This window comes from Mesoplodon mirus (assembly GCF_964341445.2).
Source record: "Mesoplodon mirus genome assembly, chromosome: 7".
In the NCBI taxonomy this organism is placed as follows: domain Eukaryota; kingdom Metazoa; phylum Chordata; class Mammalia; order Artiodactyla; family Ziphiidae; genus Mesoplodon; species Mesoplodon mirus.
In genome coordinates, this window is record NC_138983.1 from 41,807,758 (window position 1) to 41,951,936 (window position 144,179).

Here is a 144,179-nt window from a genome sequence, read left to right on the forward strand (position 1 = left end):
CTGAAAGACCCCATGCAAGCAATTGAAATGTGATTCATACATCATACGCAATATCCTCATCTCAATGTTAATAAGTAAATTTGTTTCTCATCTCAATCCTCCCAAACTCCACAGCCTGAGTTTCTCTCTGAGCAGCCATGTTCCATTTTACTCTCAGGGTTAGTATACTAAGTTAGATCTTCCTAAGAATCTCACCTACTGCCCTCAAACAGGTGCCAATCTTCTTAGCCCTTTCTTTCTCCCCTCCTTTTTTCTATAAACAGGTTCTGTCCTCCCTGTAAGGCCACAGCCTCCTTCCCATATTGTTTGGAAGGTCATTCATCCTCATTCCATTGCATATTCCCTCCCAGTCTTGATGGATTCACTCTCTCACTCTCCATCTCTGTCTTTCTCCTTATTCCTTTTCTCCCTGAGGTTTTTCTTTAACATGTCACATTTTCTCCTACTTGAACTAATATCACTCTCTAGCTAGTGAGCTGTCGCTTTTCACGATGACAGGCACACCCCCTAAATTCCTGTTCATGTCTCCTTTGTATCACCTGGGCTCATGTACTAATCAGACTGAAGTACTTGTGGTTCCCAATGACATGCCCTTTACTTTCTGGAATGTATGACTTACAGAAGTCTGTGCCTGAAATAACCCATGGATTTTTAAACACCCACTTGATCTTCAGACCTGGGATTGATCTTAAACATGAGAAATTTTCCCTGGGATTCTGAATCATGGGCATGGAATCGTCCACATCTCTCCATGTGCCTCCACCTTAGCACTTGTTTCACATTCTTCTAGTGGATCTTTTCTTGCAGTTACTGATCCATTAGATTCTAAAAAACCCAAGAGGTGGGTTTTGTAGGTTCAAATGGTACATAGAAAATGTTTTAAAATGGTGTTCAACCCATTCTCAGAGTTTCATGGCACATGATGATTTCACCTCAAATTATTAAGGGATGAGTTTCTAGCATGTCTGCCTCAACTTGCTTCAAAGAGGAATACATTCTCATACTTACCATCCAAGGGTCAGTTCCTCTGCCATTTTTCTTGAGATTTCTTTCAATTTCTTGGATCTTTTCCCATAAAGATCTCATTTCGTTTGCCAGCTTCTCCTGTAAAATAATTGAATGTTAACACCAGAAAAGCAAATAGATTGAGGTTTCAGACCCCAAACGATGGAGTGTACCCAGGGATGTCAGGTACAGGACCTAGAGGAAGACTAGAAGGACTATAACAGATCACCACATTTCCCTATTCTTCCTCACTATCGATCAGTTTTAGAAGATTCCACACTACAGAACCACACACCATCAGGGAATCATGTATCTAGGGAAAGGAACAGGATTTTATTGAGCATGGCTAATTTTCAGGTAGTTTGGCATCTTACATCAGAATTTGGATGTAGTGATGCTTGCTGCCTGCTAATTCCAATGTACTGTATCTTCCTTCTTTGTCCAGAGTCAGGAAACCTGTATCCAATGGAAAAGACTTTTTGCACTTGTAGATTTTAGAGCCAAAGACTCTTTCTCAAAATGAAGGCTTTATAGAGCCTTGAGCATAATAATGTATCACCCAAATAACTTCAATGAACTTTATCACCCAGCCATTGGATACAAGTTCCATAAAGGCAGGTATGCTGCAGCATTTTTTTCATAGCTTTGTCATTGCTAACTAGGTCTGTACCTGGTACTCAGTAAAGAGAGGGTTTAATCATCATTATGATCATAATATGCTTTTTTAAAAAATATTTATTTAATTTATTTATTTCATTGCGCCAGGTCTTAGTTGCTGCTCTCTGGCTCCTTAGTTGTGGCATGCACACTCTTATTTGGGGCATGCATGTGGGAGGTAGTTCCCTGACCAGGGACTGAACCTGGGCCCCCTTCATTGGGAGCATGGAGTCTTAACCACTGTGCCACCAGGGAAGTCCTGACTGTAATATCCTTTTAATCTCTTAGCTATACCATCCTCCAGCTCTCTAAGTGCTCGCACAGACATCACTCACCCAGTATTCCTCAGCAGCCTCTTCAGTGGAACGGTGCCTGTGAGCCCTGTGCTCCTGACTTTGAGAGCAGACCAAACAGAGCAAGCTCTTGTTGGCTTCACAGAAGATCTTCTTTGTCTCCTTATGGGTCCCACACATATGTTCCTCAGAGTTCAGGAATTGCCTGAGATTTGCTTTTCTGGCAATGGACACCAGATTCTTCAGAAGAAAACTGGTTTTGAGGTTTGTCTGCTCTGATCTTTGCCTGCACACTGGGCAACTGGCAGGGTCTTCGGCTTGCTCCCAGAAAAGACAGAGACAGGACCTACAGAAACTGTGTCCACAGCCTGTGGTGACTGGGTCTAGAAGGTAATTCAGGCACATGAGGCAGGTGAGCTCTTTCTGGAAGGCTTCTGAGATGTCTGAGTTCATTTTTCTGAGGGAAGGAAATCAGGAGTTTATTCCTCTACCCCAAAGACAAAAAAGGCCCAAGGAATATCAGACACAGATTGTCACTGTATAATACACTGCTTTAGGAAGGATTTTTCATTTGAAAGAAATGGAAAACTGAGACACAAAGAGAACTCTCAAGAGCTGCAGAAAATTTTCTCAGCTGCCAAACCAACACAACTTCTTGCCCTCTTTTCCCCTACCTAAAGGAGAACCTCGGGTTTGTTGAGATCTTATTTTCCTCTAGGTAGCATGAGCTTCAGGAATTTGACCTAATTTATAGCTCTATGTGGTGGGTCCTGATTGCCCTAAACAATCAATCATGATGCTCAATGCCAGTCATTGATTTAGCGCAGCATACTTGACTAAGCTTGTATTTTTATTATTTCATATAATTGTCAGGCATTTCTCTTTGGATGTCCTTTTTTATTTCATTCTGAATCTAGATCCACAAACACTTTTTTTCTTTGCAAAACACTTTCTGAATAATTCAGAGATAATGAAGAAGAACCTAAACATTGTCAGATTGGATCCTATTCTAACCAGAAGCAACTTACATGGCTATACTAATTGGTTGAGTTTGCCTTCTTGTCTTATCTGTACCACACTCATCAATCAAACCAAAAATGAAAGAGAATGGTTATATCTTCTCAGTCTTTAAAACTGTTATCAAGCACCCCTTTCAGCTTGTGGTAAGATGCAGTTTGCAGGTAATGATAATAATCAGTGCCGAAAAATTAATCATGCTTTTTAAAACTGATTTTGCTAAAAAAATTGGGTCCTCATGTCTGTACTAGTTAAGTACAGAGGTTCCTCAACTTTCTTAAATTTCTGTATATACACAAGTGTCACTTTTCTCTTGCCCAATCATTTCCTAGTTTCTTTAAAATTTCAGTCAGAATAACTCACATGTCTGAAGAGACAACGTTTACTTCACTTTAAAACAATATTTTCTCCCAAATTATTGAATGCATTACCTAGTTCTGCTGTGTAGAATATTATGTCTCCTGTGTATACAGACACACTCCACTTTTAAAGTAGACTGTAATAGGTACTGCACATGGAGTCAAATGGTCCTAAAAATTATTTTTAGGCTCTACATCAAACACAAACGTATAAGATATCAGACAACCACTTTCTGAGTCTTTGTAATACATAGGAATAACTAAGAGGTGAACAAAATCAGATAACTAAAATTAATCACCATATTAATTCCAACATGTATGCCAAGACAAGATGACAACACAGAAATACAGTCATTTCACTAAGTTGGCACACAAGATTATTTCAATGAAACAACCACAATTTTCTGTTAACATTAGGAAATTGTGTTTTTTTTCCCCTCAGGAGAGTCCCATGAACTGCTCTATGGTAAATTGTGTACTCACTGAAAGTGCTGTAGAAACAATCCTCGCTGGAGATGTAATAAGACAATGTCCGCTCGGGGATCAAGGCTTCCAAGGGTGGTAGTGGTAGCTCTCAGAAGTCTCCAGAGCCAGGTGAGCTCCAAACACTGGCTCTCAGTTCTGGAGAAGAATGAGTTTGGCTCCTTTAGTGTCCTTACATTGAACTCTGAACCACACCCGCTTTTTACTGTGATTGCATTTCACCAGTCTTCTAATAGGGTTAATATGGATGATGAGATTTCCTGAAACCTAGGACAAGACTGCTTTAACACCTTGGATGATCTTCATAAACCCATCTCTGCAAACATCTTCTCACCAAGAACCACTGATTATACCACAAAGCCACCCTCAAATGGGCCTTCATATGTGTTTCTAGATATCATGGATTTTTATTTTTAACTTACCAAAGAAGTTGGAAAGATTATTTCATCACTTAGAGAGTTTAGCAAATGTCTTGGAAAACTTGGAAATCTGTTTCTTGAGGTTTGTTTAAATATGTTCTGTCATGGAGGAAGTGCTTTATTTTGTTGACTGATTGGTTTTAAAAATTTAAAGTAGGACTTTAGTGTAAGAACATCTGTGGCGACAACTTCAGAATGGAAATTTCTCTTGCCCCTCACCGTCACACTCCAGACCAAGCCCCCCAGTGTCTCCCAGCAACAACAGGACAGGAGATTCTCTGCCTGGTGCTCCCCAACCTAGCTCAGGGGGGACAGTAGAGAAAGGCCCCAGCACAGAGACCCCTTTGGAACAATGTCATTTATAGGTTGCTTTGGAACAAAACAGAAAGAACTATAACCACAATGGGAAAACTAGGACAAAGAAAAATTTTGAAGAAATAACACATACCCTTACCTTCCTTTCCTGATATATTTCTCACTGAACAATCAACTTGAGAATGCAGAGTTTTTGGAAGGAGTGAGAATCATGATCCTGTCTTTAACTCGTCCAAGATACATGTACCATATATATATGCTTCCAGTGGTTGATGCTCCTAAATGTTTATGAACATGTTTTTAAAATGACCTTGAACTGCAAAAGCACAACCTCTCTCTCATGGGGGACCACAATTGTTACAAGCATTCCCAAGGTCATTATTTTTCAATTCTTAACCATTTTCCCTAGCACCCTTCTTTTCTAAGTGAAGTAAGGCAATATAGGTTGATTACTAAAATAATAGTTTGTGTTCCCAATTAGTCATAAAGTGGTTTTGGGAATGCTGACATGAAAGTGATTTTATTTTATTTCTCTGTTTTTCTATATTTTACATATTGCAGCAGTCACTAAAATCAGGGCACCAGATGCAAATGTACAGTTTCCTCTTCAGGAGACACTGGCACTCTGGATCTCCTCAGTGGAAGAGGTTGAAGACAGCACTAGCCTAGAGTTCCCTGGAGAGGATGATATTGGGCCTGTAAGTGTGTGTTTAATTAGGAGCCTGCCCCTCAAGCAGCAGCTAGGAAGATAAATTAGTGTAAGCTCTCTAGTTTAAAATCACGATAAAAGACTTTACTTATGTCTGCAAAACTGCTTCATGGTATCACTTGGATTAGTTTAGTGCCTGATTGAATAATCAGAGGTGTGTGTATGCTAAAACATGCTGCTGCCCTCACTTCCCCCATTGTAGTCTAGCCCTGCCAAGTTGGCATGTCAAGAAGCCATCATGAGGTTATATGCCACAAAAGTTATCAAACATAAAAATACATCTCCTTGATCTATTTTAAGTTTATTACTCAAGACTACCCACAGAATGAATGCCCTAGATATATTGATACATTCTGGAACTCAATAAGTTGATCATATTACTACACATTTCTTATTGCAAAGGTAAGAAACTAACATTTTGGCTTCTAAGTTTACTATCTGTGAGCTTGACTGACATCAGTGAATTTCTATTTTTAATTTTATATCATTCAGTATTGTGAATTGTTTTGCAGTGTTTTTTTGTTGTCATGTGAATCAGCTCTTTTAGAATATTAATAAAAATCCATTGGTTGAAAACATACAAGAGATCATAGACTAAGTCAGTAATTACCAGCTATTGTCACTGATGTAACAGGTTAATAATATGTAGTATAGTTTGTTCAGTGATATCCAGCATTTCAGAAATTTTGATTGATTTCTATTTACTGATTTAGCTATTGAAAATGCAACATAACACTCTTTTGTACATATATTCTTGTTTGTGAGAATTTCTATTGGAAAGAATGCTCAAGATGATGTTGCTGAGTTAAAAGGATATGTAGATATAAGCTTTTGATAGTTGCCAGTGGACTGTCCTGATTCAGAGTGGGATGGTCTTGCTGTGACTGGATGGATGCGGGACTGTGAACAGGTTTCCTCAGCCTTCCACTAAATGAGAAGTGTGGTGGGATGAACAGAGCTCAGAGCCAGGGAAGGAACAGGGATTGCAGGTCTCCAGCCAACTCCTCAGGACTCTTAGCCAGGGCAGCACTGCCTATGAGGCATCTGCCTTTTTGAAGCTCTGGGACAGATTTGAGAAGAGTGTCCTTATAAAACAGAGGCTCTGGAGGATGGAGTTATAGTGACCAGAAGCTCAGCAGGCAGACCAGGGCCCTCACACCTATCAGGGTGGAGGAGAATGGATTCCTAGGTGACATGGGAAACACTGGCCGTAGGCTTAGAAAAAGGACCGAAGCCCTTGGTGAAGGAAGAGTAGAATTTCAGCCAGATCTTTCTCTCTGTAACCTCTGCTCCTGCACATAAACACTCCTACATAGCAGCTCTATTAGCAGCTCCACTGTTGACTGAAGTCCATGTTGCTTTGCTGTTGCTGCGGAGGTGAGGGGCCAGGAGCAAACAGCTGGGCACCTCAGCCTCCTCTGCCTCGGTGTGTTGGGGCTTTAGCTCCTGGCTCCAGAAGAAACTTTTCACACCTTATTTCATTAGATACAACTTCAAATACAATGTTGAAAAGGAGTGGTGAGAGAAAACACATTTGCTTTTTTCCTGATCTTACCAGAAGGCTTCTGCTTTCTCATAATTAAGTATAATATTAGCTGTATGTTTTTGTAGATGGTCTTTATCAAGTTGAGGATGTTTTTTTCTATTTCTTGTTTGCAGAGGGGTGGCTTTTTTTTTTTTTTTACAATAAATGAGTACTGAATTTTGTCAAATGCTTTTGTTGCATCTGTTGGTACAATCATATCATTTTTTCTTCATTGTACTATTGATGTGATATGTTACATTAATTGTTGTGAATGTTGAACCAGCTTTGCATATCTGGGATAAAGCCCATTTGGTCATGGTGTAGAATTTCTTTTATACATTGTTGGATTCTATCTTATAATATTTTGCTGAGGAATTTTGTATCTATGCTTATGAAATTTATTGATATGTTCTTTTCATTTCTTGTGATCTCTTTGTCTGTTTTAGGTCTTTGGGTACTGAATGCTGGCTTCATACAATGAGTTAGGACATATTCCCTCTGTTTCTATCTTCTGGAAGAGGCAGCAGAGAATTGCTTCTTCATTAAAATTTGGTAGATTTCACCAGTGGATCCATCTGAGACTTGTGATTTCTATTTTGGAAGGTTTCTAAACCGTGACTCAAATTCCTTAATAGATGTAGGACTATTCAAATTGTCTCTTTTTTCTTATTTGGATTTTGATAAATTGGTTCTTTTAAGAAATTTACTTTTTCTCCAGGATACCAAATCTGCATAGAGTTGTTCAAAACATTCCTATTTATCCTTTTAATGTCCATAGTATCTGTCATAATGTCTCCTCTTTCATTTCTGATATTAATAATTTGTGCCTTCACTCTTTTTTCTTAGTTAAGTTGCATAAAGACTTTTTCATTTAATGATTTTTATTTACTGTTAAAAAGCACAGTATATGAAGAATCATGTAGAAGGGTTTTAACTAAAGCAGTTTTAACTAAAGCAGTTTTAAGAATTTCAATTGTTTGAAACCATATAAAAGTTTGTCAACAATATTTTATGAAAATAATTCCAATTAATATATGCATGCCCCAGAAAGCAAAGCATAATCTACCTCTCTTTTAAGGATAGGAAGGACTTAGCGACTCAATTCCATAAAACAGAGTAATAAAAGAGGAAAAAAATCAACCTTACAGGAAAGAAACCTTCCAAATACTACCTTAACCAAGTAATCACACTTAACATCAACAGTCATGCCAGGTGGATACCTCATAATTCTGATAAGATGTGATGAGAAGAATGTTTTATCTTTGTGTTGCTCCTCTCGAAAATATAACCCCAGTCTAATTATGAGAAAACCCAACACTGAGCATCATTTTACAAAAGGCCTGGCCAGTATATTTTAAAACTGTGAAGGTCATAAAAGTCAAGAAAAGAAACTGTCACAAACCAGAGGAGGAATGAGCACAAAGGACCATCCTAGATGGGATCCTGGAATGGCAAAAGGACATTAATATGAAAACTGGTGCAATCTAAATAAAGTATGGAATTTAAAAATTTGGAGATAATAGTAACATGTCAATATTGATTTCCTAGTTTTGACAAATGTTGCATAAAATAAAAGATGATAATTTTAGGGGAAAAAGAAATTACGTGAGGGCGTATATGATAAATCTCTGTATCTTTTTTTCAACTTTTTTGCAATTCTAAAAATATTCCAGAATAAAATTTAAAAGTTTACTAAAAAGATAAACACATGAATAATTGAATCTCCATATGAACTGTTAAATCCACACAGTGTAATATTAAACAGAAGATGAAAAGTATACAATCTTTGCATGCACTGATATGAAAGTACTTCATGACATATTTCTCTAATGAAAAAGGCAAATTCTGGAAGGATTTATATAACATAATTGAGGATCTTCAAAATATCCACATAAATCAGTGTTTTTCCTATCACGAATTTTGTGTGTGTGATAGGTGGAAGCCTGATTCAGACCTGAGTCTCTGAATCTCCACAGCTGGGTCTGCTTTTCCTCTCAGTTCTGCTCTATGCCCCTGTTTCTCTTTTGTGATATCTATCGAGGATGTCACTTCAGGAGCAGGCTTTCATGTTGCACTTGCCTGGCATTTTCTCTTTTCTGTTTTGATGGTTTGCGAGTAGAACCTCATGGGATGATAGATTCACAGCTAAATCCTCACAGTGAAGATCTCAGGGATGACTTGTGTCCAGCTTAGTCCCATCAAATTTGAGAATCAATTCTTTCTGCAGAAAAAAAGACATGTCTAAAATCTCATATGGGATTGTCTTCTGTGTGTAATATTTCATACTATGTTTCAGTGCCTAAGTCGTGAATATGAGCCAGTGCCTATGATATAAGGACAACAATAACTGCCTAGAAATAAGAGTGGGAATCTGTGTTTGTGGAAAGAGCAGAGGGGACATTTGAAGAGAGGAGAGCCAAGCACCATAGGGGAAGGCGGTGAGTACCAAGAATCTGGAAAAGCTATAATGGGACAATATAAAAATTATAATAGGTAATACTTTTAATTTTATGTGCTTAGAAGACTTTTTTTGTGATTTTTAAATATTGAAATCAAAGAAAGGGAGTTATTATTTATCTGAATCTAGGAGAATTCTGAACAGCTGTGGCTGACTTAGGTCTATGATAGGTTCCAGAGCCTGAATTGATTCTGATGCTGTTAAGAAAAGATGAGTCCCACAGATTTAGTGGAAATGTTAGGGAGGACTTTGAACATTATCTGCATGGAGCATTTTGAGCCAAATATTTCTATTTCTTAAGAAGCAGAGTGACTCCCATTAATATTTGGGTAACTGAAGGAACAATTATATGTCTGCACTTTGTATTGTCCTGTGGGAACTGCTGTGGCATAAAGTGAAACAAACAGCAAAGAAACAGCAGAACCTGGAGAGTTCTCATGATAAGCAACAGTTCTGACATCCAATGTCTTCTGTGTCCAGTGCACTAAGGCTGGTCCTTAAAAATTAAATACTAGCAATACTAACAATGAGTCCCTAATTCGTAACAGACCAACATTCAAAGGAAGAGTCAACATTTTCCCCCAAGTATTAGAGGTAATGACAGAAAGAAATCATTTGCTAGGAAGTATAAGACAGACACACCACAAAAATTACCCCATAAGTGAATATTATACCCAACTAATGATTTTTCTTTGTGTTGAAAAATATCATTTTCTCAGTATTAGCACCAAGGAAAGCAGAAGCATCTGGATGAAACTGAATTAAAAGTTCTCCTCTACAATATTTAATTGGCATACATGAGTACATATATATATGACAGTGAGTTGTGTGTGCATGTTTGTGTATAATGAAGGAAGAAAATATGAAAAGGTTTAACTATTGCCCATAATATTTGATTTCACTGATAATATTTTGTGATATATTTCAAAAAAAGGATGCCTTTTAAATATTGATTCTATAATAGAAATTTAAAGATGAATGATCCTACTCTATGGTTACTATAATTCATTTATAATATATGTAATTTAATTCTGTGGATGAAATTATGGAAATATAAATTTAACCCAAAACCTATTCTGTATTTCAGGAGGGGATAGGCAGAAGTCTATTTCCCCTTAGCACCAACAAAAAAGCACAAGATAAAATAGTTGCATAAGTAGTACACATAATTCTCAATTATTTTTTGAGCAGTGTTTTTGCAAGTGACAATTTCCATAGAGTCAAGGTGAGAAAGGAAAAGAGGTAGAATTCAGAGATGTAGTCTCTATTTTCTACTCAAGGACTAACCTGCAATGTTTCTTCTGTTCAGAGTCATTTGGAGTTGGCTGGACTATGGAAAACTCTGAAAGTTACAGCTGCTGACCCATCCAAGAGAACATAGAACCCCTGACCTGATTGGATGGATTTTCCTACCAGCATCGATGAGACCCATTCTACAATCTTCTCGTGAGTAAAATTTTCTGAGTAGAGGACTTAATATTTCTTTCCCTTAAACATAAATTTTTTTTTTAATTTAACAGTCAGCAGACTTAAGAATTTCTCAGGTGGATGAAATATTCCTAGTTAATAAAAACTATGTAATTACTTTCAGTTTACTCTGGAGCCATAGAATTATAATACCTACAAATGTTTGAAATTTATAAAGGAATATGAATGTTTCTGCTAATTTATGATTTCTATGGTGTAAAAGTAAAATGTGGGTTTCTAGAGGGGAAATCCTAGACAGGTAGTTTTTCCATTTGGCATGATACCTAAAACTTGGTTGGGAACCTGCGCTATAGAAGGTGAAGAGTAATGATTCTTCAGGAAAGTTTGCAGCTTCGGTCTTTAAAGTGCCCCATGACAATCCAGCAACTGGTGATGGCTGCGAAAATGTAACACTGGTGACACACTGAGTACCAGAAAGCAGAGGAACTTCTGCACTCACTCTGATATAGAAGTGGGAATTTTGATTAATTTCTGTCATTTATTTGAAAGCACAATATATCAGATGGCATTGGTTTTTATTTTAACTTGGAATTTTCATATTTCCAAATGTGAAAACACTTGTGATAGGATAGTCAATCTGATATGATTGGGAATATATTGATCTGCTAGTCTAAGAAATGGATTCCCTTTACATTAAGGTCACTTAAATTCATGGGTGTCAATGTCAAAGAGCAGAGAAAATTCAATTGTTTGAATTCTTAAAACTAATGGTTGTAGTTAAAAAGAGACTAATACACTGCTAATGAATTATTTTTATTAGTGATAGATGGGAATGAGTTTTTAACAGAATAGAATATTGAACAATAATTTTGTTTAGTATAGGTATACTGTGTATGTAATGTCATTTTTTTTTCTCAAGTTGCTCTATCAATCGGTGGTAAGAAGACTATTTTTGTGTATGAGTGCAGGAGACAAAATGCAAAGAAGTGTTTCCCCTGCCAGCTCCTGAAGGACCTGCACATTTCTCCATAATGGCAGTTTTCTATTGATATCTTATTTGTTCATATCTGTGAGCTTCCATTGAGAGATATGTTTTTGTCATCTTTATATCTCTACCAAAACAGAGAGTACCTGTCTTATTGTATATGATTGTATTTAATATACATTAATATAAACAATATCTACTGATGTTACCAGAAATGAGATATCTAGGTCTTTAGCTCCTTGACCCTTACATACATGGTTACACTTCTCTTCCTTTCACCTTCCTATCGTACTTCCACGATATGTTCGTTAGATTAATTATATCAGTTATTATCTTTTGTTAAAAAAAGACGTAGCTCAGCCAAGAGCTGTATTGTGAGTACAATTCCTGTTTCTTATAACATCTTCATTCTGCAGTTTACAAGTTTATTTTCTGTGGTTTTCTCTAAACCTATCACACACTCAACCTGAAACTCTGAACTGAAACCTCTTCTCAAGATATACAAATATATTAGTAAACCCTGAATTTCATCTAGAAGCTGTTTGTCCCCTTCAGGTTCAGTTTCCCACTGTTGCAAGCCTTTGGGAACCTCAACTCCTTGTAGGTTCCACTCACCAGGCTGATAATATTGTTAGTATCCCCTAACTAATGAACAATTTAATGAAATCATTCATTAAATGATTGAGCTATCTGTGATAAATTATTTCCCACTTTCCCAATGAATGGAATCTGTTTTTAAAACATATAAAACCATCATCCTACCTTTCACTTGTATTCCTTCATCTTCCATTGAGTTTTAATTTCTCCTACGTTATACCTAATATAACATATTAATGTATCTTATAGTATATAATTTCTCTTTTGTTTTCTGAAAAGTTCTTCTTAAAATCTTTTTTTAATATTATTTTTTTTACCTTTTTTGTAATTTAGGTAAGTAAATAAACTCTCTTAATGTTTTTAGTTTCCTCATCTAAGTCCTGGGATAATAGTAAATGTAAGCTATTTGGAAAAATGCCTCACTCGTAAAAGTGCCACACACAAAAACTACAGCACAACTGTATTTCAACCTTCATTGTTTTAAATACATTATCTTATCTTTTACAATAATTGGAAAGAAAACAATTTTTCCTCTCCAGATTTAGATTTCAAATATTCCACTTTTCATTTGTAAAGGTGATTTTATATAATTTTCCACCTTTTTTCTTAGTTACCATATATTTGAGAAAGTTTAGTCTTACACTAGAGGAATATCCTAAGAGACTATTCAAGGTGTTTGGGGCAAGATCTTATTATGTACCACAGATATGAAGTTAGAAAAGATGTCTTTTCTATCCAACTAATTGGATAAATGGATATGAGAAAATTTTGACCTGTTACAGTTCTTCCACTTGTTTAAATTCTAGTAAGTACCAGGTATTTTGTAGAGAGTTTTCAGAAGCAGGTAACACTTTCACTATGGCTTAAAGACTGATAAAGTTAAGAAAATAAACACTCTAAATATTCCATAATTTTCATTAAATCCTTTCCATTTAAAGACAATAAGTATGGCTCAATAGAATGCATTTATTCTAATGGACAGAGTCCAGCAAAATCTATAAATCAATCATTAACTTAAGGTTCAAGTGTTCATGACTAATCCATGAAGTGCTCACAGCAGTATGCAAGCCTGGAGGGTCTTCTAGGCTTGTCTCATTTCTATTTCTAGCTCCTCAGTTGCACATTCAGTCCATGGCCATCAGGACCCTTCTTAGAAGGTAGCTATGCTCTGGAATCCTATGGAGTGTTACTGTTTTAGAGAAGATTCGATTCACAGTAGAAATTGAGTAGAACGTACAGAGAGTTCCCATATACCTCCTGCCTCCTCCAAATAAACACACGCACAGTGTCCCCCATCATCATACACTGTACCAGAGTGGTGTATTTATTACAATTGAAGAACCTACACTGGCACTTAATTATCACCCAAAGTCCATGGTTTTACGTTAGTGTTCACTCTTGGTGTTGTATATTCTGTAGGTTTTGACTGATGTATAGTGAACATGTGGAATCATATATCCACCTTTATAATATACAGAAGAGTTACACTGCCCTAAAAATCTTTTGTGATCACCTATTCATTAGTACCCCCAGCCTCAACCCTTTGCAACCACTGATTATTTTACTGTCATCATATTTTTACTTTTTCCAGAATGTCTTATAGTAGGGCTCATGAAGCATGTAGACTTTTCAGATTAGCTTCTTTCACTTAAGGATATGCATTCAAGTATATGCCATGTGTCTTGCTGGCTTGATGGCTCATTTCTTGAATGAATACTATTCCATTGCCTGGATGTACCAGAATTTCTTTATCCATTCACCTACCTAAGGACATCTTGGTTGCTTTCAAGTTTTGACAATAATGAGCAGAGCTGCTATAAACATCCCTGTGCAGGTTTTGTTTTTTGTTTTTTAATGAATACAGGTTTTCAACTGATTTGGGCAAATACAAAGGAGCATGATTACCGAATTACATGGTAAGAGGATATTTAGTTTTGTAACAAACTGCCTTATTGTCTTTCAGAATGCCTGTACTAGTTTGTATTCCCATCAGCCATGAATCAAAGTTCCTGATTCTCCACATCCTCTCAGTATTCAGTGATGTCCTTGTTTTGGGAATTTGACCATTCTTATACATGTGTTGTGGTATCTCATTGCTATTTCAAAGCCCTTTCCTTTTCAGGCATTTTCATTTTTAAAGTTCCCTTCATTTTCTCTTATCCTATGCCCCTTGAGTGAGCAGTCAGTCTTTAGTTTTGTTCATTTGTAGTTAAAACAAGCTGTGGTGAGATTGACTGGAAGGCATGTTGGAATGGGGCCTGAGGATTTTTAATTGTACAAAAGGAGTTCTTAATGCTCAACATGAATCTCAACTCAGAATTTGGGCCTGTTTTCATTTACATTTTTAAAGGTAAATTAAATGATAGAAGGGACATATCCCAGGTGGGGTGTGCTTTTCTTGTGTATCACATAGGAGAGAACCTTTTTTTTTCTTTCACTTCAGAAACATAGAAATCACACACACTGCAGGACTTCCAGAAATAACTCACCTGCTAAATCTTGAGAGTGAAGAAGCTGGAGATTTGCTGAGGTGTTTGAACTGCTGGGACGATATAAGTATCCCAAAGAACAAGAAATGGTGTTGCCTAAAGGCCAGGATGACTGGTCCAAAGGAGATATTGTGAAGTTATTGGAATATATGGTGAACAACACTCCATCCAATGACAGGAACATGTTCAAAACAACCCAGTCACTGATGGACTGGGAAAAAGTAGCTTTTAAAGATTTTCCTGGGGAAATGTGCAAACTCAAATGGTTAGAAATTTCTTATAACTTGAGAAAGTTTCACTCTTTGAAAGAATTAGTACTGGAAGCAAAGGAAAAAGTTAACAATCCTTACAAATGGAGAAAACACAAGAAGCATCCTGATTTACCCAAGAAGCCCTTGACAGCTTACCTCTGCTTTTTCAAAAAGATGTGACTCCAGTACACCGAAAAACACCCTAAGCTGAGCAACAAGGAGCTGACCAAGGTTCTGTCTGAGGATTACAAGAAGCTGCCAGAGCAGCTGAAGCTGAAATATAGTCAAGATTTCTAGAAGGAGAAACAGAAGTTTAAGGAGAAAATGACTCTGTTCAGAGAACAACACCCTGATCTAGTCCAGAACTCCACGATATCTGATGTCCCCAAAGGAAGCCAAATCAAAGTGCCAAAGAAGTTTCAGGGAAATGTGAAACAAGTGGTCTCCTCCTCAAAACAGTTTATTCATGAAGAGCCCAAGAAGCCACCTGTGAATGGCTATCACAATTTCCACCAGGATTTGTAGTTGAGTAGGGAGCTGAAAGGGTTGCCCCGAGGGAGCGCATGGTAGATATTAGTAGATGCTGGCAACATGTCCCACAGAACCAGAAGGAGCATTATAAGAAGCAGGCTGAGGAGCTGCAGAAACTGTACAAGGTGGACCTTGATCTCTGACTCAAGAGTCTGTCTCCTGAAGAACATGCTTATTACAGAGAGACAACCTATTTGAAGCGTAAGAACATGAGCATGATGGGAGGCCCTAATCCCAAGATTAGGAGGATGGATCTGCAGTCCCCATCATCAGGGAATCTGCAGGGAGGGATTGGATTGGGCCAGGGGATTCAGGCTCCAGAGACAGAATCATCAGACACGATTGGAGAATATTTTCCTGCCTCAGGGAGATCAAAGGAAAATAAGGAAAAGGAAGAAGAGGAGAAAGGCAGCAACTCCTCAGACCACAGCAGTGGGGATGAAGATGAAAATTGTGAGTCTGAGGACAGTGGCTCCAGCTCACCTACTTCAGGGGAATACTCTGGCTCAGATTCCTGCTGAGCTTTTTTCACAACCTGAACAATGAACTTCCCAGCAAAAGGCCATGGCATCTTCATCAAATGGAAGGGCTCTTCTCCCTGTGCCTTTTCATTGTCTTTCTTCTTTCCTTCCCTCTTCAATACAAAGTAAGACCGGTTGGGAAAAAGACATCTCATGCAGTAATTTCTGGCTCCTCTCTGTACCCTAAGTCCATCCACAGAGACAGTCAATATATATACATATATATGTATTTGATGTATATATACATTTCTTCCATTTCTTCCTATATATATATTTGTCCATTTCTTCCATTTCTTCCTATATATGTATACGTATATATACATATATATGTATATATACGTATACATATAGCTGATTCTCTTTGTTATACAGCAGAAACTAGCACATCTTTGTAAAGCAATTATACTCCAATAAAGATGTTAAAAAAACACTATAATGGAAAAGAAAAAGAGTTTATCATTTGGGCTCATATTGACTTTCCTGAGTTATTGAAACATCTCTTTGGGGGTAATTCTCATTCCTCACAGGGATCAGAAGAATTTCCACCCTAGCATGTAGTTCTGACACCATGTGTCCCCAGCTTTTTCCTGTTTATCTCTTGCTTCTTCAACATCTCTACCTCATACTTCAACCAAGCTCTTCTATTCCAAGAACACACCTTCTTCCTCCCTCTTCTTAGTGTCATTAACCACACAAAGAGCTCCTCATTTCCACTTATACCTGGAAAATTTCTATATACATCCAAAATGACAAATAATGTAGTCATAATTTTTTCTAATGTTACGCATTTAAGATTAATTCTTCTAAAAATCACAAAAGTAAAACCTAACTTGAACAATATTTTAAGATTGAAGAAAAATAATGTGAGTATATTAGGGCCAATTTTTAAAAAGTAGAATTTTGAGAGTGAATATCTACTGTATATTAAATATATTATGATGATACAAATATCAAATCTTTGAGGACTTATGCAAGAATACCTAGAAACATAGGAGCAGACAGACCAATAATAGACTATTGATATAATAAGGATGTATTTGTAAAATTAAAAGTCAAAGAGGAAAGAAAGATACTCAATAATAACATAAGGAAACTGTGCAAGATGGAAGAGTAGAAAGACTCTGTGCTCACCTCCTCTCACAGGCACATCAAAACCATAACTATTATGGTTGTCTCTGGGTATAGGCCCAGTAGTGGTATTGCTGGGTCATATGGTAGTTCTATTTTTAGTATACCCAGAGAAAACCATAATTCAAAAAGGCACATGCACTCCAATGTTCATTGTAACACTGTTTACAATAGCTAGGTCATGGAAGCAACCTAAATGTCCATCAAGAGAGGAATGGATAAAGAAGATGTGGTACATGTATATAATGGAATATTACTCAGCCATAAAAAGGAACAAAATTGGGTCATTTGTAGAGATGTGGATGGACCTAGAGACTATCATAGAGAGTGAAGTAAGTCAGAAAGAGAAAAACAAATACCATATATTAACACATATATGTGGAATCTAAATAAACGGATAGATGATCTTACTTGCAAAGCAGAAATAGAGACACAGACATAGAGAACAAATTTAGGGAGACCAAGGGGGAAGGGGATGTGGGATAAACTGGGAGATTGGGGTTGGCATATATACACTATTGATACTATGTATAAAATAGAAAACTAATGAGAACCTCTACTGTATAGCACAGGGAAATCTACTCAGTGCTCTGTGGTGACCTAAATGGGACTGAAATCCAAAAAATAGGGGATATATGTATATGTATATGTATCGCTGATTCACTTTTCTGTACAGTAGAAACAACTATACTCCAATAGTATATATGTTTACAATATATTGTAAAGCACCTATACTCCAAAAAAAAAAAAAAAAAAAAACTATTCACAGGAAAACCAATGATAAAAAATGCATAACCAACTAGATAAGAACTTCTAAAATGAAAGACACAAAGAAGGAACTACAACAAGATGAGTAGGAGGGAGCAGACTCACCATACAGTCAAACTCCATTGCCGTGAGTGGGCATTCCACAAATGGGGAATAATTACAACTTCAGAGGTTTTCCCAAAGGAGTGAGATCTGAGTCTCTCATTGGGCTCCCTAGCCCAGGCATTTTGCAACAGGAAGATGATCCCTCAGAGTGTTTGTCTATTAAGGCCAGCAGGGTTTACTTTGGGGAGGCCCAAATGGCTGGGGGAAATAGAGACTTCACTCCTAATGGGCTCATACAAAATCTCATACAATCTAGAACCCAAGGCAGAAGCAGCAATTCCATAGGAGCCTGGGTCAAATCTACCTGCCGATCTTGGACAATCTCTTAGAGAGGCAGGAGGCAACTGCAGCTTACCCTGGGGACTTAGACACTGGTGGCAGCCATTTGGGGGAGCTCCTGCTACCACGTGGACACTTCCCACTAGTTTATTAGCCCCAGGACACAGTCCCACCCTGGTCCAACATTCTGCAGTTGGAGCTCTCATGAATGGGATTAGTGCCTTATAAAAGAGGCTCCAGAGAGATCCTGAGTGCCTTCTGCCAAGTGAGGACACAAGAAGTCTTCCCCCGAAACAGAGCCATCAGCCAACCATGTTAGCACCCTGATCTGAGACTTCCAGCATCCAGAATAGTGAGAAATAAATTTCTGTTGTTTGTCCAGTTTATGATATTTTTTATAGCAGCTCTAATGGATTAAACTAACATTTTCTATGAATCTACTGTGAGCCAGGTATAGGCATTACATTTAATCTTCACTTATACTTATTCTCATTTCATGAATGTATACTTGAGGAAACAGATAAACAATTAGTTAATTATTGAGACTTCCGGGTAAGATGGCGGAAGAGTAAGACGCGGAGATCACCTTCCTCCCCACGGATACACCAGAAATACAGCTACACGTGGAACAACTCCTACAGAACACCTACTGAACGCTGGCAGAAGACCACAGACCTACCAAAAGGCAAGAAACTCCCCACATACCTGGGTAGGGCAAAGCGGAGAGATCCCCACACAGAGGATCAGTGCCGAGCGGCACTCACCAGCCCGAGAGGCTTGTCTGCTCGCCCGCCGGGGCGCGCAGCGCTGGAAGCTGAGACTCGGGCTTCAGTCAGAGCGCAGGGAGAGGACTGGGGCTGGCGGCGAGAACTCAGCCTGAAGGGGGCTAATGTGCCACAGCTAGCCGGGAGGGAGTCCAGGAAAACTCTGGAGCTGCCGAAGAGGCAAGAGACTTTTTCTTCCCTCTTGGTTTCCTGGTGCGCGAGGAGAGGGAATTAAGAGCGCTGCTTAAAGGGGCTCCACAGACGGGCGCGAGTCGCGACTGAAAGCGCGGAGCCCAGTGACGGGCGTGGGACGCTGGGGCTGCTGCTGCCGCCGCCAAGAAGCCTGTGTGCGAGCGCAGGTCACTGCCCACACCGCCCTTCCGGGAGCCTGTGCAGCCCGCCACTGCCGGGGTCCCGGGATCCAGGGGCGGCTTCCCTGGGAGAACGCACGGCGTGCCTTGGGCTGGTGCAACGTCACGCCGACCTCTGCCGGTGCAGGCTCGCCCCGCACTCCGTGCCCCTCCCTCCCGCCCGGCCTGAGTGAGCCAGAGTCCCCGAAGAGGCTGCTCCTTTAACCCTGTCCTGCCTGAGCGAAGAACAGACACCCTCCGGCGACCTACACGCAGAGGCGGGGCCAAATCCAAAGCTGAGACCCAGGAGCTGTGAGAACAAAGAAGAGAAAGGGAAACCTCTCCCAGCAGCCTCAGAAGCAGCGGATTAAAGCTCCACAATCAACTTGATGTACCCTGCATCTGTGGAATACATGAATAGACAACACATCATCCCAAATTGAGGAGCCCAGAGTCAGTGCTGTGCCTCTGAGGTGGGAGAGCCAACTTCAGGACACTGGTCCACAAGAGACCTCCCAGCTCCACATAATATCAAACGGCAAAAATCTTCCAGAGATCTCCATCTCAACACCAGCACCCAGCTTCACTCAACGACCAGCAAGCTACAGTGCTGGACACCCTAAGCCAAACAACTAGCAAGACAGGAACACAACGCCACCCATTAGCAGAGAGGTGGCCTAAACTCAAAAAGTCTGCAGACACCCCAAAACACACCACCAGACGTGGACCTGCCCACCAGAAAGACAAGATCCAGCCTCATCCACCAGAACACAGGCACTAGTCCCCTCCACCAGGAAGCCTACACAACCCAATAAACCAACCTTAGCCACTGGGGACAGACACCAAAAACAACGGGAACTACGAACCTGCAGCCTGCAAAAAAGGAGACCCCAAACACAGTAACATAAGCAAAATGAGAAGACAGAAAAACACACAGCAGGAGAAGGAGCAAGATAAAAACCCACCAGATCTAACAAATGAAGAGGTAATAGGCAGTCTACCTGAAAAAGAATTCAGAATAATGATGGTAAAGATGATCCAAGATTCTATTTCCCAGATCGAAAATCTTGGAAATAGAATAGACAAAATGCAAGAAACAGTTAACAAGGACCTAGAAGAACTAAAGATGAATCAAGCATCGATTAAAAACACAATACATGAAATAAAAAATACTCTAGATGGGATCAATAGCAGAATAACTGAGGCAGAAGAACGGATAAGTGAGGTGGAAGATAAAATAGTGGAAATAACTGCTGCAGAGCAAAATAAAGAAAAAAGAATGAAAAGAACAGAGGACAGTGTCAGAGACCTCTGGGACAACATTAAACACACCAACATTCGAATTATAGGGGTTCCAGAAGAAGAAGAGAAAAAGAAAGGGACTGAGAAAATATTTGAAGAGATTATAGTTGAAAACTTCCCTAATATGGGAAAGGAAATAGTTAATCAAGTCTAGGAGGCACAGAGAGTCCCATACAGAATAAATCCAAAGAGAAATACGCCAAGACACATATTAATCAAACTGTCAAAAGTTAAACACAAAGAAATCATATTAAAAGCAGCAAGGCAAAAACAACAAATAACACACAAGGGAATCCCCATCAGGATAACAGCTGATCTCTCAGCAGAAACTCTACAAGCCAGAAGGGAGTGGCAGGACATAATTAAAGTGATAAAGGAGAAAAACCTGCAACCAAGATTACTCTACCCAGCAAGGATCTCATTCAGATTTGATGGAGAAATTAAAACGTTTACAGACAAGAAAAAGCTGAGAGAGTTCAGCACCACCAAACCAGCTTTACAACAAATGCTAAAGGAACTTCTCTAGGCAAGAAACACAACAGAAGTAAAAGACCTACAATAACGAACCCAAAACAATTAAGAAAATGGGAACAGGAACATACATATCAATAATAACCTTAAAAGTAAATGGACTAAATGCTCCCACCAAAAGACACAGATTGGCTGAATGGATACAAAAACAAGACCCATATATATGCTGTCTACAAGAGACCCACTTCAGACCTAGAGACACATACAGACTGAAAGTAAGGGGATGGAAAAAGATATTCCATGCAAATGGAAACCAAAAGAAAGCTGGAGTAGCAATTCTCATATCAGACAAAATAGACTTTAAAATAAAGACTACTAGAAGAGACAAAGAAGGACACTACATAATGATCAAGGGATCGATCCAAGAAGAAGATATAACAATTGTAAATATTTATGCACCCAACATAGGAGCACCTCAATACATAAGTCAACTACTAACAGCCATAAAAGGGGAAATCGACAGTAACACAATCATAGTAGGGGACTTTAACACCCCACTTTCACCAATGGACAGATCATCCAAAATGAAAATAAATAAGGAAACACAAGCTTTAAATGATACATTAAACAAGATGGACTTAACTGATATTTATAGGACATTCCATCCAAAAACAACAGAATACACATTTTTCTCAAGTGCTCATGGAACATTCTCCAGGATAGATCATATCTTGGGTCACAAATCAAGCCTTGGTAAATTTAAGAAAATTGAAATTGTATCAAGTATCTTTTCCGACCACAATGCTATGAGACTAGATATCAATTACAGGAAAAGATCTGTAAAAGATACAAACACATGGAGGCTAAACAATACACTACTTAATAACGAAGTGATCACTGAAGAAATCAAAGAGGAAATTAAAAAATACCTAGAAACAAATGACAATGGAGACACGACGACCCAAAACCTATGGGATGCAGCAAAAGCAGTTCTAAGAGGGAAGTTTATAGCAATACAATCCCACCTAAAGAAACAGGAAACATCTCGAATAAACAACCTAACCTTGCACCTAAAGCAATTAGAGAAAGAAGAACAAAAACATCCCAAAGTTAGCAGAAGGAAAGAAATCATAAAAATCAGATCAGAAATAAATGAAAAAGAAATGAAGGAACCGATAGCAAAGATCAATAAAACTAAAAGCTGGTTCTTTGAGAAGATAAACAAAATTGATAAACCATTAGCCAGACTCATCAAGAACAAAAGGGAGAAGACTCAAATCAATAGAATTAGAAATGAAAAAGGAGAAGTAACAACTGACACTGCAGAAATACAAAAGATCGTGAGAGATTACTATAAGCAACTCTATGCCAATAAAATGGACAACCTGGAAGAAATGGACAAATTCTTAGAAATGCACAACCTGCCAAGACTGAATCAGGAAGAAATAGAAAATATGAACAGACCAATCACAAGCACTGAAATTGAAACTGTGATAAAAAATCTTCCAACAAACAAAAGCCCAGGACCAGATGGCTTCACAGGCGAATTCTATCAAGCATTTAGAGAAGAGCTAACACCTATCCTTCTGAAACTCTTCCAAAATATAGCAGAGGGAGGAACACTCCCAAACTCATTCTACGAGGCCACCATCACCTTGATACCAAAACCAGAAAAGGATGTCACAAAGAAAGAAAACTACAGGCCAATATCACTGAACATAGATGCAAAAATCCTCAACAAAATACTAGCAAACAGAATCCAACAGCACATTAAAAGGATCATACACCATGATCAAGTGGGGTTTATTCCAGGAATGCAAGGATTCTTCAATATATGCAAATCAATCAACGTGATACACCATATTAACAAGTTGAAGGAGAAAAACCATATGATCATCTCAATAGATGCAGAGAAAGCTTTCGACAAAATTCAACACCCATTTATGATAAAAACCCTGCAGAAAGTAGGCATAGAGAGAACTTTCCTCAACATAATAAAGGCCATATATGACAAACCCACAGCCAACATCGTCCTCAATGGTGAAAAACTGAAACCATTTCCACTAAGATCAGGAACAAGACAAGGTTGCCCACTCTCACCACTCTTATTCAACCTAGTTTTGGAAGTTTTAGCCACAGCAATCAGAGAAGAAAAGGAAATAAAAGGAATCCAAATCGGAAAAGAAGAAGTAAAGCTGTCACTGTTTGCAGATGACATGATACTATACATAGAGAATCCTAAAGATGCTACCAGAAAACTACTAGAGCTAATCAATGAATTTGGTAAAGTAGTGGGATACAAAATTAATGCACAGAAATCTCTGGCATTCCTATATACTAATGATGAAAAATCTGAAAGTGAAATCATGAAAACACTCCCATTTACCATTGCAACAAAAAGAATAAAATATCTAGGAATAAACCTACCTAAGGAGACAAAAGACCTGTATGCAGAAAATTACAAGACACTGATGAAAGAAATTAAAGATGATACAAATAGATGGAGAGATGTACCATGTTCTTGGATTGGAAGAATCAACATTGTGAAAATGACTCTACTACCCAAAGCAATCTACAGATTCAATGCAATCCCTATCAAACTACCCCTGGCATTTTTCACAGAACTAGAACAAAAAATTTCACAATTTGTATGGAAACACAAAAGACCCCGAATAGCCAAAGCAATCTTGAGAACGAAAAATGGAGCTGGAGGAATCAGGCTCCCTGACTTCAGACTATACTACAAAGCTACAGTAATCAAGACAGTATGGTACTGGCACAAAAACAGAAAGATAGATCAATGGAACAGGATAGAAAGCCCAGAGTTAAACCCACGGACATATGGTCACCTTATCTTTGATAAAGGAGGCAGGAATGTACAGTGGAGAAAGGACAGTCTCTTCAATAAGTGGTGCTGGGAAAACTGGATAGGGACATGTAAAAGTATGAGATTAGATCACTCCCTAACACCATACACAAAAATAAGCTCAAAATGGATTAAAGACCTAAATGTAAGGCCAGACACTATCAAACTCTTAGAGGAAAACATAGGCAGAACACTCTATGACATAAATCACAGCAAGATCCTTTTTGACCCACCTCCTAGAGAAATGGAAATAAAGACAAAAATAAACACATGGGACCTAATGAAACTTAAAAGCTTTTGCACAGCAAAGGAAACCATAAACAAGACCAAAAGACAACCCTCAGAATGGGAGAAAATATTTGCAAATGAAGCAACTGACAAAGGATTAATCTCCAAAATTTATAAGCAGCTCATGCAGCTCAATAACAAAAAAACAAACAACCCAATCCAAACATGGGCAGAAGACCTAAATAGACATTTCTCCACAGAAGATATACAGACTGCCAACAAACACATGAAAGGATGCTCAACATCTTTACTCATTAGAGAAATGCAAATCAAAACTACAATGAGATATCATCTCACACCAGTCAGAATGGCCATCATCAAAAAATCTAGAAACAATAAATGCTGGAGAGGGTGTGGAGAAAAGGGAACACTCTTGCACTGCTGGTGGGAATGTGAATTGGTACAGCCGCTATGGAGAACGGTATGGAGGTTCCTTAAAAAACTACAAATAGAACTACCATATGACCCAGCAATCCCACTACTGGGCATATACCCTGAGAAAACCATAATTCAAAAAGAGTCATGTACCAAAATGTTCATAGCAGCCCTATTTACAATAGCCCGGAGATGGAAACAACCTAAGTGTCCATCATCGGATGAATGGATAAAGAAGATGTGGCACATATATACAATGGAATATTACTCAGCCATAAAAAGAAATGAAATTGAACTATTTGTAATGAGCTGGATAGATCTAGAGTCTGTCATACAGAGTGAAGTAAGTCAGAAAGAGAAAGACAAATACTGTATGCTAACACATATATATGGAATTTAAGAAAAAAAATGTCATGAAGAACATAGGGGTAAGACAGGAATAAAGACACAGACCTACTAGAGAATGGACTTGAGGATATGGGGAGGGGGAAGGGTAAGCTGTGACAAAGTGAGAGAGCGGCATGGACATATATACACTACCAAACGTAAGGTAGATAGCTAGTGGGAAGCAGCCGCATAGCACAGGGAGATCAGCTCGGTGCTTTGTGACCGCCTGGAGGGGTGGGATAGGGAGGGTGGGAGGGAGACGCAAAAGGGAGGGGATATGGAAACATATGTATATGAATAACTGATTAAATTTGTTATAAGGCAAAAAATTAAAAAAAAAAACAATTAGTTAATTATTTTAACCAATGTCATCTTATTGTAATAGCGAATTCACAATTTTAATCCATATTTGCCTAATTCCAGTATTTGTACTTTTTTGACCAAATAATGCTTTCTATTACTGATTACACTTAGTGGTCATTCTTCAATGTTAGAATGATATATTAAAGTTAAGAATTGTAAATTTTATCTCTGTATCCCATGCAACAAGGCATGACTTAGAAAACATTAGGTGCTGAATGAATTAGAAAATGCATGCATTAAATTCACAAGAAGAGCCCCACTTGATTTGATATCTCACTATCTATTCCGGGTTATAAGCCTTACTAGCACTTCAGGGCAAAAATGACTTATGGGAAAGTCTGCTGATTTTCAAGTAAAAAGAATGATCTCTTAGACCTAATTTTGCAAATTTAAAGTTAAGGAAGGAAGCAAGTAACACAAACTGTTAAAGGATTTTCCAAATAAATTCAACATGTTAGACATCTAGAAGGCATATAAAATTGATAAATCTCCAGTAACTTTAAGAGATTAAAAGCATATATTTACAGAGCATACCTGTGCATGAAATTGCATATGTCGGACTCTATGGGAAATAAATATATAATTTTTTGTATACCAAATGCCTTGTGCACTACTTATCTGCTTGTTTTGTCAATGAAAACTCAAAATCAGCTTTAATTAATATTTGTTTTAATAAATAATTTGTTTTAATAAACTAAAACATAAAAATGTGTCTAAGAGTGTGCAATAGCCATCTATCTATCCATCTATTTATCTAATTCAATGATCTTTATGTGTTAAAATAAAAATAGTTTCATATACCAATAGTGAAAACTATGGACTTGGGTGACAATGATGCGTCACTGTGGGTTCATCAGTTGTAAAAAATATATGCTGCATACAGAGAGACAACCTATACTAGATGTAAGAACATGATCATAAAGGGATCCCTGAAACCCAAGATCAGACAGGCAGATCTACAGTCCCCATAGCAGCATATTCTTCAGGAAACAGACTCTTGAGCCAGTGATCCAGATCCACCTTGTATTGTTTCTGCACCTCCTCAGCCTGTTTCTTATAGTGCTCCTTCTGACTCTTCAGAACGCCTTGCCAGGATGCACCTCCACCATGCAATCCCTCAGGGGCATATCTTGCAACTCCTGACTTGACCGTGAATCCTGGTGGAACATCTGATATGTGTCCTTGGAGGTTGTTCAGTCTCTCCATGGAATCTAATCCTCATGGAAAGATAGTTTTCTGGGGGAGACTTCACGTCTTGCACATTTTCCTGAAACTTCTTTTGGCCTTTGATTTAGATTCCTTTGGGGACATCCGATTTCTTGGAATATTGGACTAGTTCAGAGTGGTGTTCCCTGAACTGAGCCATTTTCTCCTCAAACTCCTGTTTCTCCTTCTGGAAATCTTGAATATGTTTCAGCTTCATGTTCTCTGGGAACTCCTTGTCTTTTGCCTGGTACACAGTTTGGGGTGTTTTGAGGAGTACTAGGGATACATCTCCTTTAAAAAGTGGGGGTAAGTTGTTAGGGGCTTCTTGGGTAAATCAGAATGTTTCTTCTGTGTGTGTGTGTGTGTGTGTGTGTGTGTGTGTGTGTGTGTTTTGCTTTTGTGAGAATTTTTAACATGTTCCTTAACTTCCAGGACTAATTCTTTTAAGGTGCAGCATTTTCTCAAGTTATAAAACGTTTCTAACCATTGGAGTTTACACATTTCTCCAGAAATATCTTAAAAAGCTACTTTTCCCCAGTCCATCAGTGACTGAGTTGTTTTGAATGCATGGCTGTCATTGAACAGGGGATTATTCTCCATTTCTTCCAGGAACTTCACAATGTCATCTTTGGACCAATGGTGTTGGCCATTGGGCAACACCATTTCTAGGATTTGGGGCTACTTACAAGGTCCCACTTCTGCAAGCACCACCACAAGAGCTCCAACTTCCTCACACTCAAGACTCAGCAGGTGAATTATTTCTTGAGGTTCTGCAGTGTGAGCGATGCCATGTTTCTGCAGAGAAAGGGAAGGAAAGGAACTTTCCTTCTATGCCATAAATGAGATAATCACACCTCGTCTGTTATAAGTCAATTCTATAATTTAATTGACCCCTTAAAAATAAAATGAAAACCGTCCCAAATTCTAATTTGAAATTTATGTTTTGTTTTCAGACACATCATCTGTACTCTTTAAAATTCCCCTTGGCTCTCCAGCCTTCATTCCACCCAATTTTACAGGGCTTACCATAAATGGAACTTAACAAAAAAATGAGTCATTCAATCAAGAGGCTTAGGATAAGAGATATAATCAAAGAAAATGGAGGAAAAAAATCAAAATGAAAAGAGAAATGGCTAAAAGGAAAGGACTTTCACTCTATAGTGCACTGAATACTTCCTTTGAATTGTAGGACTGAAGATACAGTGAAGGATTTGGAGATAAAAATGAGACAAACCAAGAAGCTCCTTCTTGTACTCTGTAAAAAGAAAACAAAATACATCCAGCTCCTGAGTTTTTGTGAATTGGATATTATAGATTGAACTTGAACAAATTATCATTTAATATATTCTTGTGGAGATGTGCCTGAGAATGAATGCTTTCTAGTGAACCATACTGTTTCTGCTTTCAAATGACCAGGGTATAATGAATATTATAGAACAATTACAATATTTTTTAGGTATCACATTATATTACAGAATCTGTATTTCTGTCATCTGAATTATTCTTCAAATTTAAATTGGTTTTGGCCTTCCCACTACTAAGGAAGTTATACCACCTTATGCTCAGTAGTATTTTATATGTCAGTTTAAATTCTGACAGTCACCATCATGTGAAGTCCTGTTTTCTGTTTCCATATCACTTTATGTAGGGTCTTCATCTTCCAGTAGATTGTACTGATTGTCTTAGGGAAATCTAAAAATCAACACTATAAAACAAAATTATGCAGTAGTTATTTTAAACCTCAAAATAATGGAATTTTCTTAGGCTGTAAAGCTGCAAATCAATTACCTCTCTTTTGTTGACATTATCAGATAGCATTTTATGTCCATTATGTTAGCTACATTTTGGAAAACTTTATCAATGCTGGAATAATATTTGTTTATATTAATTCTTTCATTCATGTATTTGTTCATTGATTCATCCTATACTTCTATGTGTTATGTTATAAGTCTGCATTGGATAGTAGGAATATAGTAGTAAATAATATACTGTCTCTACAGTCTCAGAATTGTCTGTCAAGTAGTAAAAGTGCTAATTTGAGGAAGGTTTGTTGAATATTATGATGAGACGGTATATGCTCAGAGAGTGTGTAATGAGAGGAACTACACTGGTCTGTGTAGTCACGAAAAACTTCCTGGGAAAAATGTTGTTGAGCTGAGATGTGCTTAATGACTAGGGTTTAGAGAAATGGCAAAGTCTGTCAAACACTTGGTTCTTACCAACTAGGTCAGCTTTGAAGAGAAAACTAAGCACCATTCCTTTTGTTTACTAACCTGATATATATATTACCTCATGCTTTCACCCCAATCTGGTTCAGATACGCAAGTAAAGCACACTGCTTACAATGTAGATGAATCTTTTTTTTTTTTTTTTTTTTTTTTTTTTTGCGGTACGCGGGCCTCTCACTCTTGTGGCCTATCCCGTTGCGGAGCGCAGGCTCAGCGGCCATGGCTCACGGACCCAGCCACTCCGTGACATGTGGGATCTTCCCAGACCGGGGCACGAACCCGTGTCCCCTGCATCGGCAGGCGGACTCTCAACCACTGCGCCACCAGGGAAGCCCGCTATGTAGATGAATCTTGAAAGCATTAAGTGAAAGTAAACATATATAAAAAGTCACACATTGTGTGATCCAATTTATTTGAAACCATATGATAGAAAAATCCATGAAGAATAAAACTGGATCAGAGGTGACTTGGGAGGGGGAGGGGGAATGGGGAATGGGGAGTAAATGTTAATGGTCATTGGTTTATTTTTGGGGTGATGGATATGTCCTAGAATTAGATAGTTATGGTTTCACTTTTTGAATATTACTAAAAGCCACTGAATTATATAGTTTAAATAGGGTGACCTTTATGGTATGTAACTTTTATTTTAATAAAACTATTATTTATGACAGAAGAAAAACAACTGATTAGACTCTATGAAATATTCCATAATAAATTTTTATTACAAGAAAATTTAATTAACAAATTTATACATTCAACATGGTTATGCCATTTTATAAACATACAGTCGTGTATTCCATTAAATTACAATGTGCTCAGAGATAGTCAGATATCATCCTGTGGCCTCATGTGAGGTCTATGACAACAATTTGTTCAGGCAAGAATTTCATCAATTAAATGGTCATGGAACTTGACTAGTCATGGAGATCTAAGGCAAAGGAAAGGCATCAGAGGGAAGGAGAAGGAGGAAGGGAGGAAACTATATATGAGGGAACCTCTGCAAACATCATAGAAACTCACAGTTCCATTGTCATAATCCAGAAACACTCCAATCCTACCCAAAGGCCTTTTCACATACTGAATTAAGGGTGGGGAGTTTGTGGACAAAGTATAATGATTGTTCACCTTCACAGAAAATAGAAAAAATGCTTCTTCAGAATCAATAATGATATCAGTGTCACTCGTCAAGATATCTTTACAGACTCCCAGAATCCAGTTCGAGGAGTGTGTCACATCCACCTCCCAGTAATGCCTCCCAGAGGTGAAGGCCACAGCTCCCCAGGCCACAAATCTCTCCACAATCTGGGGCTCTCTGGGCACGTTGTGATGGTCACCTCCAAACATCACTCTTGTACGATCCTCAGAAAGGCTTACATTGTGAATGGTCATTTTCTGACTCAGAACATTATCCACTGCAGAAAGAGCAAAAATCAGGTCAGCAAGTGAGATTTCCATGGCCTGAGAGGCAGAGGCTCTCTACCCAATGAGTCTTTTAATTTTCCCTCCTCCAAGGAAATACAAAACAAAGACAGCAAAGGGAGTTCAGACTAGCTCTTCTATGAAGAGCAAAAGTCATTACTATCTCACCAGCACACAGAAAGACTTCAAATCATACAGATACAGGAAAAAAAAAAAGGAGATATGAACTCTGTGAAGTCTGATTTAATGTCAATGTCTTGATAGTTTATTTCAGGACTCACCAAAAACATTATATTTTTTCTTTCATTTAGAAAACTTTTCTTGTGTCCTTTGTCTTTAATACGATCTAACATGTAGATAGCACTTGCTATCATGTGGGTATTTATTGGGCTATAGTCTCTACTTACTACATTTTCAAAGGTCAAAATTTTGATAGAAATCCATCAATGAATAGTTTGGAAGCTTCTAAAAGGATGTTCTGGCCAACCATGTTCAAATATCCCTTGCCTTTCAGTTGCTTTGAAATTGATCTAATAGCATTACAATTATCCTGCCTAAGCCAATGTTAGTCTTTTCTGTCAATTCTTGCTGATTTTAGAAATAATAAATATTTTTGTACAATGCATAATAAATGAGCTTGTAATACAGAACAAATTAAAAACCAGCAATGCCATATTTAACTTTTTTTTTTTTTTTTTTTTTTGCGGTACGCGGGCCTCTCACTGTTGTGGCCTCTCCCATTGCGGAGCACAGGCTCCGGACACGCAGGCTTAGCGGCCATGGCTCACAGGCCCAGCTGCTCCACGGCACGCGGGATCCTCCCAGACCGGGGCACGAACCCGTGTCCCCTGCATCGGCAGGCGGACTCTCAACCACTGCGCCACCAGGGAAGCCCCCATATTAAACTTTTTAAGAGTGAAATAAACTGAATAAACACAATATTGACGGTTACTCACAAAAGTAAATATTCTACCTCTTTATAACCACATGAGCAAGCTGGTTGCTCTCCTCTTGCTCTGCCTATGTCATATGTAACTGAATATATATATCTAGTTTTGCATTTTCAGTAAACTATAGGTTGCAAAGCTCAGCCTTGATCTTTGTAATACAACTATACAGGCAGGGAAAATGTAACAACTTTTGGAAGTTATGTACTACCTTCATGTCAGAAAAAATAAAATAACAATAAAAGAATGCTCCTTCCCAAGAAGTTCTAATGAAATGTAGTCCTGCTCACTGAAGGTTGACTCTTACCTCTGAAGTTGTTCAGCATGTCTAGGATTCCAGTGACAGGCCAGGAAGTGAGCTCTGGGTTCACTGGCTGAGGCTTTTGCATCTGTACCAAATCAGTCCTGTAACAAATGATGTCAGTACATCTCAAGGTCAAAGGCTAATCACAGGACCATTACAAAAAAGCAGGTGGTTTTTTTTGTTTTTTGTTTTTTTTTTTTTTTTTGCGGTACACGGGCCTCTCACTGTTGTGGCCTCTCCCGTTGCAGAGCACAGGCTCCAGATGCATAGGCTCAGTAGCCATGGCTCACGGGCCCAGCCACTCCACGGCATGTGGGAACTTCCCAGACCGGGGCACGAACTCGTGTCCCCTGCATCGGCAGGCGGACTCTCAACCACTGAACCACCAGGGAAGCCTGGAAAAAAGCAGTTTTTAATCCAGGATATTTTGTCAGAATTCTCCTATTTTTGGTTAATTGGATATACATTATATTCTACACACTTGGGAATATAAAAATTTACCATACTTTTTTCTAAATATAAATTACATCAAATTTCAACTTCCCCATTCTTCTCAGACTTTACTCCAATTTTCAATTTACTGAACTTCATTCACTTCCTCTATTCCAACTCAGGTGATGCAAAGATCCTGGGCATTTTACAGAGAGCAAAAAATTCAGGCAAAGCCTTTGGGACTTCAGTCAGCAAGTAGTCATCAAGGATACATTCAGTGTCTAAAAGGAAGAGTTCACTTAGCCATACATGTTTACTCTTATCAGCCCAGCAAGGGAATCCAATTCCAGCCTGACTGCCTTGGCCCTGAAAGTCTAACTTTCCAGTGGACACCAGGAAGCCATTAGCTCTGAGGTCCTACCTACAAGGGGGCTTGCTGTAATGGAACAGGCTGATTCACTGCTACTCCTAGGAACAAAATCACAGCCCCTCTCCCTATTAGGGAATTTGCCCCTTTCCTGCCTTTTTCACCTTCCAACTCACTAGTGTAGGTGCTTCCTCTGTGATATCTTAGAAAAATCCCTTCCCTAAGTTTTATTGTGGTGAGTCTGGAGAGGATGGTGTGAGTGGGTGGAACAAAGCCCAGAATGTCAGAAAGTTTTTAGGTATATTTGAATTCAGCCAAATGAAAAGGAAACTTCTCAGACCAAGGATCAGAAGGCCTCTAGAATCCTTTTGAAATAAAACAGAAAATAGCCAAAAAGACGATGTTAATAGATCAAAAGATGTACTGTTCGTCATCCATGTGCGAGGGTTCTGCACCTATGGATTCAACCATGGATTGAATCTGTAATTGATGTTTTATTTAATTAATTAATTAATTAATTTAGTTAGTTAGTTATTTTACACCAGGCCCTTGTTTGTTATCTATTTTTTTGTTAAATTTATTTTACTTATAGAATAATACATAGATACATTCTTTTCAAAAAGTTTGAACATTATAGGTAAAGCTAAAGTCTCCTTTGACCACATTTTTTTTTTTTTTTTTTGCTGTATGCGGGCCTCTCATCGTTGTGGCCTCTCCCATTGCAGAGCACAGGCTCCGGACGCGCAGGCCCAGCCACTCTGTGGCATGTAGGATCTTCCCAGACCGGGGCACGAACCCGTGTCCCCTGCATCAGCAGGAAGACTCTCAACCACTAGGCCACCAGGGAAGCCCTGACCACCATTTTTAATCCTGATCTGCTTCCCTATGGCTTGAGATAACCACTGTGTGTTATTTATTTTAAATATAGCAGTGTGTACATGTCAATCCCAAATTCTAAATCTATCCCTCCCCTACGTTCTTCCTCCCTGGTTCTAAATGGAAAATATTCAGAAAAAAAAAAATTCCTGGAAGTTCCAAAAAGTGAAACTTGAAAATGCCACGTACCTGGGAACTATTTACATAGCATTTAATTTACATTTTATTAGGTGTTATAAGTAGTCTAGAGATGACTAAAGTGTATGGGAGCATGCTTGTAAGTTATCTGCAAATACTGTGGCATTTTCTATAAGGGATTGTGCATCCTGGGATTTAGATTTTGGGGATGACCTGAAAACAATTCCCCATGGTACCGAGGAACGACTATCCAACCACTTCATCAAAAAGACAGCAACTTTTCCAGAAATCAAAAATCGTTAGCGTACACTCACATTTCCAATACATCTCCCAAGGCCTGCAATGAAAAAAAAAAAATCATGTTAATCATGAGAGTTCTGTCCTTTTGCATCTTCTTTACTATTCTTGTTTGTTCAGTAAGGTATTGTTTTTCTCATTCTCCTCTAAGGAACAATCAGAGGCTATCTTAATAACAGAACTTAAACTAAAACATGATGAGATTCCTCAGGGCACATTAAGGAAGGAAGGAAGGAGTCCAGGAAGAGTCTGTGTAATGATGCAACAACATCAGGTTTCCAATGTCAGTCATTGCTCAGTCCTATTCCCAAGGAGAGATCTCACCATTATGATAACAATTAAAGCAAAACAAGGAACCATATAAAATTATAGAGTGCATTGAAATTGACTACCAGTTCTAAAAATTTTACCTAGACAATGGGTAAAACCTCAATGTCTTCAGTAAGTGTGGGATAATAGAGAGTGACAATGTATTGAGAATTACTCCAAGAAAATTAACTTTCCCCTGGTCACAGAATTTTGCTGATTTTAGATAATCTGTCTGGATAGTACTCTGGATAGTACACTGAAAAAATTGTGTCCTATGTTAGCTAGTGAAAGGTTAAAAAAAAAACTCCCAAAGATTACCTGGCTATGAGAAATAAGGGATTGGACAAATAAAATAATGGGAGTCAAGGAACATCATCCTTTAGCTGAGATAAGAGTATATACAGGTAACATTTCAATGTCATGGCAACGGTGCCCAGAATAGTACTTCTGTCTCTGAGGATGGAACCTCCCTTCTCACCTGGAGCAACTCCACGTCAGGCTTGTGGCACATCTCTGTCAGCTCTCTGTACATTTCTTTCAGACTTTCTTTCTGTTGAGTCATTCTGAATTCACTCTCCCTGAGTTGCTGGAGAGTCTCCTTCGCTTCTTTCTCCAGGGCCTCCAGATGGAGTTGCTCCTCCTCCCGGAGAAACAGGTGGATCCTCTGATACTGAACTTTGATCATCACCTTCCTCATGGCCACATAGTTCTGCAGAGATAATGGATTCAAAGAATCACTCATCCTCATTCTCAACAGAAAATGTCAAATATTATTTCCTTACTGTCATCAGGAAAGGTCTTAACAAACTTTCTGCCTCACATTTCAAAAGGCCTGGAATATTTGCTGGTCCTTCCAGTCCATCCTTTCTCTAAGTTTCTCGCCTGTTTTCCCGTTTAAATCAAGCCATCTGAGGGGGTCCCAGTTTTTCTCCCTAGGAGGATTCTTCAGGGGTGCTACTCCATCAATTATTTCCTCTCTTACCCAAATCTTGTTTTTTCTTGTTCCTTTCCCTGATTTTTCTAAATATTCTTTTATTAGGTAAACCCCATACTATGCAGCTTTAAAAATATACACTAATTCTCCTCTAGGTACTACTGTATTCCTCTCCTCACCTTCACAGACACACTTAGCACAATGTTGTCTTATACTCCATGTCTGAGAAGGTTTATTCAAATTTGAAAATGTTGCTTAGGAATACGTTTCACGCCTTGGTTTTCCCATATACTAGCACTCTTTGAACTAGTTTGTATTGGTCTGTTATAACTGTGATTACTGATAGGTCATTTGAAACCACTACTCTTTCCAAGGAAAAGACCACTATCCTTTACCTGGTAATTTGAATTTTGCTGAAAGTCTAAGCCAGGATTATATCTGTCTCCATGCAAACAAATAGAATATTTTTGTTCTTACCTCTAACAACTGAGTTTTGTTAGCTTCTTGATTCAGACTGTTTTGCATTTCTTGTGTCATTTTCCTTAAAGAGTCCATTCTCTTCAGAAGTTTCTCCTGCAAAATAACCATGAGCTTTAGTGACACAGATGATGATACCATAAATTCCATCCCCTTATGTATGAGCAAAGGCAGTCATTTAGAGCAGGCGTCCTCAACCCACTGGGCAAGGACCACTACCAGTCCATAGCCTGTTAGGAATGGGGCCGCACAGCAGGAGGTGAGAGGGGGCCTAGCAAGTGAAGCTTCATCTGCCACTCCCCATCACTCCCCATCACTCCCCATCGCTCCCCATCGCTCCCCATCACTCCTCATGGCTCCCCATCACTCCCCATCGTTCCCCATGGCTCCCCATGGCTCCCCATCGCTCCCCATTGCTCCCCATCACTCCCCATGGATCCCCATGGCTCCCCATGGCTCCCCATCATTCCCTATCACTCCCCATCACTCACATTACCACCAGAACCATCCTCCCAACCTCCCCCTACCCCCATCCATGGAAAAATTGTCTTCCACGAAACTGGTCACTGGTGCCAAAAAGGATGGGGACCACTGGTTTAGAAAATAGAAATCTTGAGTTTGAATTATGTGGTCAGATTTTTCCACATTAATCTAATTTGATTCTAATATGTTGAATATCAAAGTGACAGAAACATACAATGAAGAATTGGGGGGAACTTCCCTGGTGGTGCAGTGGTTAAGAATCTGCCTGCCAATGCAGGGGACACAGGTTTGATCCCTGGTCCTGGAAGATCCCAAATGCTGCAGAGCAACTAAGACTGTGTGCTCTAGTGAGCCTGTGCTCTAGACCCCATGAGCCACAACTACTGAGCTTGCGTGCCACAAGGACTGAAGGGTGAGTGCCTAGAGCCCATGCTCCACAACAAGAGAAGCTACTGCAATGAGAAGCCTGTGCACCACAGCAAAGAGTAGCCCCCGCTCGCTGCAACTAGAGAAAGCCCACACGCAGCAACAAAGACCCAATGCGGCCAAAAATAAATTAATTAATTAAAAATTAAAAAAGAAAGAAAGAATTGTGGAAACTTTATAGATAATGGAATCTCTCAGTTCCATGAGAGAAATGAAATTTCTCATTTCCTAAGAAATTGAGACTCAGATTTTTATATAACTTGACTAAGAATGCGTCAAGCTCACGTCAGGAGTCAGTATGCCTGGTGCTACCACATGCCCCAGGATACAGCAGTTCCACGTGTTTGGACAATTGGGCAACAACGTTAAAACGATACACTTACATGACCTACACTGAAAAATCTCCACCTCGACCATCTCCATCCCCATCAACTTCATTATTATCCTCATCTTTCTCTCTGATTTAGGAGCCTATAGATTCCTAATTGCTTTAGAAGCATCACTTACCCGGTATTCCTCAGCAGCCCATTGTATTGGACTGTGGCTGTGAGCTGCATGCTCCGGGGACTCAGAGCAGGGGCCACAGAGCAGGGTCTTGTCAACCTCACAGAAGAACCCTTTGGCTTCTTTGTGTGTCACGCAGATCTGCGCCTCTGAGCTGTTGGTTTGTTTAACTGCTTCCTGTCTGGCGAGGGAAGCCAGCCTCTTGAGTACAATATTGGTTTTGAAATCTGGCTTCTCTGATAGTCCCCTGCACTCAGGGCAGCTCTTTGGAGTCTGGTCTTCCTCCCAGCAGAGGTACAGGCAGGGACGGCAAAAGCTGTGCCCACAGTCTATGGTGACGGGGTCTATGAAGTAGTTCATACAGATGGAGCAGGTTAGTTCATTCTGGAAGGCTTGCAATGTGTCTGAATCCATGTTTCTGAAAATTCAAGACAGAAATAGAGAGGGTAAGAGAGAAAGTCTTTCTTCTGCCCTGATAAGGGAAAATAAAGCCTTTAGACAAAGTCCTGTCTGTTTGAACTCTATCTAATTTACCTATTTGCTTACCCTCAGTACAAACCTAGAAATGGTGAATACAGAGAGGTTCATACTGATACAAATGACAAAATTAGATAAGAGAGTCCCTAGCAACTTTTTTGTTTAAAATAAACCGTGTTCTCAGTTATACCTAAATTACATGGATGTGCTTAAAGCTTAGACCAGAGGGTAAATGGTAAGATGACTCCAGAGTTACTTTTATTAGCTGATTGGTACAGAAGCACATATATAATCTCAATCTGTCTGCCTCTCTCTTTCTCTCTCTCCATGACTCCATGACTGGAACCCATACGTGCACAAACTTTGTCTCTATGCTAATGTTCTCTATGTCTCCTGCCTCTGAACTGAGAGATGTGCTTTTCTAAAGAAAAATAAAATTGTTTAGAATAAGTTAAACTTAATATAATCAATGTTGGCTTTACCTTTGGCATATTAAAACTATAAACATTTCAGTGTTTGCTTCCAACTTAAATAACAAAACTCCTCCTTTCAAGACAAAAAAGGAAAAAAATTATGTTATTTCTAGTTCAGGAAAACAATTTTTCCTGGAGTCAGTTCAGATCATCAGAGCACTTCACATTTTGAACTAGTGAATGTTCAAGCTACAACAGTAATCAGTAAAAATTAATCAGTTGTTTTTTAAAACCAAAGAAAAAATTTGAATATACATGAGGATTTTCTCTCTACACTAGAAATTTCAAAGATGTACTTAATGGAAGTAACATCATATTCTCTTTATTTCTGATATTTCCCTATTTGACCAATGCCACTTCTTGGGAGTCCCTATCAGTTCATTGGATCTATCCTGAACACTTTTCAAATCTAGACTGCAAACTGAAGTCTTTAAAGATACAGCACTTTTATTCTGGCATGGACATATATACACTACCAAATGTAAACCTGATAGCTGGTGGGAAGCAGCCGCATGGCACAGGTTGATCAGCTCGGTGCTTTGTGACCACCCTAGAGGGGTGGGATAAGGAGGGTGGGAGGGAGACGCAAGAGGGAGGAGATATGGGTATATATGTATATATATACCTGACTCACTTTGTTATACAGCAGAAACTAACACACCATTGTAAAGCAATTATACTCCAATAAAGATGTTTAAAAATATACATATAGCGCATATGAACTTTACAAGAAGATATTCTAATTCATTCAACACATTTAACTCTTATGTTCATCTGTATAAAGACTACGAAATGTATATATTATGTTGAACATTTTAGGTGTTCTATGTGTTTCATAAATATATATGTCTGTAGAAATCTCATTTAAGACCTAAAAACATCTAATAACATGTAAGGTAATGGAATAAAAATGATTACATATGTTAATGTTACAAATATCAATATATTACAATTGCTCTAGTTACAGATATTTTAGATATTGAGGTCATTAAAAAAAAAACTAAGACAACTACTTGTTTGCTTGGACAAAACCCAAGCAGGCTAATAGGTAAATGGAAAGGATTTGGATGAAAGAAAATAGACATGAAGATATTTACAATCAATTCCTTACTTACCAGAGTCCACTCCCAGATATTTACAATCAATTCCTTACTTACCAGAGTCCACTGTGAGTGGTCTTACTTCTGGAAGGCTGCACGTCCTGGAAATCTGTGGATATCAGGGTCAACAAGAACTGTCCAACACTTGGTAGCTGCACTTTCCCTCAGTCCCCCTGAGAGAAGAAGTTACCCCTGGACAAATTTGCCTTTTAAAGGATTAGACTCTCCTGAGGCCACACCTACTTCTTGAGATTGGATAAGACCTTCAGAGGGAAGTGGAAAATACTGATAAGTTTACTCAGAAAGGTGTGAAAATGGTTGATTGGGTTTTCGGTATATAGAAAACCCAATCTTAGGGGTCTGAGACCCTAAAAGAATATAGGCTTCTTTTGGGGTAAATGCAAAAAACAAATGGTGAAAACTTTTAAACAAAATACTTTATATATGTTATATATACGTACATAATATATACATCAATGTATGTTTATATTAATATGAATATAATATAGTAATTATTTATACCATAATTATGTGAGTAATTATATTTAACACAATGCATAAAGACGACTGTTTTTATTGAGGTATAATTGACATATAGCCTCATATAACTTTCAGGTATATAACGTAAGGATTTGCTATTTGAATATATTGTGAAATGATCACCATATTAGTTAACGTTCATCACAACACGTAGTTAAAAATTATTTTCCTTGTTATGAGAACTTTTAAGATCTACTCTCCTAACAAGTTTTAAATATGCATTACAGTATTATTATCTGTAGTTACTATGTTGTACATACTGTAGAATATTATTTTTAACAGAAGTGCCATACTACCTGTATTTTGCTGACACCTATCACAGTTTATCAAATTACCAATGCTTACATACACGTTATTTCACTAAATTATCTATTGTGTGTTAATTGAAGCACTACTTATTAAAAAATATGGGCAGTTCCCTGGTGGCGCAGTGGTTGAGAGTCCACCTGCTGATGCAGGGGACACGGGTTCATGCCCTGGTCCGGGAAGATCCCACATGCTGCGGAGCGGCTAGGCCCGTGAGCCATGGCCGGTGAGCCTGCGCGTCCGGAGCCTGTGCTTCGCAACGGGAGAGACCACAACAGTGAGAGGCCCGCCTACCACACACACACACACACAAATATATATATACATATGAAAATAAATTGACCTTGCTAGAAATTTTTAAAGTGAAAATATAAAGAAGGTCAAATTTTTTTTGAATTTTTGAATTTTATTTTATTTATTTGTTTAAATATCAGGTTCTTATTACTCATCCATTTTATACACATCAGTGTACACGTCAATCCCAATCTCCCAATTCAACACACCACCACCCACACCCCCAGCCACTTTGCCCCCTTGGTGTCCATATGTTTGTTCTCTACATCTTTGTCTCAATTTCTGCTCTGCAAACGGTTTCATCTGTACCATTTTTCTAGGTTCCACATATATGCGTTAATATACGATATTTATTTTTCACTTTCTGACTTACTTCACTCTGTATGACAGTCTCTAGATCCATCCACGTCTCTACAAATGACCCAATTTCGTTCCTTTTTATAGCTGAGTAATATTCCATTGTATATATGTACCCCATCTTCTATATCCATTCGTCTGTCGATGGGCATTTAGGTTGCTTCCATGACCTGGCTATTGTAAATAGTGCTGCAATGAACTTTGGGGTACATGTGTCTTTTTGAATTATGGTTTTCTCTAGGTATAAGCCCAGTAGTGGAATTGCTGGGTCATATGGTAATTCTATTTTTAGTTTCTTAAGGAACCTCCATACTGTTCTCCATAGTGGCTGTATCAATTTACATTCCTACCAACAGTGCAAGAGAGCTCCCTTTTCTCCACACCCTTTCCAGCATTTGTTTGTAGATTTTCTGATGATGCCCATTCTAACTGGTGTGAGGTGATACCTCATTGTAGTATTGATTTGCATTTGTCTAATAATTAGTGATGTTGAGCAGCTTTTCATTTGCTTCTTGGCCATCTATATGTCTTCTTTGGAGAAATGTTTATTTAGGTCTTCTGCCCATTTTTGGATTGAGTTGTTTGTTTCTTTAATATTGAGCTGCATGAGCTGTTTATATATTTTGGAGATTAATCCTTTGTCCATTGATTTGTTTGCAAATATTTTCTCCCATTCTGAGGGTTATCTTTTCATCTTGTTTACAGTTTCCTTTGCTGTTCAAAAGCTTTTAAGTTTTGTTAGGTCCCATTTGCTTATTTTTGTTTTTATTTCCATTACTCTAGGAGATGGATCAAAAAAGATCTTGCTGTGATTGATGTCAAAAAGTGTTCATCCTATGTTTTCCTCTAAGAGCTTTAGAGTGTCCAGTCTTACATTTAGGTCTCTAATCCATTTTGAGTTTATTTTTGTGTATGGTGTTAGGGAGTGTTCTAATTTCATTCTCCTACATGTAGCTGTCCAGTTTTCCCAGCACCACTTATTGAAGAGGGTGTCTTTTCTCCATTGCATATCCTTCCCTTCTTTGTCATAGATGAGTTGACCATAGGTGCATGGGTTTATCTCTGGGCTTTCTATCCTGTTCCATTGATCTGTATTTCTGTTTTTGTGCCAGTACAATATTGTCTTGATTACTGTAGCTGTGTAGTATTGTCTGAAGTCAGAGAGTCTGATTCCTCCAACTCTGTTTTTTTCCCTCAAGACTGCTTTTGTTATATGGGATCTTTTGTGTCTCCATACAAATTTTTAATTTTTTTGTTCTGTTCTGTAAAAATGCCATTGGTAATTTGATAGGGATGGCATTGAATCTATAGATTGCTTTGGGTAGTATAGTCATTTTCACAATATTGATTCTTCTAATCCAAGAACATGATATATCTCTCCATCTGTTTGTATCATCTTTGATTTCTTTCATCAGTGTCTTATAGTTTTCTGCATACAGGTCTTTTTTCTCCCTAGGTAGGTTTATTCCTAGGTATTTTATTTTTTTGTTGCAATGGTAAATGGGAGTGTTTCCTTAATTTTCCTTTCAGATTTCTCATAATTAGTGTATAGGAATGCAAGAGATTTCTGTGCATTAATTTTGTTTCCTGCTACTTTACCAAATTCATTGATTAGCTCTAGTAGTTTTCTCATGGCATCTTTAGGATTCTCTATATATAGTATCATGTCATCTGCAAACAGTGACAGTTTTACTTCTTCTTTTCAATTTGTATTCCCTTTATTTCTTTTTCTTCTCTGATTACCATGGCTAGGATTTCCAAAACTATGTTGAATAATAGTGGTGAAAGTGGACATCCTTGTCTTGCTCTTGATCTTAGAGGAAATGCTTTCAATTTTTCATGATTGAGAATGATGTTTGCTGTGGGTTTGTCATATATGGCCTTTATTATGTTGAGGTAGGTTCCCTTTATACCCACTTTCTGGACAGTTTGTATCATAAGTGGGTGTTGAATTTTGTTGAAAGCTTTTTCTGCATCTATTGAGATGATCATACGCTTTTTATTCTTCAGTTTGTTAATATGGTGTATCATGTTGACTGATTTGCATATATTGAAGAATCCTTGCATCCCTGGGATAAATCCCATTTGATCATGGTGTATGATCCTTTTAATGTGCTGTTGGATTCTGTTTGCTAGTATTTTGTTGAGGATTTTTGCATCTATATTCATCAGTCATATTGGTCTGTAGTTTTCTTTTTTTGTAGTATCTTTGTCTGGTTTTGCTATCACAGTGATAGTAGCCTCATAGAATGAGTTTGGGAGTGTTCCTTCCTATGCAATTTTTTGGAAGAATTTGAGAAGGGTGGGTGTTAGCTGTTCTCTAAATGTTTGATAGAATTCACCTGTGAAGCCATCTAGTCCTGGACTTCTGTTTGTTGGAAGATTTTCAATCACAGTTTTAATATCATTACTTGTGATTGTTCTGTTCATATTTTCTATTTCCTCCTGTTTCAGTCTTGGAAGGTTATACCTTTCTAAAAATGTGTCCATTTCTTCCAGGTTGTCCTTTTTATTGGCATAAAGTTGCTTGTAGTAGTCTCTTAGGATGCTTTGTATTTCTGTGGTATCTGTTGTAACTTCTCCTTTTTCATTTCTAAATTTGATTTGAGTCCTCTCCCTCTTTTTCTTGATGAATCTGGCTAATGGTTTATCAATTTTGTTTATCTTCTCATTAGAGGAGGAAGATGGAGGAAGAGTAAGATGCGGAGATCACCTTCCTCCCCACAGATGCACCAGAAATACATCTACACGTGGAATAACTCCTACAGAACACCTACTGAACGTTGGCAGAAGACCTCAGACTTCCCAAAAGGCAAGAGACTCCCCCCACGTACCTGGATAGGGCAAAAGAAAAAAGAATAAACAGAGACAAAAGAATAGGGACAGGACCTGCACCAGTGGGAGGGAGCCGAGAAGGAGGAAAGGTTTCCACACACTAGAAGCCCCTGCGCGGGCGAAGACTACGAGTGGCGGAGGGGGGGAAGCTTCGGAGCCGCGGAGGAGAGCGCAGCAACAGGGTTGCGGATGGCAAAGCAGAGAGATGCCCGCACAGAGGATCGGTGCCGACCAGCACTCACCAGCCCGAGAGGCTTGTCTGCTCACCCGTCGGGGCGGGCGGGGCTGGGAGCTGAGGCTCGGGCTTTGGTCGGAGCGCAGGGAGAGGACTGGGGTCGGCGGCGTGAACACAGCCTGAAGGGGTTAGTGCACCACGGCTAGCCGGGAGGGAGTCTGGGAAAAAGTCTGGACCTGCCGAAGAGGCAAGAGACATTTTCTTCCCTCTTTGTTTCCTGGTGCGCGAGGAGAGGGGATTAAGAGCGCTGCTTAAAGGAGCTCCAGAGACTGGCTCAAGCCGCGGCTAACAGCGCGGACCCCAGAGACGGGCATGAGACGCTAAGGCTGCTGCTGCTGCCACCAAGAAGCCTGTGTGCGAGTGCAGGTCACTCTCCAAGACCACAAGTTATAATGTGAATCAACTCCAGGTAACAAATTGTCCCTTATAAAATGAATAAATGCAGTAATCTCTTCTAAAATGGACTAAGGGTGCCCTATTTGTGTTTCTGAGAGAAGACCATAATATTTTTGCTCTTTTTTTCCCCCAGAGCTTTTGATTTACACATAACTCTGAGCTGTCAATCAACAAGTTTAAATATCTATTTAAACTTGTTGAAACTTATTTAAAGGTACGTCTATAAACTAAAGGTGTTAAAGATAAATAAAGTATTGCATTTCACTACCTGTGTTCTCAGTTGATTCAACACAATCATCCAGTCTATATGAAGCACTTACCTTTGCCTTTCAGGTATGGTGGGTGAACCAAAACAAGATAGCTGAGCCTTCTCCCCCCAGAAAACTTACTGTATAGTTAGAAAGATAAGGCAAACACAAAACAATTTTTCAAAATGTGCTTAAATTAATCACAACATTTAATAAAATAACACTGAAATGCTTAATGCAAAAAAGATTTAAAGAATAAAGTAAAATTTTTATAGAAATATTATCTGAACTGTATATGTATTTTTAAACTTCTTAGTGTCCACATCATAAAAGGTAATTAAAAATATTTGAAATGAATTTCAATAATATACTTAAATATATTCAAAAATTATCATTAAAAATATAAACAATATTGAAAATATTAATGAGCTATTTTACATTCTTTATTCTATACTAAGTTTTTGATGTCCAGCATGCATTTCATACTGACAGCACAGCTCAATTCAAACTAGTCACATTTCAAGAGCTTGATATCTACATGTGGCTACCCTATTAGGCATTACAGAATCAGACAAACCACCTATTACATGGGAGACACATTGTTTTCAAATCCTCAGGTGACAGAACAATTTCAAGCAGTCTTAGGAAGAGAGGGTGGATTGGAACCCACTATCTCCAAATTCTATAGCAATAGATGAGCATTATAAACAGTCTCATGATGATAATTTTAGAGGAAAAGTAGTCAAAATCAGCCAGGCTGTTTGCTTTGTAAGAGGACTAATTGGCATCTGTACTTGGCATCTTAATGTCCACCAGTGAAGTTCTTTATTTTCTGGATACTGTGAATTGTATTCTTTAGGCCTTTTGTAGAATTTCCAAAAACTAGACTTTTCTTAGGGTATTGTATGTTAAAGAAGATTAGGTTATTTTAGGTGTAAACACAAGCTCAAATCATTTTGATTGGATTTACACAACGGCCTAATTTATTTTTAAGGAAACATCTACATGTTCCTGCAGTCCTCAATCCAAGGGACAGTGATTGCTCCATATATCTGTAATTCTTATATTCTTATATATTTTTTAATAATTATTTATTTATTTGGCTGTGCCGGGTCTTAGTTGAGGCACACAGGACCTTCCTTGCGACATGCGGGCTCTTAGTTGCGGCACATGGGATCTAGTCCCCTGACCAGGGGTCGAACCTGTGCCCCCTGCATTGGGAGTGTGGAGTCTTAGCCACTGGACCACCAGGGAAGTCCCTGTAATTCTTATATTCTTTAAACTTCTTTTTACCTTTTACTAGACAATACTTCATTGCTCCAATGTTATTGTAATTAATCATTCTTTACGTTAACTTTCTCTGTTTATGTTTCTGTGTGGTTTCTCTGTCTTGACTGAATGCTAATGCATAAGTGTTATATCCATGCAAGGGAATGCTCTGTGTCAGTGGAATCTAATGACCTACAGCCACAATAATACATGGATGAAATGTCAAAGGTGAGTGAAAAAATCAAGTCCTAGAAAAATATACATGGTACAATTTTATTTATAAAAATTCTAAAAATACACAACAAACAACAAACTGATGTTTTCTACATGTGCAGTGACAGGAGCAGTTTTGTAAATGCTGAATTAGACATGATTCTCTGATAATGCCACATAAGTGTATTAAAATTTTACTCTCTTCTTAATTTCAACACTTAGTCCAACTTCAGAATAACTTTCTATAATTACAGAATAAAAATCATCCATCTTTCTTATTCGATCTATATGGAGAAGAAAAAAGAATGTCAAGATGGATATATGTATCTATCTGTATCTATATATGTATATATATATGTACACAACTTTATTTTTCAGTTTATCAGTGCATCCAACATGATTCTTTCTGAGTGATACATCATACTAATTCAATGTGTTCTCCAAAGAAACTTCTTAGGCTACTTCTCTCAGAGTCCCTGCTGCAGCCTGCACGGTGAAGGCTGCAATAGAAATGTGTCTCTTCACTTCTTCCCAGGCCTTGGAAGGATCCACCTTGCTTTCAATATCAAACAGAGCATCGAAGATCCCTGGGAATGACTCCCCCATATACTTGTTGTGGCTGCTTGGAGCATAGATGACATGTCTGTTGATAAAAATAGTTTGCTATCAGTTGCTCGAATTATATATACAAGGGAAAAAATAGGGACTTTCTACAATTCATGGATTGTATAATTTTAATTGCCACTTGTCAATTAAATTTACAAGTTCAATCTCCAAAGACTAGTCTATGAAATATGTGGCAATTAATTATATTTTGACTTTAGACAGATGACTTAAAGTGGTTCAGAGCAACAAAAGTGATGACAATGATACCAACAACAGCTTGTCACCTACTATGGATCACGCTTGGCATTAAATTATTTACCTATCATTTTTCTAATCCTTGAAAATAAACTCTACAGAGTTGATATTATAATTTCAAAGAGGAGGAAATTGAGGTCTGGGAGATGAAGTGATCACTCTCAAGGCACACTGCAAGAAGTGATGACTTCAAAATACCACTCTATCCTCTGAAATGTAGCACAACTGTGATTATAGGGTTTCATTTGTGACCAGACAACCTACATTGTGTTTTTCTCCTATTTAAAAAAGAAGTCATGTATAATACCTAGCGTCAAGGCATGATGAATCATTAAAAACAGTTTTATAACATTCAACATGACCTAGGAAGAAGGTGATGTTTTACTGAAGGAGCTACGCCAGTGCATGTAACAGCCCTGGAAGAGAAGGACAAGTTCCACAGTAAAGAGGTAAAGAAGGAAAGGAACATGATTATGCCACTAAGGGGAATCCATTCACCCTGTTTGGATGATGCCTTTACACTCAATTCCAATTCTTTCATAGATAAGCCCTAAACAGAAAGATGAGGTCGTTTCTGGCTGGTCAATGATCTAATTCTTTCTGAATACTTAGTAAGATCAACCTGGGGACAGTTGGTGTTTATCAGAAATAATTATGATTGTCAAAAATTAGAAAAAAACTAAATGTCAACATTAAGAGATAGAGTAAATAAATATATATTTATTATACCTTATGTATATGCATAAATACACATATATTCAAAATAAAATAAGAGAGGGACTAAAATTATGTATACCAAAGGACAAAAACGATTTTATATCTGACAAGTAGAGTTGGGGAGATTTTTATTTTCTACTTCTGACTTCCTGGGTTTTTTAAATTTCCTGCAATGAACAAATACTCTTTTATACGTAGAAACAGAAAAGATAATAAAATAAAGATCTGTAGTAATCATATTACATTATATAAATAAATAATATATTTATCATTTACTACATATACTTTGGAATTTTTTATATGCTTGCAAGAAATCAACTATATTTTTCCCACAGGGCAAAAAATAAGAAAAAAATTATATTAAAATAGTCATATTTTTACCCTTACCTATAAAAAGGCCTGTCTGGTAATCCTAAAGGATCAATAAATGCTCGTTCCAAAAACATCAGTTGATCATTCATAATTCTTAATAATATTGGGCTAGAAAAGGAAAGGAATACAGTTGTAGCTTCATGAAAGTATGTGCACTACTCAGCAAACTAAAAATTCAAAACAAAACTAAACACAGCTAATATATTTTAACTTCCTATAACATGCAAATTAAGAACAGTAGCATGCATAGTTACATTTTTTAAAGTCCTACAAAATACTACTCTGCTGAGGCTTATAAAAGCACTGAAAAAGTTCAATGTGCTCATGGAAAAAATATATAGTAATTTTTATTTATATTGAAATAATTAATTGATAAACCTAGGTATTCAAATATAGGCAACACTTTTTTCATCTTAAGTCTCATAAAAATCTGTTCATAGAAGTCATTTCAATATTGAAATGGAATAGTCTATTAATGTTTAGTAGAGTACCTGGGGAATTATACATATTTACCAAATGACAGCTAATAATATTTTTATTATTATTTTAAAAGATAAATCCACCATGAACAAAAGGGGTGGTGCTTATTTCACCCTTTCAACAATATTTGAATGCCTGTTATGTATCAGACACTTCTGGCTTTCACAGAGCTCACATTCCAAAGTGTGCAGGACAGCGTTACTCTTATAAAAATGACTCAATACAACTGAAAATTTACCAGCCAGCCTGGAGTAGGGCAACAACGTTATTAAATTCAACATATTAAGTCTGTCATAATGAGAAATAACCATTACCATAAGGAATCATAAATTACTTTATATAAAGATTTAATTATCTTAGTTTTGTTATTTTTTAGATTTAATAATAAAACAATGTGCCCATTACTATTCTGAATGTTTATAAAATTTGTTCTTTTTAATCTTCAGAGCAGTCCTCCAAGTTATGCAGGATAATAGTCCTGTTCCACAGATGAGATACTCAGATTCAGTAGATAAATGACTTGCCCAGGTTCACAACTAGAAAGTTTTAGAGTGAATAGTAGCTCAGTACTATTCCTTCAATGGCACTGTGTTGACAACAGGAAGACAGACTAATTAAAGGCCCCACAGTTTGGATTTGAGCTATTTTCAACATTCATTTATTTAGCATCAAGAACTCGGGTTTTGTGATAGTATAAAGGTAAACTGGGCATACACTTTACCTGTGAGCGGTTCACATAAACTAACAAAGGTGGCAACTGAATGAACCATAATTTCAATAAGACGCTACAGGTTTCCGAACCAAATTCATAAAGCATTGCTACAAACACAAAAATTCATGTGGTTACGCACACACCCCATTTGGATGTTCCTTGTACAGAGCAGGGTTCAATCTGAAATATCCCTGGGAGGTAAATGCTCACAGCACCAGACGTACGTAAACAGGATCTATTTCCACCAGAAGCAGGCTGGCCTCCCTAGGGTTGGAGGAGGTAGGTCTTGAGGTTGAATACTATGTGAGCATAAAAGTACCAGGGAGTCAACACTCTGTATCCTTTGATGGGTTAAGGGATTAATTTAAGAACAGCAGGATTCAAGAAGTGTCTCTTCCTCACATTTCAAAGTTTTGGTTGAGAAATTCAACATCCACTTTAATTTACTTTAGCCAGCGTTTACTCATATTATGTACAAAGCATGGCTCCAGGTGTTTCAGGATATGTAAACATAATATAGAGATACAATCTGTACCTTAACTATCATTTAGAGATGGTAAGACAAATACAGAAATACTCAAGGAAGTGAAAGCTCAGTGTCCTGGATTACCATACCATGCCAACAGCAGTTCTCCACAAGGAAGAAACATCATTTATTTAATGATAGAAAATCAGCTTAATAGACTATATGGTGTTTGGCATTTCTCTAAAATTTATTTATAATTGTTGATTTTTTTACTCACATAAAAAATTTGGAAAGAATTTTAAAGTATAAGAAAAAAAATCTTCCTATTCACCCAAGGATATCACGATTATCATGCTAATTGGTTTTCTGTAAGATTTTCTCTATATTCAATAAAATATTGTATATGTACAATTTTATGACCTTCTTGTTTGCTTAACCTTTTATTACAAATATCTTATTATACTTCCTTTATAACCATCAGTGTTAATCTTTACAAAATGTTTAAATGGGTGGACATCTGATTGTTTAGTAATTTCTGTCCTCATAGGTATTAAGGCTGTTTTGAATTATCTGGTATTATAATTTGTAACTTTCTCTGAGAAGCCATTTTATTCCCTCAAATTTGAGACTCTTTCCAGAAGAAAAAAAATCAAGAAATAGAAATACTATGGCAAAGTGTAAGAACACTGTCATGGCCCTAGAAACTTTAACAATATGTATTTATGCTTTTTAATAGTTTAAAGCAATTCACAATGCTATCAGAAAAACATGAGAGCATCTGCTTCAGTGTACTTCCTGTAGCAATGTGTACAAACAAGTTTTAAATTGCTACTCATTTGGTATGAAAATAGTATGGCATTATTTTCATTTGTATTTTTGAATTATTAGTAAATTGAATACTACATTATTTTCATTTGTATTTTTGAATTATTAGTAAATTTGAATTTTTTTAGATCTGTTTCTGCACAGGTGGTATCTTCTTTTTGAATGATTTCTCTTGTCTATTGCCAGTACTTCCAACTTTGTTCTTTTGATTTTCTTATCAATTTTCAAAAAAAAGTATTTTTATTATATCTATATTACCCCCCGTCCATATTTGCTGGAAAAGAGTTTTTCCAGTCTTTTATCTTTGATTTGGAGTATCAGTTTCCACACTATTAACCATTTTAATATTTTCAAATCTGATTGCATTGCTATTTCTAAACTTGGAATCTCACTTCCAAGATATTTCAATTTTTACTAAAAATTTCTTCTATCCCTGTTGTTTATTTTTGCATAGAATGTGAAGTGAGATTTTGAATTCACTTTTTTATCAATTCCTGAAAGAGCTTATACAATATTATTGTTGAATACCTTTCTTTCTCATTTGACTTTAATGTATCCTTCATTACAAATACATCCTTATATATCACTGGTCTATTTTTTGTTCTGTCTGCTCTTTGTCCTTCTATGTATTCCTGCATTAGTCTCCAAGGATTTGATAGTTGTATCATCACAATATTTTTAATATATAGTAGATATTCACTCTCAAAATTCTACCTTTAAAAAATTGTCCCTAACGTTCTCTTTTTCTCCAGTCTTAAAATTTTGTTCAAATTATATTTTACTTTTGTGATTTTACAAGAATTAATCCCAAAGGCTTAACATCTGAAAAAACTAATGGCTTTACCTTATTTGCTAGTCTGGATATAGAGAATTTTTCCAGGTGGAAGTGGAGATTAGGAACTCTTTGTGTGGGTAATGACATCAAGAAAAGGGAGGAAGAAGTTGTGTTTTGGAAATAGGAGAGCTTGGTTGAAGTATGATTTACAGATGCTGAAAGAACAGGAGATAAAACTGGAAGAAGATGGGGACACACAGTGGAGAACCTTCAATGTTAAGGTGGAAATTTTGTAACTACCACTCAGTTGGTAGTAAAGAAGGTACCAGCATTTCTCAACAGCACATATGCCACTCAGAATGTCAAAAATATCTCTTTGAGAGATATGGCAGTCCTGTATAGCCCTGTTAGAATGAAGAGAAAGAAAGCAGAAGAAAACTTTCCAAAGATACTTCAATAACAAAGATGTCAGCTAGTATTTTTTTTTCATTATATCTATTACATGCATAACTTATATCTATATATATATATATATATACAACGTACTTGTTTTTGTCCAAGTCTTGGAGTCTCTCACTGAAGTTAGAAGCAATTTCTGTAAAATTCTTCACTGCAGAAAATAGTGATTCTGAAATAGAAATGAGGACCTATTGGCATTGTTCTATAGTTTAAGCAAAGGGAACAATATAGAAGGTTGTTCTCTTTTGTATTTAACAAGGTATTTATATTTTGTATATTGCAAGACAGGCATCAATGAAATGGAAGATACATTTATATGCATAAAATATTTGATCATATGGAATAGCAATAAATACTAAATGGGCCTAAGGTAGATCATTACATTTTAGAGATTAATAGAAACATATAGACTGTGAATTTTGAAAAAGGAAGTGTATCATACCAAATGACACACTGTATGTTTTCATTTCTTGTGGATGTTTCATTGAAATATTGTAGATTTTATCAGCATACTTTCTTAAAACGACAGCATAATCTCGACAGTCAAAAGGGAGCACTATGGAATTGGCTAGTTCAAAGACGATTCCTCCTCGAACCTGGGCCACAGCAAGGTGATACTTAAAAGCTGGATCATAAAACTTTTCCACTAATTCATATGTTTCATAGACACTGTGATACAGTGGATAGCTGCTGAATTTGTTTGTTGCCTACAAAAAAACCAAAAAAACAAAATATATCTCTCGTGAGATAACTTATATAAAATGCATAGTATCATAGATACTGTTAATAATAGTAAGACTGTTTCTGTCAGCAATGAATAGAGGAAAGTATTTAAGTACCTCAATAAGCCACTTACTAAAGGGTTAATATAATATTAAAACCCACCCCAGGTTTTCACCAGTTAAAAAGTATGTGTATATAACATAAACAATACTATGAATATTACCTTGGAAAAAACCTAACATTCTTGCCTTTAGGAAAACAGGAGATGTAATAGAAATGTTTCTGAAATAAAGACAAGATAATGTTGCATTTGGGTGAAAATAATTTAAGAAGATAGAGAATCATTAGAAGCAAGGAAATAAGCATGATACAATATTATATAGGGCAATGTTGCAAATCATTTGATGACTGAAATTCCATGAATAACTTTCTGACAAGCAGTGTGCTGACAAGTGAAGAGTGAACAGTGAGAGTTTCAGTAGTAGATCCAAAATCTCACTAAGTAAAGAAGTAATGCTCAGTCAGGTATAAAAAAACAAGAACATACACAAAAGGCAAGAGAGAACAACTTTTCAAATTCTGAGTTGCTGATTTATGCCTTTTGCCCATCGTTTAGATGCTTTTTTTTTTTTTTTTTTTTTTTTACTGATATAACAGAACACTTTATATAGTGGTGCGTTGAGAGTGGGACTCTGGAATTAGCCTGCCAGAGTTTGAATCGAGGTTTCATGGCTTATTACCAAATAACTCTGGGAGGTTATTAACCCAAAAGTTATTAACCTTTCTTTGCTGTAGTTTTCTCATAAGTAAAATGTAGATAATATTAACATCTACCCTCATCACCAACCCCAATGGTAAGAGATTATAGAGATTTTCTGTCTGGGGAGAATAACTAGCCCAAGACAAAAGACCTATAGATTATCTGCATTAGTTGGCTCCCAATGAAGCAACAAGAACACGCATTCTCAATCCCTCTCTTGTGAAGCACCCCCTACAACAAGCACCACCCCTGTATACAGGGCTTCAATCAGCTTTTTATGGTCTCACTCCCAAATAAGATACATTGCCAAAGAGGGCCAGGCATTTGAAGAAAGTCTTTAACTTGAAAGATACAGACCAAGCACACAAACTAAAATAAAATCAACCCACAGTAAGGAGGTACTACGGGGAATGGAGGGAAACAATAAAAAAGAATGAATGAATGGCAGAGTTGAGAAAAATATCCCAGAATGTAGAAAAAGACACAGATAAGAACACAAAAGAACAGATAAAGACATTGGAAAATAATGCTACAGATGCTAAACAAACTAATAATGGTTTGAGAAAGAGGAAATAATCAAAGAAAAAAACATTTCCTCCAACTACAATACATAGGTTTCCAGAACAAAGAGTCCACTTTGTTTCCAGCTCAGCATATTAAAAAATGGTGTAATACACATGTACACCAAGGGCAACACAGTCATAAACAGAAGATACTAAAATCTTCCTTTAAAAAAAAACAGAGGCGGGGCTTCCCTGGTGGTGCAGTGGTTAAGAATCTGCCTGCCAATGCAGGGGACACAAGTTCGATCCCTGGTCTGGGGAGATGCCACATGCCACGGAGCAACTAAGCCTGTGCACCACAACTACTGAGCCAGTGCTCTAGAGCCCCCGAGCCACAACTACTGAAGCCTGCGTGCCTAGAGCCCTTGCTCCACAACAAGAGAAGCCACGGCAATGAGAAGCCGGTGAACCACAATGAAGAGAAGCCCCTGCTCACTGCAACTAGAGAAAGCCTGCACACAGCAACATAGACACAATGCAGCCAAAAATAATAAATAAATAAGTTTATTAAAACAAACAAACAAACAGAGGCAAGAGATCAAGGAACAAGGGACTTCCCTTGTGGTACAGTGTATAAGACTCTGCACTCCCAATGCAGGGGGCCCGGGGTTTGATCCCTGGTGAGGGAACTAGATCCCACATGCATGCTGCAACTAAGACCTGGTACAACCAAGTAAATAAATAAATTAAATAGAAAAGAAAGAGATCAAGGAACAAACAACATCTCTCAACAGGCAATGAAGCAGTGAGTTCAAAATTCTAAGGGTACAGAATTTTCAAGCAAAATTTTGTGCCCAGTCAAATTATTGAAGAATTTTGTGTAGTATAACAGACATGCAAGGTGTTTAGCTGTCATTCACCCTTTTCAAGAAGTGCCTGAAGGATGTGCTCCCAAAAACGTGGAGAGTAAATAAGAAAAAGGAAGAAAAATCTGGGAAACAGAAAATCCAAAATACGAGTGAAATGAAGATACTCTCAGAATTCTTAGTGAAGGAAAATTTCACAGCCAAGAGCTGTGCCACAGGCAGAAAGAATAACCAGAGAACCTAGAGGAGCAGAAGAGCCCCAGTGGGAAAAATGGACTCTGCCAGTTCACCTGATGTGTTTGAATATACTAAGAGTTTGAGGTGAGTTAAGTATGGATACACGAAGGAAAAAAATGTCTTCTAATCAACAAGGGTAGCACAACTATATATGGAAAAAATGTGATGAGGGAAAGTATTTGGGGGTTGGGAGAAGAAGTGATATAAGAGAACTGAATGCCTAGCTTTCCTAATAAGAAGTAAATGGATAATACCTAAAACTGAAAAAGAAAGAAATAGCAGCAGAAGCATATTATTTACAAACATGCAGATTGATATCAGAAGAAACCAATTAAAATACTGAAAGAATTTCAATTTGATGAACAGAATCAGAGATGGAACAAGCATGGTGCTTAAGTCACTTTTTTTGATCCAGAATTATTTGTTTAGCTAAAATATATTCATAACTAACCATGAAGAACTTACTGATAGACTTACCCAATCTTTAGTGTACCGTGCTCTGCCTGAAGCAATTCCAAGTCTTTGGAAGAACACTTCAAAATCATTACCAGATCCTAATTTGCTAATCCTTTCAGGGATAAAATACAGGATTACTTGAGTAACTTCTTCACTGAGTACAGATCAAAATTAATTAAACTAATCTCCACTCAATACTATAACTATAATTTTTAGATATATTGCATTGGATATATTTTAGATATAAGCAGCAAAAAAAACCCCCCAAAATGGGGGGGAATGTCAATTCTGATCGCAAAATATCTACTTCCATAAGACTGTTTTAGGGAGAGGTGACCACTGTTCTTTTGGGTTTCTGGATCCAATTCCAACCTGTTTGTGTGTGTGTTGTCAGGGGGGGCAGTTCCCCACACCAACAACAAGTGATTCTCCAGGCCATCAGCTGGGTATTCTACAATTCAACTCAATTCTGACATTGTCCCCCCAGAGATAGGGTTAGGTCCCACACATTAAGGGCTCAGTCCCAAGAGACTGTCCCCCCCCAACACACAACCACCACCAGTGCTTCTGACCAACTGGCTGTAGATGGGAGGTTCCCACGCGCCCCTCCTTGGGTTTGCTAGAGCTGCTCGTAGAACCCAGAGAAACATATACTTACTAGATCATCAATTTATTATGAAAGGTTATAACTCAAGAACAGCCAGATGGAAGAGATGCATAGGGTGAGGTATGGGAAAGGGGTCCGAACTTCCACACCCTGTCTGGGCTCGCCGGACTCTTCCAGCACCTCCACGTGTTCACCAACCAAGAAGCTCCCCAAACACAACCTTTTTGGGGTTTTATGAAAGCCTCATTCCATAGTCATGATCAATTAAGTCACTGGACACTGGTGACGGAGTCAACCTCCAGGCTCGCTCCCTTACTGGGAGGTTGAGGGTCAGACTGAAAGTTCCAACCCTCAAGTCACTTGGTTGGTTCTCCTGGCAACCAGCCCCCACCTTAAGTGGGGTCATATCACCTCATTAACATAACAAAAGACACATTTGTCCCTCTCATCACTTAGAAAATTCCAGGGGTTTAGGAGCTCTGTAAGAGATCAGGAGGACCAAATATGCACTTCTTATTATGAATCACAATATCACAATTGTATGTTGCTTTTTTAGAAAAAGATTATTGAAGTTGGAAAATATTTTCCTTCACTAACTTTTTTTATTACCTATATTTGTTGTACATGATAAAGTTAAAAGAATCAGAAAATTTTCAGATAACTCAGATTTAATTCCCATCCTTAAAAATTTAAATTATTCATACTGTTATCTTTTTTTTTTTTTTTTTTTTTGCGGTACGTAGGCCTCTCACTGTTGTGGCCTCTCCCGTTGCGGAGCACAGGCTCCGGACGCGCAGGCCCAGCGGCCATGGCTCACGGGCCCAGCTGCTCCGCGGCACGTGGGATCCTCCCGGACCGGGGCACGAGCCCGCGTCCCCTGCGTCGGCAGGCGGACTCTCAACCACTGCGCCACCAGAGAAGCCCCCATACTGTTATCTTTAGTCTCAAACTACTGAGATATTTATTATTCTTCCCGTGCCTATGAAGACACAACTAAACCTGAAATGATGTCTATATTCTTCTTAGAATGCAGTTAACAAAATACTTGTTAACTATATAATGTTCAGAAAAAAGAATATTTATACAGTGATGAGAGGACAGACTTAGGTGCCATGTGTATATATTACCTATTCAAAAGTGAAACATATTTTGATGGCCTACAGATTTAATTTCAAAACACACAGCAATATTTTGTAAGCAGATAGGGTAGGGGGTCCCTGGAGAAAGAGAACTAGGCATGGCTTTCTTGACATAAGACAACTCATTTTTGGCCTAAGCCATTTTGTGGTAAAGGCCTGACCACAATGCTTATCCTTGAACAGGTCTCAGTAATTAATGATATTCAGGCAGCAAGAGAATTTAGGAACAAATGACTTATCAGGCAAGAGAAGTAACAATAGCAAAGATCATAAATCAGTTGTAAAGACTCCCAGTTCTGTTACAATGGTAAAGATTAGCCTGAAGAACATTTTTGAGCTGTTTTGCAGAATTTGGATCCCCATGAGCACTCAACCCCCAGATCAGCTGAAACCTAAGGAATGATGATGTTGACCCTTTCTGAACTCAATCAACTAAAATTTGGACTCTGTCAAACTTTGCCCCAATTCTATACTGAATTCTCCTCTGCTCAAACCCCCTCATGAATATGTATGTACCCTTAATTTGAAACTTCCCCCATTTTGCTGTCCAGGGAGACACTGCTTTGGAAAAGATCCCCGGTACTCTCCTTACTTGCTGCAAGTAATACATCCTTCCTTCTACCACTCTTTGGCTTGGTTGTGCCATTTGGCTGACACCCACCAGGAGGCAGACCCAGTTTTTGGGTAACAATTTAATTTGTAAACCTAAGCATCACTTTTTCTTTAACAGATATTAGAGAATTTTAAATTAAAATTTTATTATTTGTTGAAAGAAACTACCCTTTTATTTTCAACACAATTCCATACTGAATTTAGTAAAGAGTTTTCTTTGTTTACCTGGGCAAGCCACTGAATTCGGGTGAAGGGCTTTTTTCATTCCAGCTCTCAAAAAGGGATTTACCTTCAAAACCTTCATCAGGACTTTGGAGCTACACAAGTTAAAAGGAAAAAAAAAAAAAAAAAAACAGAGAGAGAGAATACTTATAAATCAGATGTTTTAAAACCTAAACATCTATTAACCAGGGAATGGGTAGCCAAATTATATTCAGGAAAATAAGGAATGCAATTCATACATTAGTAGTCATTAAGAATTACAACCATGAGTTTCTGACAATATGGGAAAATGCTCATGTTATTATATATAATGCACCTATTATTAAAAAAATACATGGAGTGTATGGAAAAGAAAGCTATACCAAATTATTACCAAGCCATTGTATTCAGATGAATGGTCACACCGTAAGATTTTTTTTTTTGTCTATTTTTCCAAATTAAGGGAGGCTACTCTCAAAAACACATTCCTCCTCCTCTTATAAAAAAAAATGAAAGAAGCAAGCTGGTTAAGGGAAGGTTTATTTTTTTTTTGTATTTTGTATTTTTTTAAATATTGCTTTGTGCCAACAAGTTTGTCAAAGTCATTAAATAATACATAACAAAACAAATGCACTAATATTTTATTTAATTAGTTGAGTATTTATTGTAATTGTGTTAAACACAGGGCTTTCAATACATTTTCAGATTTTACAGATGAGAATTCTAAGGGAGTACAATATGCCCTACTATTGAATGCTAAACTCAGAGCATTAAATGTTATGTGAAAACGTTTAGCACACTAATCTGTAACTAATACTCACTAAACTGTAACTGAATAATATATTGTATAAAAAGTTTTTATTTAATAAATTCCTATGCTCTATTTTTTAACAGGTTCAGCTCAAAAGATTTTATAGACTACCTATTCTGTGGAAGACTTTTTGTAGATGTCAGCCATACAAAGTTTAATAATAAAAATTACACACCATCTACTAGTGGGAACTATAAATAAAAATGTGGAATTCGTGTGCTAGGTACTATAATAGACGGATGTGCAAAGGTCGATGGGAACACAGATAAATTTATATAAACTTGGGGAAAGATGTTATGTCAGCATCTTAAGTCATAAAATATCAATACATAAAGCAGCAAAATAATTTCACTCAAGCTCACAAATTTGCACAAAACTTTGATAAAAGGGACAGTACCACTCCATTTATTTTAAGTAATATGAATTTGAAATAATGTATTTAGAAATATATTACTAAAGTCACAGTTTATCACTAAAATTTGAAATACCGCCAATCACCTTCCCCAAACAAAAACAGAATTTTAAAAATCCAAAACTGTCAAGCATCATATAATTTCAAACTTGACCTAGAAAGTCGTGTTTTTGCATTTGTCACAGGGTGCCACCCATCCACCTGGTAAACAAATATAACTGCCAAGCTTCCTTAGCATTGACCTCAAATTACATAAATGGTGGGAATTCTCTGAGACACAATGTTTCAGATATTTAATTTTGTATACATTTCATGGGAATTGTAAAACTTCAGGCACCTGACAGAGATCTTAAGTAACAATATGAATAGATTAGTGCCAAATTAAACTTTTCTATTCCTACTGGAGATGTTAATAAATTAAATTCCATGCTTGGGAAACCAAAGCTTAACAATATGTTTAGGATCTATTGAAAATCCCTATCTGAGGGAAATAATTGTCTTTCCTGGTAATTACATTTCAATTGGTAATTCTGTTAAATAAGCAAGTCTTTTTATCCTTTCCAGTTCAAATCAGGTAATTAGCAGTAACAGCAAAAATCTGCCATGCAAAACATTCCTTATGCCTACCTTTAGGAATGGTGGCTTTATGGGGCAGGAGAATCAAAATGAAGTGTTGCCTATTGGTCTTATAGAAATTCAGGCACCACCTCTCCGCCAGGTTCACTATGCTCTTCTGCTGTCAGAATTACGATAACTTTAGCTCAGTGGACCAAAGCCCACAGCAGGAAATCAGGAATTGGTACATGGTCTTACCCAGTCTCTGTCCCAGGAGTCAGCACCTCGTTTTTTACACATTCTTTTTCTCAATCGGTTAGAAATGTCAACTCTTCCAGAGTCCTAAGTTAATTGGTATCATTATATTAAAGAGTAAAAAACCAGTTTTAAAATTAAGGAGTTAAACCGCAGGACCAAGTCCTGGTTCAGCTACTTGAACAAGTTGTGTGACTGTAGTGGATAATGCTTTTTGGGCTCAGTTTTCTTGGTTTCAAATGGAGATGGTAGACGCAATGCTCTCCATAGACTGCCTCAGATGTGTGGGAGAAATGGGCAAAAGTTATAAAACAACACAGATGTTTAACATAATAATGCCACCTCAAGAAAACATCATTTGGAGAACTTAAAATTCCATGTGATTATTTTTACCTCCTTTGTTAGGTTGTATACCAAGCTGTACATAAGTGGGGTACAATCAACTCTCAGAGTGTAGTTTCCTGAAAGACAAGAAGATAGTTTGTTTTCTATTTCATTTCTTTATTTTATTCTTCCATTCAAAGACCATTCCTAACTCTTTAGCCAGAATCATCCCTTTATAACCTAAGTCTGGGGAATTCCCTGGCGGTCCAGTGGTTAGAACTATGCGCTTCCACGCAGAGGGCATGGGTTTGATCCCTGGTCAGGGAACTAAGATCCCATAAGACTCGTGGCCAAAAATAAATAAAAAAATAAAACCTAAGTCTGATCAAAACTCTCCAGCTCATCACTCAATAAAATTCATCCTCACCATGACCCTTGGTGCCACACATGAAACAACCTCAGGTCACTTCTCCACATCTTCACCTTCTACTCCACCCAAGCAAATTTTCTATACAAGAGAGATAATAAAAGTACTCACCTCACAGGAATATTGTGTTAAATAAATGTTTATATTTAAACATTGGTTGGTAGTTTGTGTGAGCTAAATTCTATATATGAATGTCAACATGATGGAAATACCTCAAACTGAGGACAGTAGTTCCTTTGAAGAGAGGGTTATTTGAGAATGGTTTCAGTAGAAATTGTTTTCTTTGTAAATATTGCATTTTAACATTAGAAAGCTAATAGATGACTTATTTTTTTATTTGAAAAATGAACAGTTAATAAAATTTTAAATATAAAAACAAAGTGAGACAAGCTGTATTCCAATCACAGAGTAATGAGTGTGTTATTTGCTCTTGATCCTGCAAATGCTGGGGAGACAATGTAGTGTTTTAAACCAGGGAATGACGTAAACAGCAAAATCAAAGATTAAAAAAATGCATTAAAATCAAGTCTTAAAAAAAACTAGCAATAGAGAGAACATTATTCTACTTTTGAAGAATATATGTTTGGTATACTTATTCTGTGTGGCAAAGGTGTTTCATCTTCATATGTGTGTTTAAATAAGGATAATAAGGAATTCCCTGGTGGTCCAGTGGTTAGGACTCTGTGTTCTCACTGCTGGGGGCCCGGAGTTCAGTCCCTGGTCAGGGAACTAAGATCCCACAAGCCGTGTGGCATGGCCAGTAAATAAATAAATAAAGATAATAATAATCCAAGCTAACATTTTTGAACATTTACCTTGTGCAAGGCACAAGTCTGGGAGTTTTGCAAATATTAACTTCTTTTGCCCTTACAAGAGCCTTTGAGATATGTGCTCTTAGTAACTCTATTGAGAGGTGAGAAAGTAACAACCTGAGGTCACATAACTATAAAAGAAAGTAGCAGTGCCAGGAATACGGCCAAGCCCTGAGCCACTAACTAAGGAAAGTTAGAGGAAGAAAGAAAAGATAACTGAAACGCACGAACTAACTTAGGGGACAGTGCAGCTCAGATACGTGGACAAAGAAGAAAATGTAAATGCCAATGTGCCTCCATCAATATGCAATGCTCCAACTATTTTTGACATGGCAGATTTACTAATAAACTAAAGAAAATATTCTATAAGTCCACCCTTCATTGATTTATTCATTCATTTGTTGCACCCATGCAAACACCATTTATTTAATAAGACATTAAGAATCCAGGGATGAAGAAGTATGATCCTGCCTGTTCCTGGCAGAAAACTATAGTCTAGAAAGGGAGAGGGTTTGTAAAACAAATAATTACTTAATAACAGCAGTGATGAGTGCTACAAAGATGGCTTCCCAGAAAAAAATAACCTTCCTGGGGAGACTGTGAGAATAAGAATTAAACAGATGGTGTGTCGAACAGCAATCTGAGTACAGAGAACAGCAGTTGCAACGGTTGAGAAGTTGCATGTGGTCAAGGGACAGAAAGATTCGTGCGGGGCTACAGTATAGTGAGTGACAATGGACTGTTTCAGTTTCTTGAAAATCGACTTGAGATTGTCCCTTAGTTTGAATCTCTGTTTATCAAAGCAAATCCATTCTAAAAGGCCTATCTTCGATGCCTATCTCACTTCTCAAGCCTTTCCTGACGTCGCTATCATTCTCTCCTCTGAACTCCAAGATCAGTCCAATAATATCCTTCTGAGAGTACCTCATATATTAGAATCCTAGACTGATGTATTTTATCATCTATACTGAGTCTTAAACTCTTGAGTACTAGACTGTTCTTTACTAACCCCTAATTCCTTTGAAATCCTGGGAAGTACACTGCATAGAGAGGTGCTTAGTAAATATATGTTGAATTGAAGGAAAAAATATTTAAGAAGAAAAAATTTTTGGTGAAAGATGAAATCTGGGAAATCAGCATTTGTTTTCAAAATTTGTATGCATGATATTATGATGACAGTAGTTAAATCATAACTTTTTGCTGCCCCATTCTAAAATCATAGAAATCTTCAGTTCCATAACTGACTTATTCATTTAGCAGATACTCACTGAATTCCTACCATAGATAAGGTAATCTGCCAGATGAAACAAATCATAGAGTGTTGTTTCGAGAGCCCAAATCAGCACCCTAGAGCTCACAGCTGCCATGAGCATGACAAACCAGCAGCAAATTCCCTCACCACTTGTTAATGTATTTGCATCCCTAGTTAGTGAATAATTTACAAACTAAATTGCTGTTACTACCAAGATCATATATTTTCCTATGAAACCAATAATATTCACCTTCTATAGAAGAATCAGCATTAATATAGGCCACACCACGCACTTGAAGAAGTCTGGAATTCTCCTATAATATTAAATAAATAAATAAATAAACAAACAAATAGCCATAACCCCTTTCTAAAAAAACGCACATCTACATTTACTGTATGGAGGTTTCTGAATTAAGTTGGCCCAAGTTCACCCCAAATTTGACAAGTAAGATTTTCAAGCATATGTTTGAAAGAATTTCAATAAAGGTCATTGGTAAGAAATAATAAGCAAAACATTTTTAAGACTAAAATTTGAGATGAGACTATCCGCATTCATAATACAGTGAGTGGAAAAGGAGTTGATTTATTTGTTTTTATTGGGTAGTTGCTGTGCACAGGCTCTCTCTAGTTGCAGGGGGCTGCTCTTCATTGTGGCGGGCAGGCTTCAGTAACTGTGGCACGTGGGCGTAGTAGTGGTGGGGCATGGGCTTTGTCGCTCCACGGCATGTGGATCTTCCTGGACAAGGGATCGAACCCGTGTCCCTTCCATTGGCAGATGGATTCTTAACCACTGTACCACCAGGGAAGCCCAAGTATTGATTTCTTAACCACACTATGGTTTAATCCGTCAAATTAAGTTCTCCTGGGTTATGACACCACCTACTGGTCAAAACTTTAAAACTTTTTTTCTCAGCTTTAAAACACTGACCAAGTATAGCAGGATTTTTTTTGATATAAGTGGATTATGAATCTCCAAAGTAAGCAATTTTCTAAGTGTCCTGACTGTAAGAAATAAAGTGAAAAAACATGCAGCTCTAGGTGATGAAAATAAGATGAAAGAGGCAAATCACATCCTCAAAATATTTAGGCTCTTCTTGATGCCAGCATAAATCTTTTCTTTTCTTTTTTTTTTTTTTTTTTTTTTTTTTTTTGCGGTACGCGGGCCTCTCACTGTCGTGGCCTCTCCCGTTGCGGAGCATAGGCTCCGGACCCGCAAGCTCAGCGGCCATGGCTCACAGGCCCAGCCGCTCCGCGGCATGTGGGATCTTCCTGGACCGGGGCACGAACCCGTGTCCCCTGCATCAGCAGGCGGACTCTCAACCACTGCGCCACCAGAGAAGCCCAGCATAAGTCATTGTCTACAGGAGCACTACTTTTTTTTCTACCCCAGAGAAAACTGAAGTTTACAGGGCTTCTCATAATTCCTAGATAATAGGAGCCAAGTAAATATTTATAGCATGACTAGAAGTTAATGGAATGTTAATTTTGCATATGTTTACAAGTAACACTTCTATTACACAAAGCCAACAATGCATGCAGGTAAAATTACTTTCCAAGGAGCCTAGTCAATATTCTGTGGTGGGGCATTCCACTTCACTTTTAGCATGATTTAGAGTAGGTCATTACGATATGAGGAAGACAGTACAAGCTCAAGGAATATTTAAATGTAATTAGCTTTAGGAGTTAATTTGGAAAAGTTAAAACATTATATCTTATTACGATGTCCAGTTTCTAGTGAATTTACTTAGCTACTATCACACTCGCAGACAACGAAGATTAAATTATTTCCACAATTGACATTAAGTGGCTTTAAAAGTTCAAACAAAACTTAGTTCTCAAGTGATGAAAATATTTTTATCGTTGATTTTTGAAAGAGAATATGTTGCTTCAGACTTTCTGGAAAAAAGTTTGAATATTTTCTGGCTGGATTGACCAGTTATTCTTACATTCTTGTGAATTAAATATTAACTGCTTTATTATTATGAAAATGTATGTTATATCGAATTATCAACTAACCTCTGCCCACTCGGTGGAACCAAGAAGACCAAATTCTTCTGCATCCCAGCTTGCAAACAAAATTGTTCTTCTAGGCCTCCATCCTGAAATATATGTGCATACTTATAAAAGCTGGGAAAATGCATAATATTGCCAAGACATCACCATGCCCAGCAGAGTAACAACAGTAAAAATCCATTGGTTGTTTAGGAAGGGTGAATTATGGTGACAATCTTTACTTAATTTCCTTTTGAAAGATTTTAAAGCTGATCTGTCAATACATAAGAGCACATCTGTATTGAAAAAGGGGGAAATGCAGACATGGTAAAAATCCTGTGAGATCATAAAATATTCTAATAGGTTTATAATGATTGCCTATGCTAGGAGGCCATCTGTGGTCTGCAGCTGCCTAGAGTGAAAGAAGACAATGCTGGATGTGGTCTGTTCTCTGAGACAATAGAACTGAGAGAAAATCCTTTACGACTCTTCCATGCCGTGTTGGCATCACACAAACAATTGTTCAGTGTCAGCTGGTTGTGTGATTTCACTCCATTCTCTGCCAGAATTAGTCAACAGAAGCTCCATTCTCAACACTAGTGTCTGCTGCTGCTGAAAAGTACACCATTCATTAGGACGGTCATATGGCTTGGAGTTATAAACACTGATTTTGAAGTTAAAGAAAGATCTTATTTCAAGCCCTGGTTCTTTCACTTACTAGCTGTATGACCAAGGGAATGTTATTCAAACTTGTTAGACCTCTTGTTTCTTCACCTGTATACCAGGAAGAGCAGAGTAAAGATAACACTCCTTGATTGTTAGGAGGATTAAATGGAATAATATTTATAAATATACCACTGAACAAGTGCTCCAGGTATGTAAGTTGTTATTGTTTGAGTACATATTTCATTTGTGCTTAAGGATATATATCCCTCTAGCTGTTGAGTCCAGAGCTTCATTTTTGTTAAGTATATTAATAGCATTATTCAAATCTCCTATTAATTATTATTCCCCATCATTGCAGTCTTTTGGCATACTTTGTAATTGTCATAGTGATGTTTTGTATTTACCACGAGAATCTTCTAGTAAAATCATGAAACTTTTTGTAATACTATTAAACACAACCTAATTCACAAACCATGTAAATTCAGGTCTCCATAGTTCTATTTTCTTAAAAAATAAGATAGCTGTGTGGAAGAAAGAATAGAGCACCTTTACATTTGATTTCAAAGAGTGACATCACTATTTTGTAGACTGGGAGAAAGAAATCTGAATTTTAACCCTAGTTCTCTGATTCTGCCACACACCAGCTACAAAACGTTGGGTGAATTACTTGATTCTGGAAACCTCAGTTAACTTATTTGTAAAATGAAAAGAGAAATAACTAAACATATCCCTCCTCCTATGAGTTCAAAATAGATAACATGGGATAACAGTTTCTCTGAGAAGGTAAGTACCAGGCAAATGTAACACATTTTTACCATATTCATTGTTGCTAAAAAAATATATATGGATCACATTTACAGCCCATAGACACCTTGTTTGCAGGGTCAGTAAACAAAGTAGACCTTCTGTTCTCAGTATGTAATGTTTACTTTAAAAAGTAACCATTTGAACTCAGTTTTATTTTGGTTTTCATATGAAGATTCTAAAATGACTGAAGTAACTGTGCTAGTAGTATAATCTTCAATTCTGTGAGAGAAATCAAAGCTGGGGGTGTGAGAATGCAGATATCAAACTTTTGACAGCATCCTATTAAGCAGGAAGACCAGCATTTTTCTGAATTAGCTTTCATCCCCTCTGTCAGTTAGTGTACTTGACCTGAGACCTGAGGCTGGAAGATCCCAAGAAGCTCACATTTCTCAGACCAGGACGCTTTGGCTTATGACCTAAATCTGGTGTCTACTCTCCAGTAAAGAAACCCATCTTCATCTTCTTTGTTGCCAGAGAAACCACTAATAGTATAATTCCTTTATTTCAGATTATAATTTAATATATAAATTTAAATAATATGAACTTTATTATATAAATAAATGAATTATTAAAAATGAACATATAAAAATGAATAAACAATATCATTAACCAACATAAGTAATATAGCTGCTAGTTATTGAAAGCTACTCTCTGCTATTAAGCACTACTAAGTACTCTATGCTACTAAGATGATATAATTTGCATGCAGCCTCTCTGTTGTGTTTCACACAAACCTATGAGGTGGTATTTTTATACTCTCTTTACTGAGGACCAAACTGAGATTCAGAAAAAATGGTCTTTTTACTTTTTGCTTACATTACCTTCTTTTTTCAGCTTTCCAAAACTCCTGACAATTTCATGAACAACAGCTGCTCCACTCTGAGGGTCAATGCCACCAAATACCCAAGAGTCACGGTGACCTCCAAGAATGACATATCTGTCTAGAAAGCATCATTGCAAAATTACTTGCCATTCCAGGTCAAGAATAGAGGAAATTGCAAATGACTCAATAGCATCTAAACACCAAGCACTCAGGACTCAAGTTAAGATAGCAAAGGTTCCTGAAGACTTTTGTAAATATATCACTTTGTTCTGAATTTGGTGTATGAAGAAAATATGAATGTGATAAGCAAATGTATACTTCAATTAATTACAGTAAGTAATTATAAGTATATAGGTAATGATAAATGAGTATAAAAGTATCCTTATCCACTTCTTTATATAATTCTCTGTTACTCCTCTCTTACCTATTTACACTATGTTTCCAGTATTTTCAGAGTAAGAGAACACAGTGGCCAAATAACGATTTCTCCACTTCCTACTCCTTCTACTTACTTTTTAAGGTACAGCTCAAAGATTCTACCTCTCCATGATCTGTTCCTATTTTCTACAGGGAGAGGGAATTGCACCCCTATCCAGTTTTCTGGGCAGTCTTTTCATATTGATAAAACATTTACCATGGGGCTTCCCTGGTGGTGCAGTGGTTAAAAATCTGCCTGCCAATGCAGGGGACACGGGTTCAAGCCCTGGTCCGGGAAGACCCCACATGCCACAGGGCAACTAATCCCGTGTGCCACAACTACTGAGCCTGTGCTCTAGAGCCCACGAGCCACAACTGCTGAGCCCGAGTGCCTAGAGCCTGTGCTCTGCAACAAGAGAAGCCACTGCAATGAGAAGCCCGCACACTGCAACAAAGAGTAGCCCCCACTCGCCTCAACTAGAGAAAAGCCTGCGTGCAAAAAAAGTAAAAGGATTAAAAAAAAAAAAAGCATTTACCAGACTTAAATGTGGGGGTCTTCTTGTCTATGGTCTGTGTCTTTTTTAAAAATCCCTCCATCCCCAAAGTCTAGCACAGAGCTGGCACAAAATATGTACTCAGTGAGATTCAATAAATAGCCAGTTGTACATTGTTTAGTGCTCATTGGAAGCATATCAATATTCTTTATCCTTGAAAGAAAGTACTGGCTGCTTGTACAAAAGATATTCAGTTTACTTCTGTCTGTTTGGGTAGGAAATATAACCATATAGTTCCTAAGGAATCAAACATAATAAAGTAAGATTATTTTCAAATGTATCATTGAGCAGGTTATCTGAAATCATATGGAAATCATGTGTATATATATTCCACCCATTTCAGTGTAAAAAAAAAACCATGTAAAGGATTCATTAACTTCCGGTTATCTTAATTTTTCTAAGAGTGTTACCTATCATTGTAATGAAGATATTTCTCCAGGAAAATATGTGGTAAAGAAATCCAGAAAGCTCAGATTAAACATCTGTAAACCATCTCTCCTTGCTCTTCCTCCCTTGGTCCTTTAATTGAAGCATGCATAGTTTATCAACAACCTCAGTCATCTGACCAATCTAGTCCCAACATTTACTTTCTTCACAACATGCATCATAATGTAAAATTACCTCCTATTGATCTATTTTTTGTTTATGTGAGTTCCGTTAGGACAAAGAGTTGCTTTGCTTTGTTCACCTTACATTCCCAGAGCTCAGATCAGTACCTGGCACCGAATAATTGCCCGATTGATATTTGTTGAGCAAATGATCAATTTACCTGGCTCCACTGCCCCTCTGAGAGTTCCAATTACATTGTAAATTCTTTTCACTTTATTGCTGGAATGGATGTGCATCTTGACTTTTCTAATGCAAAAATAAAGGGCACAGACTAAAAATACTGGTTAACAGCTTGCCACGCACAATTTTTAAATCTGACATTGTTTTGAATATTTCTAAATGCACACAGGCAATAATTACATTGACCAATTGTCCAATTGTGTGGATACATGTGTATTCCCCTTTTCAACCTGTTGTTATGTCTCCTGCTTGTAGTAGATTTTACTTTTCAGTCATCCTCTGTAATTGTTTTTTGAAAAAGGTTTCCTCCCTCTAAAGAGAGTTATTATAAAAATAGTCTCTTAACTTGGTAGAAAAGTTTCCAGTAAATCCAGGTCCAACATTGTAGGGCACTTGGAGACTTCCTTTCCAGCTGTAATCTGGTGGTGCTGATCCACCCATTTTTCTGTTGAACACAAAAAATATTATTAGCTGAAGGAAACCTTTGAAGTTATAAGTTAAAATGTCCTTGAACTTGTTTTCTTGAGTGCCTGCTCATAATAGCTTCTATGAGTCATGGTAGTACAAAGTGCTTTGCATAGGGATATGCCATTTAACTCTTAATACACCTCTTATGAGGTGGTTCTGCTATTACTCCCCACTTCAAAGATGAGGACGGTGAGGCTTAGAGAGATTAGGTAACATGCCCAAAGTCAAGCAGCTGATTAGTGGTACAATCGAGATTCAAACAGTTGGCAAGAATTTGGACTCTGTGTTACCAGTTTCCAACAGTAAACCATGTGAAAAGTGCTCTCAAGAGCATGCTCTGTAGGATCAGCAGGTGTCAAACTCTTTGGAATTTCCCATTATGTTATTTCTCCTACTGATAAATACATTCCAAAATACATGTATGGTCATCCTTTACAAAGTACTTTTGCACTCATCTATTAGGGAGGGAGGAAAGGCAAAGGAAGGGATGTCACTTCAACCAACAGCCCTCAAATCTTTATACACTATTTATTTTTTTAATTCAAAAAACTGGAAAGATTCAGGTGGACCAGCCCATATATGCCACTTGCCCTGGTTATCTCTCAGCAGGTGACTGAGAAAAATAATATGATAATATCTGTGGAATGGTGAGGTTCTTCCTGTGTCATTTCAGCATATCTTCCTTTACTGTTTAAGAGCATGGATTGACTTATTCTTGATTTGGGCATGGAAACCAAATGTACTTTTGCTACCTAGAAGCAGATAGAAGAAAATGGCTCCAGACAAACTTAAGAGAGTGAAAAACATCAATCTGTCTTTTATGGCTCAATCTCTGGTCCACACACCTGCATGCACCCTATGATTTACAGTGAAACATTTTCTGTAGTTTCCTCCTTTTTTCTGTGCCTACACATAGGTACTTATTCCCTGCCTACTAAGTTGAGGTAATGTGAACAGCTCAACTTGACCTAGAATATATTATATGTGCAAAACTACATCAATATGATTATCTTCTAATGGAAAACTAAGTATAAATAACATTTTGTTTTAAAATGCTCTATCAGAGAGTAAATATTTAGTTTTTTTTCCCATCTCATGAGGGAGTTTGTTTAATAAACATAATTTCATGTAATATACTATATAATTTATTTATCTATATAAAATAAAATTTCACATGAAAAGCATCAAGTAAAATGAAGGGCATTATACATTGTTAAATATCATAATGAAGAGTCAAAATAGTAGAGTATTATGTATACAAAAAATGGTAGAAGCCAAGTGAAGAATATACATATACTTGATTATACATAAAATATTTTTATAGTACTATATTTCAGACTAATAACATTGATTGCCTTTGGGATGAAAATGGGTACGAGGGAAACTTTTTATTGTATACCCCTTTGAATTTTGAACTGTGTAAATGTATTTCCTTTTCAAAATAAAAATATGAAAAACAAAACAAGGTGCAAATTCATCAGGAAGTCAATTACATATGATAAGGAAGGTAATGAAGAGTCCATATTCCCAGAAAATAATAAAATATAAAGCCAAGATTACAGTGCCCCCACAAGGTCAAGAAAATATCGCACATCTATGGAGAACAGAGGTTTTAGTCACTAAATTTCACTGGGATAATGAATCAGGGGTATAATTTTCTTTAGGTTCCTCTTTCACTCTATAAATAAAAAATAAATTCTATGAAAATTAAAAGGTTGAATATTTAAATTTCAAATCATAGAAATTTCAGAAATATAATATTGGAAATGTCTTTGAAAGGATTTGATAGATCATAGATGCTCAATAAATATCTATAAACAACACTGAATTTAAAAATCTATATTGTGTATCATATTAAACTTTATTTGTTCATTTAGCAAAGATGTATTCTCTATAATTCTCAAGGTACTGTATTGTACTCACTAAGGAATACAAATATGTATAAGACATGGTCATTCTACCAAAGAGTTTATAAGTCAGAAAAAGATAGATATAAAACAGAGCATGATATATGATAGATAAAGTTCTGAAGGACAAAAGAGAGCTTGATTCCCCTTGTGGGATCAGAAATAATTTTCTTTCTACAGGAGGTTTCACTTATCTGGATTTTTAAAGAATGAGTAAGATGTGGGCAGGGAACATGGAGGTAAAGAGCATTCCAGGTATACAATGTATGATGTAAACAGGCACGAAGGCCGAAGAGTCAGAGCAAAAGTAAAGCATGGTGATTAATGTGGCTGGGGTATAAGATGATTAGGATACCATAACAGAGAAGCTTGAAAAGTAGTGAGACTTTGCTTCTGAGAAGATGCACTTTACCCTATTCATCCTGATGAGTACAACTAAATTCCCTGGACTATAAATACATAAAAAATAAACATAAGACTCTGAAAGGTGGAGAAAAGAAAATAAACCAGCTCAGGACCTCAGGGTACAAGAAATGACAAAGTGGTGAGTTCCTTGGGTTTTCATGTGGGCTCTCAAATCTCAGACATAGAGCTGAAGAAGCTGGCAAACCAGAAAGGCTAAGTGGCTCACATAAAACATGTTACCCAACAAAAACCTTGAGTATGAATACATACTTGAATACGTATACATATTCAAGTGCACCTAGGACAATTTCCAGGATAGACCATATATTAGGCTATAAAAAAACTCAATAAATTTAAAAGGCTGAAATCATATCATCTCTTTATTAATCATACAAACCTTTTACTAACCCAACTATAGTATAAAGAATTTAGTAAGCAAAGATTCTTCAATATACACAAATCAAGCAATGTGATACATCATATTAACAAATTAAAGAATAAAAACCATATGATCATCTCAATAGATGCAGAAAAAACTTTGGACAAAATTCAATACCCAATACTAAAAACTCTCCAGAAAGTAGGCATAGAGGGACTCTACCTCAACATAATAAAGGCCATATATGACAAACTCACAGCAAACATCATTGTCAATGGTAAAAAACTGAAAGCATTGCCTCTAAGATCAGGAACAAGACAAGGATGTCCACTCTCACCACTATCATTCAACATAGTTTTGGAAGTCCTAGCTATGGCAATCAGAGAAGAAAAAGAAATAAAAGGAATACAAATTGGAAAAGTAGAAGCAAAACTGTCACTGTTTGCAGATGACGTGATACTATACATAGAAAATCCTAAGGATGCCACCAGAAAACTACTAGAGCTCATCAATGAATTTGGTAAAGTTTCAGGATACAAAATTAATGCACAGAAATCTCTTGCATTCCTATACACTAACAATGAAAGATCAGAAAGAGAAATTAAGGAAACAATCCCATTTACTATTGCATCAAAAATAATAAAATACTTAGGAATAAACCTACCTAGGGAGGCAAACGACCGGTACTCAGAAATCTATACAACACTGATGAAAGAAATCAAAGATGACACAAACAGATGAGAGATATACCACGTTCTTAGATTAGAAGAATAAATATTGTGAAAATGACTATACTACCCAAAGCAATCTACAGATTCATTGTAATCACTATCAAATTACCAATGGCATTTTTCGAAAAGAATTAGAACAAAAAATTTTACAGTTTGTATGAAAACACAAAAGACTCCGAATAGCCAAAGCAACCTTGAGAAAGAAAAAACAGAGCTTGAGGAATGAGGTTCCCTGACTTCAGACTATACTACAAAGCTACAGTAATCAAGACAGTAAGGTACTGGCCCCAAAACAGAAATATAGATCAATGGAACAGGATAGAAAGCCCAGAGATAAACCCATGTACCTATGGTCATCTAATCTATGACAGAGGAGGCAAGAATACACAATGGAGAAAAGACACTCTCTTCAATAAATGGTGCTGGGAAAACTGGACAGCCACATGTAAAAGAATGAAATTAGAACACTCCTTAACACCATACACAAAAATAAACTCAAAATAAATTAAAGACCTAAATGTAAGACAGGACACTATAAAACTCTCAGAGGAAAACACAGGAAAAACATAAATCACAACACCCACTTCCTAGAGTAATGAAAATAAAAACAAAAATAAACACAAAAATAAACAAATGGGACCGAATTGCACTTAAAAGCTTTTGCACAGCAAAGGAAATCATAAACAAGACAAAAAGACAACCCTCAGAATGGGAGAAAATATTTGCAAATGAAGCAACTGCTAAAGGATTAATCTCCAAAATATACAAACAGCTCATGCAGCTCAATACAAAAAAAACAAACAACCCAATCCCAAAATGGGCAGAATATCTAAATAGACATTCCTCTAAAGAAGATATACAGATTGCCAGCAAACACATGAAAGGACGTTCAACATCACTAATCATTAGAGAAATGCAAATCAAAACTACAATGATTTATTATCTCACACTGGTCAGAATGGCCATCATCAAAAAGTCTACAAAAGATAAATGCTGGAGAGGGTGTGGAGAAAAGGGAACCCTCTTGCACTGTTGGTAGGAATGTAAATTGATACAGCCACTATGGAGAACAGTATGGAGGTTCTGTAAAAAAACTAAAAATATAACTACCATATGACCCAGCAATCCCACGACTTGGCACATATCCTGAGAGAACCGTAATTCAAAAAAACACATGCACCCCAATGTTTATTGCAGCACTATTTACAACCGCCAGGACATGGAAGCAACCTAAATGTCTATCAACAGATGAATGGATAAAGAAGATGTGGTACATATATACAATGGAATATTACTCAGCTGTAAAAAGGAATGAAAATGGGTCATTTGTAGAGATGTGCATGGACCTAGAGTCTGTCATACAGAGTGAAGTAAGTCAGAAAGAGAAAAACAAATATCATATATTAATGCATATATGTGGAATCCAGAAATATGGTACCGATGAACCTATTTGCAGGGCAGCAATAGAGAGGCTGACATAGAGAATGGGCAGTGGACACATTGGGGGAAGGGGAGGGTGGAATGAACTGGGAGATTAGGATTGACATATATACAGTACCATGTGTAAAATAGACTGCTAGTGGGAACCTGCTATACAGCACAGGGAGCTCAGCTCAGTGCTCTGTGATGACCTAGATGGGTGGGATGGGGGGATGGTGAGAGGGAGATCAAAGAGGGAAGGGATATGGGGATATATGTATACATATAGCTGATTCACTTTGCTGTACAGCAGAAACTAACACAACATTATAAAGCAATTATACTCCAATTAAAAAAAAAGAGAGAGAAAGAAAAAAAGAAGACAGCAGTGTTCTAAGAATAGCCATGTATTGATGCTGACTGCCACCATCATTAATAAATGATTCTTCACTGAAGCCAAATAATTAATTTGAGAGCAATTTATGATAATGTGTTGCTAGGCAATTAAAATAAACTTCTGAGAAAAAAAATAACAGAAAAAATTTTGGAAATTTTTCAACTATATGAAAATTAAACAACTGACCCTAAATAACCAATGGCTCATGGAAAAAAATTACAAGAGTAAATAGAAAATACTTTGAGATGAATAAAAACGAAGACATAAGACACCAAAAGTTATGAGATGCAGTTAAAACAGTGTTTAGAGGGACATATATAGCTGTAAACAACTATATTAAAAAAGTAGAAAGCTATCAAATCAATAAACTAATCTTCCACCTAAAGAAATTCAACAATGAAAAGCAAGCTAAATTCATATCAAGCATAAGAAAGGCAATAATAAAGACTGGAACAAAAACAACAAAATAGAAACTAGAAAAAAAAAAAGAAAAATGAATGAAAGCAAAAGTTGGTTCTTTGAAAAGATCAACAAAATTGACAAATCATTAGCTAGACTGACCAAGAAAAAAAGGGGAGAAGACTGAAAATTAGGAACAAAAGAGGGAATACTACTATTGACTTTACAGAAATAAAAAGATTATAAGGGAACACTATAAACAATTATATACCAACAAATTAACCTCAATGAAATGAATTCCTAAAAAGATATAAACTACCAAAGCTGAAGAAAGAGAAAATGTAAGTAGGCTATAACAAGTAATCAAAACTTCTCAGAAAGAGAAGCCCATATGGCTTCACTGCTGAATGCTACCAATCAATAAAGAATAAACACCAAACCTTCACATGCTCTTTAGAAAAACAGAAGGAACATTTCTAAAGTTACCCTATGTGACAAACATTACCATGACACCAAAACCACATAAAGAAATCACAGGGAAACTAAAGATAAATATGAATATTGACACAAAAATCATTAATAAAATACTAGCAAACCAAATTCAACAGCATTTTGAAAGGATTATACACCATGACCAAGTGAGATTTATTCCATGAATGCAAGACTGATACTATATACAAAAATCAAAAAGTGTAATATACCACATTAACAGGCTAAAGAAAAACCACATGATCAGAAAAATTGATGCAGAAAAAAAACAACCACAGCAACAATAAAACTCTGGGGAAAATTCAACATCCATTGATGTTGAAAATTATCAGAAAACTAGAAATATTGAAAAAAAATACAAGACAAACTTGAAATATTTTGTGATGTCAGAATACAAGTGCTTATAAAAGGATTGGAAGAACTGTATTTTTTTTTATATTGCTGGTAGGATACAAAAGGATACAACCACTTTGGAAAAAGTTTGTCAGATTCTTAAAAAAGTAAACATGCTATTATCATATGACTCAGCAATTGCACTCCAGAGAAACGAAAACTTACGTTGACACACAAAATCCGTTCACAATTATCTGTAGCAGCTTTATTCATAATAGCTACAAACTAGTTGTTCTTCGAATGGTGAAACAAACTGTGATACCAAATACAATGGAACACTCCTCAGTGTTAAAGAGAAAAAAAACTATATATACGACAACTTGAACAAATCTCCAGAGAAGTATGCTGAGTGAAGAAAAGTCCCACAAGGGTATACATTTGTATAACATTGTTGAAATGATGAAATTATAGAAATGGTGAACAGATTAGTAGTTGATAGGAGTTAAGGTCAGAGGGTATGGATGGAGGGGGACAGGAAAGGAGTGGGTGTGGCTAAAAGGGCCACATGAGGGATCCTGGTGATGATGGAAATGTTTTGTGTCATGAGTATAAAAAAATATATATCAATATCTTGGTTGTGATATTGTACTATACTTTGCAAGATGTAACTATTGGGGAAAGCTGGGTAAATGGCCTAGAGGGACTTTTTAGTACTACTTACAGTTGCATGTGAATCACAATTATCTCAAAATAATGAGTTTAATTCTTAAAAATTAGGAACAAGCTAGATGGGCAGAAAATGATGTGTTAGAATTTTGTGGTTTGTCATGTAACCTCTATTAAGCTGTGAGCTTCTATACTATATTTTGAGGGCCCTGAGAACAAAGTCTATATATAAATCATACTTTTACCACAGTGCTTGACAAAAAGAGGCCATTCCATAAGTGTACCTTGAGTGGATAGGCTATAGGAAACCATTAAAGTCTTCTGAGCAGAGACACAAGAATGAGACAGTGCCTTGACAAAGAGATGTCTACTAAATGCTTGTGCTGTTGAATAGAGAATAAATGATGCTCGACAAAGCTGTCTTTTACATCAGACATGAGTTTGGGTCCCAGATCTATCACATACTTTATGAACTTGGATTTCTTTATTTGTAAAATTAGTTTTCACAATACTAACTCATGTAGTTGTTTTATGGGCTAATTGATAAACAGTATGTAATCATTTAGCAAAAAGTAAGTGCTAGAATATAATTAGCATTCTATGCATGTTAGATGCTATTATCATTGTCTTTATTATTATTGTCATTGCTGTCATTATAATCCTGGTAGTTACTCAGGGAGACAAAGAGAAACCATGTAACCACATTCCCTTCAGTACAGATGCAAAAAAGAATAAGAAAGAACATACACACTGTTCCCCTTTTCTCCCACCTAGGTAAACACAATTTTCTTTTTTCTATAATTCACATTTCATCAACATTTTATTAAAGTTCTCGGCCTACCTGGGCCATTATATAAATTTAAGTCTCTCCTCTCCTTCTCATGTACTTATTAAGAAACTTTCATTTTATGATATATCCAATTTGTAAAATACTGTCTATTCTAATTAATACATAATGTTACACTACCAACTGTTTGTGGGAATATGAGAACTGATTATAATGGATATGTAGCACACTCCCTAGATAATCATGCAGAGGGAGTATATACTCCCAAAGAAATTCATAAACAAATTACATGTTCTTAAAATGTTTTATGACTAAATTCCAGTCTGTAGAACGTTTCACTATACCTTAGAAGGTATGGATGGTGAAAAAGAAACTATCTTATTGCTTTTAGTATACACAGATCATCTCCTCCTTCCAAATACTTTTTTTTTTTTTTTTTTTTTTGCGTTACGCGGGCCTCCCACTGCTGTGGCCTCTCCCGTTGCGGAGCACAGGCTCCGGACGCGCAGGCCCAGCGGCCATGGCCCACAGGCCCAGCCGCTCCATGGCACGTGGGATCTTCCCGGACCAGGGCACGAACCTGTGTCCCCTGCATCGGCAGGTGGACTCTTAACCACTGCGCCACCAGGGAAGCTCCCAAATACATTTTTAATGCATTTCTGTACTTCCAAAATTCATTTTTAATCATGGTGTTTTGAATGCAAAATATACTTCCATAGAACTTGTGTTATTTAATGATGATTGGATTTACAAAATGACTTACTAAAGCTGACGTAAATACGTTTGGTAATGTTTTTGTTCAAGTATTAATAATTCTACTACCCAGTTAGGGCACAGCCAAATTCAACTAGTTTACCAGAGCAGTCAAATGGTAGACATGATTAAATAAACCTCACGTCCAATTCTGTATGATCCTTCCTTCTTTCCTTCCATGCACTCTTCTTCTAAGTACAAAGATAATACGGGTTCACTTTTTAAAACTTATAATTTAGGGATTATTTTATATATATATATAATATTATATACATATATATATATATATATATATTTGAAATCTACTTTTTCTATTTAATATATAGCATAAGCATGTACCCACATTGTTAAATACTCTTGTATAACATATATTTTAATGGCTTCATGTACTGTCATAGACAGTAATATATTTAACTACTTATCAATTATTGAAGATTTGTGTTGTTTACAATTTTCTACTATCACAGGAAAAGGTACAATCACATTCATCTTTAAAATATAATGAATATATAGACTTTATATTTACACAAACACATAGTCCGTGGTGCCCTCAGAAGTTGTGCCCCATCCTGAATCCTAACCCATGTGGTAAAGCTAAGAGCTCAAAAGAAAAAAAGACCAGGGTGCTTGCTATTCCTTAATCTGCCCTTAAATTGGACAGACACCTCCAATTCTCTGATGACAGCCTCCTCACCTGTAAAAATGAGGGCACTGAACTAGATCATAAATAAGTTTTCTTATACATTCTAGAATAAAATGATTAAGAATGCCTTAAACTCAAAGAAGAAAAGGGACTAACTGGCCGGATGCTTTGGTCTCCAGTGATTCTACTTTCAGAGAAGTCAGTGCTCTCTCCCCTCCTCAAGGATAATGGAGAAGAAGGGACATGCAGATGGGAGAAAGCAGGACAGGAAAGAGGAAAGAGCTCCAATGTCAGGTTAAACAATAACAACTCTGGAGAAGCTTCAATAGTGAAAGCAAAGGAAGAAGAGGAATGGATAAAGATGAAAATCAATGGAAGATGCTTTCAAAGGGCATTATTCCAGGTCCACCAAGAAGTAAACAATAATAGGTTTCAATAAGTAAGAGATTTATTAGGGGAAAGGCATGTGAAGGAAATAGCAAGGGAGCTAAGAGAGGCTGAGAAAGCCATCAGACTGCAATGCAGGTCAGAAATGGGGTAAAAGAGAAAGAGAAGAAAGAAGAGTGCTGGTGGCAGAATCCCTTGATAGCAAGGCTGTCAGGGAGTCCTGAGCCAGAATCTCCCATCAGAGGAGTCCCATGCTTCCCAGTAATAGGCCTCATTTTGTACCGTTGCTGCATTTAGTTACTGACTGGGAGCATCTATGGGAAGCATGGCCTTGACACAAACAGGGTGATGGATTTCAAAACACAGTGGAGCACCTTATCAGTAACACTCCCCATAGCTGATGATCTGAAAGACTTTCATGGCTGTCACACACTGGATACCAGTATTTAAAGCAAATCCCAGGTTAGAACCACTGTTCTATAAAATGGTGATAAAATTGTATGCTTATTTGATTTTCTGCCAACACACAAAAGAATAGATACTATCTGATTCCATTTATATCAAGTTCAAAACCAAACTAATCAATGATGTTAGATATCAGAAAGTGGTTGCCTCTAGGGAGGTATGGTAAAAATTGAGCACAGAAAACTTCAGTATCAAATAATGGAGGTAAAAGCATGAAGGTTGAAGATTGCCAGTAAAGAGAATTACCCAAATAGTCATCTGTTTTTTTCTTACAAACTTACTCTAGGAGCTTCTGTGCATCATAGTATCCAATTGGATGAACAGGAATATTTGGAAGACCGACAGCCTCTGCGATTTCACGTCTATAAGCATATTCTGAAAAAAAGTTGAACATACTGCTAATAAAAATGGAGTCCCTTTCAAAATGTTCTCTGTAAATCACATTAAACACATTCTTAAATTGCATCTACTAGAACTGTTACAATTAAAAAGACAGACAGTTTCAAATGTTAGCGAAAATGTGGAGCAACTGAAACTCTCATGTATTCTTGTAAGAGTGTATAATTAGAGAGTCACTTTAAATAACTTCTTTGAAAAGTAATGTTATACAGAATTATGCCCTATGGCAGAACAATTACACTCCTAGGTATTTACCCAAGAAAGATGGAAACATATGTCCACAAAAAGACCTGCACAAAATTGCTCATAGCAGCTGAATCTAGGTAGCCCATATGGGACACAGTCCAGCTGTTTGTAAATAGGAAAATGAATAAGCAATTTGTAGAACAGTCCCATAATAGAATTCTACTCAGCAAGTAAGGGAAGAAACTTAACACACACAATAACATGACTAATCTCTAATTGTTGTACTGAGTGAGAGCAGCAAGGCAAATGATGAGGAAAATTCATAAATTTTTCTATGACCGGAAAATCAAACTAAGAAAGAAAAAAAATAACATGCCTGCTTTGTGGTAGGCCTTTCCCAATGTGCAATGTGCATCTGTATTGTACATTAACCAGACCTCCTCAAACAGTAGGATGTAATCAACCTTTAAGAAAAATGGTTGCTTTATTCAGACACCAGCGTTGTAATTTTAAGGTTATTTTAATTTCTTTTTCATCCCATACAGGAAGTTGTATTGACCAAAACATCTTTGATCAACGTTATGTAGAATGCTAACTTGTCAATATAACACATAAATTCTTTGTCTCAGAAATGTATAAAATTGCATCTCTAATTCCTGACCAATGGAACAGTTCTCAGAGCTTCTGCAAATCTGTTCCTTGGGTTATAATCCTCAGTTTGACTCAAATAAAATTCTCTTTTCTTTCTTCTTAGCTTGACTGTTATTTGATTTTCCACCAACACACAAAAGAATGGTTACTATCTGATTCCATTTATATGAAGTTCAAAACCAAACTAATCAATGATGATAGATATCAGAAAGTGGTTGCTTCTAGGGGAATATGGTAAAAATTGACCAGAAAGGGGCACCAGAGAACTTTCTGGAGTCATAGAAATGTCCTATATCTTATTTTGAGTGATATAGATACATGCAATTTAAAAAAATTATTGAATTAACTCAAGACCTGTGCATTTTGTTACATGTAAACTCTACCTCAAAATAAAAACACATTTTCTGTCATTTCTTCAGTTTTAAGAAAAATAAGAGCTATTTTTCCATTTTTTCTTCAAAATTTTAAATTATAAGAGCTTCAGGTGATTGCAAAAGCTATTCTTGTTATAGTAAAATGACATAATAATATGTTGCATGGGATTTGTTTTAAAATTCTTTAGGGTAATAATGCAAAAAGGGAAGATGAAGGGATAAAATAAGATTGACAAAGTGGTGATAATTTTCTCTATTTTTTTGTATGTTAGAACTATTCCATAATAAAAAGTAAAATTAAAAGGAAAAAAAAAATAGGGCACAAAAGGGAATTCAACAAATGCAAGCCTCACAGAGATACCATGATTTTTCTTTCTACAATGTCATATTTTAAATTTGAGGATAATAAACAGAAATAGTCCAGTTAATCTTATTTTATGTTCACATTTTTTTTTTTTTCAGTGCGCATGCCTCTCACTGTTGTGGCCTCTCCTGCTGCGGAGCACAGGCTCCAGATGCGCAGGCTCAGTGGCCATGGCTCACGGGCCCAGCCGCTCTGCGGCATGTGGGAACCTCCCGGACCGGGGCACGAACCCGTGTCCCCTGCGTCGGCAGGCGGACTCTCAACCACTGCGCCACCAGGGAAGCCACATATTACTTTTTTTTTTTTTTTTTTTTTTTTTTTTGCGGTACGCGGCCCTTTCACTGTTGTGGCCTCTCCCGTTGCGGAGCACAGGCTCCGGACGCGCAGCCTCAGCAGCCATGGCTCACGATTCCAGCTTCTCTGCGGCACGTGGGATCTTCCCGGACCGGGGCACGAACCCGCGTCTCCTGCATCGGCAGGCGGACTCTCAACCACTGTGCCACCAGGGGAACCCCATATTACTTTTAAATATCTGAAAATGTCTGAATTTCAAAACCTCTCAGACCCAAGGATTCCAAATAAGGGATAAGGGACCTGAACCAACAATTTTCTGAGTTCAAAATCCTTTATTCTTAGATACAAAGAGAACAAGAAAAAGACATACTTTATCCATGTGTCAGAGGAAATCCTTGGGTAAAATCACTTTACAATGTTAAGGTTTTTGTGATGATTAAGGTCTGGTCACTCACCATTTGCTGGGTAGCCAGGTGTGAGAGGGTCCCCTGCACCATTAAGATTTAAGATATTTCCACGCTGAACACCACCTCCAGGAAGATTCCAACCACCTGGATAGGACTCCACCCCGGGAGCAAAGTAATCAGCAGGATCCGAGTAGAAAATTATCCCTTTGGCCCCAGCCAGCTGGGCATTTTTAACCTGGAATAGACAGTCTTTCTTATTTTAGGTTGGTTACTCAAAATTACTCTTAAATAAGTAGCTAAACCTTATCTTCAATCTTTTATCCTTAGACTTACAACAAGGGACATCTCACAGAGAGTTGACTTTTTCTTTTTCCTACTGCAAGCTCTAAAAATGAGTTTCCAGGGCTGAATCAGCCCTCAGAGCAGCAGATTTTAAAAATGTACATATTAGTGGTAGTGAGTATGTGCTATTTCCTTCCTCTAGTCTAGAAGCACAATAAGCAAGTAGACTCCAAAGACTAGACTCCCATTTCTTCTATGGTTGAGAGGGAATATTTCTGAAATTTAGCTTCCCACAAGAGAGGAAAAAATATTAGCAAATCGAGCCAAATTAAGTGATAGTAACTTTCAAAACTGCTGTGTATAAATTGGCTTCTCTCATTACCTATAATAAGAATTAATACTAAAATTTAATTTAGTAAATATTTTCAAAGGTAACATTTAAAACAAAGATACTGAAGGTTAACAACAAATCAAATGCATGCTTCTTTGTAGACCACAGGCATAATGTGTAGGTATGGAAAAAACCTGTTCTGTTTCCCTGAACTTCTACCCTGGCCGAATTCAAATGACCCAGTTTAAAACCCCTGTATATAAGCTAGAAAATGTATCTTCCCTATGAGGTGGGCTGGTACAGAGTATGAGATGATCACAGTCCTCCAAAAGTTTTAAGGATGTGGTTCTACCCATGTAAGATACAACATAACTTTTTATTTTTGTGGAAAAGAAAAAAAGATTATTTTTTACCTTATTTCCTCTGAAAATTTTCCCATATCTGGCAATCAGAATCTTCCCAGAGCAATTAATTTTCATGTCCCGCTCTAGTTTAAAGAAGTCTTCAGTTCGTGCGTAGTTAACATAGACCAGGTCACCCTGTTGAGATCACGGATGACTTACTACAAGTAAGATTTAATAAAAGAGGTTTTTCTGCGTGAAGTCTGTTTCACATCTTTGAAAGAGGTAAGAGACAAGAGTATGCAAGAGGGCCAGAAAACCATGAGCCTCGGGTAAGAGATTCAACAGAGAAATGAACTTGAATTGAGAAGGCAATTACCTGGGTAGAGACTTGTGAATTAACTATTAAGTTTTGTTTATGTTGATGTCTCCTGTAAAGTGACCATAAAACTATAGAAGTGTTCGTCAGAAAAATGCACATAAATATACACACTGCAATTTGGCAGGGGCCAGATATCCTAGGTGAAAAAGCCCTAGATGAGAGCTGTATTCTCCTTGAAGTATATTCACAACGGGTCTTCACACCACCAGGTAAAAAAGAAATGTCAGGTAATACTGCTTTACGGGTCTGACTTCAGGATTACGTGTGAGTATTCTAACATCTCAGAGTATCAACATTATCATTTGTAAAATGGCCTGTTAGATTAGATCAGTGTTCTTCACACATTTTTTTTTCTCACCTACTCCCTAGATTATTTTTGAAGGAAATGTATCCCTCCTTTACTTTTTTTTTTTTTGCCTTATAACAAATTTAATCAGTTATACATATACATATGTTTCCATATCCCCTCCCTTTTGCGTCTCCCTCCCACCCTCCCTATCCCACCCCTCCAGGCGGTCACAAGGCACCGAGCTGATCTCCCTGTGCTATGCGGCTGCTTCCCACTAGCTATCTACCTTACGTTTGGTAGTGTATATATGTCCATGCTGCTCTTTCACTTTGTCACAGCTTACCCTTCCCCCTCCCCATATCCTCAAGTCCATTCTCTAGTAGGTCTGTGCCTTTATTCCTGTCTTACCCCTATGTTCTTCATGACATTTTTTTTTCTTAAATTCCATATATATGTGTTAGCATACAGTATTTGTCTTTCTCTTTCTGACTTACTTCACTCTGTATGACAGACTCTAGGTCTATCCACCTCATTACAAATAGCTCAATTTCATTTCTTTTTATGGCTGAGTAATATTCCATTGTATATATGTGCCACATCTTCTTTATCCATTCATCCGATGATGGACACTTAGGTTGTTTCCATCTCCGGGCTATTGTAAATAGGGCTGCTATGAACATTTTGGTACATGTCTCTTTTTGAATTATGGTTTTCTCAGGGTATATGCCCAGTAGTGGGATTGCTGGGTCATATGGTAGTTCTATTTGTAGTTTTTTAAGGAACCTCCATACCGTTCTCCATAGCGGCTGTACCAATTCACATTCCCACCAGCAGTGCAAGAGTGTTCCCTTTTTTCCACACCCTCTCCAGCATTTATTGTTTCTAGATTTTTTGATGATGGCCATTCTGACCGGTGTGAGATGATATCTCATTGTAGTTTTGATTTGCATTTCTCTAATGAGTAAAGATGTTGAGCATCCTTTCATGTGTTTGTTGGCAGTCTGTATATCTTATGTGGAGAAATGTCTATTTAGGTCTTCTGCCCATGTTTGGATTGGGTTGTTTGTTTTTTTGTTATTGAGCTGCATGAGCTGCTTATAAATTTTGGAGATTAATCCTTTGTCAGTTGCTTCATTTGCAAATATTTTCTCCCATTCTGAGGGTTGTCTTTTGGTCTTGTTTATGGTTTCCTTTGCTGTGCAAAAGCTTTGAAGTTTCATTAGGTCCCATGTGTTTATTTTTGTCTTTATTTCCATTTCTCTAGGAGGTGGGTCAAAAAGGATCTTGCTGTGATTTATGTCATAGAGTGTTCTGCCTATGTGTTCCTCTAAGAGTTTGATAGTGTCTGGCCTTACATTTAGGTCTTTAATCCATTTTGAGCTTATTTTTGTGTATTGAGTTATTTGTAGTGAGGTGGATGGACCTAGAGTCTGTCATACAGAGTGAAGTAAGTCAGAAAGAGAAAAACAAATACTGTATGCTAACACATATATATGGAATCTAAAAATTAAAACAAAAGTGGTTTTGAAGAACCTAGGGGTAGGACAGGAAAAAAGACAAAGATGTAGAGAATGTACTTGAGGACACAGGGAGGGGGAAGGGTAACCTGGGACGAAGTGAGAGAGTGGTATGGACATATATACACTACCAACCGTAAAATAGATGGCTAGTGGGAAGCAGCCATATAGCACAAGGAGATCAGCTCAGTGCTTTGTGACCACCTAGAGGGTTGGGATAGGGAAGGTGGGAGGGAGACGCAAGAGGGAGGGGATATGGGGATATATGTTTATGTATAACTGATTCACTTTGTTATAAAGCAGAAACTAACACACCATTTTAAAGCAATTATACTCCAATAAAGATGTTTTTAAAAAATCCAAAAAAATAATAATAAAAAGTAAAGGAGGTTTTCTCAGGGTATATATGCCCAGTAGTGGAATTGTTGGGTCCTATGTATGGTAGTTCTTTTTAAATTTTTTAAGGAACTTTTATACTGTTCTCCACAGTGGCTGTATCAATTTACAATCCCAGCAACAGTGCAAGAGGGTTCCCTTTCCTCCACACCCTCTCCAGCATTTATTGTTTGTAGATTTTTTGATGATGGCCATTCTGACTGGTATGAGGTGATACCAAATTGTAGTTTTGATTTGCATTTCTCTAATAATTAGTGAAGTTGGCATCCTTTCATGTGTTTGTTGGCAATCTGTATATCTTCTCTGAAGAAATGTCTGTTTAGTCTTCTGCCCATTTTTGGATTGGGGTGTTTGATTTTTGATATTGAGCTGCATGAGCTTCTTGTAACTTTTGGAGATTAATCCTTTGTCAGTTGCTTCATTTGCAAATATTTTCTCCCATTCTGAGGGTTGTCTTTTTGTCTTGTTTATGGTTTCCTTGCTGTGCAAAATCTTTAAGCTTCATTAGGTCCCATTTGTTTATTTTTGTTTTTATTTCTCTTTCTCTAGGAGGTGCGTCAAAAGGGATCTTGCTGTGATTTATGTCATAGAGTATTCTGACTATGTTTTCCTCTGAGTTAGATAGTGTCTGGCCTTACATTTAGTTGTTTAATCTATTTTGAGGGGTTTTTTTTTGTGTGTGTATGGTGTTAGGGAGTGTTCTAATTTCATTCTTTTACATGTAGCTGTCCAGTTTTCCCAGCACCACTTATTGAAGAGGCTGTCTTTTCTCCACTGTATATTCTTGCCTCCTTTATCAAAGATAAGGTGTCCATATGTGCGTGGGTTTATCTCTGGGTTTTCTATCCTGTTCCATTGATCTGTATTTCTGTTTTTGACACACAGGATTCTTGGTGGCTGCAGTAGCAGCCTTAGCGTTTCATGCCCGTCTCTCGTGTCCTACCTAGGCTTACGCCCGTTTCTGGAGCTCATTTAGGCAGTGCTCTGAATCCCCTCTCCTCGCACACCCTGAGGTCTTTTGACTCAGGCAGTTCCAAACATTTTCCTGGACTCCCTCCCAGCTAGCTGTGGCACATTAGCCCCCTTCAGGTTGTGTTCATGCAGCAAACTGTCGTCCTCTCCCTGGGGTCTGACCTCCGAAGCCCGAGCCTCAGCTCCCAGCCCCACCTGCCCTGGCGGGTGAGCAGACAAGCCTCTCGGGCTGGTTGAGGGCTGGTCGGCACCGATCCTCTGTTCGGGAATCTCTCCCCTTTGCCCCCTGTAGCTCTGTTGCTGCTCTCTCCTTCGTGGCTCCGAAGCTTCCCGCCCCCCGCCCACCCCCCTGTCTCCACCAGTGAAGGGGCTTCCTAGTGTGTGGAAACTTTTCCTCCTTCACAGCTCCCTCCCACTGGTGCAGGTCCCGTCCCTATTCTTTTGTCTCTGTTTTTTCTTTTTTCTTTTGCCCTACCCAGGTACGTGGGGAGTTTCTTGCCTTTTGGGAGGTCTGAGGTCTTCTGCCAGCGTTCAGTGGGTATTCTGTAGGAGTTGTTGCATGTGTAGATGTATTTCTGATGTATTTGTGGAGAGGAAGGTGATCTCCGCATGTTACTCCTCCACCATCTTGAAGGTCCTCCCCCCTCCTTTATTTTTAAGTTGGCATCTGAAATTTTTTGTCATGTCTTTAAGTTGTGGCGAACAATGCAATTCCTAGCACATTATAAATATTAACATTTTTAGAAGCAGTTTTACCTCACTTTTTATTTATATCCAAAGGAATTTAAATATTGTGATGATTTATTATTCAATATCATCCATTTTAAAATCACACTCTTCAGTCAGAATTTTATCATCACTTTTTCTTCTTGAACTTGTATTTGCCCCTTTCCCTAAAGCATTTTACTCTAAAGTAAAATGTATTTGTGCTGGACACCAGTGCGTTGGTGTCCAGATTCCCCCACTGAGGATGTTCTTGCTCCTGCTGCAGGGAAGGAACTCTGCAGGCAGCCTTCAGGAGTCAGTCCCTTGCTTACGATCAGCTACAGCAGCCACCTTGTTCAAGGTCATGCCCCTTCTTAGGATGCACATGTTCAATGACTGATCGATGTGGGAATATGAATACCTGGACATCTTTGTCCAGCCCAGGACAATCCTGAAAGGCTATTCTGACTCCAGAGCTGCCCATTGGGTCAGCTGAGGCTGTCTTTGAGCTAGCATTGAGGTGCAGCTTCTCCCTCTTCCTATTCCAGCTTCCTTCTCCTCCCTGCCACAGATATTGATCCCAAGAGAACACTCCTTAATAACCGTCTAGCATGCTAAATTCGATTTCAGTTTCTGTTATCTAGATTCTGGGTATGTTTGCAAGTCTTTTATTAATCACTGCCAAACTTGCCTTGATTAAGAATGTGTGTGTGTGTGTGTGTGTAGTGCTTAAAAATATTTATTTCCTATGACAAGCTGTACATGTTAAGAAAATTCTTCAAGAGTAATTTACTATTATAATTATTAGTAATATCAATTGAGTCTAACAACATCATTACAAAGTTTTATAAATAATACCTAAGCATAAAATTTTACTTGAAATACAACTTTTAGTGCTATGGGATGTTAAAACATTAGGTCATGGATCTATGGATGAATAAATTATTTCCAGAATGAGTCAGGACTCACTCTCAGTTCTATTTACATTCCTTGTTTTTAGACAAGTTCTGAGAAACCTCGGGATGGGGATGAAAAAAAATTGGAATTTTCCCTATATTATTTAAACTCTTTCCAAGTTACAACTCCTAAATCTCACACTGATCTATTATCCAAGTTAATTCTAATGATACCAGCTGGAAACTCAATTAGGCTCATCTTTAATTTTGTTCAACTATAAACCATTTGACTTGCCAAATCTTTGTTACCCAGCTATTAGAATCTTTCACTATTGTCTCTTTGTTTGGAGCCCCAGAGATTTTTTTTACTACTCAGAGATATTCTTCATCTTGTTTTAGGATGAATGAGTGATGTCTCTCATTCATAAAATATGAGAAAAATAACTGTAAATAGGGAGGTGGAGACAGAGTACCAGTGGGACCTCACCACGGGCTAGTTCTCAATTCCATGAAAGAGTCCACTGAGAAACTGATGATGCAACTGATTTATTTAAAACGATCCTATGTCTGCCTTTGGAAAGTCTTCACATACCCTAGAGTTTGAAGTCCCTGTCCTACATAATTTCTAATATCCTATCATTTTATTTTGGTTATTGTTTTCCTCTTTAACTACATCTCATAACATGTGCACCAAAAATTTATAACATATGGACATAAGGTTGTTTCCAAGCTGATTGTAGGATTCATTCCACAAACTTTTTGAAGGCATATCATTCTAGGAATTAGGGATACAGCAAATCCCTGTCCTTGAAGAAACTTACATTCATGTGGAAAACAGAGAGATAAGATAATAAACAATAAAATTAATAACTAAGTAAATTGTATATTATATTAAAAGATGATGAGTTCTGTAGAAAAATTCAAAACAAAAGTTTAAATACAGTAGGCAAACAGAGAACTTGTACTGTACTCAGTTGGGTGCAATTTTCAAAAAAGGGAGAAAGTCTACTGGGAAGGTGACATCTGAATCTTTGCTTCAGTAACAGGATTAGTTTTAGCTATTACTTTTCCTCCTAAGACCAATGCAATATTAATGCACTATTGATGATAGCACTGTATGTCTGATTTATAACTGTTAGTCTTCTCTGGAGCTCACTCTTATACTACTGTGAATACAAAGCCATTAACCAATTTGGTTTCAGTGAATTTTGTTTTAGTGTAAATGTTCTACTTGAAATTTATTCATATTTAATATCACCAACTTTGAGAAGACTAACTACTTCTTTAAATGTCTGTAAATTGTGGCTATCTTTTAATAAATCTGCACTCCTGACAAAGCAAATTATGATGGAGAAGGGATTGGAGAAGATATTAGTTTGAAAATGACAGTAAACTTTGAAAATGAAAACAAGTGTGGACAGATAGGCCCTCTCGGCACTTCACAAATGCAAGTTGTCACTGCTAGTTAGAAAAAAATCTTTATTTTCAGACAATGACCTTCTTGTAAAATTTAAACTGTACCATTGTTCTATAACTGGGAATAAATACAATCTTGCACTGTTAGCCTACAATTTTCCATTTCTTTTAAACTTCCATCTTCCTGCTCTTGTTAATAGAGACAGAATTGGGACGTGAGACCACTGGTTCTCAAACCTTGGTTCTTGAACCAACAGAATCAACAATATCTAGGAACTTGCTGGAAACAAACTCTCAGGCTTCATCCAAGACATACTGAAACTCAGATGATGGGAATCAGAATCTGTGTTTTATATGATTGCTTATAATTTCCTTTGCTGTGCAAAAGCTTTTAAGTTTCATTAGGTCCCATTTGTTTATTTTTGTCTTTATATCCATTTCTCTAGGATGTGCGTGAAAAAGGATCTTGCTGTGATTTATGTCATAGAGTGTTCTGCCTATGTAAGGTGCAAGAGGGAGGGGATATGGGGATATATGTATATATATATAGCTGATTCACTTTATTATACAGCAGAAACTAACACAAACTTGTAAAGCAATTATACTTCAATAAAGTTGTTAAAAATAATGAATGAGGAAATTAATAAAGACCCAAAATGTGAAAACATAAAGAGAACACTGGACAATATCACAGTTAAAGAATCCTTTTCAGTAAAAAGCAACATAAATAACATGAACAAATATGGGTGAAAAATTAGGAGAAGCTGTTTGCAATATCTAAACCAATAGGAGATGAATAACTAAAATATTTAAGAAACCTCTGAAGTTAATAAGAAAAAGGCCAGAAACTCAACAGGAAAAGAAGGCTATAATTAATCATTTCACAGAGCAAAAACACAGCATAGCTAATAAATATATTTGGAGATATACAATCTTATTTGTAATTAAAAAATGTGAATCAAAATAAATTAAAACAACAACAAAACAATTAGATGGGCAAAATTTAGAAAGTTACATAACTTCAGCCATTGATGAAAATGTGAGGAAAAAGGAACATTCATACAGTATTGGAGGGAGCAGTAAACTGCTACAGTCTGGACAGTATGAAATGAAGTATTCCCTACAAACCAGCAATCCCATACCTGGTTTAGTTTACACAGAGAGCCCATATATGAGCATATTCACTCCAACACTGTTTGTGGTCATTTAAATTTAGAGGCAAACCACGTGTTTGCCACTAAGAGACTGGATAAGTTACATGTGGTGTGCATGATAACATGAGATAACATGCAACAGTGAAAAGTAACAAACTACTCTGACATAAAGCAATAGATTTAAAAAAAAAAGTTGATTGAAAAGCAGTAAGAGACCAAGTAAGACCTAAGATATAATATTATTTGCGTACGTTTAAAATACACCAATTGCAAAATTAAGGCCATGTTTTTGTAAGAATACATACATTGCTAAAAGTATAAATACATTAGAGTCAATGGCAGGGTGTAGTGGAGTGGAGAAGAGGAATGAGATTGAAAATAGGAATGAGAGATGAAAGGAAAGAAATTAAATTAGGGATCTTACATGGACCCATGATGGTAATATGCCTTACCTTGAGAAATAAGTCTAGGTCACCTCAGGACACTTGAGTTCTAAAATATACTATCTCTTCATTCCCAATTTTTATATACCTTATTTCTATGTCACGTCAATTATGAAATAATTATAGTGATTATAAGCATTCTATTTATGTGCAAATATTTAGGGAGAATTTTTCTAATACTGTTCCCTTAACCATGATGTTAACTACTCATTTGAAGTAAATTTCATACAACCAATAGAAAATATTCTATTCTAAGTTTGTGAGAGTTTTTAAATTATAAGTTAATCAAATATTCAAAACATTAGAAAATAATAAAAATAGTGTGTTTTTTAACTTTACTTATTAAAAAACATGACGTTGTCTAATATTAAATCATCCTTATGTTCTTGCAATAAATCTTAACTAATTGGTGAAGACAGAGCTTTAAATGTCAATTCAATTCTAAATGTAAATTTTTTACTTAGGATGTTTCTGATGATAATCAAGCCCTTATCTCCCTATTGAGTGATACTTCAATATGCCCAACTGTCTATTAGCAACTTCTTGGAATATATCCTAGAGACCTCAAACTCAATATGTCCAAAACTGAATCTACTTAATGTTAAATATTATGGTAGGAGACATAACATTTTAAAAGATATTAATAAACTATATTCAACTCTTTCAAATTTAACTTTCTTATAAAAAAACAAAGTACTATGCAAGAATCTGGGGATTTATTGTAAAATCTCAGATGATATTTATACACACTGCTTTATTGAGTAAACTACGTTACATTTTCTAAGATGGACATTCATACTCTTCACTTGAAAATGGCAACAATTTCAAATTCTCATTCAAGTTCTTTGAAAATTAATCCAACTTATACAGTGGTAGTAAGATATGTAGTATTTTCATACAATAGAAATTACTTGGCAATAAAAAGGAACAATCTACTGATAAATGCAAAACATGTGAATTTCACAGACCCTATGCTTAGTGAAAGAAAATAGACACAAATGATTACATGCTTATCAATTCTATCTATATGAATTTCTAGTACGGGCAAAACTAATCAAAGGTGGCAAAAAAAAAAATCAGAAGAATGATTGCCTTGAGAGTGTGTGGAGTTGATTGAGAAGGGGCTTAAAAGTACTTTCTGAAGTGATAGTAGTATTCTACATGTTGATGAGGTTTGAATTACACATGTGTATGCATTTGTCAAAAGTCAATAAATGTACATTTTGGATTTCTCCATCTCAGTGTAGTAAATTTTATCTTAAAAAACACTATGAACACAAAATAGTATGTATTCCTTTTTATTACTAAGAAATTCTATTTCTTAAATGTAAAAAAAGTTGAATTTGGATTACATCAAAAACCTCCTTAATACCCCTTTAATTATTTCCTGTATGTATAAGGAAGTTCTCTTTGTTATTTTTATTTTATTGCATGCATTTTTACCTCTGGCATTCCTTGTGGAGAAAAGGCACTAAAAGGTGGAACAACATCTGAAACATTTTCATATCCTGGAGGAGGTGGTTCAAATAATGATGTGTTGAAAATCTAGAGAAACAAAATATAATAATCAGAGGCAAATCAGGTAAAGTTTGATTACTACAACCAAACAAGGAAATGTGTAGTATCTCTTTCTGTCAGTAGATGGTTAATGAAGCCTTTGATATTTTAAAGATACAGATCAAAGAGCCTGCACTGTGCTAGAGGCTATGAGGATTTCATGAGATGAATAAACTTAGAGACGCTTAGAGGATGTATAAGCACTAGTTTTTGATTTAGAAGGAAAACTTTAATTCCCAAATAAAAATAACAGCATACAATATTCTTAGTCACTTATAAAAATGCTAAGATAATTACTTGGGAGCAAATTAAATGTTAAATTCACTTTGAACCAAATATAATATAATCTTTTAAGTGTATCACTGACATTGTTAAGTAAGAATCAATTTTTTTTTTTTTAGGTTCCAAACCACTACCTTTAAAAGACAGCTCCAAGCTACAGGAAGAAGAAGCTGACAGAATTCCAAAGGGAAATAAAAATAATCCACCACTATAGTTGAGATAATCTAACATTCCTTTCCCAGCAATTAATAAAGATTGCAGACAAAATAAGAATACATCAAGGATAAAGGTGATTTTAGCCAAACAATTAACAAACTTGAACTACTGAACAAATATAAGATCATTAAACTCAACAACTGAATACATTTTTTTTCAAATAAACACAGAACATTTATAAAAATTGACCACATAATAGGCTATAAAGGAAGCCTCAACAATTGCCAACTACAAACCACATTATCTGATCACAATGTAGTTAATTTAGAAAATCAGATCAAACCGATAGTGGAATAACTTTTAAATTTGGAATTTAAAAAATACCCTTAAATAGCTCCAAGGCTCAAAGATGAAAACATAGAAATTAGAAAATATTGAGATATTAATGATAACTAAAACACTTCTTCAAACTTGTGAGATCTAGTTGAAGTGGCTCTTAGAAGGAAATTTATGGTTTTAAATACTCATATTAGAAAAGAAGAAAGGTTGAACATCAATAAATTAAGTATTCAACTGAAAATGTTACAAAGAACAGCAAAATAAACACCAGGAAGGTAAAAGAGGAAATTATATTAAGTAAGAACAGAATTAATGAAACATAAAACATATATACAAGAAATGATTGCCAAAGCTGAAGGTTTATTCTTTGAAAATATCCAAAGGAATTTGGATTGCACAAGTGTCAATATTGATTTCTATCAGTATTTGGAGATGGTATAGGGCATTCTTTCACATAAGGTATTTCAAAAGAGTAGACCAGGAAGGCTTATTTTTTCTTTCTTTTTACCTCATTTCCATCTTCATCAATTATTGAGATGTAGTTGGGATGAGTTTTATTTGGATAGGACAACAGGACATCATAATGGGTTAACTCAACAGAATCCAGGCCAAATTCTTTCCACTGAGATTGAATTTGCTTTGCAAGCTGAAAGTTTTGTTCTGTTCCAGCTAAATGTGGTATCCGTGTAAAATTACTGTTGAACAAAAATTGAAAGCGGTTAGAAATTTTTAGTCAGCCTTTATCTTAAATCAACAACCAAATAAGGCTGATTTACATTAAAAAATACTTTGAGATGTTATACATTAAAAAGCAAAGTGGCACTATTATTGCATCAAATAGATTTTCAAGTGTGTTTTGAAATTTTCATGCTCTAATTTATACTCATTCAAGAGAAAAATTAGAAAAACTGATCTTTGTAGAGAATTGTTACACGTAATCCTGTAGATGTATCTCTATATATCAGATGAGGAAAGTGTTATATTCTTTCTTAAGAAAGAATGCATCTTTGAACTTTCATGGAATTATCTGTTTACTTCACCTTGTAAAATATAATTGGAAGATAAAAATATTTTCATCCAAAGATCAAGCTGTGACATGCCAAGAACTACTGATAATTACATTTATTTTTAAATACTGAAAGTTATAGCCAAGTGAGAAACCTTTTCATTAGCAACCATTTTAAAGTGTCTTCTTTAAAGAGTAATCTGAACATACTTACACAAGCTCAAACTGAATCTTTTGTACTCCATTCACCATATATAATAATTAAGTAAGTATAATACTTAAAATCAACGATGAGAATTAGTCTGACCACAAATATCTTTAACAAATAAACTATGTGGCTAAATTTTAGCTACCACAAATACTTTCATGAATAGATTAATTTCTCATTTAATATGTCCAGATACTGGTGCTTTTGTTTTAAATTTCTCTCTCTTGAAAATTTGTTGTTTCCCTGAAGATTCAGTTCATTGGTATTTTCAAACCCCTTCAAGAAAAAACAAATCCCATATGACAAAGCATCATGTATCATGATAAGACAGTGATCTATTTCTAGCTCATGAACTTCTTGAACTTCATGAATTTCTGGTTCTAAATATGTAGATTTTTCTAAACTCAACACATTTCCATCCTGATGGCGATTTAAAAAAATCTAATAGCCAACATGGCTATGATGATCCCAATTTCAAATGTTTGATTCTATTGTGTATCTTTAAAAAAAAAGGAGGAGGGGGATTCTGGTGATTAATTTTATAATTATATTAAAATCATTTAAATTGTATTTACAAAAATAGTATTAAAATTCTCATTCAATAATTTTTTTTTTTTTTGCGGTATATGGGCCTCTCACTGTTGTGGTCTCTCCTGCTGTGGAGCAGAGGCTCTGGATGCGCAGGCTCAGCGGCCATGGCTCACGGGCCCAGCTGCTCCGCGGCATGTGGGATCCTCCTGGACCGGGGCACGAACCCATGTCCCCTGCATCAGCAGGCGGACTCTCAACCACTGCACCACTAGGGAAGCCCTCATTCAATAAATTTTTAGGGGCTTAAAACCTTACATGGTATTTCTAATGTGTATTTACAAAATAAAGTAATGAAAAGAACACAATTTTAAGAGCCAGCTGAGGAGTCTGTATATCCCTTCATCAATGGATACCTGCAAAGAAAACAGAAAATAGCCAACAAGTTGCTATTTTCTTCCATATTACACAAATCCAAACTGTAACATAACTAGATGCAGATTATGCATATTTCCTGAAGTCACAGCTATAACTCTATTCTTACATGAGTGAAGAATTGTTATGGGAGTCTTGAACCTGCTCATACACACACAGAGGAGATCACTATTAGACTTTATTATTGAAACTGAGTCCCCCTAAAACTGAGCTCCCATGCCAAGTTTATGATTAACGTCTCTAACCAAAGCTTTATTCTCTTTCTCATTCTGCCCCTGTTCCTCTCAGGATTAAGAAGTATCAGAGAAAAGCAGTGACTGAAACCAAGCAGTACCCTGCAGGCCCCTCCCAGGTACAAGAGCCCCTCAGTGTCCCCCATTTCTTTTTTGTAGTAAAAGGCTTTAGTCTTCTAGGCCTTCCATGGGTTCCAAAGAGCAGACTCAAGCAGTTACTAATTAGGGAAGTGAGGGAATAGAGAAACAAAGGAAAAGCAGTCAAGCAAGAAAGTAATGATAGCTTAGACAGCATAACAACCTGATGCATATCTTTGGGCTGTTCTGCAGAAACTAAGAACCCCACCCAGGTGGAGGATTATGACTACATGCTGACCACAATCACACAGACCCTAGACTAGTTGGAACCAGAAGGATGTTGATTCAGATTTCCAAAACATCACCCTGTTACCTCACCACCAACCAATCAGAAGAAAGTCCATGAGCTGCAACCCTCACCTCAAATGTTGCCTTTAAAGACCCTCCCCTTGGGTGGGATGGGGAGGGTGGGAGGGAGGGAGATGCATGAGGGAAGGGATGTGGGAACAGATGTATATGTATGACTGATTCACTTTGTTATAAAGCAGAAACTAATAAAAAAAAAACCCTCCCCTTTAGATAGCTAGGAAGGAGTAGCGTAGCACAGGGAGATCAGCTCGGTGCTTTGTGACCAGCTAGAAGGGTGGGATAGGGAGGGTGGGATGGAGGGAGACTCAAGAGGGAAGAGATATGGGGATATATGTATATGTATAAATGATTCACTTCGTTATAAAGCAGATACTAATACACCATTGTAAAGCAATTATACTCCAATAAAAATGTTAAGGGCTTCCCTGGTGGCACAGTGGTTGAGGGTCTGCCTGCTGATGTGGGGACACGGGTTCGTGCCCCGGTCTGGGAGGATCCTGCATGCCATGGAGCGGCTAGGCCCGTGGGCCATGGCCACTGGGCCTGCGCATCCAGAGCCTGTGCTCCACATTGGGAGAGGCCACAACAGTGAGAGGCCCGCGTACCACCAAAAAAAATAATAATAAAAATAAAAAAAATAAAGGAGAGGAGTTATATATAATGCTTAAAAAAAAAAAAAAAAAAAAAACCCTCCCCTGAAAGCCAGCTGGGATTTCTGGTCTTTTGAGCATAAGCTGTCTGTTCTCCCTATTTGACACCCTACAGTAAATGCTGGACTCCTTCACCTCAACCTGGTGTCAGTAGACTGGCTTTGCTGCACAGCAGGCTAGTAGACCCAAGTTTGGTTCGGTAACATTATGAGTGAAATTCCTGATATAAGTTTTGTCATTACCCACCAAGATGCAATGGTGTTCTATGATCAGGTTTAGAACCCACTCATTTGGAGCAAAGTTAATCCTGATAATGATGAGTAGGAAAAAATATTTATTTCCAAGGATAATAAATAAATCAATTGGCCACAAAATCAGTGTATTACAGGTTTTGCCACTAACTTGTTGTATAATCCTAGCCATGTCTTAAATTTCTCATCCATACATGGGGAGAATATTGCTACCTCACTAATTCACAAAGATTTGAGGCTCAATTAGACAACTACTAATAAACAGAGGTTCATTTTTTTTTGTTTTAATGAATTGAGAAGTGTGTCACACTGTCTTGATTCTATTAGAATATCCAGTTATTTTCTAATAAGAAGAATAATTTATGAATTATCCAAAATAGCCAACAACATGCATTAACAACAACAACAAAAAAATAGGCTCATATATCTCTGTCTGGCTAGAAAAGTTCATATATGTTCCAAGTATCATTATGTTATCTCAATTAATAAAGGGAGCTATTGGTATTCCTCTTTTCATACATTGCATCCGGTTTACAAATGCACAGTGCTTAGAGAAGTTAGATGACTTAAAGACAGCCAGTGAAAGATGGAACTGGTATTCAAATGTAGATCAGTGAAAGCTAAGACACTCTTCTGAAATAATCTTGTCTTTCAGAACAGGGTGGAGAAGGAAATTCCCTCTAAAGACATGCAAAATAGAGAACAGATCTGAGAATTTAACTAGATGTTACAAAACAAAAGGGAAAACATAGGACAACCTTGAACCCCAAGGGAGACTGAAAAGGCAGCCCCTACTTAACCCCCTACCCCAGCCACTATTGAGAGTCAGGTGACTTAGAAGTAGTAGAGGGCTTCCCTGGTGGCTCAGTGGTTGAGAGTCCGCCTGCTGATGCAGGGGACACGGGTTCGTGCCCCGGTCCGGGAGGATCCCACATGCCATGGAGTGGCTGGGCCCGTGAGCCATGGCCGCTGAGCCTGTGCGTCCTGAGCCTGTGCTCCGCAACGGGAGAGGCCACAACAGTGAGAGGCCCGCATACCGGCAGAAAGAAAAAAAACAAAGTAGTAGAGAATTTTTAGTAGTAAAGCAAAGGATTAGAAAGGGGAACAAGACAGAGGATCTGAGGCTTTAATGACCCCTAACCTAAGGGTCTAAATAGACTGAAAGCACTCTGATGGATAAATGACAAATTGGAATTCTGGAGAGTCCAGGAGGCTTCTGGAGGTTCTGTGGTCCTTGGAGGGGTGAGTGGGGGGTTCTGTTAATCTCTTTCTTTTGTCTGTTAATGATGAAAATTCTTGAGTTCTAAACAGTTAGAAGAGCTTGGTCAAGGCCACAGAGAATAGTCAAGAAGCTGACGGCCCAGAAAGTGAGCTACAGGAAGGCATTCATTTTATTTCTTTGCTGGTCACTCCATCTCACAGGTTAGAAAAGGAAAAATGAAGCAGAGGCAGCACCCCTGTCTAGGAGTGAAGATTATATCTTGCCAGACTTCCACTTTTATTATACCTATTATACATAATTATAGTAAAAGTAGTGCAAGAGGCAGAAGGATTTCCACAAGATTTAAGCTTCTGGATCTCTCACTTGAAATGGCCCTTCCAAAGACTTGATAGGTGCCCTAGCAAATTTTATTCATGGTTTTAATTCTATCGTAATTAAATAGACATATGTGTTTGTATGATTATGTGTATGTACATCTATACACATATATACTTACTTGACTGTTTTTACATAAAATTATAACTTGTATTCACTAAGGAGTCCTTTAATCGTTATCAGGACTTCAAGTATGTCACTTTGAAAAAGCTAAGTATTCCAATCAATTATTCAATAAAAGTGTTTTATTTTTAGTTGCCTTGCAAATACTGTTTAAATTTACTCATTTACCTCTTTTTCCCTACACCAGGGATAGCTATTTCAGGAAATAGGGAGCTGGTTTTTACACTAGGTCGCCAATATGCTCTCTAATTTCATGCTCATCAGAATAATCACTATCCCATTTTACAGAGGTGAAAATGATGGCTCAGGAAGGTTAAGTATTCACTCAAAGTTACTTTAATATCAGTGGGCGTAGATGGAATTTAAACTCGTGTATGTCTGACTTCGAAGTCCAAAATTTATTCTTTTGACTAAAATACACTATCTTCCTCTGAAACAGGAGTCAGCAAACTATGTTTCACTGACCAAATCCAGCTCACTTCCTTTCTTTGTATAGTCCACAAGCTAAAAATGGTTATCACATTTTAAATAGGTGAGAAACATCAAGAGGAATAATATTTTGTGACATATCATGTATATGAAATTTAAATTTCAGTGCCTACAAATAAAGTTGTATTGAAACTGTCACACTTATTCAATTACGTATTTACTATCACTTTTTTGGTGCTACAATAGCAGAGCTGAGTAGTTGGGACAGAGATCAGCTGGCCTACAAAAGCCGGACCTTTACAGGAAAAGTTTGCTGACACCTGCTTTAAAACATCTATCATGATAAAGTTCAGCTAAAGGTACAATCCTCTCCAGATGAAACATGATACAAGATCTTAAGTAATAAAACCTTTTTAAAAACTCAGTTTCTGTTTATGAAATATTGGATCAAGACTTCTAAACAGAATAATAAACTTTTAAGTATATGCTTACTACAAGAACGTCTTGATGTTCTCTGCTTTCAACTCATCCAAAAATACTTTCTTCACATTATGCTGTGGAATGTTAGTAGCTTCACTGGAGGATTTTATAAACCATCCTGTAAAATACAAACAAATATAGGAATGAGATATGAGCTTATAGACAGGGCCTATTTTTCCTTATTATTGTATTATCATATATAAAACATAAATTATCAATGACCTCTGGCATTAACTGAGATTTTCTGAAGTTTCATTGCTCTTGCCTACTTCCATTGGAAAAAAAATCATGCAGACAGACTTAATTACAAATCAGTTGCAACATATTTTTTAATCTAATTTCAATAAGTATTGCTGTTATTCTAAGAAATGTTTTATGAAATTAGCGCTAAAATTGAAGATGGTTCAACTGATGGGAAAAATGAAGGCAAAAAGGAGATTCACCTTCTTTCTCCTTAAACCTTCTATCCCCGGTGATGACGCCTCTGCTGACCCAGAATAAGCATTTAGTAAATGTTTGTAAGGAATTAATTATGAGTATATTTCAAGTACATAAATTATTTCAAAGAGTTGAAGGCAATTCAGACTTGTAATTTGTTCTGGTTCTGAAACTAAAGCAAAATATGCTTAAATATTTTGTGCTTGCAGTTGAAGTAGGCTTCAAAAGTTCAACTTCAGAGAGTTACAGTGAAACTCCAATTCACCCAACATCTCTGCAAGACACACAGTGAACAGAGACTAGAGGCAATGGGTAGCCAGATCGTGTAGAGCCATTAGCCCTGGTAGTTGGCTTCGTGACATAGTTTATTTAGATAAGTGATATGATTTGTGCATAAAATGGTTACCAAAATCACCCAGCTAGCTTTCATGGAGCTTTCCAGTTATTAATCACATACACGTTACACACATGCATATATACATGCGTATTGAAATAAATGGTTGGCAGCAAATGGAAATACAGTTTCACCAATATGTAAAATAAAGGGACTTGGATCAGACTGTAGGATAAGGGCACTCGGAGGATGAAATGTTTGAATCGAGATCTAAAAAATGAGCTGGATAAAGAGGACAGAGGCCTGTGGGAGGGAGGGAGCAGAGAATCCTAGGAAAAAGTTAACAAACATTAATAAAGAACCCACAGCCATTGAGCAGTGAATATAAGGATGGGGCTGAGGGCAATACTGGGATGAATAAAATGCTTTTAAAAGATGCAGAAGATCTTAATCCTCATGCTACCCTTGCCCACGTTGTACAGCTGAGAAAATTTAAACTCGAGTTGAAGTGTGCCCTTAACGAGCACACTTATCTAAGCCCCACAATAACCCTAATATCCACATGCTAGTTACGAGCAGAGTGTGGCTCAAAGGTTACACAACAAGCAAGAAGAGGCTGAATTTGAGCCAGCTTAGTTGGTCTATGCCCTGGTCTTCTAAATCCCAGAAAGGGGACCCAGAATTCAGAGTAGGACCGAACTACCAGGCTATACCTTAACGCTAGTCCTGTGCATTAATGTCCGGTTAGAAGCATCTCCTCACCAGGAAAGAATTTTTAAAAAGTGACAATACCCCAATACTGTGCCAGTAGCTTTAGATGCTATTTCGTTTACGATTCCCACTAAGTTACAGAATTTATAGTATTCTTATAAAGGTTGACAAACTGTGGCTCAGAGAGACTCAGTAACTCGCTCAAGGCCAGAGAAGTTGCAGAGTTAAAATTAGAATTTAAAAGAGTCTCAGCGAATCTGTGCTGCCCCCTGGTTATCATGGAGAGTTGGGTTAAGTCTGCAAATCGGTACACAGGGGAAAACGCTAAAGAACTGCTATTAAGGATCTGTTCAGAGCACTGACAATGTCAGCCAGTTAGCTCCTGAATGTTCCTCTTTATTTACTCCCAAGGACGAAAGAATGAGAGGATAGGGCTCCCACGCAGCAATGCCCTGAGTTCTACCTACTGTATACACGAAGCAGTTCCAGGCACAGGCACTAGATAAAGACCCCAAACAGGTAAGAGTCGTTTCTTGCAAAGCTCCTTGGACGACCTAGCAAATGCCCCCAGAGATCCGGCGCTCCTGCTAAAACGTACCGATTCCTCGCAGGGCCTCAGCAATCGGAACTTTCTCAAGTTCAGTTTGAGTCTCTCCGTTCTACTTCTTACCCTGGCTGACTGTCCTACAGTATCCCGTCCAGAACCCAACTGTGCACCGCCCCCAGCAACTCCCAGCTAACTCGCGGTTGCTCGTCCCCACGTTGCCCCAACCCGATCTCCGCCCCCCACCCCCCCGGGAGACCGGGAGACCAGCAGCTGGCCCCACGCGGCAGCTGGCCCGGGAGTCCCGCGAACCGCCGAACAGCCGGGTAGGCTCGGGGCTGTGCGTGGCGAGGGCCCCCGTACCGAAGAGGAAGCCGAGGACGAAGAGGCAGGCGGCCAGCACCAGGGCCCCAGCGCACAGCCAGCGCGGGCGGCGCCAGGCGACAAAGGTCGAGTCGGTTTCGTGCAGGGGATTCCACATCTTAACGTGTGGCCGGCGGGGCCTCCGGGGACCGGTGCCTCTGCGGTGGCCCCCCTGCTGCCTTGCGGGCGGCGGGGCAAAGGCTTCCTCCTTCGAGGGCCGCTCTTAGCAGTTCTGCAGCCTAGAGTCCACTCCCAGCCCAGACCACTCGCACTCCCAGGGCACTCCCAGTTTCTCCGCCCCTGAAAGTATTTCTAGTTTACTCTCAACCAATCCCGGAGAGCAAGAGGCAGCATCAGTCCCCAGAAGAAGAAAACCCGGCCCCTTCGGAGAGGTGCTTAAAAAAAAAGTTTACCTTGAAAATTGCCCGGTTTTTTATATTTGTTTGTGGCGGTATGTGGGCCTCTCCCGTTGCGGAGCACAGGCTTCGGACGCGCAGGCTCCACGGGCATGGCTCACGGGCATGGCTCACGGGCATGGCTCACGGGCATGGCTCACGGGCCCAGCCGGTCCGCGGCACGTGGGATCTTCCCGAACCGGGGCACGAACCCGTGTCCCCTGAATCGGCAGGCGGGCTCTCAACCACTGCGCCACCAGGGAAGCCCTAGCTTTTCTTTTAAAATAAAAGGAAAAGAAGGAAGAAAGTGAAGGAGGAAGCAAAGAACAAACTCTTCTCCTTTCTCCACTTCCAGACCACAATCCAATTCACAAAACGAACACTAAGTTTCCCGTAATTCAATAGAACGATCCTCTTTTGTCTGTCTAGGAAAATATATGTTCCAGGCAAGCTGGTAGACTAAACTATTTCTCAAGAACTTTTTTTCAGATCCGAAGTCCTATTAAATACTATTATAGCCCTAAAAGGGGTAAAATCAAGTAGAAAACGGTGGTGTCCAGTTCTGGCACTGCTTTGGATATTCAGGGAGTGAATTTTGGTGTCAATGCCAGTTACCACTGTGCTCTTTTTCCTAATGAAGATCATTGATACTAATCACTTATTAGGGAATTATTCCTCCCTTTACATAGCACCACCATTTTTTTTTTTAAAGTCAGACACAGCATCGTAGCTCAGTTATTTTATTTTTTTTTTAAGAAGATGCTGTGGGTAGGAGTTTTTAATTAATTAATTAACTTATTTTTGCTTTGTTGGGTCTTCGTTTCTGTGTGAGGGGTTTCTCTAGTTGTGGCGAGCAGGGGCCACTCTTCATCGCGGTGCGCGGGCCTCTCACTATCGTGGCCTCTCTTGTTGCGGAGCACAGGCTCCAGACGCGCAGGCTCAGTAGTTGTGGCTCACGGGCCTAGTTGCTCCACGGCATGTGGGACCCTCCCAGACCAGGGCTCGAACCCATGTCCCCTGCATTAGCAGGCAGACTCCCAACCACTGCGCCACCAGGGAAGCCCCAGCACCACCATTTTTAAAGAAATATTATTGGAATTTGCTGAAGGCAGAGAGTACATCTCTTTTTATGTCAGAGCTGCCCTTGGCACTCTCTTACATTGTGGGTATGAAATCAGTCTTTGTTGAATTAACCTGAAGAGTCAATCACACATAAATCTACCCCTGTTATAAATTCTTAAAAAATTATAACAATGAAATCTAAAGGAGAACAATAACGACAAGCTCTATAAAATCAATGATGTTCTTATAATCTGTAAGGGAGACTCCATGCATGGCCTCTAGCTAGGAGTGCTTTATGGAAGCATTGTATTTAAAAGAATCGTGAAGTACCAGGAGAGTTTGAACCAGGGGAGATGAGAAGAAACTTTGGGTCTGGGAGCCAGAGGGATAGTCAAGGAATGGCATATAGTTTGCTTTGGGAAAGGGAGCGAACAGGGAGAGTGAGGAGAGACGGGGCTACATCATAGAGAATGTTGGGTACTTTGATAAAGAATTTCTGAGCTAAGTGAAGAGATGTGGGAAAATTAAGATATTAACAGTGAACCAAGACAACTACTAGATGACTTAGGACAGGAAAGGAAGGAGTTTCTTAAGCCCTTTCTAACAATAGCTTATATTTATTAAATGTCTCCTAAAGTTCCTATTGTTAAATCTAACCAGGAATGGTGGAAGAATAATACTTACTGAGCACTTTCTAAATGAGCCACTTTATATACACCAACTCGTTTAATCATCGGTACCCTTCGTGGCTGATACTATCACCCTTCCCATTTTACATGTAGGAAAACTGAAATTTAATGAGATGAAATAAATCACTCAAAGTCACAAAGCTAAGACAAAATCCAAAGTGTGCCTTACGCTAAACCACTGTACTGCCTCCCTTGAGCATGGGCTGCATTTGCTAAGCTCTTTGCTTGTATTGGGAGGAGCACTGGGCTTGGAGTCAGAAGACTTGGACTTAAGCTTTGGATCTGATCCTGTCTAAGCCTTGTACCCTGGAGAGTCACCTATTCGGTTTACTTGAATGTATCTTCTCATTTGTAAAATATAGGATCATCTAATAACATTATTAAGTACCATCTGTTAATAAAGATGTTCTGAAGGTCAGATGTGAGTATAAATGAGGGAAATTATATTTATTAAATATAAGAAGGGTTTTGAACAATGTTACAACTACCTAACAATTTAATTAATACCCTTATGGTGAGCTGGGCTACATTTGAAGAAATCAGAGAACAAATGAACATCTGTGAAATCTTATTGAAAGGATTCCTTCTCTCCTCATGAAGCTTACAGTTTAGTGGGAAAAAAAACATAGCTTTTACAAGTAATTAATGATTGATTATTATGAGCACATTCTACATGACAGGCACTTGCTATATGCTTTACAGAATTATTTCATTTAATTATCAGGATTTAGCCCAAAAGAATTTGAAATCTCTAACAGGTGGTTTTGCAAGCCACACTAGATTTTTCTTTTCTTTTTTAAGATGCTCTCTCTCTCTTTCTTTAAAATTTTTTTTTATTTATTATTTTTGGCTGCATTGGGTCTTCGTTGTTGCACGTAGGCTTTCTCTAGATGCGGCGAGGAGGGGCTACTCTTCCTTGCGGTGCACAGGATTCTTACTGAGGCAAGCCACACTAGATTTTTCTGTTGCTGCTATTTCTCTTTTACAGCTGAAGAAACTAAGCTTTAATGAAGTTGATTAACACCCACCCTCCCAACCAAAAAACCTGACACATGTTTGCTTTGATAAGCATTAGATCACACTATACTTCCTTCTTCGACTATTGAGGAAAGATTGTAGATGACTCTTCATATAAGGACGTAGAAGAAGAAGAATGCCAAACCCAGTAAGATACGTTCTTATTTTTCTTGATTGTAACATTTATCATACTACATTGTAACTGTGTTTACTTGTCTATCTTCCTGGATATTGTGAATTTTTTTTTGAGGTCAAGGACTTTATTTGATACATATTTATACCCATAATTCCTGGCACAAGATAGCTAGGAATGGCTATTTGTTTCAATGAACAAACAGGTGAATGATTGAACAGAAGAACAACTTTAATGTTAGAAAGGAAAACTATTTGCTTGATAATTCACTATGTATTATGTCACCTAATGACAAATGAAAAATCTAACATCCCTACACCTTGCCTGGGTGTCTATTTGAGATTTCAAAAACATTGGCTTCATACAATACTCTCCCCAACTCTGCACCATTTACTTCCTTCACACATTCATTATGGCTCATAAACTCCCAAGGAAAAATGAATACAACATCTGTTTAATAATGCTTTATTTTTGAAAGTGTCCAAAATTGCAAATGTACTCCTCTATGTGGACATCTTATTTCCACTTTCATATGCATAACATCTTATATGGATGTATTATTTCCACTTTCATATGCGTAATTTTTTCTCTCTTTAAAGATCCTGCTTAAAAATACCTATGTTGTGAAGTCTTCTTGATATTCATAGACATTTGCTACTAATACACTGATCTCTACTTTTCCTTAATTTTGTGTCAGCCTTTTGTTACACATGTTAATCTCTTATCCCCTTTCAGATTTTAAGCTTCTTGGTGCCAGGAACCATATCATGTTCCTGTCTATTTTCCAGAGTTATCACAGTGCCTCGCATATAGAAACATCTTTTTGAATGAATGGATGACATTATGCTAAGTAAAGAAGTGATTATGAGGTATAAGAGATCATTACTGTTACTGAACAACTTTACTCAAAGGGGGAGGACCTAAACGGAAAGATAAATAAAAATACCAGAAAGCAGAGATTATGAGCCAAAAAGAACAGCAATAGCTTGTGCTCAGGAAAGCATTTTGGGTGCCTTGTTTGTACCTAGTGATTCATATTAACCTCATTAGCTTTTGTTTGAAGAACACCTTGAAATATTTCATAGTGCCATATGTCCATCCATACACAAAAAATGTGTGGCTTTACTTTGTAGGTAGGTAGATAAGGTAAAATGTGACCTGATCATCCTCTTCCTCTCCCAGTGCAGGAAATAATAGATTCAGAATAGAAATATTAAATGAAGGAAATGTAATACACTTGTATCTGCTACTAGTTATCAGCTCTTACAGAATCTCTAGACTGAAAGCTCCAAAGAGGAAGGGCTGTGCCTGACAGAGCACTTGGCACATAATATTTATATAATAAATACCTTTAAATGATTGAACAGTACAGCAACTATTAGATGATGAATAGTTATTACCTAGTTACAAAACTCTTTTAAACAATAGAACAGTATAGTACAAAATAAAACTATTTAACTTTAATTCAGTGATGAGAGAAAGCATTTTTGTCCTTTACTAATATATACTCATTTAGATATTTTATTCAGTCTGAAAAGCATTTCTTAAAATTATCAACATGGGCCAAGTACTGGGCTGGGTCACAGAAACACCAAATAATAAGATCCTTTTTTGCTTAAGCTGCGATTTCTGACTCTCTGAACTGTAAGATTTGGTAAAAGCAGCTGCTCAATAAATGTAGCTATTATGATTCCCTACCTATGACTGGCTAGAATTGAATATATATAAATCAGTACAAAATAGTTGTGCTGGCTAACCAGCCTTGGACAGAATGTGTATAATCCAACCTTGTTAGGCTGAAATGATTTAAAACAGTCTTGACCAAGAAATCTTGGAATATTGCTGTGAACTCAAGTGGGAGGAAGTTTGAGAGCTCAAACAGAACAATGTTGTCAGATTAATTTTCCAAGGTCTCTACTCTGTTTTTAATTTCCCAACTCAGAAACCTTAAGTGGAATCCAGTGCACTATATAGCGATTCTAAATTCCTTAACAAAGCACTGCAGGCTATCTAGATTTTGGATTCTTTTTGGCAACATCCTCCATTAACTTCCCTGTCGTGTACTCTAATGTAGTTTCCTTAGTCTTGCTAACCTTCAGTTTACTCATCTATAAAATAGTAATAATACAAGTTCCTGTTGCACACGGTGGTTAAAAAAGGTTAGCAGACAAGCCTGGCACTTAGATCACTGTAAGTGAATAAGAGATGCTGTCGTTATGTATTTCAAAAAATCATGTAAAATCATTATCTTATTTGATCAGATTATTTTAAGTAAACATCATATATGTACTTAGAAATCTCCTGTGTTTGGAACCAATACACTATCATTACGCTAACCTACGCTTAAGAAAAAACTATTCTTATGAGAACAGTAAAGAAATATATTCCAAAGAGTAAAATGAGATACTCTATGCATAATACTAATATTTCTTTCATAAATTGAAAGTGATTAGATCAGTCAATATGACAATAAGGACAAGAGAAATCTGTCTTTGTACAGACATGAACTAAATCAAAGAGTATTACACTCTTCTCTGGAATCTGTTTGAAAGAAAACAATTAAAATTATTTTAGTTCCTTTATCCCCAGGCTCTAATACATATTTACTTTTTAAAAATACTTTAATGTTCTAAAAAAAAAATACTTTAAATTTCCATGACAAAGGAAACCATAAACAAAACAAAAAGGCAACACACAGAATGGGAGAAAATATTTGCAAATGAAGTGATCAACAAGGGATTAATCTCCAAAATATACAAACAGCTCATGCAGCTCAATATCAAAAAGACAAACAACCTAATTAAAAATGGGCAGAAGATCTAAATAGACATTTCTCCAAAGAAGACATACAAGTCTCGCGGGGAGCGGCAGGGGCTTCAGGGAGGCTGGTTGGCGGCGGCCGCTTCGTGAGCCACGTGACAGGCTCCCTGCACTATACCTGTCAGGAAAGGATTTCCCCGTGTGACTGTAGCCCAGGCAGCGTAGATAAAGCTTACAAAGGAGAGTTGTGGAAGAGCACGGAGTGCCGCTTTCCTGATCTTCACCCTGAATTCCTTTCAGGGTGCACTGTAGGTCAGCGACTGCAGTGGCCAGTGACTCAATCCTTGCAGAACTGGATGGTGGGCAACATCCTTCATTTTACACCAGGCTCCTATGCCAGCTGCTGCTGAAGGAGATATCTTTCAGAGATATAACCCCTTTAAAAATACAAAGGCTGATCCCGGGGGAAGATGGCGGAAGAGTAAGACGCGGAGATCACCTTCCTCCCCACAGATACATCAGAAATTCATCTACACGTGGAACAACTCCTACAGAACACCTACTGAACGCTGACAGAAGACCTCAGACCCCCCAAAAGGCAAGAAACTCCCCACGTACCTGGGTAGGGCAAAAGAAAAAAGAATAAACAGAGACAAAAGGATAGGGACGGGACCTGCACCAGTGGGAGGGAGCCATGAAGGAGGAATCGTTTCCACACACTAGGAAGTCCCTTCGCGGGCGGAGACTGCGGGTGGTGGAAGGGGAAAGCTTCGGAGCCACAGAGGAGAGCACAGCAAAAGGGGTGTGGAGGGCAAAGCGGAGAGATTCCGGGACAGAGGATCGGTGCCCTCAGGCACTCACCAGCCTGAGAGGCTTGTCTGCTCACCCGCCGGGGCGGGCGGGGCTGGGAACTGAGTGAGGCTCGGGTATCGGGTTTCAGTCGGAGCGCAGGGAGAGGACTGGGGCTGGCGGCAGGAAGAGAGCCTGAAGGGGTTAGTGCACCACGGCTAACCCGGAGGGAGTCTGGGGAAAGGGTCTGGAGCTGCCGAAGAGGCAAGAGACTTTTTCTTCCCTTTTGTTTCCTGGTGCGCGAGGAGAGGGCATTAAGAGCGCTGCTTAAAGAAGCTCCAGAGACGGGCGCGAGCCGCGGCTAAAGGCGTGGACCCCGGAGACAGGCGTGGGACGCTGGGGCTGCTGCTGCTGCCGCCAAGAGGCCTGTGCGAGCGCAGGTCACTATCCACACCTCCCCTCCCAGGAGCCTGTGCAGCCTGACACTGCTGGGGTCCCGGGATCCAGGGACGGCTTCCCCGGGAGAGTGCACGGCGCGCCACGGGCTGGTGCAACGTCATGCTGGCCTCTGCCGCCGCAGGCTCGCCCCGCACTCCGTGCCCCTCCCTCCCCTCGGCCTGAGTGAGCCAGAGCCCCCGAATCAGCGGCTCCTTTAAACCCGTCCTGTCTGAGCGAAGAACAGATGCCCTCCGGCAACCTACACGCAGAGGTGGGGCCGAGTTCAAAGCTGAGACCCGGGAGCTGTGAGAATAAAGAAGAGACAGGGAAATCTCTCTGTGCAGCCTCGGAGGCAGCGGATTAAAGCTCCACAGTCCACTGGATGTGCCCTGCGTCTGTGGAATACATGAATAAACAACGAATCATCCCAAATTGGACTTTGAGAGCAAGATTTAAGACTTTTTCCCCTTTTCCTCTTTCTACAATGAATTATCCCAAATTGAGGAGGTGGACTTTGAGAGCAAGATTTACGATTTTTCCCCCGTTCTCTTTTTGTGAATGTGTACGTGTATGCTTCTGTGTGAGATTTTCTCTGGATAGCTTTGCTTCCACCAATTGTCCCAGGGTTCTATCTGTCCTTTTTTTTTAATAATTACCTTTTTATTTTAATAATGCTACTATATTTTATCATACTTTATTCTATGTTACTTTATCTTCTCTCTTTCTCTTTTTCCTACCTTCCCTTCCTCCCTCCCCCTCCTTTCTTTGTTTGTTTGTTTCTTTCTTTCATTCTTTCCTTCCCGCTCCCTTCTTTCTTTCTTCCTTCCTTCCTTTCTTTCCTTCTTTCTTTCTCTCTTTCTTTCTTCTACTAATTATTTCTTTCTACTTTTTCTCCCTTTTATTCTGAGACGGGTAGATGAAAGGCTCTTGGAGCTGCAGCCAGGAGTCAGTGCTTTGCCTCTGAAGTGGGAGAGCCAACTTCAGGACACGGGTCCACAAGAGACCTCCCAGCTCCACATAATATCAAGCGGCAAAAAATCTCCCAGAGATCTCCATCTCAACACCAGCACCCAGCTTCAGTCAATGACCAGCAAGCTACAGTGCTGGTCACCCTATGCCAAGCAATTAGCAAGACAGGAACACAACCCCACCCATTAGCAGAGAGGCTGCCTAAAAACATAATAAGGCCACAGACACCCCAAAACACACCACCAGACGGGACTTGTCCACCAGAAAGACAAGATCAAGCCTCATCCACCAGAACACAGGCACTAGTCCCCCCCACCAGGAAGCCTACACAACACACTGAAACAACCTTAGCCACTGGGGACAGACACCAAAAACAACGGGAAGTACGAATCTGCAGCCTGCAAAAAGGAGACCCCAAACACAGTAAGATAAGCAAAATGAGAAGACAGAAAAACACACAGCAGGTAAAGGAGCAAGATAAAAACCCACCAGACCTAACAAATGAAGAGGTAATAGGCAGTCTACCTGAAAAAGAATTCAGAAAAATGATAGTAAAGATGATCCAAAATCTTGGAAACAGAATAGACAAAATGCAAGAAACAGTTAACAAGGACCTAGAAGAACTAAAGATGAATCAAGCATCAATTAAAAACACAATAAATGAAATGAAAAATACTCTAGATGGGATCAATAGCAGAATAACTGGGGCAGAAGAATGGATAAGTGACGTGGAAGAGAAAATAGTGGAAATAACTGCTGCAGAGCAGAATAAAGGAAAAAGAATGAAAAGAACTGCGGACAGTCTCAGAGACCTCTGGGACAACATTAAATGCACCAACATTCAAATTATAGGGGTTCCAGAAGAAGAAGAGAAAAAGAAAGGGACTGAGAAAATATTTGAAGAGATTATAGTTGAAAACTTCCCTAATATGGGAAAGGAAATAGTTAATCAAGTCCAGGAGGCACAGAGAGTCGATACAGAATAAATCCATGCAGAAATACACCAAGACACATGTTAATCAAACTGTCAAGAATTAAACACAAAGAAAACATATTAAAAGCAGCAAGGGAAAAACAACAAATAACACACAAGGGAATCCCCATCAGGTTAACAGCTGATCTCTCAGCAGAAACTCTACAAGCCAGAAGGGAGTGGCAGGACATATTTAAAGTGATGAAGGAGAAAAACCTGCAACCAAGATTACTCTACCCAGCAAGGATCTCATTCAGATTTGATGGAGAAATTAAAACGTTTACAGACAAGCAAAAGCTGAGAGAGTTCAGCACCACCAAACCAGCTTTACAACAAATGCTAAAGACATGTCTCTAGGCAAGAAACACAACAGAAGGAAAATACCTACAATAACGAACCCAAAACACTTAAGGAAATGGGAATAGGAACATACATATCAATAATTACCTTAAATGTAAATGGACTAAATGCTCCCACCAAAAGACACAGATTGGCTGAATGGATACAAAAACAAGACCCATATATATGCTGTCTACAAGAGACCCACTTCAGACCTAGAGACACATACAGATTAAAAGTAAGGGGATGGAAAAAGGTATTCCATGCAAGTGGAAATCAAAAGAAAGCTGGAGTAGCAATTCTTATATCGGACAAAATAGACTTTAAAATAAAGACTATTAGAAGAGACAAAGAAGGACACTACATAATGACCAAGGGATCGATCCAAGAAGAAGATATAACAATTGTAAATATTTATGCACCCAACATAGGAGCACCTCAATACATAAGGCAAATACTAACAGCCATTAAAGGGGAAATTGACAGTAACACACTCATAATAGGGGACTTCAACACCCTACTTTCACCAATGGACTGATCATCCAAAATGAAAATAAATAAGGAAACACAAGCTTTAAATGATACATTAAACAAGATGGACTTAGTTGATATTTATAGGACATTCCATCCAAAAACAACAGAATACACATTTTTCTCAAGTGCTCATGGAACATTCTCCAGGATAGATCATATCTTGGGTCACAAATCAAGCCTTGGTAAATTTAAGAACATTGAAATTGTATCAAGTATCTTTTCCGACCACAATGCTATGAGACTAGACATCAATTACAGGAAAAGATCTGTAAAAAATACAAACACATGGAGGCTAAACAATACACTACTTAATAACGAAGTGATCACTGAAGAAATCAAAGAGGAAATAAAAAAAATACCTAGAAACAAATGACAATGGAGACACGACGACCCAAAACCTATGGGACGCAGCAAAAGCAGTTCTAAGAGGGAAGTTTATAGCAATACACTCCCACCTTAAGAAACAGGAAACATCTCAGGTAAACAACCTGACCCTGCACCTAAAGCAATTAGAGAAAGAAAAACAAAACAACCCCAAAGTTAGCAGAAGGAAAGAAATCATAAAGATCAGATCAGAAATAAATGAAAAAGAAATGAAGGAAAAGATAGCAAAGATCAATAAAACTAAAAGCTGGTTCTTTGAGAAGATAAACAAAATTGATAAACCATTAGCCAGACTCATCAAGAAAAAAAAGGGAGAAGACTCAAATCAATAGAATTAGAAATGAAAAAGAAGTAACAACTGACACTGCAGAAATACAAAAGATCATGAGAGATTATTACAAGCAACTCTATGCCAATAAAATGGACAACCTGGAAGAAATGGACAAATTCTTAGAAATGCTCAACCTGCCAAGACTGAATCAGGAAGAAATAGAAAATATGAACAGACCAATCACAAGCACTGAAATTGAAACTGTGATAAAAAATCTTCCAACAAACAAAAGCCCAGGACCAGATGGCTTCACAGGCGAATTCTATCAAGCATTTAGAGAAGAGCTAACACCTATCCTTCTGAAACTCTTCCAAAATATAACAGAGGGAGGAACACTCCCAAACTCATTCTACGAGGCCACCATCACCTTGATACCAAAACCAGGCAAGGATGTCACAAAGAAAGAAAACTACAGGCCAATATCACTGATGAACATAGATGCAAAAATCCTCAACAAAAAACTAACAATCAGAATCCAACAGCACATTAAAAGGATCATACACCATGATCAACTGGGGTTTATTCCAGGAATGCAAGGATTCTTCAGTATATGCAAATCAATCAATGTGATACACCATATTAACACATTGAAGGAGAAAAACCATATGATCATCTCAATAGATGCAGAGAAAGCTTTTGACAAAATTCAACACTCATTTATGATAAAAACCCTGCAGAAAGTAGGCATAGAGGGAACTTTCCTCAACATATTTGCCATATATGACAAACCCACAGCCAACATCGTCCTCAATGGTGAAAAACTGAAAGCATTTCCACTAAGATCAGGAACAAGACAAGGCTGCCCACTCTCACCACTCTTATTCAACCTAGTTTTGGAAGGTTTAGCCACAGCAATCAGAGAAGAAAAGGAAATAAAAGGAATCCAAATTGGAAAAGAAGAAGTAAAGCTGTCACTGTTTGCAGATGACATGATACTATACATAGAGAATCCTAAAGATGCTACCAGAGAACTACTAGAGCTAATCAATGAATTTGGTAAAGTAGCAGGATACAAAATTAATGCACAGAAATCTCTGGCATTCCTGTACACTAATGATGAAAAATCTGAAAGTGAAATCAAGAAAACACTCCCATTTACCATTGCAACAAAAAGAATAAAATATCTAGGAATAAGCCTACCTAAGGAGACAAAAGACCTGTATGCAGAAAATTATGACACTGATGAAAGAAATTAAAGATGATACAAATAGATGGAGAGATATACCATGCTCCTGGATTGGAAGAATCAATATTGTGAAAATGACTCTACCACCCAAAGCAATCTACAGATTCCATGCAATCCCTATCAAACTACCAGTGGCATTTTTCACAGAACTAGAACAAAAAATTTCAAAATTTGTTTGGAAAAACCAAAGACCCCGAATAGCCAAAGCATCTTGAGAACGAAAAACGGAGCTGGAGGAATCAGGCTCCCTGGCTTCAGACTATCCTGCAAAGCTACAATAATCAAGACAGTGTGGTACTGGCACAAAAACAGAAAGATAGATCAATGGAACAGGATAGAAAGCCCAGAGATAAACCCACACACATATGGTCAACTTATCTTTGATAAAGGAGGCAGGAATGTACAGTGGAGAAAGGACAGCCTCTTCAATAAGTGGTGCTGGGAAAACTGGACAGGGACATGTAAAAGTATGAGATTAGATCATTCCCTAACACCATACACAAAAATAAGCTCAAAATGGATTAAAGACCTAAATGTAAGGCCAGAAACTATCAAACTCTTAGAGGAAAACATAGGCAGAACACTCTATGACATAAATCACAGCAAGATCCTTTTGGACCCACCTCCTAGAGAAATGGAAATAAAAACAAAGATAAACAAATGGGACCTAATGAAACTTCAAAGCTTTTGCACAACAAAGGAAACCATAAACAAGACCAAAAGACAACCCTCAGAATGGGAGAAAATATTTGCCAATGAAGCAACTGACAAAGGATTAATCTCCAAAATTTATAAGCAGCTCAATAGCAAAAAAACAAACGACCCCATCCAAAAATGGGCAGAAGACTTAAATAGGCATTTCTCCAAAGAAGATTTATATACTGCCAACAAACACATGAAAGAATGCTCAACATCATTAATCATTAGAGAAATGCAAATCAAAACTACAATGAGATATCATCTCACACCAGTCAGAATGGCCATCATCAAGAAATCTAGAAACAATAAATGCTGGAGAGGGTGTGGAGAAAAGGGAACACTCTTACACTGCTGTTGGGAATGTGAATTGGTACAGCCACTATGGAGAACAGTATGGAGGTTCCTCAAAAAACTAAATATAGAACTACCATATGACCCAGAAATCCCACTACTACGCATATACCTTGAGAAAACCATAATTCAAAGAGAGACATATACCAAAATGTTCATTGCAGCTCTACTCACAATAGCCCGGAGCTGGAAACAACCTAAGTGTCCATCATCGGATAAATGGATAAAGAAGATGTGGCACATATATACAATGGAATATTACTCAGCCATAAAAAGAAACAAAACTGAGCTATTTGTAATGAGGTGGATAGACCTAGAGTCTGTTATTCAGAGTGAAGTAAGTCAGAAAGAGAAAGACAAATACTGTCTGCTAACACATATATATGGAATTTATGAAAAAAAATGTCATGAAGAACCTAGGGGTAAAACAGGAACAAAGACACAGACCTACTTGAGAATGGACTTGAGGATATGGGGAGGGGGAAGGGTAAGCTGTGACAAAGCGAGAGAGAGGCATGGACATATATACAGTACCAAACGTAAGGTAGATAGATAGTGGGAAGCAGCCACATAGCACAGTGAGATCACCTCGGTTCTTTGTGACCGCCTGGAGGTGTGGGATAGGGAGGGTGGGACGGAGGGATACGCAAGAGGGAAGGGATGTGGGAACAGATGTATATGTATGACTGATTCACTTTGTTATGAAGCAGAAACTAATAATAAAAAAAAGAAGACATACAGATGGCCAAGAGGCACATGAAAAGATGCTCTAACATCTTTACTAACTATTAGAGAAACACTAACTAGAGAAATGCAAATCAAAACTACAATGAGGTATCACCTCACACTGGTCAGAATGGCCGCCATCAAAAAATCTACAAACGATAAATGCTGGAGAGGGTGTGGAGAAAAGGGAACCCTCCTACACTTTTGGTGGGAATGTAAATTGATACAGCCACTATGGAGAACAGTATGCAGGTTCCTTAAAAACCTAAAAATAGAACTACCATATGATCCAGCAATCCCATTCCTGGGCATATATCCAGAGAAAACCATAATTTGAAAAGATACATGTACCCCAGTTGTCATTACAACACTATTTACAATAGCCAGGACATGGAATCAACCTAGATGTCCAACAGAGGAATGGATAAAGAAGATGTGGTACATATATACAGTGGGATATTACTTAGCCACAAAAAAGAACAAAATAATGCCATTTGCAACAACATGGATGGAGCTAGAGATTGTCATACTGAGTGAAGTATGTTAGACAGACAAAGACAAATATCATATGATATCGCTTATATGTGGAATCTATAAAAATGGTACAAATGAACTTATTTACAAAACAGAAATACAGTCACAGATGTTGAAAACAAACTTATGGCTACCAAGGGGTGAAGGTGGGATAACTTGGGAGATTGGGATTGACATATACACACTGCTATATATAAAATAGATAACTAATAATAACCTACTGTATTTCACAGCGGACTCTACTCAATACTCTGTAATGACCTATATGGGAAAAGAATCTAAAAAAGAGTGGATATATGTATATGTATAACTGATTCACCTTGCTGTAGAGCAGAAACTAACACAACATTGTAAATCAACTATACTCCAATAAAAAAAAACCTTTAATAAAACCTTTAATAAACATTTTTGAACAAAAAACAAAAACAGAAACAGAACGCCATGGCTTCTACTTAATCTGTAAACACAGAACCCCTCAACTCTAAATTACACATTAAATAATGTAGCTTGGAAAGACAAGAACTCTCTTCTCCAAGTGATTTTCTATCTTTTTAAAATTTTCAATCTTTTAAAGTTGGAGGGTGGTTATATGAACATATACCATTTGTAAAGCTCTTTTCACTATACATTGAAAATCTGTGCATTTTATTGTATATAAATTATAAATCACAAAAATTGATTTAAATAAAAAGATAGATGTATAGGTAAATGAGAATATTTCTTAATGATTCCTCTAAATTCCACTCTTTTAAACTAATTAATTCTCATTCTCCTAAACTAGGGGAATCATTGCAGACAAGTTTCTTTGCTTTGAAGTTTTGAATAATAGAACATTTAACTTTTCAATCAAGTGATAGAATGGGATTGTAAAAGGACATGTTTTAAGAAAAAATATAGAGGGTCTCGGTTAAATTTTATTACTAAAATGAAGCGTGTTTATCTTTTTAAGAAATGTATATAGAAGTATAGGAAATAAGAAGCTCAAAGTAATCTTTTACACCCTTCTTTCCTTTCCTACACCATATCACCCTCCAGAGGTAAGTATTGTAAACATTTTAGTATTAATCCTTCCAGAAATTTTTCGATGCATATACATAATACCTTTAAAAATACAAAATGATATCATGCTATGCATTTATTTGTTTTTTTATTTTAAGAAAGCTTTTAATTGATATGTACATACTTACAGAAAAGTACACAAATCATAATCGTACAGCTTCATGAATTTTTACAAGGGGCAAACAATGGTAATTCAGCATCAGGATCAAGAAACCGAACTTTACCAGGAACTCCAGATGCCCTCCTCAATCCCCTTTACATCACTACTCACATTGAATAATACCCACTATTCTATCCTGAATTCTAACACCAACGTTTAGTTTTGCAGTTTCTATAAATAGAATTGTATAGTATATTTACTTTTGTGTTCGGCATCTTTCACTCAGAATTACATTTGTGAGATACTTTCAGTGGTGTACTAGTAAATCAGCTCTGGCAAGGGAGGGAAAAGCCCTGGTTTGTGGCATCTCTTAATTTCCATGATGCAAATACTCCCACAGTGGTAGAGTTAAAGCTAACAACGTGATGTATGTGAGTTGGAAGGAGATGCCTGTAATTGCCTTTTTTGGGGTTGCACTGGGTCTTTGTTGCTGCACACGGGTTTTTCTCTAGTTGCAGCGAGCGGGGGTTACTCTTCGTTGCGCTGCGTGGGTTTCTCGTTGCAATGGCTTCTCTTGTTGCAGATCACAGGCTCTAGGCACATGGGTTTCAGTATTTTCAGGGCACGGTCTCAGTAGTTGTGGCTCGCGGGCCTTAAAGCACGCAGGCTTCAGTGGTTGTGGTGCACGGGCTTAGTTGCTCTGCGGCATGTGGGATCTTCCTGGACCAGGGATCGAACCCGTGTCCCCTGCATTGGCAGATGGATTCTTCACTGCTGTGCCACCAGAGAAGATCCCCATAATTGCCTCTTGCAAGCTGGTAGGAGCAGGCTCCAGCATACTACTGGGCCATATTTTTTCCATGTACCAATCATTCACTCATTCTCTGGGCTATGAACTAACCAATTGTACAAATATGCCACCATCTATTTATCCATTTTCCTCTTGACAGACATCTAGATCGTCTCCAGTTCTTAGCTGTTAGAAACTGTGCTTCTACGAACATTTGGCGATTAGATGTATTTATTTCTGTGGGTATATATCTAGAAGTCACTCCTACCAGCAGTGTATGTGAAATTCTAATTCCTCCATATATGCTTGACACCTAAATTGTATTTCCCTGACAGCTAATAAAATAGAACAGCTTTTCCTAAGTTTGTTGCCCCACTTGTATTTTTTGAAGTGACTGTTCAAGTGTTTTGTCCAATTTTCTGTTGGGTATTCTGACTTTTTCTTTTGGTGTTTTTGTAGGAATTTTTTTGTTCTTATGCCTATAATTTTATAATATGTTTATTTTACTCAATAATGCAGACTTTCATATTAGTACCTAAATTTTTTCCTTTATTGTTTTTAGTAGCCTTATAATATTTTAAAGAATAGATGTGAAAAATAGATTTTTTCATTCTTAAGCATACCAAAAATTTCTATGTGTATCTGATTCATATGAGAGTTTAATATATTGAATCAAAGCTGAAATCTGTCCTGGAAAGTAGCACCAGGAATTTTGTTATGAATAAACATTTAAAAGGAAGAGTGGTCCTTAAAGAACTTGAAAAATGAAAAGGTATTCTCCAGTCTGATGAAATAGAAAGGGCCATTTTATTCCACACACAGCAGAATAATCACAGAATGCTGGTGATTTTAGTTTGGTAAGAAGCAAGGTGAGTGTGATTTGGATAGGATAAAGTAAAAATTGTTGAGATTTGTTTGGAATATAAAAGTAAGAGCTCAGCCAGAAGCTCATTAGGAATAACTATTGGCATAGGTCACAGTTTTGAATGTCTGTAGTGGGAATTCTGAGAAAAAATACTTTTTTTTTTTTTTTTTTTTTTTTGCGGTATGCGGGCCTCTCACTGTTGTGGCCTCCCCCGTTGCGGAGCACAGGCTCCGGATGCGCAGGCCCAGCGGCCATGGCTCACGGGCCCAGCCGCTCCGCGGCATATGGGATCCTCCCAGACCGGGGCACGAACCCGTATCCCCTGCATCGGCAGGCGGACTCTCAACCACTGCGCCACCAGGGAGGCCCAAAAAATACATTATTAAGACCTAGACTAAAGAGAATTAAATTAGCAAGTGTCTAAAGAAATATCTTCCTCAGAGTTCTTGAGAAAATATGGAGAATGGTAAACTAAAGACTCAATTAAATGTAATTTTATTGGGAGAGGGGAGGAGTGTTGATTGGTGGGATGTTTCATTGTTTAAGCTAGAAACTAAAAACTCTGTTTTTTGGGGTTTTGGTTTTGGTTGTTTCTAAATAATTGGAAATCTTTTACACTATAGTTGGGAGTGCAAAATGGTGCAGCCACAATGGAAAACAGCATGAAGGATCCTCAAAAATTTAAAAGAACTACCTTATGATCCAGTTGTCCCACTTCTGGATATTTATCCAGAAGAATTGAAAGCAGGACTCAAAGAGATATTAGTACTTCCATATTAATTGCAGCCATATTCACATAAGATAAGCTGTAGAAGAAAGCTAAATGTCCATCAACCAATGAAAGGATTTTTTTAAAAATAAAGTAGGTATACATAACATAGAATACTATTCAGCCTTAAAAAAAAGGGAATCCTGCAATGTGTGACAACATTGATGAAACTTGAGGACATTATGCTAAGTGAAATAGGCAGTCACAGCAGGGAAATACTGCATGCTTCAACCTATATGAAGTATCTAATGTAGTCAGACTTGTAGAAGCATAGAATAGCATGGTGGTTGCTAGGGAGTTGCTAATGAAGGGCTATAAAATTTTAGTTATGCAAGATGAATAAGTTCTAAATATATGCTGCATAACATTGTGTCTACAGATAATATTGTGCAGAATAGATAGCAGTATTGTTTTGAACACTTAAAAATCTGTTAAAAGGTCAGATATATTAAATATTCTTACCTCCATTAAAAAAAAAGAACAAAAAAACTAGATGGCAATTCTAAAACTAAAGGATGCTAAAAGGCCCCAAGTATAATCAAAACAATACATTAACAAAAATTAACAAAAATTTAGTTTTAAAACTGTGGTATCATAGATTCATTGAGAGTATTCACTTTGAAAATATTAACAAAAAATATTATTGAAAAGACACAAACATTCACACATACAAATATGCCAAAGTACATATTTTCAAAGTCATGGCTTTGAAATCAGACATATTTTATTTTAAATCTACCTCAGGTGCTCACATACACAATTATAGGTAAATTGTTCAGTTTTACCCCTTTTATAGTCTCTACCAACTCCACAGAAAAGGCTCTTCTCAAAGTTACCAAGACAGTGGTCTATTCTCTTTGCTCCTCATTTTCTCTCTCTCTCTATTTTTCTCTCTCTCCCTGTCTCTCTCTGTCTCTCTGTCTCTCTCTCTGTATCCCTCTCTCCATCTCTCTCTTTTATTAGTGGAATGGACTGCACCTTGGCACTGTATAGCCATGAGTTACCTACACCCATACGGAAATCTGTTTCTACCAAATGGGAAAAACCTGACCAAAATGTAGGTTTCCATTAAGATCAGAGTTCTTTAGACCTATGTAGGAAGAATTTTAGATAACATAAGAACCAAAAGAAAATTAAACCCAGGATGTAACCACCTGAGTGAGGTTGCAGAGTCCTGTGAGAAGAAAAATTAAGTCAAATCTAAACCCAAGCATGTAATCTCTGTTGGTTATTAGACCTACAAAACTATTAAGTGAGTTGATATAGTGACTACAAATAGGGCATCAGAGGCATAGTATCTCTGGTCAGTATCTCAGGTAAATATGCCAAACATGTAAGAGAGTATCCTTGAAGACTCTTTGCGATGGCACCAATATTTCCTTTGTGAGAAAGCATATTTTTACCTCTAGAATATTTAGATTTAAACATAGAAACGTTTACGGAATCAAATTAATTATTTATTATTCCATTAATTATTATTTCAAAACTGTGCTGTGTGATATTTAAGAGAATTTGGCCTATTCGATTAGACTTGATTCTAATATAAGCTATATAATTGAGTAATTCAGTGAATCTTTTGGGTTTTAAATTGAAATTACTTACTATATTTATATGCAGTTTTACTGAAATATGTAAAATAAGTTAATATTCCCCATAATTATAAATTAAATTTTTTAGAATTATAAGAATTAATTTTAAGTATTTGATAAAGTTTGTCAGGTGATTGAATTGCTTAAAAATTAACAAAATACATTAAATGTATAAATGCTGTTTAAAATGTTTGACAGTATTAAATTAACTGTGTAAAATAAGACTAAAATTATGAAAGGTCCCAAGGTTATTGTTAAAATTTACTTGATTTATTCATTGAATAACATCTATATACTGAAACTAAAGTTAAGAAAGAACAAGTTCTTTTTTAAATTTCAAACTTCAATCAACCAAATATAGATTATAAAAATTAAAGTAAATTTCTGAAGTTTTTTTTCTGTATAAAACCTGCCCTTAAGGATATTCAAAACAATTTTTTAATTTTATTTATTTATTTATTTATTTATTTATGGCTGTGTTGGCTCTCTGTTTCTGCGCGAGGGCTTTCTCTAGTTGCGGCAAGTGGGGGCCACTCCTCATCACGGTGCACAGGCCTCTCACTATCGTGGCCTCTCTCATTGCAGAGCACAGGCTCCAGACGCGCAGGCTCAGCAATTGTGGCTCACGGGGCTAGTTGCTCCGCGGCATGTGGGATCTTCCCAGACCAGGGCTCGAACCCATGTCCCCTGCACTGGCAGGCAGACTCTCAACCACTGCGCCACCAGGGAAGCCCAAAACAATTTTTTAAATGTTACAATACAGATCCTCAAAGAGTTTAGTAAAGTGAAATGCTAGTTCCCCAATTAATGCTTTCTCTTCCAGAGCAGATGACATCACTTCTCTCAAACTGACATTCCTTCTCAGTCTCCTTTGCCAGCTCCTCCTTTACCAGCCCTTTAAATGTTAGACTGTCTCAAGGCTCTGCCTTTGGTCCTGTGCTCTCTTCTTTCTATAGCATCTCTTGAGGTGATTTCAAACTCTAAGTATGATCCATGCTCTGGTAGAAACTGCTCACCAAACACATTTCCTGTTTCCTAGGCATACAGCTGGGCCAGAAGTTCTCAGTCTCCCTTGAAGTTAGGTAGGTCCACATTACTGTGTAAGAGTTAATAAAATATAGGTGGAAGTGATATATACCACTGCCAAGCCTAACCTTTAAATACTTCCTACATGATCCTCTCTTCACTTCAATCATTTGGCTGAATACACAAGATCTAGGAGAGATATCAGAGGCTCTAGGGGATGGTATTGCCTCAAGATGGAAAGAGCATCCATTTCTGAATCATTACTTGGAGGAGTAACCAGCAATCAAGAATGTCCACTGGATTTTATAGGTGTGAAAAATAAACTTCTATTTTTTTTAATTCAATAGATTTGTCACAGAAGTCAGTGTCACTAATATCACAGATCTTGATAGAATCCTCCATTTTTTCATGTTTTTTGTGAGCCTAGACTTCACTCCTGGGATCCAGAATTAAACTTCCAATTGCTTAATTGAAATCTCCACCTGAGAGTCTATCAGGCCCACCAGTATTAGTCAGGGTTCTACAGAGAAACAGAAATGATAGGCTATATAGAGATATACAAAAGAGAAGATTTATTATAGGAATTGACTCACATGGTTATGGAAGCCAAGAAGTCCCACAGTCTGCTGCCTGAAAGCTGGAGAGCTAGGAGAGCTGATGGTATAATTCAGTTCTCAACCAAAGGCCCGAGAAGGGGCGTGGTAGGGGTGTGTCTCTTGTATAAGTCTTCAAGTCTGAAGGCCCAAGAACCACTTCCTCTGATGTCTGAGTGTAGGAGAAGATGAACGACCCAGCTCAAGAAGAGAGAGAGGAAACTCATCTTTCCTTCACCTGTTTGTCCTGTTAGGACCCCAATCATGTTGGTAAGGGTGAATCTTCTTTACTCAGTTTACAGAATCAGATGCTAATCTCTTCCAGAGACACCCTCACAGATACACCCAGAAATAATGTTCTACCAGCTCTCTGGGCATCCTTTAATCCAGTCAAGCTGATACATAAAAGTCACTTCATTATCACCCCCAACACATTTGCTGTCCACTCTCCAGCATCACCCCCACCTCCACCCAGACTTCCCTATCTGCCCTATCTGAATAAATGACACCATTCTCCATTGTTGTTCAGGATAAAAGCCTAAAGCATTCTTTATCCATTTACCAATGAAATATTTATTGAGTCTCTTATGCATCAGGCAGTATGCCAGGTGCAGCAGATACAATAGTAAACAAAGTAAATCTGGTTGCTGTTCTCTCTTTTAGTCATATCCAACCACCACTAGGGTCCTCCTAAAAAATAAATGCGATCATATCTGACTCTTGCTTGTAAATCTTTGCCTTTACTCTTTTTTTCCCTTCAAAATAAAGTTGAATTGTTTTCATCAGGGTATGCACATTTTCCCAGGACCTTATATTAATCTATTCTTGTAGTGGACATCTACCTTGAAAACCTCATGCCTCTGGGTACAGTTAGTTGAATGAAGAAAAGATACCTGATTCCATTTAGCAGATGGTATTCTTTGCTGAGGTATTGAATTGTAGTTTGAAGTGGCTGGAAGTGTTACATATATGACCGGTCAGCTTCTGCCTACCACATGGATACATTCACAGAGAACTGGGATTAACTAGAAAGTATAATAAAGCACGTGTCCAGAGAGGAGCAGAGATAGTATTAGAAATGGAGTACTCCCTTAATTCCTGACCTTGATCTTGATTCCAGGGTTTCTTGACACCCAGTGTCATTCCTACCCTTGGGTTCTATGAGATACTCTTGTGTCCTTGTAATAAACCCCTACCCCTTTGTCCATTCTCCCTTTTGCTTAAACTAATTTTAGTTTATTTTACTTGCAACATTGAATCCTGAATATTTAAGCTCTTCAACCTCATCTCTCTTTCAGCTCTACTCTCCCATTCTCTAATCCCATCATCTATCATAAAAACATGTTACATAAAATTTCAAATGGTTTCTGAAACATTCTTGGCTGTTTTGTGGCATTAGGCTTTTATAAAATCTGTCTCGTGCCTCAAATGCCCATTACCACTTAACTTTCTGGAAATGTTCTAGTTGTATATTAAGGTTTTTCTCAAATATCACCTCTGCAGTTCACTTTTTCTGGATTTTGCCAAGAAGACGTTTTCATCTTCTGTGTTGCCATAGTACTCCATCTACACATCTGTTACAGCATAAAGGACATGAAATTACTATTGAGAGATTTTCTTCCACATTAGACTAACTCAAGTGTAGGAATGGTCTTTAATTCTGAAAAAGCATTTGGGTTAGTTTCTATATTTCTGAGAGTATACGTGATGTATAGAAATGCTTTGTCTTTAAACCAACTAAATAGAATACTTTAAAAATTAACTTTGTCAATACCATTGGAAGTAGAAAACTATCACACACTGATACATACATAGACATACATAAACATACAGAGAGGCAAAAACAGAGAACTTATGGTTATAAAATTTTACCAAGAAGCAGATAGGGTAAGGGTCCCTGGAGAAAGAGAACCAGACATGGGTTTCTTGACATAAGAAAAGCTATTTTTTGACCTAAGCTATGTTGTGATCTAAGCCTGGCCACCATGCTTGTTCTTGAACAGGTCTCGGTAATTAATGATCTTAAAAGAACAAAATAATTCAGGAACAGATGACTGTTATCAGGCAAGAGAAGTAACAATAACAAAGATAATAAATCAGTTGTAAATACTCCCAGTTCCACAATGGTAAAGATTAACCTGAAGAACATTTTCGAGCTGTTTCACAGAATTTGGACGCCCTTGAGCACTCAACCACCAGATCAGGTGGAACCTAAGGAATGAGGATGTTGACCCTTTCTGAACTCAATCAACTAGAGCTTGGACTCTGTCGAACTTTGCCCTAATTCTATACTGAATTCTCCTCTGCTCAAACCCCCTCATGAGTATGTATGTACACTCAGCTTAAAACTTCCCCAATTTTGCTGTCCAGGGAGACGCTGTGGGAAACATCCCCGGTATACTCCTTACTTGCTGCAAGTAATACATCCTTCCTTCTCCTGATCTTTGACTTGGTTGTGCAATTTGGCTGACACCCACCAGGAGGCGAAGCCAGTTTTTTGGTAATAGTATAATAATACAAAACCCACAAGTTTAGAAAAGAGTGGTTGGATCCAAATTGTGTTTCTGGCAGATGCATAAGTTAAGTTTACCAGCTCAGATGGCACAAACTTTTTATTAATATTTGTGGAGAGTGTTAAGATTTTCCATTTTTTCATTTGCTTAGTTTCCAAATAGCCTTTCCCCTTTTTTTCTTTCATTTTCTTTTCTTTTCTTTTTTCTTTTTCCTCTGATAAGAATTACCTCTCTGAAGTTTCTGTTTCAAAGAGATGGCCCTCAGTTCCTAGAGAAGACCAGGTAGAACATTTACATCTCAAAGATACAGGGAATGAATGAAAGTTTCTTCAAGAAGGACTTTTGATCCTAAATCCATAATTTTACAATACTTACAAGTCTTTTGAGATGAATAGGAGAGGTTTGGGGATTGGTAAAAAGATAAGTGAGCTTTTAATTGTTTCTAGAGCTGCATTTCTGTTCTTGTAAAGACTTGATCTGCAAGAAAAATACAGTTGTTTTTAATTCCTCAAAGAATGGGTTGCAACCTAAACGACAATGAAGCTGACCTATCCATTCAGCTACATTATCTTCAATTTTCTTTAGGAAAATTAATAAACAGAAACCTCATTTAAAATGGAGTTGGGAGGCCAGAAGGAGGAGCTCTCATGCCCTACCACTTAACATCAGTTGCAGACCCAACAGGAAGAAACTTACCTTTATGTCTCCAACAGGAAGAAGTTTACTACTTTACTGCCCAGCAGCAAGAAGAAAGAATTTCTCCTTGCTTGGAAACAGACCAGCCAATGAGAGACTGTCACAGCTCAGCCAATGAAAACTTCCAGTTCCTATAATAGGACTCTCTGTTTATAACAACACCTTCACTTCTCCCTTTTCTAGAAAAGAATTTTCCTCTCCTTTGTCCTCCAGACTTGCCTGTGGTTCACCACCATAAATTGTATGTCCCAAATTGCATTTTTTTTTTCTGTTCTCAAATAAACTCACTTTGCTGGTAAAATAACTGGCTGTTTTATTGTGTAGGTCAACATTACTTGGTGTCAGAGAGTGGGATCCAGAGAAGACCCCCCAATAACTCTGAGGCTGGTTATTGGGGGTATTCTTTGGTGCTGGTACCCACAGAGCCCACTGAGCTCACTGGTTTCTTGCAGACCCTGGAGCTGTGCTCTTTTTGCATTTTAAAACTTCCCAGGCTTTATTCACGGGACCTGCTTTTTTTTTTTGAAGGTTTTGTCCTTTCTGTTAAAGGTTTTATCTTTTTTGTGAATACTCATTTGGCACTTTGGCCTGACTCTTTTGAAATTGGGCTGTTCCTATTGGAAATGTGCTGCTAAGCCTTTGGTCAGATTCCTTTGGAACCAGCCTGTACCTATTGAAATTGTGCTGTTTAGTATTTTTCTTTGCTTTTCTCTAGAGTAAAACCTCTAAGAAATGGCATCCAAGTTATCTAAAAGTTTTGAGTATGCCCTCTCTTTTCAGAAACCCCAGCTTGTTTTATAAATTAAAACCACAGTCCCTCCTCATGCACATTTCTATCTAAATGGACCTACTTGACCAAAAGTAATTTAGAACACTGATGCCCATTATGGGGAACTTTTTGAACTCCCCAAACTTACTTTTCTTAAAACTGTATTGGACAGCCATGGCTTTAAAATTGTCAAAACTGAATGGGATACTTATTTTGATTGGTATTTTGAAGCTTTCAAGTGTTATCAGAAATCTGAAATTTCTTCTCTGAAAAATACAATTTTTAAATAACTGAGGCAAACAAACAATTAAAGAAAGACAAAATGGCTTCTGAGGCTGCTCTTTCCCTCCCCCAACCTCCCAAGTCTTTTTATCCAGATGCGTGGGAGCCATCCTTGTGCTCAGGCCCCACCTCCAGTGCCATCTTTCTCCTTCTGTTCTGCACCATCTCCACCTCCCCTATAACCTCTGCTTCTCCATTCCAATTCTCTCACCAAACTTCCCTTTTTTCCTAAAACTTTCCACACTCTCTCCTCCTCTGGACCTATCAGAACCTGCCCCTTTAAAGTTAAGTCTTCTGATGATACAAACAAACCTCAAGTTTTTTATGTTCCTTGGACTAAGGCCAAATTGTGAGCCACAGTTAAAGAGTTTCCTAAAGTAACTAAGGATCACCCCCACCCCATAGGTTTGCTGAAGAATTCAACATAGTTATCAGACTTCCCAACCTGGTTTTTCAGATCTATATCAGTTAGTTTACATGCTTGTTGGTGAGAGGCAGGCCAAACATTGGATGAAACTTGCCGAATGGGAACTTCCTGGAAGAGAGGTAAAAAAACAAACTCCTAACTTTTGTCAAGAGGCTAGAACACTCGCTGTAGAACCCTACGCAGCACTTACAGTAGCTTTTCTTAAGCCTATTGATTGGAACAAAATTCAGGCTAGCACACAAAAATCTGGTGAACCTTTTCATGGCTATTATAATCAACTTCAGATTTTTTTCAAAGAAAATTCTCATCTTCCTTCAGATGTTGAATCTATTTGGGTAGCCTTTAACTCTATGCTTGTTAACATTTTGAACTGGTGTCTTTCTTTTTCAGTTAAAAGGACCAGGGGGGAATAAGAAACTATGTCCACTCCAGATTTAGTTAATTTGGCAAATCAGCTCACTCGCACCCTAGATGAGTCATCTAAAAGAAAGACTGCTAAAATTCTTAATTTTCAACTCCAGCTAATGAAGGTTCCCAAACAAAACCAAAGCCCTCCTAATTTCTGCTAATATTGCAAAGAGCCAGGACATTGGAAGAAAGATTGTCACCAACTTAAGTGCTTCAGGTGCCTTTAGCCCTCTAATCACCTTTTTCAATGTCCTCTTAACTCCCAATGGTCTAAAGGGATGCACAAGATACTATCCTCTCAATATCCAGAGCCACTTGCACAGATAGCCAAAGGAAAAAATGGCTTAGACAATTATCCTCAGAGCTGGCAATAGTGGTAGGACCCTAACTGCAAATATGGTACAATGCACATTTCTGTTCAGCCATATCTAGCTACTAATAGGATGTAACCCACATTTATCTCTATCTCATATTTTAGGGGTCCACAACCTGACAATTGTCAAGCCAGGTTCTCAGGACACAAAACAAAACAGACAAGAAGGTAATAGCTCTTCCTGGGAGAGAAAGTGCTGACAACCAATGAGTACCTGAAAGCAAATTCATAAATCACAAGTCAAAGCTCTAATTCTTACTTTATTTTTCCCCTGGCAATCTGAATTTGGAAAGGAAGGAACAGCATGAAATTTACCTTCCTCTCTCTACCAAGCACCACAGATAGAGATCTGAGAGAACTGACTTTGGTAGGAATTCTCACCCTTTGCTGGCTTCTGCCATTTTGCCCAGGATACCATTTGCAGGCTCTGGAAAGAGTGGGGTGTCCCAGCAGGTCCCATTTTGGTCACCAGAAACTGTAGCAGAGGAAAAATAATTTTCCCTATACCCTTTATGGTGAGTGTTTGGCTGAGACTTCATTTTCTCTAGGTTACCTCATATAAAGATAAGCTTATCAAAGTTTAAATTTCTCCACTGTGGTCACTGAATTCAAAATATTTGTTGGTAAGGTTAACTTGCTTGTTCAGCCTTAGGACAAAATTTTATTTACCCTAGGCTTAAGTCAGGCCCAGTCCAATCCAAGACCCAGTCCAGTTAAGTCAAACCCAGTCTGACTCTGGCCAGTTTCAGGACCCAGTCTGGAAAAAGAAATGCACGAATAAATTCTGGAAGCTAATAATGTAAAAGCTGCAGAGCTAGGATCCAAGAGGGATGTACCCACCATCTCCAGAGGCACCAAGAAAGCAGGGAATTCAAGGGCTCAGCAGGTACATTTGCTTGGTTGCTTCTTGCTCTTGGGGGTGTTGGGGGAGGTTGGAGGGAGTCTCCTTTGGTTCCACAGTCTGAAACCAGAACCACTAAAAGATAAACTCAGGTATATTAAAATTTTTAAGAGTTTATAAGAGCAAAAATTAAATGGAATTTGGCAACATCAAACCAGAAGTGGTTAAGAATGCTCCACTGACAGGAGCACGGGGAGAGGCTTTTCTAGAGAAAAAGTGGGAGAAAAGTAAGAAAATTATTGATTGGGTATAGTTTAAAGCCTTATTTCCTGTTTGTGATTGGCTGTGCTTAGCATTTTGATTTCATAATATTAAGGCATTTATAGGGTTAGATTTGGGTTTGGTTACATGGGCCACCATGGCATTAGGGCCACACCATCTAATGGTTTCCTGTTTTAATTAATTTAACACTTCTCATTTATAGGTTCAGGATTTTGGATTTTATCACAAGTCCAATGGGTATCAGGCAAGGATCTCTTGCCAACAATCTCTCTAATGAAAGTTATTTAGGTTTATATGGACTTTGTTGTTGTTGGAGCAGTAGCTCGTTAAGCAACCATTTGAGGGCTTAGATGAGGTTGTTTGTGAGCTATTTCACACTCTTCTGGTTTATATTGGGGTACTCAATGCCCTCTTGCACTAGAATACTTTGTTATTTTCTTCAGAAATGTCTATACTACGACTGTGTCCATTTCCAATATGTACTATATCTTGGTTAAGAAACTCTTTATGAATTTCCATGTTTTCTTCTGCCAAGAGCTGAACTAAACAAGACGTATTTTGAGCCACTGGTCAATAGTATGCAAAAAAAATTCTTTTTTTTTAAAATATAAGTTTACTAGCTAGAAAGGCTTTGGAGGAGAAAGACCTCTTTACCCTTCAGAAGTGGCAGGAAGATCAATCTGTTCCTCAGAATTGGCTCATCCACCTGTGACTCTGAAATGATTATATGAAGTGATATTAATGCAGGTTTTGTAATTCAGTTCATTGTTTCTTGTCCACTCCAATGAGGGGCTTGATCTGTTCTACTGTTCCAGCTCTTCCCCTTCACAGCAAGTAAATCAAAGGAGAGGAGGGAGTTGGGGGTGGGTGGGAGGGTGACGAAGACCTGAGAGTGAGGGTTTCAAGGTGACATTCTCCAGAAAGAATGAAGAATTATGCCAACCAGTCGAAACGCATTGTGGAGTTTGAATTTGGATTAGAATTTTTTTCTTTATGTCTTTTTGCTCCAGTTTTTTTTAAATTCTCCTTTAAAAATGTGTTATAGTACAAATTAGATTTTAAAACTCCACCTTTGTCCTAGCTGAATTGATAGGTTAAGGAATGCTTCCAGATATCAGACCTAAATGAATAGGGGAATGGCTTATCCCTAAATGGCAAGCCAGTAAGGATGGCCTTCTTTGGAAAGCCCAGTCACAAGAAAGTTGATATGAAGTGGAAACCAGGAGTTTTTCTATAAAAATAATCCTTTACCCATCTGCCCATAAAAACAAAAAAATTATTTAGTTTTTACAGTGTTGTAGGGATTTTTCAGCTACTGCTAATAGTGAGGGAACAGATTTAGTCTCTGGACAAGGACAGAATGAGAATGGCAACATAGTTTCAGATTCCAGAAGAACCAGGGTTCCTGCCATGGACTGTCAAAATATCCATCTATAGCTTAGCTTCTGTTTAGATGACCATTCCTGTATCTCTTAGATACTCTTCTTCCTGATCTTGGGAAGGCTGCCCAATTCCATCTGTGTTTCTATCTGGATACTAGGCACATTATTTTCTTGTTATCATATATTACTCATATATAATTCAAGTGGATTTTGCTGTTTAATGGAAAGAACACTAGACCAGGAATCAAGAGCTGTGGTTTAAAAGAAATGATAACAGAACAATGTAAAGTCCTCTTACTTTGTAACTATGTAGCTTTTAAAATTATTTAAACTGCTACAAAATTATTCATAGTACTTTCATTCTTAATTACTTTTCTTAACAAGCTGCAACAGCTGCTGTAAAAATTCTGGAATCATCTTTGAGTCAATAAAACAACACATAATAAGGATAACCATTTTTTTAAATAAAAGAAATAATAATGTAATAATAACTAACAGTTATTGCTTATTTGTTATGTGTCTGGGATTGTGATAAATGGCTTACGTGGGCAGTTGAAAATAAATGAAATGTTAAGTAAGCAACACAGTAGATATATATGATAATATTCAGTTTGGTTAAAGAATAAAATTATCTACAGTGTACATGCAATCATTAGTGTGTTTTGTATTTAGGCATAAGTGGGAAGTATTTCAAACAATTTTTACAGCCAAGCCGAGTAACTCAGTAGAAGAGAAGTCTACCTTTATTATTACTACTTTCTGTCAAGCCTAAGCATCTGAATGTCTTACTTTCACTAGAAAGCAGCCTGGGCATTGCAAGACCAGTGTATTTACTATCATAGATACATAACACAGCTGAGTCATGCCCTTCATTCTGAAGCCCCAGGGGAACATGGTGCTATATAATGTGGTGAAATGAGAAGCAGGGAGGAGAGGAAGCATAACTTCTTTAGAGGTATGAAGCCAAGATTCTTAAGAGGCTAGAGTAGTTTTCTCATTTTTTTAAGTTTCTTTCTGTACCTCCTTTCAATTGAAGAGAATTGAGGTCATAAACACTTTTTTTCCCTTTCCATTTTCATTATTGACTTTACATAAACATGGAGTAAGTTACTGACAAAAACACTCTGGACTTGTCATCCCAGATCAACTCTATCATTCAATTAAAACTCTGCACACAGGAAAGTAATTTGGATTAATAAGCACGTGGGACAGATGTTTGTGCTAGCTCATATTTCAGCAGATAGGACACCTCCAAAATCATCATCATCATCACTATTATAGCTTTGGGTTTGTACATTCTGGGTTCTAAAATTTTGACAGCAAGAGTAAGGTAACATTGTCTCAGCCCAAAATATGGAGGAGTTCTACAACTGAGGACTTTGAAATACAAGTAAAGAATTCTTCTCTTTTGCATGACCTAAATTCTGAAAATCCTCTTCTATATGTCTTCATATTCTGTCTTCTGCATTCAGATGATTCTTTGTACTGAAAAGAAATTAACCAGATATATGTACATCCTTAGTGTTCAGAATTCACTGTACATATCCAGGTGTATATGTGCAGTGTCCTTCTATTTCCCCCCGTCTCTGTTTCTCCCTGTGTGTGTTGACCACTGCCTGCACCATTTAAAATGCACTTCTCTTCCCAAAAAAAGTGTATTATTCATGGAGATCTCAAATTTAAAAGTTCCTTCCATTGGACAGAAATGTGCATAGAATATCTTCCTTTTGCTGAAACAGTTTAGAATTGTTATTGTTTAACCATTTTATGGCCCATACCATGTTAGGGAAGTATGCTTATTTAGTACATCTTCCCTATATTCTTGTTTATTTTTCATTCTGTTGTACTTTGTGAATCTTTTATAAGCCACCTCAAATCTTTTTGGTGGGACTAAGTCTAGAAATGTGTCACATCTATGCTCCAGCCCAATTTATATGTGCCTGTTCTAGATTGAATATGTTTCCCCAAATTTTATATATTGAAGTCTTAACCCCCAGTACCTCAGATGAGACCTTCTTTGGAGAGGGGGTCTTTACAGAGGGAATCATGAGGCCATTAGAGTGGGCCGTAATCCAATATGACTAGAGTCCCTATGAAAAGGGGAAATTTGGTCATAGACGTTCATAGAGGGAAAATGTCTTATGAAGAAGAAGGCAGAGGTCAGTGTGATGCTTCTACATGCCAAGGATGCCAATCCTTATCATCAACAGAAGCTGCAGGAGGGACATGAAACAGTTTTCTCTCACAGCCCTCAGAAGGAACTGACCCTGCCAACATTTTGATTTTGGGCTTCTAGCCTGCAGAAATGTATCAATAAATTTCTGTTGTTTAAGCCACCCAGTTGTGGAATTTTGTTATATCATCCCTAGGAAACTAATACAGTGTCTCTAGTGAAACAACTGTCTTATTAACTACAGATTTTTTTCTTTGGCATTTCTGTTCTATACTGGAGTAGGCATTCATCAGGAGAAGTAAATTTGCTTGTCACATACTTTACTCTGTGGTAGTTTTGTAAGGGATACAAAATATAACATGATTCCTGCCTTAAAATATGAAATTTATTAATCAAATATCTATTGAGTGCCAGATGTAATAATGTAACAGGCACTCAGTCAGGATATGGACCTCACAGTGGTGAGCACAAGAGCTGGTGATCCCTACTCTCATGGAGGAAATAGTCTGGAAAATGGCAGTGGGGTGAAGCATTAAGAACATACACAAGATAAAATAATTGCACGTTATAATAAATAGTTTGAAGTAAAATCACATTTTTATAATAGTAATTTCAATGCATACAAATATGTGATCATTGCCAAATAGGAAAGAAACAACTGTGCATAGAGGAGGGAACAGTGATCATCCTTGGCTGTGAGATGGTCTGGGAAGCCCTCCAAGGGAGGACGTTTGAGCTCAGCTTACAAAGAACAGTTGACTTTGATAGAGGGTAGGGGGAGACCCCATTTACAGTTGATGTACACTTGATTACATATGATTCCCAAGATGGGAATAAGCATGAACCTCTGGGTCACTAGTAGTCCACTTGTCTGGAACATAAAGAAATAGAATAATCAGAATGATATAGTAATCATAGCTGTTATTATTTTTTAATGCTTACTAAGTGCCAGGAACTGAAACAAAGGTTTACATTATCTTATTTACATTCACATTTTTAATGAGGTGGACTGTAGTTGTCCCAGTTTACAGATGAGGATGTTGAAGTTTGCTTAACCATTGCTTTGAACTCATGTTATTATACCACACAACACACCACCAAGACTGATTCATAGGAATAGCTGTGATTTGGAACGAGGTCTCTAACTCCAACAAACTGCTTATTCCATGAAAGAGGACTGTGTCCCCATCCCCACATACAGTCAGAGGATGGGTTGCAGGCAGATTTTAGAATATTTGTATTCCTAGCTAAAGACTGCAAAGTTTATTTTAGAATAAACAAAGGGAGAAATAGAACTTTGGCAAAGTAGTTACATGAACTGAAATGTGTTTTAGTATATACTTGCTAAAACGTTGAAGCAAGAAGAAATTGGGGAATAAGAATCCCTTAGCCCTTAATAAAGGGAAGATCCAGATGAGAAATACAGATGTATTATTAGGAGGGCTTAATGTGGACAAGAAGCATCTGAGGTGCCTCTTAATAATCCCTATTTCCAGGCACTACCCCAGGGGATTGTTGATGTGAGGAAGCTTGAGACAATATTCTGTTCTCACTTAGCCAAAAGATTAGGGAAGCAATGTGAGCCAAACTTCCTTCTTCACAGCAAGGCTTTGGCCTGCAGCGACCAGAATTCATTCATCTTTTCATTCCTTTTCCCACTAGGACCTGAGATCTTGCTCATAATAAGCATGTGGATGAATTGAATTGAACTGTCGGAGTGAAAGACTCTTGTCAAAGAAGAATCATTAGGATTGTTTGAATTGAAAAAGAGAACAAATTCAAGAAAACACGATTTGTAAGTCTGGGAGAGAGAACACGTGGGCGTACAGGGATACTTGTATGTGACCAACAAAACAAAATTAAATGAAATCTCTAGCCTATTATATCTGAGTGATCTGCTGCTTAGGGTGCATGATTAAGTTCCTAGCAGGTTTTATGTCTGTTGGGTACTTTTCCTCTACAGACTCTGAAAGCACTTTGAAGAGGCTGTGTCACCATTAGGAGGCAATATAAAGCACCATTTGATTAGAGCCTCCTGCTCTGCAAACATGCAGGCAGCGTTCTTTCTGCTGAGTGCTAGAGAGGAAGCAGAGAACAGTTTTTTTCCATTGAAATAGCAGGAAGATATGTAGGGAAGCACAATATTGTTTTCTGAGTCGGAAACTGGCTAGAACATAGACATGTGAGTGCCCATCTTCTCTAAAACACGTTGGATTCCAATACATATAAATGGGGTGAAACATTAAAATAAATGGCAGGCTCAAACGATACTAAAGCCCTTATTTAAGAAGTCCTCATTTATTGACCTGAAGGTAGTTGGCATTCCAATATATATCTGTGGAAATAAAAATATCAATAACAAATTTAGGGCATACATGCTCTCAAGGGGTTGCTGGCTTGTTTCTCATACCTCTTCTGTTGCTGGACCTAGATGTAGAAAGGTTGTCTGTCCTTTCTTCTCCTAGTTGACACTTCCAGATCATTTTCCCTCTGTCTTCCTTAAAAATCCCCCAGCATGATGCTCATATCATTAGATTATATTACTTATTATTCTTATTTATTGCTTTAAGATTGTATCATGTAAGTCTTTACAGCACTCCTGTGTGTCATATAAGTTTTTACAACACTCCTGTCATAACTCATGATAAATGTCCATGGATTAAATTTCCAAAATCCTGACCTCTCTTTCAGAGAACTTCCATTCTACTTCAGCTACTCAGGTCCTTGGTTGTACCCTAGAATAATCCGTAGTTAGCTCCTCTGTCCTGCTGCCAACACATCAACTAACCTGTTCTATCTGCACATGAGTATTCTCTCTTGTTTCATGCTACTAGGAATGAACTAACCATGATCCTATATGCTAATACTTGTACACTGGGTCTCACTCCCTTTCACTTCAGCAGTTAGACTCTCTCTCTCTTCTTTATGCAATATTTCTGTCTCAACCAGACCATTACCAAAATCATGCAAGCATACTGTAAAATCTTCTTTTTTTAAAAAAAAAACCCTTCTTTAAATAATCTCCAACTATTACCTGATTTCTCTGCTTCCCTATGTATCAGAATTCCTTGAAAGAGGTTTCTTCTACTCATTCTGTCCCCTCTCTCTCCTCCAGTTCTGTCTTGAATCTACTCCAAAAGGTCTCCACAATAAACAAAAAGTAGCCCTTCTCAAGATTATGAATGACTTCCATTGTGCTAAAATCATTGGTAAACTCTCAGTCTTTATCTTAATTAATTTCTCCATAGCTTTGGGAAAAAATTTTTTTTATTGAAGTATAGTTGATTTACAGTGTTGGGTTAGTTTCTGGTACACAGCAAAGTGATTCAGTTATACATATACATATTCTTTTCCATATAGGTTTTTACAAGATATTGAATATAGTTCCCTGTGCTAAACAGTAGGTCCTTGTTATTTGTTTATTTATTTATTTTTAACTAATTAATTTATTTTGGCCACGTTGGTTCTTTGTTGCTGTGCACAGACTTTCTCTAGTTGTGGGAGCGTGGGCTACTCTTCATTGCGGTGCGCAGGCTTCTCATTGTGGTGGCTTCTCTTGTTGTGGAGCACGGGCTCTAGGTATGTGGACTTCAGTAGTTGTGGCATTCAGGCTTCAGTAGTTGTGGCACGTGGGCTTCAGTAATTGTGGCTCGCAGGCCCTAGAGCACAGGCTCAGTAGTTGCAGTGCCCAGGCTTAGTTGCTCCGTGGCATGTGGGATCTTCCTGGCCCACGGCTCGAACCTATGTCCCCTGCATTGGTAGGCGGATTCTTAACCATTGTGCCACCAGGGAAGCCCAGTTATTTATTTTATATACAGTAGTATATATGTTAATCTCATCCTCGTAATTTATCCCTCTCCCACTTTCCCCTTTGGTAACCATAGTTTATCTTCTATATCTGTGAGTCTGTTTCTGTTTTGTAAATAAGTTCATTTGTATCATATTTTAGATACCACATATAAGTAATATCATATGATATTTGTCTTTTTCTGACTTCACTTAGTGTTATAATCTCTAGGTCCATCCATGTTCCTGCAAATGGCACTATTTTATTCTTTTTTACAGCCATGTAGTATTCATATATATATATATATATATATATATATATATATATATATATATATATATATATATGTATACTACATCTTCTTCATCCATTCATCTATCGGTGGACATTTATGTTGCTTCCCTGTCTTGGCTATTGTAAATAGTGCTACTATGAACATTGGGGTGCATGAATCTCTTTGAATTACAGTTTTCTCCAAATATATGCTCAGGAGTGGGATTGCTGGATCATATAGTAGTTCTATTTTTAGTTTTTGAAAGAACCTCTGTACTGTTCTCAATAGTGACTGCACCATTTTACATTCCTACCAACAGTGTAGGAGGGTTCCCTTTTCTCCACACACTCTCCAGCATTTACAGTTTGTAGACTTTTTAATGATGGCCATTCTAATTGGTGTGAGGTGATACCTCATTGCAGTCTTTATTTGCATTTCTCTGATTATTAGGGATGTTGAGCATCTTTTCAAGTGCCTATTGGCCATCTGTATGTCTTCTTTGAAGAAATGCCTATTTATATCATCTGTCCATTTTTTGATTGGGTTGTAGATGACTCTTTCCTTGAAATACTTTCTTCACCTGGCTTCTGGAAGCTTCCCTCTCAGTCCTCCTATTCCCCTTGGTTGTTTCTTCTAGCTCCCATTGTTGACTCTTCTCATCTCTGCAATGGGGTTCACTGGTGTTTGGTTCTTAGATCCCTTCTCTTCTGTATCAACACTCATTCCCAAGGTGATATCACCCACTCTTATGGCTTTAAATATCTGTATGTTGATGATGTTCAAATGTTCTTTCCCCTGAACTTAAGATTCTATTCAACTGCTACTGGACAGCCTCACTTGCAAAGTTAATAGACATCTCAAATTTAATACGTCCTAAGTTGGACTCTTGATACCAGCTCCTCCAAACCTGATCTTTCTGTACATTTCCTGGTCTCATTTAATGTCAACTTCTTCTTCCAGTTTCTTAAGCAACTTGGAGTCACCACTCCCCCTTCCCAAGTGACTTTTCTCTTTTTCTCATACATATTTGATCCATCAATCAATACTCTTAATTATACCTTCAAAACGTATAAATAATCTGATTATTCCTCTCCCAAGGCCAACTCTTCCAGGTGGCCTTGATCTGTTTCCTGGATAAATGAAATCCTCTACTTTTGGTGTCTCTGATTCAGCACTTGCCTCCCTCCTATGGTCTGTTCTGAACATAGCAGCTAGGTCAGATTGGGTAATGTCACCCTTGAACCCTAAACTCTACAGTGGTTTCCCACCATCCTCCTTACAATAGCCAACAGCCTTGCATGATCTGACCACCATTTTTTTCTTCAGACCTAACTTATCCTTCTCTTTTCAGGCTTCATTCATTAATCACACTGTCCTCCTTGGTGTTCTTCACACTCAATGTGTGCTTCCAACACAGAGTTTTATTGTTCCCTTTACTTGGAGCACTTTCCCCCAAATACCCACATGTATCCCTCAGGTTTTTGCTAAAATGTCAGTTTCTCAGGGAGGCTTTCCCTGACCACCATAGTTAAAATTATACTCCTCCCAGCACTATCTATCCTCCATCCCTGATCAATTTTTCCTAATAATATTTATAGCCATCTGACTTACTATATATTTTACTTATTTATTTATTGACTTTTCTCCCCTCTAGAATGTAAGTACAATGAGGGCCTGGCTTTTGTTTACTGTTCTATCTCTAGCACCATGGAGAATATCTGATACATAGTAGGCACTCAGTAAATAACACTTGAGTATCTCAAAGTCAGACAACTCTGGTTTCTGTCTCCCAGCTCCTCTACTTAACAGATATAGAAATAAGAAATATTGAAAACACTAGGAATACCCCTGTGTTATTGACCAGAAACAGTAACATACTCTTTTTCTCTACAAGGACCAAGTTGATCAATACTGAAGAAATATCAGTGACATTCATACTCATGAAATTAAAGTTAATAAAAATATATTTAGATGCTAGATGCTTTTTGATACATTTGAGAGAACGAATTGAGACCTTTTGCTTTTTAAGTCAAGTGGACTTCCAAACCCTTTTAAGAATTAAGTTAAAAAGGTCTCATTTTCTCTGAAGGCTTCCTGACTTCCCAGTCAGTCACCCCTTCCTCATCATCCTTTCGTCAGCATATTTTTACATATCTTAATTTTAGCCCTTATCGCATTTATTATAATTCCCTGTAATGAGTTTATTTCTCCAGATAGGCAGTGAGGTTCCTGAAGAAAGGGGTAATAGATATCTACCTTTGCTAGAAGTGTTTCTGTCACTGTGAAGTGACACTGTCACTTCAGAAACACTGTCAAGTGTTTCTGTAAGTTCTCTTAGGTCTTTTTTGAATAGATTATGTAATCTAGGCTCAGATGGCACAATACTGGCAACAATTCACTGTTATTAAAAAGAAAATTACTATAAAAAAGAGCTTTGTTTATAGACATATTAATAAGAGGGGAACAATGAAAGACTATCTTCAAAAATTTTAACATACTCTCCAAATTTTGGACTTAATAACCCTAGAAAAATGTTAATAAACATAAATACAAAAGTACTTTATTTTTATTATTCCTATATCTTGTATTACCCTGATTTAGACACCAGATGTCACTAGGAGACTATGGTCCATGTCACTCTTTCTGTAAACAAGAAGGAAACAAAGGCTTGACATTGTAACATGAAGCAAAATCTATTTCCTTTTAGAAACTCATCTGGATGTAAATCTAGTAGCTGTAATATTTTATTTTTGATCTGATTTTGACATAATCTAAGTTAGAATAAAGAACACTGGACTGGGAGTCAGAATCTTGGGTTTTAGCTCCAACTCTGACATTTTCTTTTATTTTTTTAATCAAGATTTTAAGATTTTTTTAAAAAAAATTATTTTATTTTATTTTATTTTTTTTATACAGCAGGTTCTTATTAGTCATCCATTTTATACACATCAGTGTATACATGTCAATCCCAATTGCCCAATTCATCACACCACTACCCCCACTCACCCGCAGCTTTCCCCCCTTGGTGTCCATATGTTTGTTCTCTACATCTGTGTCTCAATTTCTGTCCTGCAAACCAGTTCATCTGTACTATTTTTCTAGGTTCCACATATATGTGTTAATATATGATATTTGTTTTTCTCTTTCTGACATACTTCACTCTGTATGACAGTCTCTAGATCCATCCACGTCTCAACAAATGACCCAGTTTCGCTCCTTTTTGTGGCTGAGCAATATTCCATTTTATATATGTACCCCATCTTTATCCATTCATCTGTCGATGGGCATTTAGGTTGCTTCCATGACCTGGCTATTGTAAATAGTGCTGCAATGAACATTGGGGTGCATGTGTCTTTTTGAATTATGGTTTTCTCTGGGTATATGCCGAGTAGTGAGATTGCTGGATCATATGGTAATTCTATTTTTAGTTTCTTAAAGAACCTCCATACTGTTCTCCATAGTGGCTGTATCAATTTACATTCCTACCAACAGTGCAAGAGGGTTCCCTTTTCTCCACACCCTCTCCAGCATTTGCTGTTTGTAGATTTTCTGATGATGGCCATTCTGACTGGTGTGAGGTGATACCTCATTGTACTTTTGATTTGAATTTGTCTAATAATTAGTGAGGTTGAGCAGCTTTTCATGTGCTTCTTGGCCATCTGTATGTCTTCTTTGGAGAAATGTCTGTTTAAGTCTTCTGCCCATTTTTGGATTGGGTTGTTTGTTTTCTTAATATTGAGCTGCATGAGCTGTTTATATATTTTGCAGTTTAATCCTTTGTCCATTGATTTGTTTGCAAATATTTTCTCCCATTCTGAGGGTTGTCTTTTTGTCTTGTTTATGGTTTCATTTGCTGGGCAAAAGCTTTGAAGTTACATTAGATCCCATTTGTTTATTTTTGCTTTTACTTCCATGACTCTAGGAGGTGGATCAAAAAAGATCTTGCTGTGATTGATGTCAAAGAGTGTTCTTCCTATGTTTTCCTCTAAGAGTTTTATAGTGTACGGTCTTACATTTAGGTCTCAAATCCATTTTGAGTTTATTTTTATGTATGGTGTTAGGGGGTGTTCTAATTTCATTCTTTTACATGTAGCTATCCAGTTTTCCCAGCACCACTTATTGAAGAGACTGTCTTTTCTCCATTGTATATCCTTGCCTCTTTTGTCATAGATTAGTTGACCAGAGGTGTATGGGTTTATCTCTGGGCTTTCTATCTTGTTCCATTGATCTATGTTTCTGTTTTTGTGCCAGTACCATATTGTCTTGATTACTGTAACTTTGTAGTATAGTCTGAAGACAGGGAGTCTGATTCCTCCAGCTCTGGTTTTTTCCCCTCAAGACTGCTGTGGCTATTCGGAGTCTTCTGTGTCTCCATACAAATTTTAAGATTTTTTATTCTAGTTCCATAAAGAATGGAACTGGTAATTTGATAAGGATTGCATTGAATCTGTAGATTGCTTTGGGTAGTATAGTCATTTTCACAATATTGATTCTTCCAGTCCAAGAACATGGTATATCTTTTCATCCGTTGGTATAATCTTTAACTTCTTTCATCAGTGTCTTATAGTTTTCTTCATAAAGGTCTTTTGACTCCCTAGGTAGGTTTATTCCTAGGTAATTTATTCTTTTTGTTGCAATGGTAAATGGGAGTGTTTCTTTAATTTCGCTTTCGTATTTTTCATCATTAGTGTATACGAATGCAAGAGATTTCTGTGCATTACTTTTGTATCCTGCAACTTTACCAAATTCATTGATTAGCTCTAGTAGTTTTCTGGTGGCATCTTTAGGGTTCTCTCATGTCATCTGCAAACAGAGACAGTTTTACTTCTTCTTTTCCAATTTGGATTCCTTTTATTTCTTTTTCTTCTCTTATTGCTGTGACTAGGACTTCCAAAACTATGTTGAATAATAGTGGTGAAAGTGGACATCCTTGTCTTGATCCTGGTCTTAGAGGAAATGCTTTCAGTTTTTCACCATTGAGAACGATGTTTGCTGTGGGTTTGTGGTATATGGCCTTTATTATGTTGAGGTAGATTCCCTCTATGCCCACTTTCTGGAGAGTTTTTATCATAAGTGGTGTTGAATTTTGTCAAAAGCTTTTTCTGCATCTATTGAGATGATCATACGGTTTTTCTTCTTCAATTTGTTAATATGGTCTATCACATTGTTTGATTTGTGTATATTGAAGAATCCTTGCATCCCTGGGATAAATCCCACTTGATCATGGTGTATGATCCTTTTAATATGTTGTTGGATTCTGTTTGGTAGTATTTTGTTGAGTATTTTCACATCTATATTCATCAGTCATATAGGTCTGTAATTTTCTTTTTTTGTAGTGTCTTTGTCTGGTTTTGGTATCAGGATGATGGTGGCCTCATAGAATGAGATTGGGAGTGTTCCTTCCTCTGTAATTTTTTGGAAGAGTTTGAGAAGGATGAGTGTTAGCTGTTCTCTAAATGTTTGATAGAATTCACCTGTGAAGCCATCTGGTACTGGATTTTTGTTTGTTGGAATGTTTTTAATCACAGTTTCAATTTCATTACTTGTAATTGGTCTGTTCATATTTTCTATTTCTTCCTGGTTCAGTCTTGGAAGGTTATACCTTTCTAAGAATTTCTTCCAGGTTGTCCATTTTATTGGCATAGAGTTGCTTGTAGTAGTCTTTTAAGATGCTTTGTATTTCTGCAGTGTCTGTTGTAACTTCTCCTTTTTCATTTCTAATTTTATTGATTTCAGTCCTCTCCCTCTTTTTCTTGATGAGTCTGGCTAATAGTTTATCAATTTTGTTTATCTTCTCAAAGAACCAACTTTTAGTTTTATTGATCTTTGCTACTGTTTTCTTTGTTTCTATTTCATTTATTTTTGCTCTGATCTTTATGATTTCTTTCCTTCTGCTAACTTTGAGTTTTGTTTGTTCTTCTTGCTCTACTTCCTTTAAGTGTAAGGTTAGATTATTTATTTGAGATTTTTCTTGTTTCTTGAGGTAGGCTTGTATAGCTACAAACTTTCCACTTGGAACTGCTTTTGCTGCATCCCATAGGTTTTGGATCATCGTGCTTTCATTGTCATTTGTCTCTAGGTATTTTTTGATTTCCTCTTTGATTTCTTCAGTGATCTCTTGGTAATTTAGTAACATAGAGTTTAGCCTCCATGTGTTTGTGTTTGTTACAGTTTTTTCCCTGTAATTGATTTGTAATTTCATAGCATTGTGGTCAGAAAAGATGCTTGATATGATTTCAATTTTCTGAAATTTACTGAGGCGTTACTTGTGACCCAGGATGTGATCTATCCTGGAGAATGTTCCATGCACACTTGAGAAGAAAGTGTAATCTGCTGTTTTTGTATGGCATGTCCTATAAATATCAATGAAATCTATCTGGTCTGTTGTGTTATTCAAAGCTTCTGTTTCCTTATTTATTTTCATTTTGGATGATATGTCCATTGGTGTAAGTGAGGTGTTAAAGTCCCCCACTATTATTTTCTTCCTGTCAATTTCCTCTTTTAGAGCTATTAGCAGTTGCCTTATGTATTGAGGTGCTCCTATGTTGGGTGCATATATATTTATAATTGTTATGTCTTCTTCTTGGATTGATCCCTTGGTCATTATTTAGTGTTCCTATGACCATTTTCTTAATTGTTTTGTGTTTGTTTTTGTAGGTCCTTGTCTTCTCTTGTGTTTCCCACTTACAGAAGTTCCTTTAGCATTTGTTGTAGAGCTGGTTTGGTGATGCTGAATTCTCTTAGCTTTTGCTTGTCTGTAAAGCTTTTGATTTCCCCATAGAATCTGAATGAGATCCTTGCAGGGTAGAGTAATCTTGGTTGTAGGTTCTTCCCTTTCATCACTTTAAGTATATCATGCCACTCCCTTCTGGCTTGTAGAGATTCTGCTGAGAAATCAGCTGTTAACCTTATGGGAGTTCCCTTGTATGTTATTTGTCTTTTTTCCCTTGATGCTTTCAATAATTTTTCTTTGCCTTTAATTTTTGCCAATTTGGTTAGTATGTGTCTTGGTGTGTTTCTCTTTGGGTTTATCCTGTGTGGGACTCTCTGCGCTTCCTGGCCTTGGGTGGCTATTTCCTTTCTCATGTT

The 144,179-nt window shown here is 37.5% G+C and overlaps 3 protein-coding genes and 2 pseudogenes across 5 annotated transcripts in view; 1 reads left to right on the forward strand and 4 right to left on the reverse strand.

The window, feature by feature from the left end:
• LOC309808782 (tripartite motif-containing protein 43-like) overlaps positions 1 to 3,876 on the reverse strand; it is a gene marked incomplete at its 3' end in the record, with an annotated part of 7,809 nt that extends 3,933 nt beyond the window's left edge. Inside the window, exons 1-3 of the mRNA XM_082629367.1 lie at positions 3,815 to 3,876; positions 1,998 to 2,412; positions 1,009 to 1,104 (exon numbers count right to left, since the gene is read on the reverse strand). Coding sequence (XP_082485493.1) covers positions 1,009 to 1,104; positions 1,998 to 2,408 — 507 coding nt within the window. The 5' untranslated portion in view covers positions 2,409 to 2,412; positions 3,815 to 3,876. The remainder of the gene's footprint in view (positions 1 to 1,008; positions 1,105 to 1,997; positions 2,413 to 3,814) is intronic.
• A 10,949-nt stretch (positions 3,877 to 14,825) lies between these two features.
• Positions 14,826 to 16,042, forward strand: LOC309808783 (upstream-binding factor 1-like protein 1; annotated as a pseudogene). The gene has a single exon. The product of its transcript is annotated as an upstream-binding factor 1-like protein 1 (transcript).
• A 10,388-nt stretch (positions 16,043 to 26,430) lies between these two features.
• On the reverse strand, positions 26,431 to 27,357 carry LOC309808784 (putative upstream-binding factor 1-like protein 6; annotated as a pseudogene). Its single transcript has one exon. The product of its transcript is annotated as a putative upstream-binding factor 1-like protein 6 (transcript).
• A 2,483-nt stretch (positions 27,358 to 29,840) lies between these two features.
• On the reverse strand, positions 29,841 to 39,028 carry LOC309808332 (tripartite motif-containing protein 64C-like; the record flags this gene model as incomplete). Its single annotated transcript, XM_082628488.1, has 7 exons — positions 38,943 to 39,028; positions 36,839 to 37,253; positions 35,423 to 35,518; positions 34,490 to 34,720; positions 33,720 to 33,742; positions 31,596 to 31,693; positions 29,841 to 30,334 (listed from the first exon to the last, which is right to left on the reverse strand). The coding sequence occupies exons 2-7, from the start codon at positions 37,247 to 37,249 to the stop codon at positions 29,841 to 29,843; spliced, it is 1,353 nt and encodes a 450-aa protein (XP_082484614.1). The 5' UTR covers positions 37,250 to 37,253; positions 38,943 to 39,028.
• Positions 39,029 to 44,420: 5,392 nt separating this feature from the next.
• On the reverse strand, positions 44,421 to 102,047 carry FOLH1 (folate hydrolase 1). Its single transcript, XM_082628347.1, has 19 exons — positions 101,784 to 102,047; positions 99,406 to 99,511; positions 93,515 to 93,701; positions 92,116 to 92,217; positions 82,575 to 82,700; positions 81,597 to 81,783; positions 79,155 to 79,248; positions 68,592 to 68,690; positions 68,226 to 68,311; positions 66,484 to 66,603; positions 64,214 to 64,296; positions 62,448 to 62,511; positions 59,776 to 59,843; positions 57,374 to 57,465; positions 54,812 to 54,902; positions 51,688 to 51,952; positions 51,333 to 51,414; positions 47,544 to 47,636; positions 44,421 to 46,221 (listed from the first exon to the last, which is right to left on the reverse strand). The coding sequence occupies exons 1-19, from the start codon at positions 101,899 to 101,901 to the stop codon at positions 46,032 to 46,034; spliced, it is 2,253 nt and encodes a 750-aa protein (XP_082484473.1). The 5' UTR covers positions 101,902 to 102,047; the 3' UTR covers positions 44,421 to 46,031.
• Between the last annotated feature and the right edge of the window lie 42,132 nt (positions 102,048 to 144,179).

What these genes read in the sequence shown, in the direction of transcription:
- FOLH1 (XM_082628347.1), bottom strand. Translation starts at nt 101,901, where the DNA reads ATGTGGAATCCCCTGCACGAAACCGACTCGACCTTTGTCGCCTGGCGC. An exon ending in TGGAAAGCTGAAAAAAGAAG is followed by an intron (nt 64,297 to 66,483) that starts GTAATGTAAGCA and finishes CATATATTTCAG; the next exon opens with GATGGAGGCCTAGAAGAACA. An exon ending in TGCTGATTCTTCTATAGAAG is followed by an intron (nt 59,844 to 62,447) that starts GTGAATATTATT and finishes CTTGTCTTTCAG; the next exon opens with GAAACTACACTCTGAGAGTT.